Genomic DNA, 144,179 nt, shown 5'->3' with positions numbered 1-144,179 from the left:
GCAGCTGTTAGATCGGTTACTACTGCTACAATGACAATTTAGCCAGATTTAAGAGTTTGAACGTGGTCTTACTTTGGGCGCGCAAGTGGTGGAACACAGCATCTCCGAGGTAGCTGCGAGGAAGCCGCCGGAATGAGATCCTGCAAGAACGGGACCAACGACGACTGAAGAGAATCGTTCAGCGTGACAGAAGTGCAATCCTTCTGCAAACTGCTGCAGATTTCAGTGCTGGGCCGTCAACAAGTGTCGGCGTGCGAACCATCGACAGGGGCTTTTAGAGCCGAAGGCGCACTCTTATGCACAAAGCTTTATGCCTCCCCTGAGGGCGTCAACACCGACATTCGACTGTTGATGAGTGGAAATATGATGTCCAGTCGAACAAGTCTCGTTTCAAATTGTATCTAGCGGATGGACGTGTAGTTCATTAGTCCATGGGCCATGCATGTCAGCGGGGGACTATTCAAGCTGGTGGAGGCTCTGTAACGATGTGGGGCGTGTGAGGTTGGAGTGATATGGGACCCCTGATACATCTAGATGCGACTCAGACAGGTGACACGTACATAAGCATCCTGTCTGATCACCTGCATCCACTTACTTCCATTGTACATTCCGATGGACTTGATAAATTCCAGCAGGACAATGCGACACCCCACAATTGCTACAGTGTGGCACTCTTCTGAGTTTAAACAACTCTGCTGGTCACCAAATTCTCCAGAGCATGAACATTATTGAGCATACCTGGGATGCCTTCCAACGTGCTGTTTAGAGGAGATCCCCAGTGTCTCGTACTGTTACGGGTTTATGGACAGGCCCGCAGGATTCATGGTGCCAATTCCCTCCAGCACTACTTCAGAGATTAGTCGAGTGGATGCCACGGCACTTCTGCGTGTTCGCGTGGGCCCTACACGATATTAGGCAGGTGTACCAGTTTCTCTTGCTCTTCACTGTACATACAGTGAATGAAATAAAAAATATTTGCTGGAGTCAAGAAAGAAAAGGCAAAAAATGAAATCCATGGACGATGAAGAATGCTAAAGGAAGTGAGGAAAGGAAGGACTACCTTAATAAAAATTGATTCAGTGCTGCAAAATACGTACGAAGCGAAATCATGCTCAGTCTCCTGACAAGTGATTTTGTTCGAAGGTGTAAGGCAATTTAGTGAGACGTCGCAACGCACTTCAAGCAGACCAATATCTTCATGTCCTTAAAGGAGCGAAATGAGTATGTACTAGAAAAGCTTTTTTAGTTTTGGTTTTCATTATTTTCAGAGGCGTAGGAAATTCAAGATCTCATTCATATAATTTTTACTCACATGTAATGTCGATCGGCGGTAGAAAGAGTTGAATATTAACTGTATGCGGTACCTCATGTGAATCGAAGACGCCAGTTATTGGGTTTGATTCAAATAATCGTATAAAATTGTTGTTTTCTCAACTTGTTTAGTAAAAAATGGTCTGTAATTGGCAATGTGGACGTTTATACCTCTTCATATTTTTATGTGAGATTAGTTATTAGACACTTCACGACTGTAGGACTTCTATTAGAGAAACCGTACCAAAAATCAACAATATTGTTACTGTGATCGGAACGCCATCAGGGCTGACTAACGGTGGCGCTTTCCCTTGCTACTGCCAAAACACAGCCGCCCATGAAGTAAGATGTGGTCCAGCGGCGACTACGGCGAACTGTGGTTCATATATTCAATAAATTTGCTTAATCAATCCACCGTTGAAATCGGAAGCAATGCCCTTCGCAACAGATGGGAGCCGTGCCGCCATCACCACCAGCAGAATACGAGGTCGTAACCTCAGATTTACTGCAGTAGTTACGACTATCGGAAGTCGTTATTGCTCCGTAGCTCGGTAGTTCCTTGTCTAGACGTGGTGAATACGGCATCTGCTTATTAATTCGAAATCTCTCAATTAAAACCAACTCTTCATTATTTACAGGTATGATGTGATGATTATGATGATTATGTGATGATTATGATGTATGATGATATCAATTCGTTAGGCTCTCCGGACGAACCTGTTGCAAATACTCTTCCCGGATTTGCCGTCGGAAAATATTTTGCAAGTTACACAGTATTTCATCGAAACAACTGTTCGACATTATCGGGTGGTTACAGTTGCTGCCGATACCACCGCAGCGTACGACTGGTGATAGTCGCATGGCGGCGTCGAAATTTATCAAGCGAGGAGCAGGAAATCCGCACGGGAGGATGTAACCTCTCAACAAATAATGTTTAGTAAAAAACATGAAATGGAACCATGCGTGAACTCCCCACAAAATTGATTAATGAAAATTGACCAAAAACCACACAATAATATTAATTAAATAGTGAACCATGACCCAAATGGAACCTCTCAACGGAAACAATTATATCTGGTAAATTTTATGACAGCAGCGCTGACCTTCGGCCCTGTGAAATAATTAAACCTGATAGGAGGTTCTTACTCATTGGTCTGAAGATGACCACAAAAGTGATCGAAACCGTTCACCGTAACAAATAAATTGTGATCAAGACTGTTTTTGATAGTAAATAATCGAAGGATTTTGTTTCTTCTGTTCTGATTTAATTGCAGCTAATCCTGGATTGCTTACAGTGCTAAAATGGAATCCGGTATCCAGGATGATACGACTGTCCGCCGTGCGCTCATGTATGGCTTCCTGAAAAACAAAATCCCAGAATGGTGATGCTAGGGGTGAAACTTCCGTCTTCTCGTAATACATGCGCGATCCCATGTTCAAGCAATACTCGACTACTTCAGATTTGTCAGATTGGCCCAAGCATGTTTATTGATGGAGTAGAGCACATTCCCACACGGGCAAGTGTTCTTATAAACGCCGTATTTTCTATTGTCTGTCGCTGAACACAATAGATTCCTCAATTTTGCTGGTGAACAAAAACCTCTCTTTATATTGTGTCACTTGAGGACAGTTATTGTTTTTTACCACATACCGCCAAAATCCGGCAAGAAGACAGTTACAGTGGTCACCTTTGCATCATCATTTACATCTCTACATTGATGTGGCTTTGATCGGAAAGCATTGCACATCTGTTTATAAGAATAACTGTGCTGTTCAAAGAACACGGTTCTTAGGTGTTACAACTCAGTAGTAGTCTGGCTGAACACGAGACAACACGAGCTTATGCAACCAAAGAGCTTAAGACACTACCACATTGTGCAAGATGATGACAGCGTTTGGCCTGCCGATACATCCACATCTACATGGTTACTCTGCAATTCACAGTTAAGTGCCTGGCAGAGGGTTCATCGAACCATTTTCATACTACTTCTCTACCATTCCGTTCTCGAATGGCGCGTGGGGAAAAGGAACACCTAAATCTTTCCGTTAGAGCTCTGATTTCTCTTATTTTATTATGATGATCATTCTTCCCTACGTAGGTGGGGATCAACAAAATATTTTCGCATTCGGGAGAGAAAGTTGGTGATTGAAATTTCGTAAATACACTCCTGGAAATTGAAATAAGAACACCGTGAATTCATTGTCCCAGGAATGGGAAACTTTATTGACACATTCCTGGGGTCAGATACATCACATGATCACACTGACAGAACCACAGGCACATAGACACAGGCAACAGAGCATGCACAATGTCGGCACTAGTACAGTGTATATCCACCTTTCGCAGCAATGCAGGCTGCTATTCTCCCATGGAGACGATCGTAGAGATGCTGTATGTAGTCCTGTGGAACGGCTTGCCATGCCATTTCCACCTGGCGCCTCAGTTGGACCAGCGTTCGTGCTGGACGTGCAGACCGCGTGAGACGACGCTTCATCCAGTCCCAAACATGCTCAATGGGGGACAGATCCGGAGATCTTGCTGGCCAGGGTAGTTGACTTACACCTTCTAGAGCACGTTGGGTGGCACGGGATACATGCGGACGTGCATTGTCCTGTTGGAACAGCAAGTTCTCTTGCCGGTCTAGGAATGGTAGAACGATGGGTTCGATGACGGTTTGGATGTACCGTGCACTATTCAGTGTCCCCTCGACGATCACCAGTGGTGTACGGCCAGTGTAGGAGATCGCTCTCCACACCATGATGCCGAGTGTTGGCCCTGTGTGCCTCGGTCGTATGCAGTCCTGATTGTGGCGCTCACCTGCACGGCGCCAAACACGCATACGACCATCATTGGCACCAAGGCAGAAGCGACTCTCATCGCTGAAGACGACACGTCTCCATTCGTCCCTCCATTCACGCCTGTCGCGACACCACTGGAGGCGGGCTGCACGATGTTGGGGCGTGAGCGGAAGACGGCCTAACGGTGTGCGGGACCGTAGCCCAGCTTCATGGAGACGGTTGCGAATGGTCCTCGCCGATACCCCAGGAGCAACAGTGCCCCTAATTTGCTGGGAAGTGGCGGTGCGGTCCCCTACGGCACTGCGTAGGATCCTGCGGTCTTGGCGTGCATCCGTGCGTCGCTGTGGTCCGGTCCCAGGTCGACGGGCACGTGCACCTTCCGCCGACCACTGGCGACAACATCGATGTACTGTGGAGACCTCACGCCCCACGTGTTGAGCAATTCGGCGGTACGTCCACCCGGCCTCCCGCATGCCCACTATACGCCCTCGCTCAAAGTCCGTCAACTGCACATACGGTTCACGTCCACGCTGTCGCGGCATGCTACCAGTGTTAAAGACTACGATGGAGCTCCGTATGCCACGGCAAACTGGCTGACACTGACGGCGGCGGTGCACAAATGCTGCGCAGCTAGCGCCATTCGACGGCCAACACCGCGGTTCCTGGTGTGTCCGCTGTGCCGTGCGTGTGATCATTGCTTGTACAGCCCTCTCGCAGTGTCCGGAGCAAGTATGGTGGGTCTGACACACCGGTGTCAATGTGTTCTTTTTTCCATTTCCAGGAGTGTAGATCTCGCCGCAAAGAAAGCGGCCTTTGTTTCAGTGACTGCCACCACAATTCGGGTATCATATCAGTGACACTTTCACCCCTATTGCACGATAACACGAAACGAGGTGCCCTTCTTCGCACTTTGTCGATGTCCTCCGTCAGTCCTACCTGGTAAGGATCCCATACCGCGCAGCAATATCCCAGCAGAGGACGGGCGAGTGTAATGTAGGCTGTCTCTTTAGTGGGTTTCTCTCATCTTCTTTCTGCCAACAAAGCGCAATCTTTGTTTCGCCTTCCCCACAATATTATCTATGTAGTCTTTTCAATTTAAGTTGGTCGTAATTTTAATTCCTGGGTATTTAGTCGAATTGACAGCCTTAGATTTGTGCGATTTATCGTATACCCAATATTTATGGTATTTCTTTTAGGACCCATGTGAATGACCTCGCACTTTTCTTTGTTTAGTGCCAATTGCCACTTTTCGCACCGTACAGAAATTCTCTCTAGATCATTTTGTAATTGGAATTGATCGTCTGATGATTTTACTAGACGGTAAATTACAGCGTCATCTGCAAACAAACTAAGGGGGCTGCTCAGATTATCACCTAGATCATTTATACAAATCAGGAACAACAGAGGGCGTATGACACTACCTTGCGGTACGCCAGATATCACTTCTGTTCTACTCGATGATTTACCATCTACCACTACGTACTGTGACCACTCTGAAAGGAAATCACGAATCCAGTCACACAACTGAGACGATACTCCATATGCACGCAATTTGATTAATAGTCGCTTGCGAGGAACAGTATGAAAAGCCTTCTGGAAATCTAGGAATATGCAATCGATCTGAGATCCCATGTCGACAGCACTCATTACTTCAGGGGAATAAAGATATTTTCTGAATCCGTGTTAGTGATGTATCAATAAGTCATTTTCTTCAAGGTGATTCATAATGTACGAGTACTGTCTATGAGACGGTTTGCAGTAGACACCATGTCCTAGCGTTCCGTCTCGAATTCTTCTAACCATGGCATCCAGGTAAACTGCCATCTTTTCGCATTTCCACGGGAAACTGAATATTCGGATGACGTTAGTTCAAATACTGGAGAAATATCGGTAGTGTCTCCATTCCGGGGGGCCACACTGCAAGTGTATCGTTAACATACCGCCAGATGGAGAAAGCTTGGAAAATTGTCGACTGCAGTGCTTTCTCCTCAAGGTCTTCCATGAGCCGGCCGCGGTGGTTTCGCGGTTCTAGGCGCGCAGTCCGGAACCGTGGGACTGCTACGGTCGCAGGTTCGAATCCTGCCTCGGGCATGGATGAGTGTGATGTCCTTAGGTTAGTTAGGTTTAAGTAGTTCTAAGTACTAGGGGACTGATGACCACAGCTGTTAAGTCCCATAGTGCTCAGAGCCATTTTTGTCTTACATGAAATAGTTGGCCACCATGGGACACAGAAGACTTCCCATGAGACCATAGTACACTTTTTCAAAATACTGGGCATTAAAATATGTATAGGTTGAGGTAGGGTCATGTTTAAATAACGTCACAATGTCTTTCTCAAACTTGCTGCTGGTAAGCTCTAACCTAAGGTACCTTCGAAAGCAATGATACAACATCAGACCAAATCAACAGATGAAACAGTTGTAGTTTAAGCGTCTTCAGGCGTCCTATTAAATCCAGTGGGATCCGAATACGATCGTCACAGTTGCCCCAACAGTGAAGCGAGATATTTAGCAAAGGTAGAGACTCAAAAGGTGCTTACTATCGAGCAAAGAGAGGACCAATCCTTGTCGGATCTACAAACGTGGGGTAATTGCGGCCTCTTGACGCAAACACTGTAATTTCGGTGTAATAGAAGCCTGTCAGAGGAGGTCTAGGGTTTTTCTCCGAAGATTGGCAGTCGGAGCCACCCTTAGCTTGCGATAGGCAGGGTCATCGAGCTGTGTGTGTACCTTGTTATTATACTGAGTTCGTGAGAGAATGAAGGTAGCGTTCCCCTTCTAGGCTGAAGAGTGTTTTATCTGTTCTCAAGTGTTGCAGAGCCTTCCTTTCTCTAGAAGAATACCGAATATCCTAGGTGGGGCTCAGTTAAGGTTCGGAAGCTGTTCCTCATTGGGAAATCTGAAAAGTGCCGTTTTCGTCTCAGCAATCGTATCTGTCCCAGGTCTTCCTGTAAGTTTAAGACCTTCCTCGATTTTTGGTATTGTTCCACTGCATGAATTTTGCCAGAGCTTGTCAAAATGGAGAGTGAAGGCACTCATCGACAAGTCTTCACAAAAGTAAGTCAGTCGCTGTTTTGGAATGCCAGACCATAAAGCAATCAGAGTTAACTAATTGTTGTGATTTCCTCACGGGAAAGAAAATGGAGGGGTAGGGAGTGTGAGTTCAGAACGTCGTACAGCATTCATTAAATACCATTCCTGACAAAAAACAGTGATTCACCCATAAAATATGGTCGGATGTCAGCGTAACTTCATACAAGTACACAACATAGACGGTTAGCTAAATGATTAGGATTGCAATTCTCTGTGGCGGGTGGACCAGCCACACAATAGTGCGTTAGAACGATATTTCAGTGTCTCGGTTATTGCGAATTACGATGTAAAGTTCCTTCGGACATGCAACTTCGCATCTTAATTCAGAATAACACAGGCACTACAATATCTTATTTATATCCGACTCTGGGCAAGCGACTATCAAGTAAAATATCTCTCCTGTATGGGAATACGCACAATGGATGTACGAGTACAGGTTGTAGAATCATGGCTGACGACATGCGGAAGTATGAGTCTGGGCGTGAGTCGTGCTCAGATAGCCAAATTGTAGGACATGCTGCATACTCGTGTGACACAGTGTTATCAGCTCGTGTCATAGCTTGAAAGTGGAGTCATTGAAGGCCCCCATCTGGTCAGCTAGTCCAGACTTGTGGGGCGCGGTTGTGTACCCACGTAGATGACTGACGAATATGGTTGCGACATCTGGAGAACTATTCCTCCAGTCTTTTGGAGAGGCACAGCAGCGTTACTCCTGCCGTCATAGTGTGAGGAACTCTGACGGCACAGTGGTACATCACTGACATTCAGCGTCTCACTGGTTATCAGGTACTGAAAACTGGAACTCTCATAAGCACCATGATAAGCAATAGATATTTCTGCCTTTACTTCGGTGAAAAAGTGAGCAAGGAGAGGGAACTAAGTACAGGGTTATTACAAATGATTGAAGCGATTTCACAGCTCTACAATAAGTTTATTATTTGAGATATTTTCACAATGCTTTGCACACACATAGTTTTTTTAGGCATTCACAAATGTTCAATATGTGCCCCTTCCGAGATTCGGCAGACATCAAGCCGATAATCAAGTTCCTCCCACACTCGGCGCAGCATGTCCCCATCAATGAGTTCGAAAGCATCGTTGATGTAGATGCGAGCTCGCAGTTCTGGCACGTTTCTTGGTAGAGGAGGTTTAAACACTGAATCTTTCACATAACCCCACAGAAAGAAATCGCATGGGGTTAAGTCGGGAGAGCGTGGAGGCCATGACATGAATTGCTCATCATGATCTCCACCACGACCGATCCATCGGTTTTCCAATCTCCTGCTTAAGAAATGCCGAAGATCATGATTGAAGTGCGATGGAGCACCATCCTGTGGTACGTTTAGCTCCCTGCTTGCTTTATTCGTCGACTTCCGCGGGCTACGCGTGAAACTTGCCCGCATGCGTTCAACCGTTTCTTCGCTCACTGCAGGTCGACCCGTTGATTTCCCCTTACAGAGGCATCCAGAAGCTTTAAACTGAGCATACCATCGCCGAATGGAGTTAGCAGTTGGCGGATCTTTGTTGAACTTCGTCCTGAAGTGTCGTTGCACTGTTATAACTAACTGATGTGAGTGCATTTCAAGCACGACATACGCTTTCTCGACTCCTGTCGCCATTTTGTCTCACTGCGCTCTCGAGCGCTTTGGCGGCGGAAACCTGAAGTGCGGCTTCAGCCGAACAAAACTTTATGAGTTTTTCTACGTATCTGTAGTGTGTCGTGACCATATGTCAATGAATGGAGCTACAGTGAATTTATGAAATCGCTTCAACCATTTGTAATAGCCCTGTAATGATCTACCACAGGGCTCCGTCTTAGGCCCCCCAATTAGTCCGTCTATACATATCCGATTTCCCCAAAACCAGGTCAACAAAATTTTGCAACCTGAACGATATCGCACTTGTTTGTAGAACCAAAGATTTCGGACAAGCAGAGACAATTCTCACAGATCTAGCTGTTATGTGCTCCTATTTTAAAAAGTGGCGACATAAACCCAGTAGAAGTAAAGCTGAATTATGTATTTTCCATTTGAACAACAAACAAGCTAACACAGAGCTCAGAGTGCAACTTAAAGGAAACACTGTTTGCCATAGCAGGTACACTAAGTACTTTGGTGTCACCCTTGACCACGTACTTCAGTATAAAAAACATGTCGAAAATACCGCTGCCAAGATAAACACTCGTAATAGTATCATTTAAAAATTCATCCAATGCCTTGGTCTTCTCAGCACCCGACTATTGTGCCCCAATGTGACCAAACAGCTGCCACACCAACTTGGTCGACGTCCAGCTCAACCACACTATACGGATAATAACTGGAACAATCCGACCGACATCCATTTATTGACTACCTCTGCTGAGCACCATCTACCCACCTGCAATCCGTAGAAGCGAGGTCTTGCCTAGGAAATACTACAAGCTACAGGAGAACCTTGAATTACCCATACGGGAAGACATACCAAGCCTGCGACGAAATACTCCATTCAACGAACCCACCGTTACGGCAAGCAGAATAGCTAGATGCGGGCAATAACGAGGTGAGAGACCTGGGGGACGAGAACCGTCAACTTATTGGAAATCCTGAAGAGTGTGAGTGGTTCCAAAAGTATAACTGTGATATTTCTGGCACAGAACTGGACAGGAAATTATGGGTCAAATAGTACAGAGTTCGCTTTGGGCATGGTCGATGCTTTGCAAAATTGGGTGCTGTAGAGTGTCGGTTTGTGACTGTGGGTTTCCGAACCAGACAGTCAAGCACATTAGAAATGAATGCACCTTGCTTTCCTATCAGGGGAGTTGGAGCGACCTCATCAAAGCCGACGATACAGCTGTTATATGGGTTAGGAACCTAGATATTGGGATTTAGTTACTTTTATATGTATCTTCTGGTAAACCTTCCGGGATGTAAGGTCGTGTTCCATGAAACTCTTCAGCTCCTAACGTTTCGTCCAGAGTTATCTCTGCATATCACGTGTAACTCTGGTCACGCCCACTTTCTACCATATATAAGTCGCTCTCAGACGTCCGACCCGTCAGTCGGCAAGACTCACCGGAGGAGAAACACCCCTCTGAAGATGTCCAGCGCAGCTCTGGACGAAACGTTAGGAGCTGAAGAGCTTCATGGACCACGACCTTACATCCCGGAAGGTTTACCAGAAGATATGTCATCCGGTCGTGAAAGCCTTCATACTATGACTTTTATATGTAGTTTTGTCTTTCTTTATTCTTGTATACTAATGTTCTACACCTGTATTTTTTACACAACATGAGAACCATATGAATAAAAAATACAAAGAAACCTCCTGTCCTATGGCGCCATTTTGCAATAGGTCAATACTCGTCCACACAGGGCATGTGTGTGTATGAAGTGTTTGCATGATGCTGAGGTACTCCTGTGGCCAGTAATATCCCAGATCTGTCCCTAATATAACGTAGATGGCTCCAGCTCGTGCGTCAACTTCGCCTAGATGCCAGTATCCAGAATATCAAAGAGCCGCTACAACAGTTGTGGACCAGTTTCCTCAGGAGAGTATAAAACGGCTTCCTTGCACGCTTCCTTAACGAATCAATATAACCATACACGTCAAATAGGACGCTATGTCATTCTGATAAGTGGGTTCACATACCATCTGAACCCGTCAAGTTTCAAGTCCTTTTCTCCTACCCTTCAGCGTATTTAACTTTCTTTCTCAAGCTGTGTAACTGACATGGGACAATGCGAAAACTAGAGTGACGGAAGACACAAGCTAGAATATGTACAACTGAGATTTTCATTGTAATTATGTTTCAGCCTTTCTAAACTGATTCTGAAATGCGTCTTTAATCTCATATCAACTAATGTGGCTCCCATGGCACATACATCTTCGTCATGGGCAGATCGTCCTTCGGGGTATCACGTGCTTGTTCGTGTTACATGTCAGCTATCTTAAGAGCCCGCAAATCGCAATGTGACTGTACCCCATCACGATACTGTGAGTTCTGCAGATCTCTTCTTCAGAAGATATCTCAGCCGGGCATATTGACAAGTTCAAGCTACAGTGCTCGTACTTAAACGGAAACATTCGATTATCTGGGAATAAGGGGTATTTAGAGTAGTAGTAGAAACTACACGAAGTCATTTTGTACCTGGTCTGTCATCTTTTTGAAACGAAATTTTCTTTTTACTCCAAGATACTTGCCTCCATCGAAAAGTATTTCGAACTGAATGGCCCATTCTGGTAGAGCTTCGAAAGCGTTCGGCGTTGCTCACAGAGGCGATGCGATATGCGGTACGGTAGGCGGTGTTACTCGCGATACGATGCAGAAGCAACCCTCATCAGCTGGATCTCACTTGGACGACAACGAAAAAACACCGCCACCTATCTCTATCGCATCCCATTGACCTGTGCTACAGGCAGATGTGCCCACTGTATGCAACATGTGCTTTACGGTGTATAGGGAGAGAGATTTCGAGTCATCCCATCTCCAAAAAAATTGGTGTGTGTGAATGAAGTTAAGCTACATCGATCTCTGTATTTCGTCAGCAAAAATGAAGAAGCATTGTTTTGGGATTGTAGCGTGTTCTCCGCTCTGCATCCTTTCTACACTACTGGCCATTAAAATTGCTACACCACGAAGATGATGTGCTACAGACGCGAAATTTAACCGACAGAAAGAAGATGCTGTGATATTCAAATGATTGTCTTCTGAGAGCATTCACACAAGGTTGGCGCCGGTGGCGACACCTACAACGTGCTGACATGACGAAAGTTTCCATCCGATTTCTCATACACAAACAGCAGTTGACCGGCGTTGCCTGGTGAAACGTTGTTGTGATGCCTCGTGTAAGGAGGAGATATGCGTACCATCACGTTTCCGACTTTGATAAAGGTCGGTTTGGAGCCTATCGCGGTTGGGGTATCCCGAAATTGCTACTCGAGTTGGTCGATCACTGTAGCAGAATAAGGAATCGGTGGGTTCAGAAGAGTAATACGTAACGCCGTGCTGGATCCCGACCGCCTCGTATCACTAGCAGTCGAGATGACAGGCATTTTATCAGCATGGCTGTAACGGATCTTGCAGCCACGTCTCGATCCATGAGTCAACAGATAGGGACGTTTGCAAGACAACAACCATCTGCACGAACAGTTCGACGACGTTTGCAGCAGCATGGACTATCATCTCGGAGATCATGGCTGTGGTTACCCTTGATGCTGCATCACAGACAGGAGCGCCTGGGATGGTGCACTCAACGACGAACCTGGGTGCACGAATGGCAAAACGTCATTTTTTCGGATGAATCGAAGTTCTGCTTACAGCATCATGATGGTCGCATCCGTGCTTGGCGACATCGCGGTGAACGCACATTGGGAACGTGTATTCATCATCGCCATACTGGCGTATCACCCGGCGTGTTGGTATGGGGTGTCATTGATTACGCGTCTCGGTCACCTCTTGTTCGCCTCGACGACAATGGACGTTACATTTCAGATGTGTTACGACCCGTGGCTCTCCCCTTCATTCGATCCCTGTGAAACCCTACATTTCAGCAGGGTAATGCACGACCGCATGTTGCAGGTCCTGTACGGGCCTTTCTGGATACAGAAAATGTTCGACTACTGCCCTGGCCAGCACATTCTCCATATCTCTCACCAATGGAATACGTCTGGTCAATGGTGGCCGAGCAACTGGCTCGGTCCAATACCCGATGAACTGTGATGAACTGTGGTATCATGTTGAAGCTGCATGGGCAGCTGTACCTGTACAGGCCATCCAAGCTCTGTTTGACTCAATACCCAGGCGTATCAAGGCCGTTATTAAGGCCAGAGGTGGTTGTTCTGGGTACTGATTTCTCAGGATCTATGCACCCAAATTGCGTGAAAATGTAATCCCATGTCAGTTCTAGTATAACATATTTGTCCAATGAATACCCGTCTATCATCTGCATTTATTCTTGGTGTAGCAATTTTAATGGCCAGTAGTGTAGTTACATATTGAGAAACTGTACGGGAACAAAAATCCGCATCTTATAGTCAGATATCACAATTTGATAATGAACTGGTTTTGTTTTCGATACTGCCCATGGTTATTGTCAAACTTCACAGTAAAGTAAAGGACGGCTCGTATTCTGATAAGTTTGCAGTATAGACTGTAATCTCTCGGCAGTTTACGTTTGATGCGTCTTATGTCATATATTGATTTATCAAAATTTCGATTTCTTTGGACAATGGAAGGGGAACGATACATCTTCCAATCCGTGAGAAAATACGTGAGATATATTGGAAATCGTCCGCTTTGACAGCCTTGCACTCTAAGCGAGGCTATATTGCCGCCTGCTGCGCGGAGTGCGTATCTGCCTCGTGTTTCCCTTTTCCGATTGCTGCCTTTAGAGTCAAATGAAGAACTTACTGAAATGAAAAGACACCGGGAGACATCAGAAGATGAATGTGACTGGCGTTTTTTTTTTTCAGTCAATGTTTCCTGATTTCAGGAAAGTTTGTGACAGCCGTAAACGGGAACTGAAATCTGGATTCCTGGTACTTCTACTTGAGCAACAGTACTTAGTCGAGAAGGACACGTCGAAATTTTTCTTATCGTCATCGGCTTCTTCCATTTCTTCAAGCAATTGTCTACCCCTAAACTGAGATCCACTCCATTGTTGCACCATAGACGGTAACTGATCTTACCTCAAATCCAGCAACGTTTCTTCTCAGCAGAATGAATAATATACTGAACAGTTGGACTGGAATATTGAGAAACCCTGCATATCCAGGAAAAAACATTCCAGGTCACAAAATTGTGCTGAAATTCCGGGTTTCTTCTCATTTTTCGTTGAAATGAATGCAGACGGAAGAATGCCAATGGACTGTAGACGATCATGGTACGTTTTCATAACGTTAAATTAAAATATATTTATTAATCATACGAGCTTTATCAATATTTTGTAATAAATAAGCAAAAATCGTTACATAACTCGTACATTATTGCTAGTATGCAGAAAAATCAAACAGATTATCTCTATTTTCCATTCTCTTTGGAATTATACTCATCACATGGTCCATTCTTTGACACATTTTGACATTTATATATCTCAGTCTAGAAGTTCTACATGATATCTTGTTTTGGTAGGAATGGTAGAAATTGCCTTACGTCAAGCATTTTCTTGCCATTTATAAGCACGTATCGATTAGTCGCTCTGTTTAAAACATTGCTGACAAAATAAAATTCTATTAAAAACTCAATTGTTTTGTATATGTGGGGATGTCTCCTTGACTTAGGTGACGCAATGACTCCAAAACAACACAGAAAATGCCAGATCATATGTCAATAAAATATATAGTATACATTTAAGGTACAAAATCGCGATTACTCAGTATTGTCAAAAAATGAACATGTGAGGTTTCTCAGATTCCCATTCAATTGTAGAAATACTATCCTAGCTCAATCATTCAGTAATCATTATTTACATGTAAACCACACTGAATGAAGTACCATGTTAAGTGTTTAAAAAAATTCGTGATGGTATTCTTAAAGTCATTCGCACACTTTCAACCAATTTGTCTTTTTCTAAAATGGTTCAAATGGCTCTGAGCACTATGGGACTCAACATCTGAGGTCATCAGTGCCCTATAACTTAGAACTACTTTAACCTAACTAACCTAAGGAAATCACACACATCCATTCCCGAGGCAGGATTCGAACCTGCGACCGTAACAGTCGCGCTGTTCCAGACTGAAGCGCCTAGAACCGCTCGACCACAGCGGCCGGCTATCTTATTCTAATAAATAACTTCTCAGGAGGAGTAGCTTCTCAGGAGGAGAAACAGCAAGTAGATGATTTCTGTCCTGCTTTGTCCGAGTAGATGATTGTTATTCCAAAAAGAGGGAACACTCAGGACTCATTCCGTCGAATTCGTCGAATTTGTGTTCGTCTTCGGAGAGCTCAAGAGAAACCATAGTTCAAAAGTGTTTTATATTTGTAGCATTGTGCAGGTGCACCCAGCACTTCCTTATCGTTTTCAGTTTATTGAGCTTTAGATAATGATAAGCTGCAATAAGTTCCTCTGAGGAAGAGCTCGCGAATGCAACTAAAACTGAAACAAAAACGCGGTTCGCGTTGCGTTGTTGCTTGTCGTATGGCGAATCGCAACGGACGTATCGTATCGCATGCTGTTAGCACCCCGAGCGCCCGAGCGAACACGGGTGTGGTATCAGTATGCGCAGTGCCGCTCTCGCGATTTATTGCCGCGTGTCACATAGCGTAGCGTATCATCTCACTGTGGTTCAAAATGGTTGAAATGTCTCTGAGCACTTTGGGACTTATCATCTAAGGTAATCAGTCCACTAGAACTTAGAACTACTTAAGCCTAAGGAACCTAAGGACATCACACTCATCCATGCGCGAGGCAGGATGCGAACCTACGACCGTAGCGGTCCCGCGGTTCCAGACTGAAGCGCGTAGAACCGCTCGGCCGCAACGGCCGGCCATCTCAATGTGATCTACAATTACAGATAAGAATGTCATCAGCACTACAGACCAGATGTCTACGAGGTGTGGCTAGAAAAAAACCGGACTAGTATTGGTGAAACAATAAAACGAATGCAATAAGGCTGAAAGTCGCGTGGCCTGTCACGTGACTCTCGCTCCGCCTACTGCTCGGTAAACTTGTTCGACAAGATCGCCGTTTAACAATCAGAGCAGTGTCTGAGTTAACAGGAGTTGACAACGAACAAGTTTACCGATTTTTTCAATGTTTGCATCAGTTTTTGCTGACAATGGTCTGCCAGTGCGAGTGTCATCACTGGTGTCTTCGCGGCCATCTTTACATCGTTTAAACCACTCAAGCACTTGTGTTCGCGATAAACAATCATCGCCGTACACTTGTTGTAACATTACAAACGTTTCACTTGCAGATTTTCCTAGTTCGAAACAAAATTTGATGTTAACACGCTGTTCTTTCTGTACACTCAACATTTTCCGGCGCACAGACAAAACGTCAACTACTTAAAACAGACGCCACAGGCAGACTGAGTGCAGGAGGCAGATGAAACTCGAGCAGTAGGCGGAGCGAGAGTCACGTGACAGGCCACGCGACTTTCAGCCTTATTGCATTCGTTTTATTGTTTCACCAGTACTAGTCCGGTTTTTTTCTAGCCACACCTCGTATATTCTGCAGACACAACTGAGTGGCCGGTGCCAAAAGCACGTAGGTACTTCACAGGAGCTACACTAATGTGATCTCAGCGACGAATGAATACAGCAAGTGAAGAATGAATATAATGTTTGACAATATACGAGCAAGTGGAGGGGGCAGCGACAAAATCGCATGCCTGTATAACGAAGGCACTGTCAACTAGATTCAACTAGTTTTACGAACGTAACGAACCAGAAAAGGTTTATACTCTAATGCTGCTGCTGACAATGATCATCGCAAGTGACTTGTGCCGCATTGATTAACTGAGCAATAACTACAAAAAATACACATTATTCATAGCTATGTCTTTTAGCTGTCCCAGAAATGATTAAGACTGAAGTAACTCAAATTACATACGTTCATAAGTAAAAACTTTGCTGAAGCAGGAATCGAATCTGACTGGCTTTATTTTGTAGGTATTGCAGGTAGTGCTCAGAATCACACTCAAAACTTCATTCTGCGTTTTAGTTGCTTCCACTCCCTCCAAATAGAATGTGTTCTCGACATATTGTCTTAGAGTCATCTCTATCTCAGCTGGAACAATGCCAGGCTGCTAGCTGTGGCAGATACGGTCCAGAGACGAACTTTAGTTTGTATTCTGGAGAAGTATCTCCGTATACATCGCCGCCTCGTGACGTGAAGTCACAACACTACAGCAGATCTGTGCTGCGTATCTGATTGAGCAGTGTAATAAACGCCAAAGATCTTTTGTCAGCTGTTTATCTCGCTTTGTTTGCTACGCACGCTGGACGGTTGAATAAGTCGCTTTGCAGATGCAGTCATTTCCTGTCTCTGCTAACATATGTCTGAGATACAAGAAAATGGGAGAAAGCTTGTTAACGTATCAGTTTGGACTGTAGGAAGAGGACTCAAAGTCTGTCTACGTAACAGACATAACTGTAGGACGGGAGACTCATCGAAAGATAAAGAGAGGCTTCAGCACAATGAGATTTACCCTGCTGAAAAATATTAATGTAGAATTTAACTTTCCCAATGAGCGTGTTGCGTATCAAAGTGAGTTTGCATTAGAGCACCTTGGACTATACTTTTCACGACTGATCCGCAGTCTTGCAAGGTAGTTAGGTATATTGAGTTTAGAGCTCGCAGGTAGTGTTTAAATAACTAATTATTCACTGACGTCTGAACAGTTTTCATTGATGGTTTTCATGAATGAAAATCATCCATGTTGCTTACAAAGAGTCATTGTGGTACTATTATATATACTGTCAAACGGATAGAATTCTCTCTTTCATTAGATATCTGTAAATTTACTGTTAAATCCACTCACGCTACTCTGCAAGCGAATATTCTTTATCTTCTCATGTTCCGTCATGTTTCCATGAAGGCTCTAAATAGTGCATGGGAAATAAACTACTTTATGTCTAGCAATATTTTACTGCAGGTCTTCGAAGCGTTGTCAGTAATTGGAAAAGTTCTCAGGTCAATCCACTTTTCAAAATGATTTCGCCGAATACATGGGCACAACAATAAGCCTATGTTGTAGAATAATTGAATGCATTTAGACATCACGTTTTACCATGTTTCTGGAGACTGAAAATGTCTTATGCGCTAACCAACTCGGTTTCCTCAAACTAAATGTAAAACCTAATTCACTCTCTTCGTTCCTTAGATCCGGAAAACAGCTGAGACAAACATTCAGGTTGCTGTCGTGTCCCTTGACTCTCAGAAGGCCTTCGATACAGCTGCACACTGCCGCCTAATCGGACAAATAACGATAGCATGGCAAATCATATCAGCTTTGTAACAGGACTGGAGAGTTCAGAGTAAATGGAACGGAAAGAAATGTTCTGACGTAATTCGTAGCTTCAGGTGCAACAACGAATTTGTTATAGGGCCACGGCATATTTACGCAGCACGAGACTGTTCGTGGATGTTGCTGTTGTTCACAGATAAATAGCAACTGTAAGAAATTGTAGTTAAATTCCGGAAGACCTGTAGAGTATCGACGCTCAGTGCAGGGAATGTTATTTGACTGTCAACATGTTGCATAACGCCCGTATGTAAGCTGAAAGACTCGTTACTGTCCTATCACCTGCTTACCGATCGATCAGTGGAAGCAGTCACGTGCAGTAAATATCTGGAAGTACGGAAAGCTAGAGCTCAAAGTGGGAGGACCGCATACAACTAATCGTCTCAAAGGCTGATGGCAGACAGATTCATTGGAAGATTCTTCATAAACTATAGTCCACCCACTAAGGAGGTAGCTTCCAAAACCTTCGTTGGACCGATTCTTAAAGTACTGACCGTCAGTACGGCATGCTTACCAGGTCAAAACTGTAGATGAAATAGGAAAGATCCAAAGCAGGACAGCGCGTTTCGTTTCAGTCAGGCCTGTTTAGCAAGCGCACAAGCGTCAAGGAAATGTTCCTTCAATTTCAGTGACAGACATAATAGAAAACTTAATACACATCTGCATTTATTATGTCCTTCGCTCTCCATTCTTGTTCACCTTGCTCCAATTCCCAGTACACCTTTACAGTATAAAAGTAATAACCACGAGTTTATATAATTTATTCAGAGTATCACTTCTAATTCTATTCTTTTCTAATTGCTACAAGTCGAATGGTAAAGTATATTGCCTTTTTCCTGTAATTTTCACGTGTATACTTATTCTTTTAAAGATATCTAGCTTCTAATGAATTAATTTATGTCTTCTGTTTGTTCCTTTTCATTTACTACTTACCGCATAACACGTTACAATTCTCTAAATGAAACAGCTTTAGTTTTCTTATTCAAAACGTCAAGATTGTGCTCTATCACCATTTTGTGGAGGTCATGATCAGTTCCTGTAAGGCCGAAATTGTTTTCAAAAATAAAAAGTTACTTCGAATAAAATAAACCATTCAGCGGTGATACTTCAATTCCAATTAATCGGAAGTATATGAGCTTTCAAGCACAAAAATAGCCTCCATCTATGAGATACGCCTCTGCTTCTTCTTTCGTAGAACGTACTAATCGTCGAAGACTAGTTTCATTGTTTCTTAAATGTTGAACATTTCATTTGATGTGGTTCAAATGCTTTAAGTATCTTGGGGCGGCAGCCAATGAAACTGGTAGTTGAACATCGACTTCTCACCGCAGGCATGATACTTCTCATTCTGCATGATTAGTGAAACCATTTTTTTAACCTTGTCCAATTTGCATTCTTCATACAAAATCTGAAATGCATTTTTGAGATTCATACCTTATTCACTTTCTATACTATCACTGAATGATAACGATCGGTATAATAAATATTCAATGTCACCTACAGAAATATACTTGTCACTCTTCAAAAAGTCTTGTAATTTTGTAGATTTTTACTCATATGACATGCAGTCAGTGACATACCTACGTCCCTGAGAACTGGCCCATTGCTGTTCATAATGAATATTTCCTAATTCGTTTACGATACAACACTTCTTCCTTGCTTAAAACTGTTAAAAATTATGTTCTCGGCCGCAACTGTATGTCCATGGCTCTTCCTCTCCCCGGTATTTCTCCACGTTATAGTTACCTCCAAACAATAGTCTGCTACTTCTTACCCCACACTAATTATTTCCAGATAGTAAGTAACATGTGTACCAAGTCTGGTTGATACAGGTCCATCGATTTCGGAGATGTGAGGCAAATGACATACATACATTTTTACAATATGTATAGATTTATATGCATTGGTCGTAATGGTATATACCGAAGTTGCCACAGGCGCCAACTGGAAATCGGTTCACATGTCAGAGATAAAAAAGTGCTTCCAAAGAATAATGTCTAAAACGATTCAGCGGTGGGAAGAAGCAATTTCTCACGAGATGAAAAAATATAGCGGGATAAACGGTGACGCCCTAGGCTTAGCAAAATGTGGCGACAAAACGCACTGGCTACACTCTAGTGGTCGCCGGACCCTCGATAAGGGCGTTCACAAAGATGATCCCATTTTATTGTTACGGCTGCTCACTTCCAGCGCCGCCGTAAACCGGGCGTCACGGCACATAAAGGCGGCCGTGTGGCTGCCCTGCACTCGATCACGCCGCAGAGGCACCCGGCACGAAGCGTCGCTCCCACCACAGGTAGCGACGTGTTACACAGCAATCCAAAAAATAGCTGTGTGTAGCATGATGGCAGAACAACTGAGCGAAATGCCGCCAGTTGTCCGCTGCCCCACTATCTGTTATGTGGAACGGGATGCATTGGCTAAACAAAAGCGTTAGGCACCCAGAAAGCATAATCGGATGTCAATGTAATTTCGTGCACGTATATCGGTGGGTATGTGATTTTCTGTGACAGGTAGATGGGCTACCAGAGTGAAGTAGCGTTGTTAGTGTTTAGCGCTGTTAACAGCCCTTTTAGGGCACATACAAGGGGATATCAAAAAGTCTCGTGTTGGGGGCGTTTTTGCAGCGTACATGCAACATAGCACGACTCCGATGTTGTTATATAAGCAGCGATATGCAGGCAACAGGTTAGTGTGGTGTTTGTGTCCTTACAAATGCGGAAACACGGAAACGCGAAGTATGTTGACGCTATTACCAAATGCGTCGAAACAGGGCCAACGTGGTGGTATTTTTTTCTTGGCTGCCGAAGGACGAACGCCGGTACGCATCTATTGGAGAATGAAGAATATTTGTGGGGCAGCATGTCTGTCGAACACCACAGTTGTGCAACAGTACGTCAAGGGGCGGTGCTGATACATGACAGCGGAGGTCCCCATTCAGCAAAAGTCGCAACCCAGAACCCTATAGTCCTCATCCCTCCCCATGCAATTATCACACCTTCGGTCTCTTAACATGGCATTGAAGAGTCGCCGATTCCTGCCGGATGAGGATGTGCAGCAGACAGTTACGTAGAAACTTCCTGGAAGATTAAAGCTGTGTGCCGGACCGAGACTCGAACTCGGGACGTTTGCCTTTCGCGGGCAAGTGCTCTACCATCTGAGGTAGCCAAGCACGACTCACGTCCCGTCCTCACAGTCTTACTCCTGCCAGTATATCGTCTCCTACCTTCTAAACTTCACAGAAGCACTTGCCCGTGAAAGGCAAGGATCCCGAGTTCTCGGTCCGGCACACAGTTTTAATCTGCCACGAAGTTTAAAATCAGCGCAGACTCCGCTGCAGAGTGAAACTCTCATTCTGGAAACGACCCCCAGGCTGTGGTTAAGCCATGTCTCTGCAATATCCTTTCTTCCAGGATTGCTAGTACTTCAAGGTTCACAGGGGAGCTTCTGTGAAGTTTGGAACGTAGGAGAGGAGATACTGGCAGTAGTAAGGTTGTGAGGACGGGGCGTGAGCCTTGCTTGGGTAGCTCAGATGGTAGACCACTTGCCCGTGAAAGGCAAAGGCCCGATTTCGAGTCTCGGTCCGGCACACAGTTTTAATCTGCCAGAAAGTTTCACATCAGCGCACTCTCCGCTGCACAGTGAAAATCTCATTCTGGAGACAGTTACGTTCTTCTTCACGCGGCCGGACACCGTGTTTTACCAACCGCGTGGGACGATTGACTCAATGTCCACGGTGATTCTGTCTCATTTCCATATCGAACTGGACTGTACGCCCTTCGAACAGAAACATTTTGATTGCCTCTTACAAAAGGTGTGGATAGCGTCAGCTATTGAGTGATCATTATAAAGGACACAGAAATGCCATGAAATCGTGTGAGACAGCGTTATCAACAGCTTTCGGTGTTCTAAAGGATCCTTGTTTTAGGTATCTATTCGGCGGCCACGTCGAGTATCCACATTCGTGATGTATGTAGAATGTCTTTAAGGCGACACGGACGCCATTATCAGTACCTCATAGAATTTGAACGAGGTCCTGTAATAGGGCTACGAGAAGCTGGATGTTCTCTGATACTGCAGAAAGAGTTGACAGGAATGTACATGGCTTTAGCTAGTTTATGTGGTTGCTGGCTGCGGTGGTCACGAGAATGTGTGGTTGCAAGAAAACCTGTCTCCTGACGAACACGTGGCACTACCAACAGGGAAGATTATCGTGTTCGTCGTATGGCTGACGCATCGTACTGCATCTGCAGCAGAAATCTGAGCAACAGTTTGCGTCACAGTGACACAACGAACAGTTACACTACTCGCCATTAAAATTGCTGCACCACGAAGATAACGTGCTATAGATGCGAATTTTAACCGACGGGAAGAAGCTTTTCAAAGAATTCACACAAGGTTGGCGCCGGTGGCGACACCTACAACGTGCTGACATGAAAAAAGTTTCCAACCGATTTTTCATACACAAACAGCAGTTGACCGGCGTTGCCTGGTGAAACGATGTTGTGATGCCTCGTGTACGGAGGAGAAATGCGTACCATCACGTTTCCGACTTCGATAAAGGTCGGATTGTAGCCTATCGCGATTGCGGTTTATCGTATCGCGACATTGGTGCTGGCGTTGCTCGAAATCCAATGACTTGGCAGAATATGGAATCGGTGGGTTCAGGAGGGTAATACGGAACGCCGTGCTGGATCCCAACGGCCTCGTATCAGTAGCAGTCGAGATGACAGGTATCTTATCCGCATGGCAGTAGCGGATCGTGCAACCACGTCTTGATCCCTGAGTCAACAGATGGGGACGTTTCCAAGACAACAACCATCTGCACGAACAGTTCGACGACGTTTGCAGCAGCATGGACTATCAGCTCGGAGACCATGGTTGTGGTTACCCTTGACGCTGCAACACAGACAGGAGCGCCTGGGATGGTGCACTCAACGACGAACCTGGGTGCACGAATGGCAAAACGTCATTTTTTCGGATGAATCGAAGTTCTGTTTACAGCATCATTATGGTCGCATCCGTGTTTGGCGACATCGCGGTGAACGCACATTGGAAGCGTGTATTCGTCATCGCCATACTGGTGTATCACCCGGCGTGATGGTATGGGGTGCCATTGCTTACACGTTTCGGCCACCTCTTGTTCGCATTGACGGCACTTTGAACAGTGGACGTTACATTTCAGTTGTGTTACGACCCGTGGCTCTACCCTTCATTCGATCCCTGTGAAAACCTTCATTTCAGCAGGATAATGCACGAACGCATGTTGCAGGTTCTGTACGGGCCTTCCTGGATACAGAATATGTTCGACTGCTTCCCTGGCGATCACATTCTCCAGATCTCTCAACAATTGAAAACGTCTGGTCAATGGTGGCCGAGCAACTGGCTCGTCACAATACACCAGTCTTTACTCTTGATGAACTGTGGTATGGTGTTGAAGCTGCATGGGCAGCTGTCCCTATACGCGCCATCCAAGCTCTGTGTGACTCAATGCCCAGGCTTATCAAGGCCGTTATTACGACCAGACGTGGTTGTTCTGGGTACTGATTTCTCAGGATCTATGCACCCAAATCGCGTGAAAATGTCAGTTCTAGTAAAATATATTTGTCCAATGAATACCCGTTTATCATCTGTATTTCTTCTTGGTGTAGTAATTTTAATAGCCAGTAGTAAACAAATGGGTTACTTCAGCGACAGCTCCGAACCTGCCGCCCTTCTAGCGTACATTCCACTTACTCCAAACTAGTGCCATTTGCGGCGTCAATGGGGACAACAGTGAACTTACTGAACGGCCTGTTTCTTTCGGATGAAAACTGGTTCTGCCTCGGTGCCAGTGCTGGCCGTGTGTCTGTTACAAGGAGGCTAGCTGAAGGCCTGCAGCCAACCAGCCCGCGTGATAGGCTGCACTTACAAGTGGAGGAATCGTATGGGGTGCGATTGAATATTACAGCAGGGACACTCTCTTGATTTTCGCACGCAGCCTGACCGCAAATTTGTATGTCAGTCTGATGATTCAAGCCGTTGTGCCGCCATCCATGAAAAGCATTCCAGGCGTGCTTTCCAGAGGGATAGCGCTGGCTCACATACCGCCTTTACCGCGCGACTGCTACGGTCGCAGGTTCGAATCCTGCCTCGGGCGTGGATGTGTGTGATGCCCTTAGGTTAGTTAGGTTTAAGTAGTTCTAAGTTCTAGTGGACTGATGATCACAGCTGTTAAGTCCCATAGTGCTCAGAGCCATTTGAACCATACCTCCTTTGTAACCTGTCATGCTCTACAGAGTGTCGGAATTTTGCGTTGCCCTGATATATCATCAGATCTGTCTTCAATCGGGTACATTTGGGCATCACTAGACGACAACTCCAGGGTCACCCTTAACCACCATTAACCATCCACTGACCGCCCAAGTGCAACAGACTGGCACTCCATCGAACAGACTGACATCTGGAACCTGTGCAATACAGTGAACGCAAGCTGGGATACTTGAATTCATATTTTTGTCGGTTGCACATGTTATTCATGTACCAGTATTCCATAGTTGCAAAGGCTTATCTCGCCCTTACATTAACCTGTTACCTTGCAATATTGATGACATAGATATGTAATCTAGACAAATTTATTCCAGAAATTTCATTACCCTACATCAATTATTTTTGGTTTTGCGATTACCTTACCAATATTGGCCACCAGTTTCAAATCTAGTGCTGTATATGCACGAAATGCACAGAGTATTGCTTCTGTTTGTAATGGATTAGGAATAAGACATGGGTGGGGAAGACCAAACGAAGATCCTGTGCTGACCTTGATATTTGATAGAGACCGAACGTCTCCCTGATATCCGCGTTGTTTTAGATTCCCCAGACCGAAAAGTCACTTGGTTTTGTTGTGGATTGGCAGGAGAGCCAACACCGGGTTACTAGAGGAAGCCGAAAGGCACGCGTTTTAGCTCACGCAGGCTGGCGTGAGGTCTGGAACAGGGCAAGGAAATTAGAGTTTAGAAAAAACGGACGTAGCTGGTGGAATACTTAACTTTAAACCATAAATGGTGAACGTCGCTCTTGACTGTACATTATTCACAATATGAATAGTAACTGAACATGGCGCCTTGTTATGTCGTAGCAAATGACCTAGCTGAAGGCTATGCTAATTATCGTCTCGGCAAATGAGAGCGTATTTTGTCAGTGAACCATCGCTAGCAAAGTCGGTTGTACAACTGGGGCGAGTGCTAGGAAGTCTCTCTAGACCTGCCGTGTGGCGGCGCTCGGTCTGCAATCACTGACAGTGGCGACACGCGGGTCCGACGTATACTAACGGACCGCGGCCGATTTAAAGTCTACCACCTAGCAAGTGTGGTGTCTGGCGGTGACACAACAGGTTTCACATCAGGTGATGTTGCAGACCATGCAATTAGATAACCACTGAAGTTAACACGGTTGTGGAAGCAGATCCTACACTGGGCACCGACATAATGATTTGCCACGCCTTGGATGGAAATAGCGTTTTCCACACTACTGCTCTTTTCCGGAGCAGAAATCACATTTAGTGCAAGAAGGCCTCGAAAACGTGCAGACGTCACGTTTCACCTGAAAGACCGTCAGCGTGTGTTCTGTTGAAAGAAGAACGGACCCGAGAATAAAGATGCTAATGAATCCACACCACATAGTCACATATGGCGAGTGCAGTGGCTTTTCGTGCGCAGTACCCAAAATTCGCCAGTTCACAGCACACTGTTGTGTAAAATGTGCCTCATCACTCCATAGAGAATTGCCTGGCCACACGTTTCAACGTCGATCGGAGCAAAAATGTGAGGAGCAAAGGCAGAATGTTGCTGCTGATCATGAGGTATCAACTGCTGCAGTGTCTGGATCTTGTATGGGTACCAGTGTAAAATAGACCGCAAAACATTCCGTAATGTTGGCCATAGGATGGATAATTGTCGTGACATCGCAAGAGCACTAGCACTACCTTAGGCACGCCCTACATGGCCACTTTTACAGCAACAGCAATGTCGTCGATAACTCCCACCGTGATAGGTCGCATTCCTCATCCAGGTGCCAAAATAAGCTGAGTTTTCGAATTTGATTTATCTTCTATAAACCATTTAATGACGTCTGTCGTTTCCTCAGACCTATCAGTCAGCGATACTCTATCAGTGCAGCACTGTAATTGCTGGCATTCAAATAAAACAGTTTCACTAAAAGCACACGGTCTCCCTTGTCGACAGTGATACGGGTCACTTATATCATGGGTTGCCAAATGACAGCGTGGGTGTCACACTGTCATGCAAACAGTGTATATAGTCAGATTTGCACCTGATGACGAAAACTGGAATTACTGTTTTCCAGCGTAAACTGGTTCCTCATCAACGAATTTGCATATGTATACCAAGATTCGCTACCACACGGTAACTGCAGAAAATAATGCACCTCCATGAGCAGCTGCTCTCACATCCACAGAAAAACGTGAAGACGTAACAGTCATCTTGCAAGGTGATGCAGGGCATCTCCTTGAGACTGTCCTGGTGTGCTACGGCCAGACTAAATTCATAAAGAGCAAAACGCCAGAGGAGCGCACTACCGTAATCTCCTGACGAGAAGGTGTAAGAGGAAGCGTCACGGAAAGTCTTCCGGTAAAACGTCTAAAGTAAGTAAACAATGGTACAAACACAATGTAGATGGTACACAGTCGTTATGTTACTGTTTTCTGCAACTACAGTATACGTGTGTAAGGAAGGAAACACAAACCCTCCAGCTCTCGGATGCAGGTGATAACCGCTGATACCCTATAGATACCAATGCAAATCAGATGCTATACGAAAATTTAATGCTTCTAAATCTTGCAAGGTGATGCAGGGCATCTCCTTGAGACTGTCCTGGTGTGCTACGGCCAGACTAAACTCATAAAGAGCAAAACGCCAGCGGAGCGCACTATCGTAATCTCCTGACGAGAAGGTGTAAGAGGAAGCGTCACGGAAAGTCTTCCGGTAAAACGTCTAAAGTAAGTAAACAATGGTACAAACACAATGTAGATGGTACACAGTCGTTATGTTACTGTTTTCTGCAACTACAGTATACGTGTGTAAGGAAGGAAACACAAACCCTCCAGCTCTCGGATGCAGGTGATAGCCGCTGATACCCTATAGATACCAATGCAAATCAGATGCTACACGAAAATTTAATGCTTCTAAATCGTAGCTTCACCAATGTTAAGAGCCAGATTCGTATTTATAGACTGAAGATTCGACTTACACGTAGTCCTACGACAAGTGACACTCACCTTGAATTTTACATCTCAAAAAACCTGTTATTATTCTAGCATATGTGTACTGTAGGTCGTTGAGGAAGCGAAGCATTCGTAGCGGTTGTTAGAAATGCGCAGGTCATTCCCGTTTTTAAGAATGGTAGTCGAACAGACGTACAAGACTATAACCTATTTCTGTGACATCTCTATGTTGTAAAATTTTGGAATACGAATTATGCTATCGTATGATAACACTTCTGATGGAATAACCATGAATTGTGCGAGCAGCGATCGTGTGAGACCCAGCACACTACGTTCATCCACGAGAGCGAGAAGACAACAGATACTGGCGCCCAAGTTGCTGTCGTGTACCACGACTTCCACAAGGCTTGCAGTGCTGTTCTGTACATGTTGCCTAATGATCGAAATACGAGCACACGAATATCAAACCAGCTTTGTGACTGGATTTTGTGTTGTGGACTGACAAGACAGCCAGTCCACAGTGACGGGTAACCGAAAGGCACGCGCTTAAACTCACGCAGGCTGGCGAGAGGTCTGAAACAGGAAACGTAATGAATGCTATAAGGATAAGTACGTAGCTGCTGGAATACTTAGCTTTAATCCATCACTGGTGTACATCGCTCTTGGCAATACAAGTTAGACTCTTTAGATACATGCAATATACTGTTAATGGCGCCTTGCTAGGTCGTAGCCATTGACTTAGCTGAAGGCTATGCTATCTATATTCTCGGAAAATGAGAGAGTCTTCGTCCGTGTAGTCGCTAGCAAAGTCGTCCGTACAACTGGGGTGAGTGCTAGTAAGTCTCTCGAGACCTGCCGTGTGGTGGCGCTCGGTCTGCGATCACTGACAGTGGCGACACGCGGGTCCGACATGTACTAATGGACCGCGGCCGATTTAAAGCTACCACCTAGCAAGTGTGGTGTCTGGCGGTGACACCACATTTTGTGATTGGACTGACGATGAATTGGAACACATGATATCGTTCTTAAGAGAATGATATCTTCAGAAGTTAAACTAACTTCGAGCGTAATCGAACGGTATGTTAAATGATCATTACTATCCACAGTATGTATAAGTGACTTTGGTGGATAACACTGAAGTTCCACCAAGCTTTTTGCGGATGATGTTGTATACAGAGAAGTTGCAACGCTAGAAAAATGTAACAAAATGCAGGAAACTCTAAAACATATGCTCGACACTTGGTAAAGGAAATGGCAGTTGACTCTCAGCACAGACAAATGTATCGTATTGCGCATTAATAGGTCGAAAGAGCCACAATTGTATGATTAAGCTGTTGCAGACCAATAGCTGGAAACAGTCGTATCCATGAAACATACACACGGAGTGACAGAAACTGGAAAGAACCTCAGAAAGGACAGATGCAAGCTTGGCTGGTTGATTCAGGGGAGGGGACCAAACAGTGAGGTCATCGATCCCATCGGGTTAGGGAATGATAGGAAAGGATGTCGGTCGTGTCCTGTCGAAGGAAACATCCCGGCATAGGCCTGAAGCGATTTAGGGAAATAGCGGGAAACCTAAATCAGGATGGCCGGACGTGGGTTTGAACAGTCATCCTCCCGAATGCGAGTCAAGTGTGCTAACCACTAGGCCACTTCACTCGGTCAGGTGCCAGACCGAGATACTTTGGAAGGACCTTCGGGAAGCGTATCCACTCACGAACGAGGTAGCTTACAAAAACCTTTCTACGATCGATGCCTCAATATGTCTCTTCAGCCTGGGATTCGCCCCAGTTCGGTTAATAAGGACGAGAGCAAAAGACGTACAGAAATGCAAAGCAACTCCTGGGGCAGGCTCTATGGAAGATACGTTGTTCATGATAGAGTGATTCTGAAAGCGTGCGTTCCTAGAACAGTTAAACAATATATTTTGTTCTGTCGCATATGTCTGACGAGAAGACCATGATACTAAAATTAAAGATTGGAGCTCATGCGTTAGCTTCCCGTGCATTATAGGCCATTGGAACAGGAAAGCGTTGAAGTCACATGGGTGTACATAGCATTCTCCACTACACACCCTAAAGAGGCATGCAGTGAACAGATATAGCTGTAGATGCAGATTGTTATTTGGAAAAAGCTAAATCAATATGCTATTGTTGGTTAGTTCTATCTTAGAGTCTATGGTCACCGAGCTTATTGTTCAAGGCTTTGAAATAAAGGTAACTCTCCCATCCTAAGTTACGTTTTCATAGGGTGCTTTCACTTCCTCCTTACCGATACATATTTAATACACAAAGGAACTCCGTCCCTTTCTATACACATACGTCATAGCATGTATCTATTATGGGAGCTATGCTTTGCTCAAAGCTTTTTGCTCGACAATCCTTTTTCTTATTCTCTGAGTGCCTCCAGTGACCCCGACGTCAAGGAGGCGTTAAATCCTACTCTTCGATTGTATTCCAAGTTTTCAATGCGTCGTTTAACAAGATGAGAAACGGCATATGTAGGGTTGGTCCTGAATTGAAACTACGGTTTTCAAATATTTAAGGCAACTGATAATATGTTTTTCCATCGTTTAGTTCAGAATCCCTATCCACGTAACCTGATTTATGATATCCACACTGACGCTTATCAGATAACGCGAAACATGGAAAAACTCCTTCAACAACTTTGTGTCTATTCTTTCTCTAAATCAACTAAATTCACTTCCACATGTCTTTCTCTTTTCTCAAAGCAGTTTATTTTATATTCTTCAACCACCCCGATACCATACTTGTCGTGGATTGCACAAACCATTCTGATCATTTTCATTCACACTATTCTTTTCGGGTGGAACTATGTTTTTAGCATTCCACTAGAGTCTAAGGTCATGGAGACATGTGTTGCATGACTCATCGGAGTTGACTACTGTACTTTTCCCTCGGCAATTAATTTAGAAGCTTACGTTTATCTCCTATTTACGCTTCATATTACAATTCTGTCTCCTGTCCTCTTACACAAAATGGGAAAATGAAAACTGTTCCGGGAAACATTTCATACAGATTAAGATAGGTAACGGAACTTGCATCATCAGGTCCAGGTAGGAATGATGTCAGTTGGGTTCCCTATCTTAAGCTGAATTAAATATTTTCTAGGCCTATCTTATAATGGGCAATCAAATGCAAACGACGTAGACGAAGAAAAATAAGTTCAAAAAATGGTTCAAATGGCTCTGAGCACTATGGGACTTAACATCTGTGGTCATCAGTCCCCTATAACTTAGAACTACTTAAACCTAACTAACCTAAGGACATCACACACATCCATGCCCGAGGCAGGATTCGAACCTGCGACCGTAGGAAAAATAAGTAAACCATTTATAATTTCAAAAGCAATCGCCATAACTGTTAATAAATTTATACCACTTTGAGACAAGACGCCCAGTGCTTTCATGGAATAATGTTTGCCGCAGCCTACGGAAGCACGATTGTACTCAAGGCATGCACCTCTTCTTCCGAAACAAATCGACAGCCACTAATGTCTTTTTCCTGGCTCCAAAAATATCTTAATCGCATTTGGAGAGATTGGGAATGTATACAAAATGAGTAAAGTCTTCTAGGGGAAACATCTACAGCATAGGCGAAACAATTTTTACAAGATGTAGGTGGAGATAATCTTGCAACCGATTGATGCAGTAGGTCAAGATTCGTTATCCATTGGACATGATAGTGCGCTTTAATTAACACGCAGAATTACGTGGGCACACTGCAACAATTAAAGCGCGCCACCAAGTTCAAATGTCCACGGTTGTTGATGGACGGCTTTATTGTATTGCGAATAATACCCGTCTAGATGTTGACAACCAATTTTCGATTCCTCGGAAGAAGTTTCGGTCGAAAACCCTTATACATCCTAGAAAGATAAGCGCTCTCTCCTCATTCGATATCTAAATTTTAGGAGCCCTGAGGAATGATACTCGTGGCCGTCGATTTGCTTCGGGTGAAGGGGCGCACGCCTGAATGCAGTCGTGGTTCCATAGGGAGCCGCAAATATTTTTTACATGAAGTCATTGACCTTCTTGTCTCACAGTGTGATGAATTTCGTAACAGTTACGGCGATCACTTACGAAATAATAAACAGTTTACTTACTATTTAAGACTCCGCACCTCGGTGAAACTGGAACCCTTAGGCTGCGTTCACAGTGGCATAGTGAGTTCATAGTGCGTCCCATATCCTTCGTCGGTTTTTGACAGAGTCAAAGGAGGTTGGTTTGGGTTAGGATCTATTTTATGTATGAAGTAGGTTAAATTTTGATCTCTTAGCGTGGGGTGGATACCATGACGCCTGTGTGCTTGGATACGGGTGCTACATAGCGGCTTCTGCTGTTAAAGGGACGCCGAATGCATGTGATCGAGCTTTCCTGTCTCGTAAAGAACATGGCGTGTGCTGTACCCTCTGACCTCAAATATCGGAATAACCAGACAAGTTTTACGAATATATGAGATGACCCGAGAAACATTCTGTTACATATACCAGATAATTCGTGGTGACGTTGAAAAACAAGCTCGTATAAACATTTTGTTTCTCTGTGTTTGTTCCAAGTCGTGCAGAAGTACATCAGTTAACCCGCAATGACTGTCGTTTAGTAGACGAGTGAAAGCATGAAGTGTAGCATAAGATACTCTAATAAACTGTAGCATTAATATATACCGTACACCATATTTGCGTCCGCCCCCGGTAGCTAAGTGGTCAGCGCGACAGAATGTCAACAACCCTAAGGGCTCTGGTTCGATTCCCGGCTGGGTCGGAGATTTTCTCCACTAAGGGACTGGGTGTTGCGTTGTCCTAATCATCATCATTTCATCCCCATCGACGCGCAAGTCGCCGAAGTGGCGTCATATCGAAAGACCTGCTCCCGGCGAACGGTCTGCCCGATGAGAGGCCTTAGTCACACGACATTTACGTTTTACCATATTTGCAAACCACTTCATATCAACAGAATCAGTAACCTACTGACGAAAAACTCCAGTAAGGAGTAGAAATAATTTGTACGCAACTAATGAGAACATACCACAAGAAATGCACAGTATAGTAGCTATAAGCGTATAACGTGCGCCATACTTTTCACTTGAACTAATTATTTTTTGAGGTTATAATCTATGCCCACAATTACCTATAAAGATTTTGCCTACTTGAGGTTTCGAATAAACCTGCCATTTTTGTCCACCGATACCGAACTACACCCCGATTATGATATTTTCATCCTCAGGATGCCACAAACTCACTCTTTTTTGGACTAAACTTACCAGTTTCTTACGTTCCCTATTTCATATATGAGAACGTTGGTCAATTTGAGAGATAAAAACAAACTAATATGAATTTCACCCATTGTTGTCAGAATTCTGCACGGCCTACTGATTTGAAAAGATCGGCCGTCTCCGGCCGACGTCGTTCGTCGGCGGAATCCACTGACACCGGAGCCACTGTGACTCCATCCACATATGATCAATTTGCTGTCCGTCTGTCTGTTTGTCCGTCTGCTCGACTGTTAGGAACAATTTTCCTCATAAACGAATGGTCGTACCGAATTTAAATTTACGTCACTTGTCGATGTAAATAATTGAAGCTTCTAAGTCAGTGCAACCAAAGAATACAGCTATTGTCATGGTTCCGTGCCTAAAAAGGAAAAAAATGGAACACTCACAGGATGGGTTTGTTCTCTGTCTGTCTTTCGGACTGTTAAAAACCCTTTTTTCTCAGGTAAGATGAAATTTATGCCCTCTACGGTCCCTTAGCAGTGTAACAGATTTAAGCGTCTAACACAATACAATAAATTGATACTGTGATTTATGTCCTATATTTTAATACGCCCAAACTCACTCATCAGAACCAATGGGGAATTTCCCGTTCGCCTAGAATCATGAAATTTGGGAACAAGCAAGGTTTCACAGTATATCTAAATAAAAGACAACTGCAAATTTTTAGTTGCATCATACGAAAAAAATATTTTGTCATTTTTTATCAGACTATCTGTTAGCCCATCCGCCTGTTACGACCACGTTTTCACAGGAACGAGTAGACGTATCGATTTGAAATTTCTGTCACATATTAAGATCTACGGTCCCTTGTCGGTACAAGAAACGTTAGCTTCTAAATAAATGGAATGAAATATTACGGTCATTGTGTGACATATTTCGATGCTCTTAGACTCACTCATCAAACCCTGTAGTTTACTTCACGATGATCTACAGTGATGAAATCTGGCAAGAAATAATGTTTCAAAATATAACTAAGGCAAAATGAAACGAATGTAGTTAATTTGTAATTATATTATACGAAGAAAATGTTTATTTGTTAATTTGTTATCCGGCGTCAGACTTGGAATTAAAACAATCACTGTTTCTGAGTTCAGGCTAACTGGATCACAATGGTAAAAGTCAAACATCAGGCAAGGTTGAATTTATTGCTCATATGACGCGTTTCTCAATTTGTCCATCATCAGACATCCATGAGCGATTACTGCTCGTAGATACGGTGTTTCAAGTCGTATGTGAAACTAACATACTTAGACTAATGCAGATCTACGAGTAGTAATGACACTTTTGGGTATGTGATGATGGATAACTTGCGAAATGCGTCATATGAGGAGTAAAGTTATTCCTCTGACGGAGCCGCAGCCAAGCAGTACGGTCACGCAGTTGTTCCACGAGAAGGCGCGTCTGTTGGGCAGCAGCTGAACGCTGCAAACCCCGACAACCTTTTTTCTCCCTAAACTAATAGGCCCAGTACGTCAGCTGCGGGGCGTTCCTCCGGCTGGTATTAGAGGTGTTGCTGAGGGCTTCGCCTGTCTACGGCGGTGCCGGGCGTGGTTGCAGCCAGCGACGTTTCCGGTGTTCGACTCAGCGTCCGGCCGGTTGCGGAAGCGGGGTCGCAGCATCTCAGCGGCTGCATCGACGGCTGTTACATCTGCAGCCCATAGCAGCACACTGATCATCGAGAACTACAAATTACAATATTAGTGTCCGGTGAGTTTGTTTCAAGTTGGAAGTGGAGTGTTGTACATAGGAAGTGTGCGTTTACAGGATTGTTGATTACAAGTTTGCGTGTGTAAATAGTTAATATCTTACAATAATGTCGGGAAGTGAAATGTCAGACGAAGAGCAATCTATGTCCGATAGGAGCATGAGAGCCCTTTTTAGGGCGATCGCTAAATTAAAACAGTCTAACGAGGAATCTACTGCTAGATTAAAAGAGGAACTAAAACAGGAATTAAAACAGTCTAACGAGGAATCTACTGCTAGATTAAAAGAGGAATTAAAACAGTCTAACGAAGAATCTATGGCTAGATTAAAACAGTCTAACGAGGAATCTACTGTTAGATTAAAAGAGGAACTAAAACAGGAATTAAAACAGTCTAACGAAGAATCTACTGCTAGATTAAAACAGTCTAACGAAGAATCTATGGCTAGATTAAAACAGTCTAATGAGGAATCTACTGCTAGATTGAAACAGGAACTAAAACAGGAATTAAAACAGTCTAACGAGGAATCTACTGCTAGACTTAAAGGGGAGCTAACAAAATCAACAGACAGGTTGCAGGAATATCTTGATGAAACCAGTCGAGAATTAAGTGATAAAATAGAGTCTTCTAAAGTTGAAATGCAGGAAAAATTAGTAGGACTTAGTAATAAGATTGCTGATAATTGTAAAAGGTTAGAAGAACATATCCAGGAATCGCGCGAGGAAAAAGCTCGCATGCGAAACGATATCACTGACTTAACCGAGAGACTAGATAGTGTCAATATCTTAGTTGTAAATGAAATACAGAAAAATAACGATATGTTACGAGATGAATTTTCTATGCAAACAGAAACTGTTCGCAGAGAATTATTGAAATCTATTAAAGAGGTCTCTACCAAACCTGTAGAGATTTCTTCAATAGATAATGTAGAATTAGAGACATTAACTCATCAAGTAGAAAAGGACCATACCGAAATCGAAAACATGAAATTTTTAATTACTGAAATATGCAGTAACCTTGAGACTGCCAAAGATAATAACATTGATGAAGGTACAGAGCGTTCACATCGTGAACACAGTGAAGAATCGATATTAGCTAGTCGCGTATCCAATACAGAAATGCGGATACAGGAAATTACTAAACGATTATCGGAATTAGATAATAACGAGGACATTTCAGGTAGCAGAGGTAATAACGTAATCAGAGACAACAGTCGCATCGAATTTGCTAGCACGGATGACAACAATATGAATAAGGCAATCATGGCAAGCCAATCCGATGCAACTCCGTCTCTGCCAGCTAAACAAAATCCGACTATTTCTCTCGCAGAATGTCTGGATGACATAACAACAAATTCAAATGTAGCAAGTCGATTTCCTGTATTCAAACCAGGAGGCGAACTGCACCCTATAATCTTTATAAAAGCTTTTGAAACATCATTATCTCCTAGATGGAGTAATGAAAAACGCATTCAATTTGTAATAGGACATTTAGAAGCAGAAGCTGCAGAATGGGCAGTACTGCATAGAACTGAGTTCAGGGATTGGGATGATTTTGTTAAGCAGTTTAAACAAAATTATTGGTCAAGACGAAAACAACAACACTTAACTTTAAAGTTGTTAGCCCCTCCTCCATATTCTAAACGGTGGGGAGGTTATAGGAATTATTTTGAATGGAATTTAAACCGTGCTAAATTAATTGAAAGTCATCTAATGCAAGTCCTAATTAGTGGATTACCGTATTACATAAGGGAAAGAAAAATGTTATTCTACGAATTATACAAAACCTTAATAATGGGGACGAAACAGTTAACACACGGGGTGTGTGGTTATATTTTAACGACTTGTTGTATTGGAAAGCACAGAGGGAACACCAGAGATGGAAAATCTGCATTCCGAAAACTGTTGTGGACGAGTTAATTACTTATATTCATGAAGGTTACGGGCATTTTGGAATTCATAAATGTATTAAACATCTAATGAAGTATTATTATTTCAAAAATATGTCCCGTATTGTGAGAAGTATTATTAGGGCTTGTGAAACCTGTCAAAAGGTTAAAGTTAATAACAAATCCAAGCGTTATAAATTATATGCTGTAATTCCTCGAGGTTTGTGGGATCTAATATCATTAGATTTTTTCGGCCCTCTGCCTCGTAGTTCAGGAGGATTAACATATGTGTTTGTTGTAATGGAATGTTGGTCCAAACATGTGAAACTGTATACTTTGAAACGAGCGAATACAGCAAGCGTTATACGCTGCCTCACCCGAAATTACTTTGTTAACTGGGGCATTCCTAAACGACTTATGTCTGACAACGGTAGTGCCTTTATTAGTCAAAGATTTCAAGATATGATAAGACAATATGGAATCAAACATATCTTAATTTCGAAATATCACCCTCAAAGTAATTTAGTAGAAAGAGTCATGAAAGAATTAGGACGATTATGTAGAACTTATTGTGCACATAAACATACTCGGTGGGCCAAACTAATGCCTGAATTCGAAAAGATATTAAATGAATTGCCTCACCTAACGACGGGATTATCACCTATAGAAATTTTAGGCAAACGAATTATAGGTGAGCCTTTACTAGCTGCTTTACCTTGGCCACCAGTAAATGAGATACAACAAGATATTCCAGACGAAAAAGTTTGCGAACAGATTGTAAAAAATGCCGAACGGAGAATTAAAAGTTATAATCAACAGGCTGTAGAACCCTCATTTCAGGTAGGAGATCTTGTGTTAGTACGATCTCATCCTAAAAGTTCTAAGATCGATAAGGAATGTAGAAAATTCTTCTTTATCTTTGAAGGTCCATATGTTGTACATAACATTGTACATCCCAAAGCATTACTTCTTATGGAACCTTCATCAGGTGTAATTAAAGGATTATATAGTGTTGATCAAATGAAACTCTTCATTCCTAAATAAGTTAATATTTAGTATATGTTACATACGGAAGAGCGTTCATAGTTTATTCATGTGAAGTTTTCGTGATAGTTACGTATTATTTTAAAGAATAGAACAGAAAGCTTAAACAAGTGGTCTGCAATAATCTACTGGTACTTCAAAAGGAGAAAGATAACCCGAAGGGGGATTTATATGGAAGAAATTTTGCTCTTAGGTCAAAAGGAATTTTGCATATTTTAAATTTACTCGGATAGTAGGAACCAAAGGGGATGGTTAATAGTTTTAGGGACCATGGGCGTCCAGAGCTATATGGCTCACGAGAACATAGCAGAGTGCCTTTAATAGAGGTTTGCAATAGTGTTAATATAGAACACACCAAACGGGGCTCTCTCGCTTGTTTCTCCTAAATAAATGGCCATTACCCAACAAGGTGTCCGAAGGTAAAGAAAGCCGTGCCGAGATTCTAAAGAGAGTTTTGCTTGATTTCTTCTTGACCTCAGGCATAAATAAGGCATTAGGGAAGAGAATGATGTAAAGTAAATAGTACTATTAGTTATTGTGAGAAACTTATTAGTAATATACATTCTTGAAAAGAATAACTCTAGTAAATAAATGAAACTGAAATTAATCTATCACAATTTGAACGCTCTGTCCTAATGTACAACGTTAAAGAACGTACTAAATTAGTATTTATTAGCAACTATTAACTGAAGAGGAGCAATCTCCCTATATTCGGTTACGAATTACCATAAGAGCACAATTAAGAGTAAATGACAAATAGTCACAACGGTATCGTGTTAAAAGGATTAAATCTATCTAATAGCAAGGACTTGAGGTTACGTAAAATGTGAGGAAAATGTATTAACAGTTAAATATTGTATATTGAACAGTTTTAATTCCGGTTAAAACCTGACAAACTGAGCTTGTGGGTGGGGTATGTAGTGGGACGAAATTAAGCGTCACCCATCCACCAAAGTCAGCCCAGTTTGCAGGTGACTATAAGTTTAATTTAGTTTGTTTATGTGTTTTCTTATTATTTGTAATAAGATGTGAATTATCTAAAAGTTTGTATTTTTTTTTGTGTTTCATGTACGGAGAGATCGGCGCAACGAACGGGGACAGCATCTTCGTTGCCGCGACCAGAGAGGAAATTGCTGGCCGCTATACGTCGCGGGCCGACAGCCAAGGAGCAACAGAAGATCCTGGAACCGAGTTGTTGCATCGTGTTTCTAAAAAATTAAAAATGAATTTTTATACTCTTTTTGTACAACAATGACGTCATAATGATCTTAACCTTATTGAAAAGTTAGTCACTGTCTGTCAACGCTCAAGTTCACATCTGTATGTGTAGGAAGCTAATAAAATAGTGTATGCTACTAAAGTTGAAACACGTGTCTTGAAGATTTATTTATGAAGAGTTATGTGAACGGATTAATAATATATTTGACAAGATTATTGATTCAGACAGCGTTGGCCGAAACTTTGAATCTAAAAAGTTTATTTAATGTGTGATTCTGATATCGATTAGATCAAGATAACGTGTGTCGATATAATTTTCTGAGGAGAAACAAACGAAATTTAAATTCGAAAAAGGTACGAAAACCAATTGGCCCAAGTGACGTAATTCTCTGTACACGACTCAACTGATGTTTTACAGTTTCGTTCAAGAACCATTCTATGACAATTTAAAAAGAATATGAATCATTTTTGAAGTGGGTTGTAACTGACGTAGGTGACGAAGTCTGCACATGGTCATATATCAAACGAAAACCTAACACGTCGTTACACCACACCGTGGCGACCGTGTGGTGTAACGACGTGTTAGGTTTTCGTTTGATATATGACCATGTGCAGACTTCGTCACCTACGTCAGTTACAACCCACTTCAAAAATGATTCATATTCTTTTTAAATTGTCATAGAATGGTTCTTGAACGAAACTGTAAAACATCAGTTGAGTCGTGTACAGAGAATTACGTCACTTGGGCCAATTGGTTTTCGTACCTTTTTCGAATTTAAATTTCGTTTGTTTCTCCTCAGAAAATTATATCGACACACGTTATCTTGATCTAATCGATATCAGAATCACACATTAAATAAACTTTTTAGATTCAAAGTTTCGGCCAACGCTGTCTGAATCAATAATCTTGTCAAATATATTATTAATCCGTTCACATAACTCTTCATAAATAAATCTTCAAGACACGTGTTTCAACTTTAGTAGCATACACTATTTTATTAGCTTCCTACACATACAGATGTGAACTTGAGCGTTGACAGACAGTGACTAACTTTTCAATAAGGTTAAGATCATTATGACGTCATTGTTGTACAAAAAGAGTATAAAAATTCATTTTTAATTTTTTAGAAACACGATGCAACAACTCGGTTCCAGGATCTTCTGTTGCTCCTTGGCTGTCGGCCCGCGACGTATAGCGGCCAGCAATTTCCTCTCTGGTCGCGGCAACGAAGATGCTGTCCCCGTTCGTTGCGCCGATCTCTCCGTACATGAAACACAAAAAAAAATACAAACTTTTAGATAATTCACATCTTATTACAAATAATAAGAAAACACATAAACAAACTAAATTAAACTTATAGTCACCTGCAAACTGGGCTGACTTTGGTGGATGGGTGACGCTTAATTTCGTCCCACTACATACCCCACCCACAAGCTCAGTTTGTCAGGTTTTAACCGGAATTAAAACTGTTCAATATACAATATTTAACTGTTAATACATTTTCCTCACATTTTACGTAACCTCAAGTCCTTGCTATTAGATAGATTTAATCCTTTTAACACGATACCGTTGTGACTATTTGTCATTTACTCTTAATTGTGCTCTTATGGTAATTCGTAACCGAATATAGGGAGATTGCTCCTCTTCAGTTAATAGTTGCTAATAAATACTAATTTAGTACGTTCTTTAACGTTGTACATTAGGACAGAGCGTTCAAATTGTGATAGATTAATTTCAGTTTCATTTATTTACTAGAGTTATTCTTTTCAAGAATGTATATTACTAATAAGTTTCTCACAATAACTAATAGTACTATTTACTTTACATCATTCTCTTCCCTAATGCCTTATTTATGCCTGAGGTCAAGAAGAAATCAAGCAAAACTCTCTTTAGAATCTCGGCACGGCTTTCTTTACCTTCGGACACCTTGTTGGGTAATGGCCATTTATTTAGGAGAAACAAGCGAGAGAGCCCCGTTTGGTGTGTTCTATATTAACACTATTGCAAACCTCTATTAAAGGCACTCTGCTATGTTCTCGTGAGCCATATAGCTCTGGACGCCCATGGTCCCTAAAACTATTAACCATCCCCTTTGGTTCCTACTATCCGAGTAAATTTAAAATATGCAAAATTCCTTTTGACCTAAGAGCAAAATTTCTTCCATATAAATCCCCCTTCGGGTTATCTTTCTCCTTTTGAAGTACCAGTAGATTATTGCAGACCACTTGTTTAAGCTTTCTGTTCTATTCTTTAAAATAATACGTAACTATCACGAAAACTTCACATGAATAAACTATGAACGCTCTTCCGTATGTAACATATACTAAATATTAACTTATTTAGGAATGAAGAGTTTCATTTGATCAACACTATATAATCCTTTAATTACACCTGATGAAGGTTCCATAAGAAGTAATGCTTTGGGATGTACAATGTTATGTACAACATATGGACCTTCAAAGATAAAGAAGAATTTTCTACATTCCTTATCGATCTTAGAACTTTTAGGATGAGATCGTACTAACACAAGATCTCCTACCTGAAATGAGGGTTCTACAGCCTGTTGATTATAACTTTTAATTCTCCGTTCGGCATTTTTTACAATCTGTTCGCAAACTTTTTCGTCTGGAATATCTTGTTGTATCTCATTTACTGGTGGCCAAGGTAAAGCAGCTAGTAAAGGCTCACCTATAATTCGTTTGCCTAAAATTTCTATAGGTGATAATCCCGTCGTTAGGTGAGGCAATTCATTTAATATCTTTTCGAATTCAGGCATTAGTTTGGCCCACCGAGTATGTTTATGTGCACAATAAGTTCTACATAATCGTCCTAATTCTTTCATGACTCTTTCTACTAAATTACTTTGAGGGTGATATTTCGAAATTAAGATATGTTTGATTCCATATTGTCTTATCATATCTTGAAATCTTTGACTAATAAAGGCACTACCGTTGTCAGACATAAGTCGTTTAGGAATGCCCCAGTTAACAAAGTAATTTCGGGTGAGGCAGCGTATAACGCTTGCTGTATTCGCTCGTTTCAAAGTATACAGTTTCACATGTTTGGACCAACATTCCATTACAACAAACACATATGTTAATCCTCCTGAACTACGAGGCAGAGGGCCGAAAAAATCTAATGATATTAGATCCCACAAACCTCGAGGAATTACAGCATATAATTTATAACGCTTGGATTTGTTATTAACTTTAACCTTTTGACAGGTTTCACAAGCCCTAATAATACTTCTCACAATACGGGACATATTTTTGAAATAATAATACTTCATTAGATGTTTAATACATTTATGAATTCCAAAATGCCCGTAACCTTCATGAATATAAGTAATTAACTCGTCCACAACAGTTTTCGGAATGCAGATTTTCCATCTCTGGTGTTCCCTCTGTGCTTTCCAATACAACAAGTCGTTAAAATATAACCACACACCCCGTGTGTTAACTGTTTCGTCCCCATTATTAAGGTTTTGTATAATTCGTAGAATAACATTTTTCTTTCCCTTATGTAATACGGTAATCCACTAATTAGGACTTGCATTAGATGACTTTCAATTAATTTAGCACGGTTTAAATTCCATTCAAAATAATTCCTATAACCTCCCCACCGTTTAGAATATGGAGGAGGGGCTAACAACTTTAAAGTTAAGTGTTGTTGTTTTCGTCTTGACCAATAATTTTGTTTAAACTGCTTAACAAAATCATCCCAATCCCTGAACTCAGTTCTATGCAGTACTGCCCATTCTGCAGCTTCTGCTTCTAAATGTCCTATTACAAATTGAATGCGTTTTTCATTACTCCATCTAGGAGATAATGATGTTTCAAAAACTTTTATAAAGATTATAGGGTGCAGTTCGCCTCCTGGTTTGAATACAGGAAATCGACTTGCTACATTTGAATTTGTTGTTATGTCATCCAGACATTCTGCGAGAGAAATAGTCGGATTTTGTTTAGCTGGCAGAGACGGAGTTGCATCGGATTGGCTTGCCATGATTGCCTTATTCATATTGTTGTCATCCGTGCTAGCAAATTCGATGCGACTGTTGTCTCTGATTACGTTATTACCTCTGCTACCTGAAATGTCCTCGTTATTATCTAATTCCGATAATCGTTTAGTAATTTCCTGTATCCGCATTTCTGTATTGGATACGCGACTAGCTAATATCGATTCTTCACTGTGTTCACGATGTGAACGCTCTGTACCTTCATCAATGTTATTATCTTTGGCAGTCTCAAGGTTACTGCATATTTCAGTAATTAAAAATTTCATGTTTTCGATTTCGGTATGGTCCTTTTCTACTTGATGAGTTAATGTCTCTAATTCTACATTATCTATTGAAGAAATCTCTACAGGTTTGGTAGAGACCTCTTTAATAGATTTCAATAATTCTCTGCGAACAGTTTCTGTTTGCATAGAAAATTCATCTCGTAACATATCGTTATTTTTCTGTATTTCATTTACAACTAAGATATTGACACTATCTAGTCTCTCGGTTAAGTCAGTGATATCGTTTCGCATGCGAGCTTTTTCCTCGCGCGATTCCTGGATATGTTCTTCTAACCTTTTACAATTATCAGCAATCTTATTACTAAGTCCTACTAATTTTTCCTGCATTTCAACTTTAGAAGACTCTATTTTATCACTTAATTCTCGACTGGTTTCATCAAGATATTCCTGCAACCTGTCTGTTGATTTTGTTAGCTCCCCTTTAAGTCTAGCAGTAGATTCCTCGTTAGACTGTTTTAATTCCTGTTTTAGTTCCTGTTTCAATCTAGCAGTAGATTCCTCATTAGACTGTTTTAATCTAGCCATAGATTCTTCGTTAGACTGTTTTAATCTAGCAGTAGATTCTTCGTTAGACTGTTTTAATTCCTGTTTTAGTTCCTCTTTTAATCTAACAGTAGATTCCTCGTTAGACTGTTTTAATCTAGCCATAGATTCTTCGTTAGACTGTTTTAATTCCTCTTTTAATCTAGCAGTAGATTCCTCGTTAGACTGTTTTAATTCCTGTTTTAGTTCCTCTTTTAATCTAGCAGTAGATTCCTCGTTAGACTGTTTTAATTTAGCGATCGCCCTAAAAAGGGCTCTCATGCTCCTATCGGACATAGATTGCTCTTCGTCTGACATTTCACTTCCCGACATTATTGTAAGATATTAACTATTTACACACGCAAACTTGTAATCAACAATCCTGTAAACGCACACTTCCTATGTACAACACTCCACTTCCAACTTGAAACAAACTCACCGGACACTAATATTGTAATTTGTAGTTCTCGATGATCAGTGTGCTGCTATGGGCTGCAGATGTAACAGCCGTCGATGCAGCCGCTGAGATGCTGCGACCCCGCTTCCGCAACCGGCCGGACGCTGAGTCGAACACCGGAAACGTCGCTGGCTGCAACCACGCCCGGCACCGCCGTAGACAGGCGAAGCCCTCAGCAACACCTCTAATACCAGCCGGAGGAACGCCCCGCAGCTGACGTACTGGGCCTATTAGTTTAGGGAGAAAAAAGATTGTCGGGGTTTGCAGCGTTCAGCTGCTGCCCAACAGACGCGCCTTCTCGTGGAACAACTGCGTGACCGTACTGCTTGGCTGCGGCTCCGTCAGATGCCCACACCCGCGAAGTCGCCGCTGGCTGGTGAAGGCTCCACGAAAACTCGCGTTGACTTCCGAAGGACTCTTGATGTTTTGTTTCGTACCTGTGTGCCTTAGTTGCACACAAGTCCTGTTTCTAAGGTCGCCACGGTGTGGTGTAACGACGTGTTAGGTTTTCGTTTGATATATGACCATGTGCAGACTTCGTCACCTACGTCAGTTACAACCCACTTCAAAAATGATTCATATTCTTTTTAAATTGTCATAGAATGGTTCTTGAACGAAACTGTAAAACATCAGTTGAGTCGTGTACAGAGAATTACGTCACTTGGGCCAATTGGTTTTCGTACCTTTTTCGAATTTAAATTTCGTTTGTTTCTCCTCAGAAAATTATATCGACACACGTTATCTTGATCTAATCGATATCAGAATCACACATTAAATAAACTTTTTAGATTCAAAGTTTCGGCCAACGCTGTCTGAATCAATAATCTTGTCAAATATATTATTAATCCGTTCACATAACTCTTCATAAATAAATCTTCAAGACACGTGTTTCAACTTTAGTAGCATACACTATTTTATTAGCTTCCTACACATACAGATGTGAACTTGAGCGTTGACAGACAGTGACTAACTTTTCAACAAGGTTAAGATCATTATGACGTCATTGTTGTACAAAAAGAGTATAAAAATTCATTTTTAATTTTTTAGAAACACGACGCAACAACTCGGTTCCAGGATCTTCTGTTGCTCCTTGGCTGTCGGCCCGCGACGTCTAGCGGCCAGCAATTTCCTCTCTGGTCGCGGCAACGAAGATGCTGTCCCCGTTCGTTGCGCCGATCTCTCCGTACATGAAACACATAAAAAAAAATACAAACTTTTAGATAATTCACATCTTATTACAAATAATAAGAAAACACATAAACAAACTAAATTAAAAACTTCCTGGCAGATTAAAACTGTGTGCCCGACCGAGACTCGAACTCGGGACCTTTTGCCTTTCGCGGGCAAGTGCTCTACCAACTGAGCTACCGAAGCACGACTCACGCCCGGTACTCACAGCTTTACTTCTGCCAGTACCTCGTCTCCTACCTTCCAAACCGGGCGTGAGTCGTGCTTCGGTAGCTCAGTTGGTAGAGCACTTGCCCGCGAAAGGCAAAAGGTCCCGAGTTCGAGTCTCGGTCGGGCACACAGTTTTAATCTGCCAGGAAGTTTCATATCAGCGCACACTCCGCTGCAGAGTGAAAATCTCATTCTGGAAACTAAATTAAACTTATAGTCACCTGCAAACTGGGCTGACTTTGGTGGATGGGTGACGCTTAATTTCGTCCCACTACATTCCCTGTCCGATTTTTAACTTTTACTACCCATTGAGCCTGATTGGAGAACCGCTGATTATTCTAACAGTGGTGGCCAGCCTCTTGCATGACTGTGTCACATTCATATTATTGAAATTAAAACCATCACGAAAATCTTGGGATCTCTGGGACCGATACATTGCCAGTATAAATGTCTGTAACATGCAAAAACGGTCGATTCCCCGGAATGGATGAACTCCTTTTGTACGGAACGTCGTGCGCTAGCCAAACTTGCACGTGGCTGACATTTTTGTCACACATATTGACACCCGCAGACTCACCCACCAACACCTGCAGGGTACTTATCTTTCATCTACAATCATAAAATTTGGCAAGATAAAAGGTTCTGCAGTACAAGAAAAGGAAAAAAAATCTGTCAGTTGATAATATGTAAAGATATTACCCTGTCTGTTGAGATCACTTTTGCTCAGGAACGGTTCGATGTACCCATCCGAGAAAATGTAGGCACTATTATGTGATAGTCAATACAATTGTTGCACAGAGCGAAGGTTACTTCATGTGTTCGATGTGATCCACATTAGAACCCATGCTGCGGAACTGCTGACCGAAATACGGCTATCTGTGTTGCCGGTGCGATGGCCGCACAGGACACATCGATGGTTTCTTATGGCTTGTTCAGTGTATCTCGCTTCTGTTGATAAACAATTTGTCAAGGTCTCCCAGTCCGCAGCTTGTGGTCTAGTGGCTAGCGTTGCTATCTCTGGATCTCGGGGCCCTGGGTTCGGTTCCCGGCCGTGTTGCGGATTTTTCTCTTCCCGGGGACTGGGTGTTTATGTTGTCCTCATGATTTCATCATTATTCATGACCGTGGATAATTTGGATTGTGCAACGTTGTTGGACTGTGCAAAAACTGGGACGTTGTACAGGTGCTCATGACTGCGCAGTTGAGCGCCCCACAAACCAAACATCATCATCATCATCATCAGGGTCTCTCACAGGTAGAAGTCAAGAGGTGTAAGGTCTGGTGACAGTGATGAGTACCCAACAACTCCTCGTCGACCTATCCTTCGTCCAGGTAGATTTTCATCCATGTTGGCTCTGGCATCTGTTTGGTAGCGAAACGGCGAGCCATCTTGTTGTAGGTAAAAATCTTTCATTCCCAATCACCTTTTGGATGACAAGTAGAATCGATGTTATCAGCATGTGAAGATACACCTCAACAGTCACGATAGCTTCAAGGAAGAATGGGCCTATCGAACCACGCTATAACAGACCACACACCACACATTAACACCCGCTAAATTAACATGTGTATTCACGTGAATTTGAGGATTTTCAGGAGCCCAGCACACGCACTTGTGGCAGTTTACAGTACCGTTAAGTTTGAATTGCGCCCCGCCAGACCAGATAACCATCCCTGCAAAACGTGCGTCCTTGAGAAGCATGCGTTCAAACCATTCGCAGTACTCCATCCTTCGATCCAGGTTGTACTCGTTCTAGCGTGCAGTGATCTGGAAATATGCACTTTTCACTTTGCAGCCTTCAGAATTAGTAGTACACTTGATCGCCTCACCCCGACTTCACGTGCAACCTGCATCACACATTTTTGAGGTGACCAAGTAAAATGTTGCAAGACAGATGCACTGGAAGCTGCACTTTTTCATGTTTTTGCTAGGCCAGACATTTCCTAACTCACATCCTGAACAGTACTAACAGCTTCAAATTTATCCTGAATACGATAAATAATTTTACGTACTGGTGGATGGCTGAGTTCCGTACACATTACGCCATTGTCGTTGTATCTCCATCATGTTTTCATATTTCCAGTAACGCTTCAAAAAGGCATAGCGTTGCTCAGAGGACAGTCGTATTTCATTGACTGCTGCGCTGTCATCTGTTGACAAACGCGCGCAAAGATCTGTTGAAAAAACAATGGACTACTGTTCCACCGAAAATTGCTACGATGTATTATCTTGTTCCAAAGATATTAACAATAAAAGAGTGTCTACATTTTTCTGGACCATCTGCGTATTCACCCACTTTGGGTAGCATCGTCGAAGTTTTCGATTCCCGCAATGGATGAATTGTCCACGCATATACATAATTAAGTTGGTGCGAAACGTTCGGTGCGCGAATCCTGCACGCTCTTATACAGATTTTATTTATTTTCCATGTGTTTTCATTTGGTTGTCCCGTATGCTTTTCCCTCTCCATACAAGGATCTAGTGAACAAAGGTAGCTAGATTTTTCGATTTCAGCAACACAGCTGCTGTCGATCATATCAATAGGACAGGTTTCGCCGAACCAAATACCTGGTGCTCCCACATGTGAACCTGAATACTACTACGACGTTCTTGAGCGAATATTATAGTTGGAAGGAAACTGACAATAAATCTGTGTTAAATTACCATCAATAATTTTGTTCAGTTTGTGGAGAGATTGATTCGGAAACACCTGAGAATAGATTACTTGATACTTGTCGGCAAATTGAGACTCTGTTTGAGACTCGGACTCTGGACTTTTACCTTTCGGTGAATCGGAGGCCTTAGCCACGCGACCACAATTCACGACCTGACCTCACAGCTTTGCTTCTCCAGTACTCCATGTCTCATTTTCCAGACTTCGCAGAAGTTCTCCTGCATAACATACTGGACTAGCTTTCCTGGAAGGAAGGACCTAGTGCTAGAACGTTTGTCTGCGTAAGGCGAAAGACTCGGATTTCACTTTCAGTCCTATACAATGTTTTAATCTGCAAGAAAGTTTTGTCACGGACTGCGCGGCCCCTCCCACCGGAGGTTCGAGTCGTCCCTCGGGCATGGGTGTGTGTGTTGTTCTTGGCATAAGTTAGTTTAAGTAGGGTGTAATTCTAGGGACCGATGACCTAAGCAGTTTGGTCACTTAGAAATTCACACACATTTGAAAATTTTTTGCAAAGAAGTTCCAGGCCAGTACACACCGGGCTGCAGAGTGAAAATTCCCCCCTAAATAGATGATATGTTTCAATGCTGTTTACCGGTCCGTTTGAACACTTCTTCTGTTTTACATGTACATACCCATTTATTCCGTAAGCTTCTGAAGAAGCGATGAAGTTTCTTGAAACCTCCCTGCCGCTGATAGCGTCTGTCTGCTTGTTTGGTAATTACCGCCACTTTATCTGTGGTCAGCCGCTACGCGCCGCTGCGGTACCTGCATTGCTCTGCCCGTAATTAAAACCCGGTGGCCATGTTTGCGGACGTGGATGGCTGGGCACGCTGGAAAAACTGGCGAGAAAATAAACCAGTCACACAATGCGGCCAGCCTACTGCCGCATGTCGGAAAGGGAACTGCTGTCCGCTATTCGTGTCAGATGTCAGCACACTCTACTCATAAAGAAACTGAAGAAACTCAACACACGATATTTCTCTGACTAATGCAATCAAAAATTACGCTTACTTAAGAGAAATAAGGGCCTCTAATCGGCCGTCTCATTTGTAGTAATGTTCGTACTTTTATCAGGCTGCTCATTATTTGAAATTTTGCTGATATTGTCTTCTTTAGATGATGATTAGTATTTTAGGGCACACAACAACGAGGTTATCAGTGCCCGCTCGGTCTTCTTTAGTATGAGGTTCGAAACACATATAGTTCTTTCAACTTCCTATTAAGATATTTATTCAACTTAGCATTCGGAGCTTGCCTTCCATCCACAATCGGCCTAATGCTTTTTTTCTACTTTGTGGGTCTTAACCTGTGCCCTCAGCTTAGGTAATTCGATCCCCATCATTTTTAAATCACGCCTAGATTTATCATCCTGCAAAAAATGCGACCGATCTATTGCTTTCCAAACCTCCGTATTAAACTTATTAATTGGATTCTTAGTCATCTGCGTGATGTTGTTTTCACGAAAAAATTGGTCTGTTTTGGAAACATAATCAGCTTCCGGAATGATGACTGTGGCCTTAGACTTATCTGCTGGGATAGCAATAGCCCGATTTTCTAGCAATTTTTGAATTATACAATTTAATGTATTACTGTATGTGACAAGCAGTTACAGTACAGTTGTGTTTTAGTAATAATGAGTGGTTATACCGTGGGACTGTATGCGCTGATTGGACAGCGCTACCTGGTGTCCGGTTGTGAACCGCTAGAATCACAGCAGATAAGCATCTACCCGTAGTCGAGGGGTAGCGTCATTGACTCGTAATCAAAACGTCTTTGGTCCCGGGTTCGATCCTCGCCATTGCCTAAATTTTGATAAATAATCAGCATTGGTGGCCGAAGACTTCCGGCATCAGAAGTCAGCCTCATTCTGCCAACGGCCTTGTCAAAGAGGGCGGAGGAGCGGATAGAGGTTCAGGGCACTCTCTTGTCCTAGGGGGTGGGAAATTGCCCCTAAAGGCGGAAGAATCAGCAATGATCAACGCCATGAGGATGCAGAAGGCAATGGAAACCACTGCATTAAAGACACGTAACGTGTATCCACAGGACGTGTGGCCTGTATTTGAAGAAGTGTCATGACGATCTCTCCATTGGCAAAAGATTCCGGAATAGTCCCCCATTCGGATCTCAGGGAGGGTACTGCCAAGGGGGAGGTTACCATGAGAAAAAGATTGAATAATCAACGAAAGGATAATTTTCTACGAGTCGGGGCGTGGAATTTCAGAAGCTTGAATGTGGTAGGGAAACTAGAAAATCTGAAAAGGGAAATGCAAAGGCTCAATCTTGATATAGTAGGGGTCAGTGAAGTGAAGTGGAAGGAAGACAAGGATTTCTGGTCAGATGAGCATCGGGTAATATCAACAGCAGCAGAAAATGGTATAACAGGTGTACGATTCGTTATGAATAGGAACGTAGGGCAGAGGGTGTGTTACTGTGAACAGTTCAGTGACCGGGTTGTTCTAATCAGAATCGACAGCAGACCAACACCGAGAACGATAGTTCAGGTATACATGCCGACGTCGCAAGCTGAAGATGAACAGATAGAGAAAGTGTATGAGGATATTAAAAGGGTAATGCAGTATGTAAAGGGGGACGAAAATCTAATAGTCATGGGCGACTGGAATGCAGTTGTAGGGGAAGGAGTAGAAGAAAAGGTTAAAGGAGAATATGGGCTTGGGACAAAGAATGAAAGAGGAGAAAGACTAATTGAGTTCTGTAACAAGTTTCAGCTAGTAATAGCGAATACCCTGTTCAAGAATCACAAGAGGAGAAGGTATACTTGGAAAAGGCCGGGAGATACGGGAAGATTTCAATTAGATTACATCATGGTCAGACAGAGATTCCGAAATCAGATACTGGATTGTAAGGCGTACCCAGGAGCAGATATAGACTCAGATCACAATATAGTAGTGAGGAAGAGTAGGCTGAAGTTCAAGACATTAGTCAGGAAGAATCAATACGCAAAGAAGTGGGATACGGAAGTACTAAAGAATGACGAGATACGTTTGAAGTTCTCTAACGCTATAGATACAGCAATAAGGAATAGCGCAGTAGGCAGTACAGTTGAAGAGGAATGGACATCTCTAAGAAGGGCCATCATAGAAATTGGGAAGGAAAACATAGGTACAAAGAAGGTAACTGCGAAGAAACCATGGGTAACAGAAGAAATACTTCAGTTGATTGATGAAAGGAGGAAGTACAAACATGTTCCGGGAAAATCAGGAATAGAGAAATACAAGTCACGGAGGAATGAAATAAATAGGAAGTGCAGGGAAGCTAAGACGAAATGGATGCAGGAAAAATGTGAAGACATCGAAAAGATATGATAGTCGGAAGGACGGACTCAGCATACAGGAAAGTCAAAACAACCTTTGGTGACATTAAAAGCAACAGTGGTAACATTAAGAGTGCTTCGGGAATTCCACTCTTAAATGCAGTGGAGAGAGCAGATAGGTGGAAAGAATACATTGAAAGCCTCTATGAGGGTGAAGATTTGTCTGATGTGATAGAAGAAGAAACTGGAGTCGATTTAGAAGAGATGGGGGATCCAGTATTAGAATCGGAATTTAAAAGAGCTTTGGAGGACTTACGGTCAAATAAGGCAGAAGGGATAGATAACATTCCATCAGAATTTCTAAAATCATTTGGGGAAGTGGCAACAAAACCACTATTCACGTTGGTGTGCAGAATATATGAGTCTGGCGACATACCATCTGACTTTCGGAAAAGCATCATCCACACAATTCCGAAGACGGCAAGAGCTGACAAGTGCGAGAATTATCGCACAATCAGCTTAAAAGCTCATGCATCGAAGCTACTCACAAGAATAATATACAGAAGAATGGAAAAGAAAATTGAGAATGCGCTAGGTGACGATCAGTTTGGCTTTAGGAAAAGTAAAGGGACGAGAGAGGCAATTCTGACGTTACGGCTAAGAATGGAAGCAAGGCTAAAGAAAAACCAAGACACTTTCATAGGATTTGTCGACCTGGAAAAAGCTTTCGACCATATAACATGGTGCAAGCTGTTCGAGATTCTGAAAAAAGTAGGGGTAAGCTATAGGGAGAGACGGGTCATATACAATATGTACAACAACCAAGAGGGAATAATAAGAGTGGACGATCAAGAATGAAGTGCTCGTATTAAGAAGGGTGTAAGACAAGGCTGTAGCCTTTCGCCCCTACTCTTCAATCTGTACATTGAGGAAGCAATGATGGAAATAAAAGAAAGGTTCAGGAGTGGAATTAAAATACAAGGTGAAAGGATATCAATGATACGATTCGCTGATGACGTTGGTATCCTGAGTGAAAGTGAAGAAGAATTAAATGATCTGCTGAACGGAGTGAACAGTCTAATGAGTACACAGTATGGTTTGAGAGTAAATCGAAGAAAGACGAAGGTAATGAGAAGTAGTAGAAATGGGAACAGCGAGAAACTTAACATCAGGATTGATGGTCACGAAGTCAATGAAGTTAAGGAATTCTGCTACCTAGGCAGTAAAATAGCCAATGACGGACGGAGCAAGGAGGACATCAAAAGCAGATTCGCTATGGCAAAAAAGGCATTTCTGGCCAAGAGAAGTCTACTAATATCAAATACTGGCCTTAATTTGAGGAAGAAATTTCTGAGGATGTACGTCTGGCGTACAGCATTGTATGGTAGTGAAACATGGACTGTGGGAAAACCGGAACAGAAGAGAATCGAAGCATTTGAGATGTGGTGCTATAGACGAATGTTGAGAATTAGGTGGACTGATAAGGCAAGGAATGAGGAGGTTCTACGCAGAATCGGAGAGGAAAGGAATATGTGGAAAACACTGATAAGGAGAATGGACAGGATGATAGGACACCTGCTATGATATGAGGGAATGACTTCCATGGTACTAGAGGGAGCTGTAGAGGGCAAAAACTGTAGAGGAAGACAGAGATTGGAATATGTCAAGCAAATAATTGAGGACGTAGGTTGCAAGTGCTACTCTGAGATGAAGAGGTTAGCACAGGAAAGGAATTCGTGGCGGGCCGCATCAAACCAGTCAGTAGACTGTGACCAAAAAGAAAAAAAAAGCCTGCGCGGAATAGGGCAGTGATGATGCCGACCGGTGTTAGGCGAGCAGTGGTAGTTTCATCTGGTGACTTCTGTTTTATATTCTATGGAAAGAACGACCATGAGAGCAGTTTTTATTATTTTTTATTGGTTATGACAGTGATTTTATCAGACGGTCTGCCTCATATGCCATGATGTCTATATGGTTTTATACATGTTAATCCACGTTTTAAGTATGTGGTTCAGTAACAATTGTAATGTATGTAGTTAACTGATGAAAGCGCTCCCTCAAACCTGTTGTGTTATACCTTCACAGATCTGATGATGGCACCTTCAGAGTGCTGAAACCGGTCATCTAATAAACGACTGAGGTGATCGTGGCTTTTCAATTATTTTAAAAACAGAGTGATCGCCCCACGACACACCATCTGTTCACTGCAAAAGACTCCACTTTTGTCTAAGAAAATAGGGGAACACAATACACTATCATTCTATTTGATTACCCCGTAGAAATGAAAACTGCCTAGTTACTATAGCCAGTTCGTAGTCATATCATTGCCGAAATCAGCATAAAGGTTTCCGTGACGTTAATTGCAAAAAATTAAGGAAAGGCCCTTATCTTCTGTAATCTTCATGGTCTGTGTATTACTTCTTCTTCCACTTAGGCATAGAACATGTTACAGTTTCAACGCGGGCGCTAACATTGAGCAGCACTTTATCATATGTACATGTTATAAAATACATCATTGTCATAACAAACCTGAGAAGCGAACCCTTTCTCCATTTTCCCTGCGAAATATGCCACATCTGTCTTAACTGAGCACAGTTTTTACACATGGACATCTTTATGCACGTCACTGATAATTGTTGAAGTTTAGATAAAATATTTGAAGTAATATCTTCATTTCAAGTTAATGACCTCATTTTATTTAAATACAATTTAGCGTTCTGCTTTCAACAGTCAAGAAAGTTGAAAACAGTGATTGTAGCAGATGCTCGTAAAGACAAAAATACAAGTTAATGCTGTCCTTTCCCTGAGCACGAATTTAAAGTATAAAATATTGTATCAATGCTACAAAAATCCAAACGTGAATTTAATACAAGAAATTATATGAGTTGTGCGTTTTTCAAATTTCGATCGATTTGGGACTTAATTTATGTAATCTACATTTTAATTTTATCCTGGCTCAGCAGATTTGAAAGATTCTAAACGCGTTTTGTTTACTTTGTCCACCAACCTTTTCACTGCCATATAAATTACGAAAGGTAATAACAATTTAAAAATCCATAAATTTTAGATTTGAATGTTTCATTAGAATATGTGGCTGACTGTCAGTTCTTCACACGAGACGTCGGCATTGTTGAAGTGAATCAAATATTAGCCACCGTTAAATAACTTCTAAAGATATTATCTTTAGATATGTTGACGGTCAGAATCATGGTTATAATTACTATACATCAGAAACCATCTTCGCTTTACCAATAAGCGCAAATATAATTTGAACAGAATTCTATAAGCATAAGTATAAAAGTTTGTAATCTGATGTGTATTTCCTCACCTACGGGCTATTCTGCTAACATTGTAGTGGACAAATCACTATTTTACTACCTGACATAGAGAGAGTTTTATTGTATCCCATACATAGGCTAATCTGTTACAAGTATTATACTATTCTATAGGAAATTGACATCCACATATTTCAAAATGCACTATAAAAATAGATGTATGTACATACAGGATATAAGAAATATAAATTCAGTTATTTTTATTTGCAACTGAGAACTGTGTACTGAACAAAATTACATGATTTTTTACTTCATTTGTAGACTAATAATTATACCTATGAGGAGCAAGAGCTAACCATTAATGTTTGTTTATTAAATGAATTCTCAATAGCAAATAAGGACAACCATCAGCTATAGAACGGAATAATGACAACGAAAACTTGTGCCGGACCGGGATTCTAACCCGAATTTCCCGCTTATCCCCAGCGCTCGCCTTACCATTTCGCTACCTGTGCACGACTCAAAACCAAACCCAAACTCCCATATGTCGTCAACCATGCGTCTACGACCTGTACTCGTACATCCATTATGAATATTCTCGTACAGGTCTGACGTTGTACCTGAAATGTCGCTTGCCGGCATCAGTAGATAAATACGATGCATGTCCAAAGGAAAAGGACTTTCAAGTACAATGTCTGACCTGCACCGGAATATACATAACGGATGCACAACGGGAGGACGTAGACGCATTGTTGACGACATATGGAGGTTTGGGTTTGGTTCTGAGTCGTGCACAGGTAGCCAATAGTATGGCTCGTGATAAGCGGGAAATCCTGGTCGGGCACAAATTTTGACTGCCGTCACTCCATTCTACAGCTAATGGTAGTCATTATTCGCAGTTGCTAATTCATTTAATGAATTTCATAACAGCTGTAGTCACCGCAGTCCAAAGGAACTTTGCATAGTAATCAAAATAACACGGCCGCTGTAATATCGTATGACTGTTTGTTTTACCCTGGGCTGCAGGCAGGTGTTGAGGTGTGGACGTGTGGACACAGTTAACATATACTGACACTCGTAGTCCACTAAGTGGCGCAATATGACTGTACAGAAAACATCAGGTAGTATATTTGCAACATATTTGTGGAAAGACTTTTCTATGCAGAGAAAAAATAATCAGACTATTACGTGTACCTATTGAGTTACCACATATTAAATATCTGCACTTATACCTGTTCCACCCTGTATGTACACGTAAGTTTCACACCTTCTCCTAAAGCACTGAACCGATTTCCGTCAACTTGTACGCATGTCACTTACGGCCTGGAGGGAATCAGTGTGGAGGTAAGAAGCACTGGCGTGCAGCTCACGTTACGCGAATTTGCAGGATTCATTCACATAGTATTTGAGAACAAGAGCACTTAATGACTTACAAACAACTTTACACATAATTTCAAACCTTTACGAAATTGATTTTCAATGAAAACCCACACCAAATGACGAAAGCGAAAAATATTATCGCTTACTACATTTCACTGTTCTTGCAGTAAGACTGCCGCATCAGGCATGACGTTTTATTTATTGTTCCTTTGTTACTAACTGTGTTCACAACACCTTTTGCAGACGGTATTCACATATTACATTGAACATATATTTGTTCGAGACATGGTTCAGAAGGTACAACGACATAAATAATGAGAAGCATAAAAAAACTGCTGCGTCAGGCAAGAAGTTTTAATGTATTCATTCGTCCCCATTAATATTCACAAAACAGTTCACTGACAGTAGGTACATGTGCCACTGGATGTCCCTACACAATTACATTATTACAGATGACGTAATTCAGAAGATACGACATGATAAACATTGAACTGCGTGAGGGTCTCATTCGCAAGACATAGGGGTTCACTATCTGTACAAATGAGCGAGAAATATAATGAAAATGAGTGTAAAACACTCGACATGTGCCTATGCGGGCAAAGCCACGATTAAAAAGGTCATCAAGACTTCTGGAGCTATTTCAGTCACATTTAGTACACACATTAACTACAATCTGGGAAAAATATTGCAGGACTAAGAATCACGAACTTCCTGTTGGGGTGGGTGTGATATCGTGGAGAGAGAAGGAAGGACGAGGAGAGGGACAGATCGTGAGGGGAGTGACGTCACAGAGATTTAGCTGCGTGAAACTGAAACTGCAGGACAAATGTTTCTAGAGATACAGGTTGAAAAATATGTACAAATATATGTGAAATATGTAAAATATATGTGGAATATATGTGACATACGTGTACATTGGCAAACCGAACGCTGTAAAGCTCATCATAAGCCTCTTGATCGATTTCTAGCATACATGGCACACATATAACTGAATGGAAGGAAATACTGAGGGGGTAAGTGTGGTGTCACCGCCAGACACCACACTTGCTAGGTGGTAGCCTTTAAATCGGCCGCGGTCCATTAGTATACGCCGGACCCGCGTGTCGCCACTGTCAGTAATTGCAGACCGAGCGCCACCACACGGCAGGTCTAGAGAGACGTCCTGGCACTCGCCCCAGTTGTACAGCCGACGTTCATAGCAATCAATGGTTCACTGACAAATACGCTCTCATTTGCCGAGACGATAGTTAGCATAGCCTTCAGCTACATTTGCTACGACCTAGCAAGGCTCCGTATTCAATTGATAATTAATATTATGAAGCATGTACCGTAACGAGAGATGTTCTACAATTGCGGATTAAAGTTAAGTGTTACTTCATCTACGTACTTTATTTACAATTCTCAAGATATTGTCCTGTTCCAGACCTCAAGCCAGTCAGCGTGTAATTAAACGCGTGCATTTCGGCCTCCTCTAGAAAAACAGTGTTGGCTCTTCTGCCAACACTACAGTAAGAACCAGCAACGTGGAGAGAGGGACACGCAGAGAGGGGAAAAGAGGACGTGGACACAAATATGGGGCAGGAGGAGATAGGGTTACAGTGAGGGGAGGGGGATATGGATTGAAAATGGGAAGAGGGGGAGATGGGCAGAGAAAGAGAGGAGGACAGACGGACAGAGGAAGTAAAGAGGAGAAGATGGAATAGAAAGGAGGGAGGAAAGATCAGACTGAGAGAGGCTGGAGGACGAGATGGACAGAGGTTAGGGAAGGAAGAAGAAAACAGAGACGGGAAAGAGGGACTGACTATATTTCTGACTTGCTTGAAGTTCGAACTGTCACCTCGAAAACATCGAGCAGTGTCTATGAAACCAGGTTATGGCATCAGTCCTTTACTAATGCCTTCGTTGTTGTCTTACATTACCGTATTTAATCGTGTAACAACGAATTCATTCTTCTTAAAATGTTACCAAAATATGTCTTTTCGTAAAAAATAAAAAGAGAAACTTTAAATATTTAAAATTTTTTGTCATTATATCTAAGGTTTATACAATTGAAAATCTTCAGTATTCTTCGAAACTAAGTTCCTTTTGAAGCAGAAATTATTCTGGAAGTATGAAGCTCTTTTGGGAAGCTCACTCGTAAACTAACCGATTCTTTGTAATTAGTGTTCTTGTAAATATGTAACTGGCAATTGTGCCCTTATTTTACTGTCAGATGTGTGAGTACAACTGCAGTTTGATATATACTCCTGTTGTTGGTGTATGCAAGTCCGATTTTTAATGCCAGACTGGTTGATCCACTTTATTCAGTAACGGTTCTGTTTTGTTCACATATAAAGTGACAGTGGACAGCCTAGGTTGAGGTCCTGTGAGGATGCTGTTTCTTACAAAGAGTGGGGACAACAAAACTTACCCAAAAAGTATCTGATATGCCTTAAGACAGGCAGCCCTGCATACACAATCCGCCCCAGGTGATGTTAGCTGTGTTGTCTATTTTAAGTTGCATTAAAAATTTCCTGTGACAGTTTCGCTTCGCCCAGTATATTCCGTATAAGAGAAATCGTGTAAGTCCCTTTTAAGATGGAGAAATGGCTACAACCACGTGTTGGAAACGGCAGCAGCAAGATCGTCCCATAGGCGAGACTTTGGTTTGGCATTCTGCAATGTTGGCCCGCGCCTGGGTAGGGCCCCCCACGACTTTCATGCGAATAAAAAATCGATGGATTCAGAGGCGCTGTACTTTAACGCCATGAAAAAATTCTCAATAGCTCCACACGACTAGCGCCCGAGATTGCCGGGTTGGGTAGCCGTGCGGTTTAGGGCGCCTTGTCACGGTTGGCTCAGCTGCCCCCGTCGGAGGTGCGAGTCCTCCCTCAGGCACGGGTGCGTGAGTTGTCCTTAACGTAAGTTAGATTAAGTAGTGTGTAAGCTTAGGGACCGATGGCCTCAGCAGTTTGGTCCCACAGAAATTGCCAACAAATTCCCAAACTTCCCCCAAGAGTAGAGTCATATTGTCGGTCGTGCAAGATCCTAAACGATGTCACATCACTTGAGCCAAGAAAAAGCGGTAATTGCAGTACCACAAATTACCACACGGTCAGTGGGACGACGTCTGAATCACGACGGACTGCCAGCACGAGGATCATAGCTCCACCTTCCCAGAGAGAGACTCGTCATCGACGGTCCTGAACGCAGGAGTGCACTGGGTACAAAATACGGATCACCTCTGGTTCGCAGGCCAGCATTTTGGCCAGGAACCTTTACGTATTCGATGTTAAGGTCCGTGATTTCCCCTCTCTTCCAATTCTTCGTGACGATGTCTTTCAAGGACACACCACAAGACCTCGCACTGCATTTGCTGTCTTAATCAATCTCGATGATGTAGATGGTTTTCGACTCCTGCCCCAGCCTGCTCTCCAGATGTCTCAAACATTGAGTTATGGGTCGACACGATACTGACGTGCCACTCCCACCAAATCGCTAGAGTTGATTCGTTTTGGCACAGAGCTGAAGCAGCATGGAGTGATGTATTCATATTCTTCATCCTAGAGAAGTTCGCCTCTATTCCAAGCCAGGTGAGAGCTGTAGTTACCGACAGAGGTTGCACCTATGAGAACTAAATTTCGCCCCTCGTACATCTACAGATTTAATAGTGTATGTATTCTTCCTCAAATGCTATACAAACACAAGGCGTGTAATAGTAGTAGTTGTTGTGATCGTCAGATCGATAACTGGTTTGCTGCAGCTCTCCATGCTACTCTGTCTCTCGCTAGCCTCTTCTTGTCTGCAAAATACTGCATCCTACATGCACCCTAAATTGTTTAATGTGTTCATCCCATATCTCCCATTACAGTTTTTACCCCCATACTTCCCTGAATTACCAAGCTGACTATTCCTTGATACCGTTGGATGTGTCCCATCCACAGATCCGTTAGTTTACACAAATTATGCCACTTGTTTCCTTTTTATCCCTTTTCAATTCAGCAATATCTCAGTAGTTATTAGATCTACCCATCTAACCTTCAGCAGTCTTCTCTAGTTTCGTTCTTCCGTAGCTCGGTATTTCGAAAATCTTGTTCTCTCTTCTTCTGTAGGCTGCGTTTCGTCAATATCCCGTTTCGGTAAAGTTTGTAGCACCACTTTTCTAAATCTTCCATTTCTTTCTTATCGACATTATTTATCTTCTCATTCAAAAATTGGCTCTGAGCACTATGGGACTTTACTTCTTAGGTCATCAGTCCCCTAGAACTTAACTAACCTAAGGACATCACACACGTCCATACCCGAGGCAGGATCCGAACCTGCGACCGTAGTGATCACGCTGTTCCAGACTATAGCGCCCAGAACAGCTCGGCCACCCCGGCCGGCTATCTTCTCATTCCACTTCTATATAAAGTTACACTCCAGTCAAATACTTTCGAAAATATCTTCTTCGCACTTAAATTTACATGTTGACGTACCTGACCTTTTCGTATTTCATAGATTTTGTAGTGACTTTTCTAGAACCACACAACGTCCCAAAACTAAAGTTCTGCTTCATTACATCCTCACCTCCGAGAAACTAGATGTCTTTGTAGCTGATTATACTGCAAACATACCGCATTTATTATTCGTTTGATCACACATATTTCAGCCTTGACATCATATCCTTTTAATAAGACAATTCGTAACAGTTTGCATTAAACACGCTGCTATGCAAAACATAGTTTGGAAGAAAAATATATGTGAACGTCAGTGGGTTCCGCTCTTATCGCTTACACACCAGTAACAAAAAGATGTAACACAAGCGTTGCTTCAAAACAAACCACAATTTATTGCGGTTTTTATTAAAAACGGCTAGTGACTGTGTGGAGATAAGGATGTTTTACTAGTGGCTTTCAGCTGAGAATTTAGTTGCGTCCGTCTTCGTATGCGGAACATTCTCGCTTATCGATTGAGCCTCGTGGCATAAAACGGGACATTGTGACCAAGGGTGATGTAATAAACTTCATCTCGCCGAAACAAAGTTTAAACTTGTTACAACAAACATAAGCGACACTGCCACCTATCAACTGCCAATCCCGTGGGGGCAATTACGTTCGGTGTGAATAAACAGCAATGAGGCCTGACCACAGACCCGGAACAACACGACGGCGTAATTTCCCAATTTAGCTGCTGTTATAACTCCGATTCCATGGTGTTGACAATTTACAGTCAATACTGTAATGAGTGTTACGAGAGACAAATTTTCTCATATTTAGCGACATTATGGAAGCATAAGATGTGAGAACGTACTACTTGTGTCTACACGGGCAGAATTAATCTTTATGGTACATAAATTAATGGAAAAATAGAAAAGTAGGAGTCACAAATTTCTACACGTACTTTGTCAGTTACCCTGTTCACCTTTACTATCTGTCAAGGGTATTTAGAAAGTCGCTGTCACTCTCATTTCCAAGAACTGAGTACGTGAAATTTATTACATTATCTGAAAAGGAGTACTGAGCAGAATTCTAGAACCAGGCAGAACATTAACGCTGACAATAATCAGTCTATTTCTGCTAAAGATGTCCCTACTTCAAATTATATTTATTCAATCGAATGGCAGCCTGACTCGGTGCTAACAAACTAGCATTTTGTTTTTGTACTTATCCTGCTCGCAGAGATACAATGGTGAGATAGTTGCAGCCACAAGTATTGGACAGTGGCATCAGTTGTGGCTCTTGCACCATTGGATAAATGGTTCCGTTAAACATCTTAAAATGTTAAGATGCACAACCTTGTACGCCCATTTTTACCTTGCAAATCTGCAGTCTTTTAAGAATTACCCTGACTGATCTTACACCAGTTTACCAACTGATACTTCCAACCAAATTCTCCTTCAATTTCAGAATATTCCCTGAGATGCCGTCCTTTATTTTCGTTTTCTCTCAGACACTTACTGAAACCTATCAAACTCCAGTTATTTTCAGTATGGCGCACTTTTGGAGATTTACAGCCGCGCGGGATTAGCCGAGCGGTCTGGGGCGCTGCAGTCATGAACTGTGCTGCTGGTCCCGGGGGAGGTTCGAGTCCTCCCTCGGGCATGGGTGTCTATGCATTTGCCCTTAGGATAATTTAGGTTAAGTAGTGTGTAAGCTTAAGGACTGATGACCTTAGCAGTTAAGTCCCGTAAGATTTCACACACATTTGATTTTTGGAGATTTACATCTGAATTTTCAGGTGCACTCACTGTCATCGTCATAGAAAGTTAATTCGCTCAGTTTCTCCAGTTGCTTGCAGTACGTCATTTCTTGAAATATATGAATAACTTAATTTGTAAAGTGTAACATTTTTCTTTCAACTTATTGATGGCGAATGAACTAGACGCAGTGTAAATAATTTTGAACTCTATTCTCACTTAAATGGTAAGTTTGCTAAATGGGGTCAAACAGCAGGAAACTAACCCTGGGAGGAAATGCCTTCCAATAATGGTACACCAACTTGCAAGTAGAGATATACGTTCTTTGACAGTGTAGATTTCAGTGACTGGCTGCCCATAAAAGAACACAACCAGCAACTGCCAATGATGTTTCACTCAAGAAGGGAGTGTGCTGGAGCATCTTCGTTTAGTAGTCACATCACCCTTCGTACTACCACAGGTACGTTGCCTAGTAGGGAAAGCAGTGTAAGCAGCAGATACTGCAGATGTATCTCGCCTGTGACGCGTTGTGGAAGCCAATAACACCCACCCAAACGTTGAGGCTGAACCACTTGTTAAGGATCGTTGCCACCATACCACAGTTATTCTGAATATTTGTGGAGACCAATGATATCAACGCTCCTAAAGGTTGCCTCACTGTGAACGGAGTAGATGGCAGAAATTCCAGTACTGTGGCGGCCAGCATGACGAACCAGTGGTAAAAACATCGCTGCGGAGGCAAATCCGTAGCCTACAAGGCCTACACGTGTTATGTCACGAGCATTAAGGGCTGTCGTGGTGAATGTTCCACAAGGTCGTCTAGCTTACCGCATGCTTGATAGCCACCTCACAAGTACTTACTGTTACTGCGGTTACTGTCAAAGATCTTTTATTTCCACCATCAAGCAGAATTCATCCCTGGGAATCATTTTCCCGCCATAAGTCATACGAGTTTATTTTTAGTTTACGCCGGTCGGGGCGCACCCATACAACAATCGCAGTACTTGAATGCTAATTATGACGATACGAGTGTAAGGACAATACAATATTCAATCCCAAAGTGCAGAAAATATCCAACCCGGCCTGAAATCGAACCTGGACCGCTTCGATTAGCAATCCGTCCCGCTGACAATATAGCTACTGAGGCCAACGCATATGACCTCTTTTCTCCTAATCGTCTCAGTGATCACTTCAGACCTTCGCCCCCAATTACGAAAGACATTCTGCATAGCACTTAGAGATTATCCATTATGTATTGGATTGCCTATTTTGCAAGCGAAAATAAAACATTTTCATCAGTAAGCCGAAAGGAAGCAAGGCAGGGGAGAGTCTAATGTCTGTCGACGAGGAGGTCATTAGAGACGGAATAAGCTCCAATTGGTAAAAGAGGAAATAGAGATTTGGTCGTTCCAAGGAGGGAAACCATTCTGGTTCTTGGGAAAAGGCAAGCAACCCAAATGTGAGTGGTCAGTGTGTGATGTTAACTACTGAGTCCCTGACTCCTGATCTATATGTCAGCTCACTCCATTCCCTAGTTGGATATAGCTACAAAAATTACACTGATCCATAGTCCTTCCACACCTAGTGTAATTATGTGCTCATTTTACGACGACTATATGTGGATGGAATTCCCAGTACTGCTCTGGCACACCTGATGTTTCTTGCTTGATTTTCGTACAACGCTCATAATAATTAAAGCGTTCGGAAATGAAGCTTCATGGAATTATCTCTTTCTTACCACTTAAAACAGCTACTTACAACTTTTAATGCTATCAGTCAATTATCACGTACGTAATGAGTGCTAGATGGCAAGTCAGCCATTGAACAATACCAGCGAAAACGTTTTCTGAAAAGCGTCCAAGTTATCTTGTGCTCCAATTTGTTTCTTTGTTCATTAGAAAATTCAGCATCAACATACATCCACTTTTGAATGATTTCGAACCAATTCTAGTAACCTACTCTACACTCTGATTTTGGTATCTTAAAAAGCATGGCTTTGAAGGATGCACCAGGTTCTTGAGGCGATGAAAAATTCTCTCATCACAGCATTTGTTTGACGAGTGAGACCAAAAGGCGTGAATACCTGATAACTCACATGAATAACAGCAGTAAGGCATTGACTCGAAGTTTTCTTCGTGCAATCATCAATTGTGTGACTCTTCGCATTGCCATGATGAATAATGACGTGATGTGTTCGATTGTCCTTCCTGGTTTCATCGACCTCCTATAGCTAATGAATTGTTATATTGCATTCAGCAGTTATTGCTTTCCGATATTCTATAGCAATGGTCATGACATGTCAGCTGTAGCAAAAGAAACTATTATTATCTGGAAACTGCCTACGTCATGTAAAAGGTTTCCAACGTAGACAACGGGTTGTCTAAACCGATAGAGCAGTAGATGTGAGATTCCCTGATCTGCTAAGGATAGTACCTGAAGGAAGGAAGGAGGAAGGTAGATTAGTGTTTAACGTCCCATATATACCCAGGTCATTAGAGACGGAACACAAAGTCGGATTACGAAAGAACGGGGAAGGAAATTTGCCGTGAGCTTTCAAAAGAACCATTAAGGAATCTGCTTGTATCAATTAGGGAAATCACGGAGCACCTAATTCTGGCTGTCTGTACGCAAATTTGAAAAGCTGTGCTCCTCAGTGCGAGTCCAGTGTGCTAACCAGGCGGCACCTTGTGCGGTTAGTGATGAATGTACATATAAGTAATAAACTTTCTCACAATCTTGGTTCGACACATGGTTTCTATCTATCAGGAAGCCTAATATTCGGAGCACAGTAAAAACACCATTCATGTGTGACTTAATGGTCACTTTGGAAGACAAGTAGTAACTGTTATGTACGTAACACGAGGTAGGCAAAAACCTATAGTGACCTCCCAACCGCCGAGTCTTTACAGATACCCACTGTCATGTACGAATGTCTTCAAATGTGATTAATTTAATGTGTGTGAAATCTTATGGGAGTAAACTGCTAAGGTCATCAGTCCCTAAGCTTACACACTACTTAACCTAAATTATCGTAAGGACAAACACACACACCCATGCCCGATGGAGGACTCGGACCTACGCCGGGATCAGCCACACAGCCCATGACTGCAGCGCCCTGGACCGCTCGGCTAATCCCGCACGGCGTCTTCAAATGTCTGATTCATTTACAAATTCAATAATGTGTTGAATACACTGTCCAGTCATATTAATGTGATCACCGCCTATGTTCGATGTCGACGTACAGTAATCACTTAGAGACGGCAGATGGCAGAACTGGCAGTGGAGCGTGTACAAAAAGTGTCTGAGAAACGCCGAAAACGAGAAATCTTTGTCACAACCCTGAAACGGAGCGATTTATGTGACGTCCAAAAGAGCATGAGCATTAGCTTTCGGGCTAAATCATTTCCGAAGCGGCTATGTTTGTAAGCTATTCGCACCCCTCCGTGGTTAAAGTACACCGTGCATGGCAAAATGGCGATAGCGCCGAGGTAGATGACATCAGTGAAAGATAGTGGCAGAGATGTGTACGGAAGAATAAAAGTGCATCTGTTGAGCAACTGATCGCTCAGATTAACCAAGAGGCTATCAGCAGTAAACCCTCAACGATCATTCAGCGATAGTCGCTGCGTATGGGTCTCCGCAGCCGGCGATCCCGTGCTGTATAGCGTGCATGGCAAAATGGCTCTATCCAAAGCCGGCGCCGAGGCAACTATGGTTCACCATGTGAAGCTGATGATAAGGGTGGTCGATGGATGCGGGGATGTGTGTAAGTGAATATACGTGCAACTGTTGAGCAACTGGTCGCTCAGTTAAACCAAAGGGGTACCAATGGTGTCTTCTCAATCGTTCCCCGAACGTATGGGCCTTCGCAATATGCTTCTGACTGCTGTCCATCGCCGACAACCACAATAGGAGGTCCACTGAGTGACGGCAGGTGGCCTTTTCTGATGAATCACGTTTTATGGTCCATCGGACATGTGTTCGTTGGCGCGTATGGCGTGAAACGTCTGAAAGCACACCCCCTGCAACAGTTGTCGATAGGTTCCAGGTCGGAGCAGAGAGCGTTACAGTCTGAGGAACGTCTTTGCGGCTTTCCCTGGATTATGTCCTCTTTCTGGAAGCCGCAATAGTTCAATGCAAGTACGTGTCCATAGTTGAGGACCAAGTCAATCCCTACATGCAGTACGTTTCTCCTCGGCAAGATGGCATCTACCGGCAAGACAATGCAACCTTTCACAGAGGCCACAGTGTTTGTGTTGGGAACAGAATCTGGATGAGTTTACCGTACTGCCCTGGCCACAAAACTGCCCGGATTTAAACCCGATCGTGAATCTGTGGGACTACCTCGATCGAATTGTTAGCGTCATAGATCCTTAGCTTCTAAACTTAGCGCAACTGGCCATGGCTCCACATCTCTGTGAGTACCTTAAAGCTTTCGGGGTGTAAGGTCGTGATCCACGAAAGTCTTATGCTCATAACGATTCGTCGAGAACTGTGCTGGGCATCTTCAGAAGCGTTGCTCCTCCGTTGACACCTGCCCATGGTTATTCTACACTGATAAGACGAAGAAACTGATACACCTTACGCCGTGTAGGGCCCCCGCTAACACGCAGAAGCACCCTACACGACGTGGCATGTCTGAAGTAATACTGGAGGGAATTGACACCATGAAACCTTATACCACGTAATGCTCGTGCAAAATTATGTCATTGTATGCCACATTGCTCAGGAGGTATAACGTCATGAACATTGATATGACTGAAAAACCAGCTTTCCTCTAACGAATCCCCGAATATATTCATCCAGTCTTTGATACTTAGAGCACATAACGGGTGCCAACAAACTTTAGGTGTTATTATAAATTTACTTCTAAAGTTTTCTTGCTTACATCCCAACAAAATAATGAAAGGGAAACAGTTAATCTCTTACTATGTGACCGTTGTTCATGTTGTGACACTATGCACTATTTATCTACAAGGTCTAAAGTCAACATGCAAAGAAATTATCAAATTTTTTGTTTAACATTTTCGGTTTTGAATTTTTCATTAGTCTGTGACTGAATCTCAGAAATTAACAAAACGAACGTAATCACGGATTTGCGTCTTGCAATATTCTTCACGTAAGATACACTGTCCAGTAACATTAACGTGACCATCCGTCAAAAGCTACACTCAAGCGCCAAAGAAACTGGTATAGGCATGCGTATTCAAACACACAGATATGTAAACAGGCAGAATATGACGTTGCTGTCGCCAACGCCTATATAAGACAAGTGTATGGCTCAGTTTCTAGATCGGTTATTGCTACTACAATGGCAAGTTATCAAGATGTAAGTGAGTTTGAACGTGGTGTTATAGTCGGCGCACGAGCGATGGGAGACAGCATCGCCGAGGTAGCAATGAAATGGATATTTTCCATTGTGACTATTTCGTGAGTGTACCGTGAATATCACGAGTTAGGTAAAACATCAAATCTCCGACAACTCTGCGGCCAGGAAAAGATCCTGCAAGAACGAAACTAACGACAACCTAAGAGAATGATTTAGCGTCACAGAAGTGCAGCCCTGCCGCAAATTGCTGTAGATTTCAATGCTAGGCCGGCAACAAGTGTCAGCATGGCAACCATTCAACGAAACATCATCTTATGGGCTTTCGGAGCTGAAGGCATGGCTGCACGACACCAGGATTTACGCCTCGCCTGAGCCCGTCAACACCTACACTGGACTGTTGATGACTGGAAACATGTTGCCTGGTCGGACGAGCCTCGCTTCAAATTGTATGGAGCGCATGGACGTGCACGGGTATCAAAATAGCCTCATGAATCCATGGATCCAGCATGTCATCAGGGGACTGTTCAAGCTGTGATGGGGCATGTGCAGTTGGAGTGTATGGGACCCCTGATACTGGACAGTGTATCTTACGTGAAGAATATTGCAAGACGCAAATCCCTGATTACAGAAGATACCGTCGTCGTGTAAGACAGACAATATATAAAACAATTGAAGACGTCGACATCATCAGCTGCTGACAAGAAAAAGAATACTATCAAATCTGTCGCTGCACACTCTCTACTTGATGGCCCCGCAGTCTTTTGTGGTTGCAGACTGAACTTCAGCATTGACATCAATGATTTCTTCACTCATGGCAACGGATGGTTAATAGTCGCTATTGTACGTGGTGGTACAGGCGTGGCCAATGTATCAGGACTGGAAAGCTTCGTCGATCGTGACGTCATAGCCTATCGAACATATCATCTTACTGAAAATGCAAATAAAGACTTTGGCAAATCAACTTATATGTCACCCTCACCTTTTACCTTGTATACACGTAGTAGACGTAAGATATCTGTAAATGAAGCTGTATTTATATGGATCAAAGGGAAAGGTACTTGTGAATATGTTAAATTTGTGGGCGATTGTACTATCTATTTTCATAAATAAAGTGATCTGTAGCGTAGCTTAAAAATGGACAAGGGTACGTCTAGAATCTGTCGACATAGAGTATGCAACAGCATGTTACGTCAGTTCTCTGAATACTTGACCTTTGACCCAGCCGATAAGGCGGCGCTACGTCATCTTAGCAGCGCGCCAGCGGCTGACTTAGCGTACACGTGACACGTGAAAGGTGACACGTACAAATGGTTCAAATGGCTCTGAGCACTATGGGACTTAACATCTGAGGTCAGTAGTCCCCTATAACTTAGAACTACTTGAACCTAACTAACCTAAGGACATCACACAAATCTATGCTCAAGGCAGGATTCGAACCTGCGACCGTAGCGGTCACGCGGTTCCAGACTGTAGCGCCTAGAACCGCTCGGCCACCCCAGCCGGGCCTGACTGTGTAACCGCTGTAGCATTTTACGAGCATGGATGTGGCTAAGTGAAAGATGTGACTGACTCCGCCGGTAGGAAGTGAACGTAAGGACGTGAGAGCTTTGTGTGGTCTTTACGAGCGACGCCGTCGTGCTAGGCATCCAGCGCAACCCGCGGAGACGTTTTCCACGGCGTTGGACACGGTGGTATCCTGGCTTCCCAGCCGCGTGCTGTGGCCTCTAGCTGTCACATCGGGCCCCCGTGTCACGACACATGTGCCGTATGTCGATATTTCGAGTCGGTCCGCATCTCCGGAAGTAAGCGCCTCCCCCACGACGCGCAGCAATCCATCTTTTATGCTCGGTGCCCCTCAGTCCCCCCACCGCCCCCCACCCTACCTACAGCCTGGCTCGATGTGGCCCCGAGCCGCCGATGCTGTACCTGATTGCGTCTTCTGAACGCGTCTCAGATAGAAACAAGTTCTGTGCTGCGTCGACTGGCTGCTTCAAAAGGAAAATAAACATTTTATGGTTTGCTAATACATACTAACGCCAGTGAAACATTCCACACAAAGTGTTTCCAGTTTCTATTGGTCACAGAGATTCGGCTGCTTACCAAGGGAAGATTTCATTTTGCGTGTTGGCACTACAGTTGGTGTGGGATCGTTTAATCGACTGTCATTTTTTTCGACTTTCAAGTTGCGAAGTTATGCCTCAGTTTATGCACTTGAATTTTTTAACTGTTATTATTATTAGGGGATATTGTTGGACCTTGGAACACTTTATGATCTTCGCCTTTAGCCAACACTGTAAGAAAAGTTTAATGTAACTATCTAGTTACACTCTGAAATGCTTTATGTGCGCTGCAGTCGTTTCCTGATATTACAAAAATTGCTCCGGAAAAGTAATGTTTCTCCTACTGTGAAAAACTGTTCCAAGGTACAACATGTTCATACAATCATGCGACAAAATTCATGGGACAACTCCAAATATCAGACCTCTTTTTTTCTCTGGCGTAGTGCAACATCCCGACGTGGTATGGAGTCATCAAGACCTCGGAAGATCCCTGCAGATATGTCCATAATTACGTGCACTGAATTTCGTGCATAAACTGACCTCTCGATTGTGTCCCGTAAATGTTCTGTGGGGTTCTATTGGACGATCTGGATGGCCAAATCATTCTCTCGAATTGTCTAGAGCGTTCTTAATTGTCTACAATATTCTTCAAACCAGTTTGCAAACAATTGTGGCCCTCTGACATGGCGTACGGTCATCCATAAGAACTTCATTGTTGTTACCGAACATGAGCTCCATGAATTCCTGCAAATGATCTCCACAAAGCCTAACGTAAACATTTCCCACATAACCATTTCCATTCCAGGTAATCACAGGCGATACTACTGTGGAGCCACCACCAGCTTGCATAGTGTCTTGTTGACAACTTGGGATCACAGCTTTGTGAGGTCTGCCCCACACTAGAACCCTACCATCGGTTCTAACCAACTGAAACCAGGCCACGGTTTTCCAGTCGTCTATGGTCCAACTGATATGATCCCGATCCCAGGAGGAGCGCTGACGCGGCTGCTGTTAGCAAAGGCATTCGCATTCGGTCATCTGCCATAGCGCCTAATTCCAAACTTCCCCACACTGTCCCAACGGATACCTCCGTCGTCTGCCCACATTGATTTCTGCGGCTCCTTAACGCAATGTTGTTATCTGTTAGCACTGACAAGTCACGCAAACGCCGCTCCTCTCAGTTGGTAAGTGGAGGCTGTCGGCCAGTGCGTTGTCAATGGGGAGAGGTAATGCCTGAAATACGATATTCTCGGTACACTCTCGATCTGTTGGCATCGGAATACTGAATTCTCCAACGATTTCGTAAATGGAATGTACCGTGCTCTCAGCTCAGTTACCATTAAGCGTTCAAAGTCTCAATTCCCGTGGTGTCGCCATAATCACAACAGAAACCTTTTCACATGAATGACCTGAGTACAGATGACTGTTCCGCCAATGAACTGCACTTTTATACCTTGTGTACGCGATACTACCGCCATCTGTATAAGCGTACATCGTTATCACATGACGTGCCACTTCAATTTATACCTAAGATCAAATATTCCATTCAGAGTGCAGTCGAGAAAACACCCTCAGTAATGTATTTAATAGGCTAGTGTTACTCAACTACAGACGAAAAATCTGTAAGTGAAACCATATCAACTGGAAGTTTTATGAAAACTCTGTTCAAGTTACAAACATTTAGGAAAACGGGTTATTGGCAGCTAACACACCTTCCATTTTGTATGCAGCGGAAGTGTTTAAAACATTAAATAAGCGTAGTTAATCTGCATATATCAAGTACATCCTAATATAATCTCCCTTTCAATTACTCTGTTGTAGAGTATACCAAATCCAAGGGATGCTCAACGGAGAACTGATGCTGACGATTTAGTACATGCCATCTTCCTTACTATGTTCATCTGTGATTGTATCTTTGTTGGGAATGTGCTTATCATGCGTCAAAATTCTGTCTAATCTGATAATCATTGTGATTTGTTCGCCAATTCTACTTCATTTCTACCCACGCTGCATGCATTTACAGATGCTAAAAGCACCGATACGGATTTTATAATGGAAACACTGTTGTTGCTTGTATAGAAAACGATGGACAAGTTACTACACACAGAGTACCAGATTACAAAGTATTTACTAGTGTTTTCACTAAATTGCGTGAGTTAGGAACCATGTCAGGCGCTCATACTTCATCAGAACATGAATTGAGCAGAGTACACGTTCTGTAGTTGGTAGAACGTAGTGCTTCAACAAATACGATTCTGTATTAAGCATACAAGGACATGGCGGACACTACGCGTGTTTGGCTTCTATCCTTGTCATCTACAACAGACTCAACACATTCGAGAAGCAAATTAAGATAACAAATGAAATGTTTTCGTGGGATAATGAAAAACTGAAGAATAATGTCTTTAATGCCGTTTACTGATACAGTAAATTTGACTCGTGACTGTGCCAGTCACACTCACAACTCGCATCGGTGGGCCGATGAAAACCTACTTCTCTTTCCTGAGACATATTTCTAAGAATGGTTCTCTATACATCTGTTGTGCGTTGTGGTAGGTAAAATGTTTATTGGTAATGTAGTGTTATTGCATCACCTTTCAAACCCCTATTATGTAGAAACCTTTGAACACAAGCTTTCAGCATTATTGGAAGAGGTTTCTTTTGATATAGGGTTGGGTATGGTTCCTTCAGAATGACGGGACACCCGCCAGTTCTAGTCATCAGATGACACATCATCTACACATAACATTTCCCGGAAGATGGAACGGCATAAGTGGCCACGTTTGTTGGCTACCAATGACCCTGGACTTCATCGCTTTAGATTTTTTCCTGCGTGGGTGATTATAGTCCAGAAGGAAGAAGTAAATGCTAGAGACGAACTGATGGTTCGTGTTACGAATATTGCGCCCTAAAATGAATGTCAACACAATCTCAAAAGATCTGCACGTGCTGTATTCAAGAAAATTCCAAAGTGCTATGAAGCTGGAGGTGGCTTTCATGAAAATGTCTCAAAACTTTGTCATTTCCCTTTGCTTAAGACTTTCTGTCAGAGTTTCCTTGGATTGCTTTCAAACAGCTCTGTGTCTCTCAACATTAAAAATTCGAAAGTTAGATATTTTATTATGTGGACTGTTTTATTCGAATTAGTTTATACTATCACCTCCAGAAGTGTTCATTATTCTTTCTAAAACCATCAAGTTTATGTATGAAGAGGGAGAGAGAGAGAGAGAGAGAGAGAGAGAGAGAGAGAGAGAGAGAGAGAGACAGGAAGAAGAAGAAAGAGATAAATTTATCTTGCTCTCAATCGACACAGATTAAATACTAGTAAGGTAAACGACTTTACGAAAAAGGGAGGATAGACAGCTACAAGGTAGATGATAAGCTTTCTTGGAAGCGACATGTTCAGTTTCTTGGGCAGAAACTGAATGCCACTACCTCCACTACAATAAAATTCTTCAGTGTGATTAACTGTGAAACTAGAACGATTGCTTACTTTCCTTGCTTTCACTCTATTACCCCCATGGAATGAAATTTTGGGCCAACTCTGTGCAGCTCTGAAGAACTTCTGCGAGGGAAAAGCGGTCATGCAGAACTGTGGTGTTAACTCACAAACTTCATGTCTCAGATATAACTTACAATTCTGCCATCCATGTACATACATTATATCATGTAATTTATTGCTACAGTATTAACTCTTTCAAAAGAGATTTTAACATTCATTCGGAACTATAAATCATTTTAGCCCTTAAATCATTACACAGTAAGGTGTGCATTGTTCAGCAGGTTTCTTTATCAATAGGCGTCTAGAAGACCTGAAAAAGAAAATCCAGTATTATAGCCCACACGTCTGCAATTATAGGATGAAAGGTTCAAAGTCATACTCTAGTTCTCTTTCCTGCAGGTGTTACTTGCAGTAGTTGATAAATGTTTTCCGCAAAATTTCATTTATTTTTACACACTGTCCCAGTTTAATTGTAATTTAAAGTTTTTACTTTCTTCTACGATTTGTAGTTGAAACTGGATCACGTGGTCTCACGAATCATAGTAAATAAACCCATAAATTAAAAGAGTATAACTGTATTTGATAACATACATATGACTTCGTCCAAAATTTTAACAAAATAATTTCTAGAAGTTCTAACACATGCGACATATATAAAACTCTAAAATACCGACTAGCAACCATCCCGAAAGACTGGAAATAGACAGATCACACAACAGTAGTTGCAGGAAAATGAGATGCAAACATGATATTCACTGGAAAAATTTTAGGAAATTCAGTTCAATCTAAAAGAGAACTGGGATGCGCAGCTTAGTCTCGCAAATTCCCTTTACCCCACAACAATCCCACCTCTTGCCAGCAGAGTTCTATATTTGTATATTATTGTTTCCTCTCTTCTACTGTCACCGTCATTTCAGTCTCCTCTTTCATCTGTATTCTTTCCATTCCTGATAATTCTAATCATATATTCAAAAATACTAAAATAATTTATGTAATTCCTTCTGCAATTCACTATTATTATCATTATCATTAAACTTCTTAGGAAATCTTTGGTAACTGTTTTTCCTGGTCAGATGCAAGAGATGGCCTAATTTGGCCAGGCTAAATAAACAATAAATAAATAAATATTCATTCCTTGGTCTCCCTCTACCGATTTTACCCCCCTACTACCCCATGCCACGCTTTCCTCCAGTACTAAATTGGTGAGCCATTGATCTCTCAGAATACGTCCATCCAACCAATGCCTTCTTCTAGTCGAGTTGTGTCACATTTTCTTTTCTCCTGAGTTCTATTCTGCATCTCCTCATTAGTTACGTGATCTACCCATCTAATCTTCAGCTTTCTCCTGTAGCACTACATTTCAAAAGCTTCTATTTTCTTTTTGTCCAAACTGTTTCCCTTCCATACATGGCTATGCTTCATACAATTCTTCCATAAAAGACTAACTGACACTTAAATCTATTTTCGATGTTAACAAATTTCTCTTCTTCACAGACTAATTTCTTGTCATTGCCAGTCTACATTTTAAGTTCTCTCTACATCAGCCATGTTGTTGTTGTTGTGGTCTTCAGTCCTGAGACTGGTTTGATGCAGCTCTCCATGCTATTCTATCCTGTGCAAGCTTCTTCATCTCCCAGTACCTACTGCAACCTACATCCTTTTGAATCTGCTTGGTGTATTCATCTCTTGGTCTCCCTCTACGATTTTTACCCTCCACGCTGCCCTGCAATACTAAATTGGTGATCCCTTGAGGCCTCAGAACATGTCCTACCAACCGATCCCTTCTTCTAGTCAAGTTGTGCCACAAACTTTTCTTCTCCCCGATTCTATTCAATACCTCCTCATTAGTTATATGATCTAACCATCTAATCTTCAGCATCAGCCATCATCAGTTATATTGCTCCTCAATTAGCGAAACTCATCTGCTACTTTAAGGGTGTGGTTTTCTAATCTTGTTCCCTTGGCATCACCAGTTGTAATTCTATTACATTCCATTATTCTCGTTTTGCTTTTGTTGATGTTCATTTTATATCTGCTGTCAAGACACGTCCAATCCGCTCAACTGCTCTTCCAAGTCCTATGACATCTCTGATAGAATTAAAGTATCATCAGCAAAACTCAAAGTTTGTCTTTCTTCGCCCTGGACCTACTGCAATTTCTTTTTCTTTTGTGTCCTTCACTGCCTACGCAATGTGCAGATTGAATAATACTGAGTACAGGCTACAATCCTGTCTCACTCCATTCTCAAATACTGTTTCCCTTTCATTCCCCTCGAGTTTTACAACTGCCATCTGATTTCTCTACAAGTTGTAAATAGCCTTTCACTCCCTGTAGCGCCGGCCGCGGTGGTCTCGCGGTTCTAGGCGCGCAGTCCGGAACCACGCGACTGCTACAGTCGCAGGTTCGAATCCTGCCTCTGGCATGGATGTGTGCAATATCTTTAGGTTAGTTAGGTTTAAGTAGTTCTAAGTTCTAGGGGACTGATGACCACAGCTGTTAAGTCCCATAGTGCTCAGAGCCATTTGAACTCCCTGTATTTTACCCCAGCTACCCTCAGAATTTCAAAGAGAGTATTCCACTCACTGTTGTCAAAAGCTTTCTTTAAGTCTACTATAAACGTAAATTTGCCCTTCCTTAACCTATCCTCTACGAGACGTAGAGTCACCTACTGCCTCGCATGTTCCTAAATTTCTGTGTAATCCAAACTGATCTTCCCTGAGGCCGGCTTCTACCAGTTTCTACATTCTTCTGTAAAGAATTCATGTTAATATTTTGCAACCAGGACTTATTAAACTGATAGATCAGTAATATTTTCACATCTGTCAGCATCTGCCTTCTTTTGAATTGGAGTTATTATTTTCTTCTTGAAGTCTAAGGATATTTCGCCTGTCTCATAAATATTGCCCACCAGATGGAAGACTTTTGTCACAGCTTGCTCTCCCAAGGCTATCAGTAGTTCTGGCAGAATATTGTCTACTCCCAAGTCCTTATTTCGACTTATGTGTTTCAGAGCTCATTCAAATTCATCTCCCAATGTCTTATCTGCCATCTCATATTGATCCACATCTACTTCCCTTTCTATAATATTGCCTTCAAGTTTATCTACTTTGTATAGCTCCTCTATATACTCCATCCAGTTTCCTTTCTTTTCTTATTTCTTGATGTTCAAACAGCTGCTTCTGTTTTCTCTAATGGCCTCTTTAACTTTCCTGGTAATACATGCTCCTATATCCATACATATGTCCTCTAGCCATTCCTGCTCAGTCATTTTCACTTCCTGTCAATTTCATTTTTACACATTTGTATTCCTTTTTCCCTGCTTAATTTATTACATTTTTATATTTTCTCCTTTCATCAATTAAATCTGCAACTGGAAATGTCTTACAATTTAAAATCGGGCTCCTAAATATCTGTCAAATCATTATATAATCAAGCTGAAACCTTCTGTTATCTCCATAGATTAAATGATTTAAAACCTTGGCTTACAAATGGACTAAAAGTATCTTGCAAAACAAAAACAATACTGTACTTAATGTCAAAGAAAACAATGATGACAGAGCTAAATCTCATTACAAATTATGTTGTAAAACTGTAAACAAAGTAATCAGAATCGCACAATGTATTTATTTTCTAATAACAAGATAAAAACTATATGGTACATAGTAAAAAGTGAAACAGGAAAAACTAATCAGGCAAATGAGGACATAAATAATGACTTGATTAGAGATACCTCTTAACTTGCAGATGCATTCAACAACTTTTTTCCTTTCAGTAGCAGACAATTTAGATTTACATAGCTCTCAAAAGACAGCCTCAGATATTTAAAAAATACCTTTCTGCAAAATTGTGACAAAATTCAACTATATCCTAACTCACTGAAAGAGATTTCTAATATTGTTAGCTCTCTTAAAAACAAATGTTCCAGTGGTTATGATGAAACCAGCACTACCCTAACTAAATGTGCTACTCAGAGCTTTGTGACATACTGAGTTGGTTATGTAATGAATCCCTACACAGTGGTACTATTCCAGATAGGCTTGAATATGCTGTTGTGAAACAATTGCACAAAAAAAGAGACAAATCATCAGTGGCAAACTTCTGTCCCATTTCGTTATTGGCAATATTTTCAAAAGTGTTTGAAAAATATTCTCATTCACGATCAGTTTGGATTTCGGAAAAGATTGTTAACTGATCAAGCTATATTCACTTTTACAGATGATATATAAGACATAATAACTCAAAAGTTATTACCACTTGGAATATTCTGTGATCTGGCTGAAGCTTTTGATTGTGTTAAGCATGATATCCTTATACAAAAGTTAAAATATTATGGGGTAACAGGATTAGCAGGCTCGTGGTTTTCATCCTATGTTTTTAATAGAAAAGAGTGTGTGTCTGTATCAGGCTTACTACATGACAAGAGTCATTCAAAATATGAAACCATCAACCAAGGGGTGCCCCACAGCTCTTTCTTAGGTCCCTTGTTGTTCCTATTATATATTAATGACCTTCCATATGCAGTGTCACAAAATGCAAATTTTGTCTTATTTGCAGATAATACAAGTATTAGTTTAAAAAACAGTACCCATGATCTCACTGAGCAATCATCTAATGAAATACTTGAAAGTACCAATGGGTGGTTCACAGCAAATGGATTGTCACTGAATTTGGCTACACCCAGTACATTCAGTTTAGTACCTCACAAAGAATAACTGTCCCTATGAGTCTAATGCATTCAAACAACGAAATTAGAGCTGTAGACAGTGTCAAATTTTTAGGGCTACAAATTGACCACAACCCAAATTGGAAAACTCACATTCTAGACTTAATGAAACATCCTAGATCAGCTACATGTGCAGTACACATGATAGCAGAAGTAGGTGATTTAAAAATGAAGAACTTAGTTTATTCGTCCTACTTCCGTTAACTAATGAGTTATGAAATCACTTTTTGCGAAAACTCGTCTCACAAAGAGACCAATTTCAAAATTCAGAAACGAGTCGTTAGAATTATATCTGGTGTCAGTCCTAGATCATCATGCAGAGAACTCCTTAAAAAACTTGGTAATCTAACTACTACTTCTCAGTACATATACTCATTGATGTTATCTGTCATTTCCAACATCTCTTTTTACGCAAAATAGCGCAAAACACGATTATTATACCAGAACCAATCTGTATAAGGACTATAAAAGTTTAACATTACTACAAATATGAGTCAAATACATGGGTACTCATATATGCAATAATTTACCAGAGCATATCGAAGGTCTTGTAAATGATAAAGATCGGTTTCAGAGTGAATTAAAGAACTTTCTGTTAGCCAACCCCTTCCACTCCATCGATAACTATCTTCACAAGGATTATAGCTCATAACCCTGTCTGCATTAGAATTGTACAATATCCATCTATCTGAGTAAAAAAGTATCTAAAAAAACTTTGACCCTTTCCACATCCCAGAGACTCCTCTCCAAGGGATCCATGGAAAGCGATAAATGTAATTTAATGTGCTGGAGGGAATTGACACCATGAATCCTGCAGAACTGTCAATAAATCTGTAAGAGTACGAGGGATGAAGATATATTTTGAACAGCACTTTACAAGGCATCCCAGATATGCTCAATAATGTTCATGTCTGGGGAATTTGGTGGTCAGCGGAAGTGTTTAAGGTCAAAAAACTGTTCCTGGAACCTATGTCTAGCGATTCTTGGTGTGTGTGGTGTCGCATTGAGCTGTTGGAATTTCCCAAGCCTGTCGGAATGCAGAATGGACATGAATGGATGCAGGGGATGAGACAGGATGCTTATATACGTGTCACCTGTATCTAAACGTAACAGGGATCCCATATCACTCCAACTGCACACGCCCACACCATTACAGAGCCTGCACCAGCTTGAAAAGTCCCCTGCTGACGTGCAGGATCCATGGATTTATAAAGTTGTCTCCATACCTGTACTCGTCCATCCACTAGATATAATTTGAAACGAAAGTCGTACGACATGGCAACATGATTCCCGTCATCAACAGCCCAATATCGGAGTTGGCTGGCCCAGGCGTAGCGTTAAGCTTTGTGTCATGTGGTCACCTTGGGAACATGAGTGGGCCTTCGGCTCCGAAAGCCCACTGAATGGTTCGCACACTGACACTTGTTGCTGGCCCAGCATTGAAATCTGCAGCAATTTGAGGAAAGGTTTCACTTCTATCATGGTGAACGATTCTCTGTGGTCGTCGTTGATTCCGTTGTTCCAGGATCTTTTTCAGTCGTAGCGATGTCGGAGATTTGATGTTTTACCGGATTCCTGATGTTCACGGTACACTCGTGAAATGGTCGTAAGAGAAAATCACCACTTCATCGCTACCTCGGAGATGCTGTGTCCCATCGCTCGTGCGCCGACAATAACACCACGTTCAACCTCAAATCTTGATAACCTGTCATTGTAGCAGCATTAACTGATCTAACAACTTAGCCAGACATTTGTTGTTTTATATAGGCGTTGCCGATCGCAGCGCCGTACTCTGCCTGTTTACATATCTCTCGATTTGAATACGCATACCTATACCAGTTTCCTTGGCGCTTCAGTGAATATCAATGTATGATACATACTTCAAGATAGATGACGTCATAAATGCTGAGATGCATGAAACTATGCCGCATCATGCAAGAAGTTTTAACAGATTTATTCTGTATTACTAGCACTCCTACAGTTGAGTAAAGGAAATCCCTGACACTTCGCAGCCTTTTGTACAGCTTTCAACCGTGAAGCACAAACTGCTGTAGGTGAAACAATGACCGTCTCTAGATCTATGAAGAGGCGTTGCCATAGAGAATTTCAGAAAAGCGCATTATAGACACGTCAAACGAACGTACTCATACATTTGTATGTTATGCGTATTTCTTTGAACAACTAGTTCACAACTTCAACGGTGTTTTGATATTATACTATGAACTACGAGGGCTTCCCGCTTGTTTTCAAACTTAGTTCAACCTGTTCCCGTGAGTGGCTCCGTCACAACATGTCTTCAAGGTGTCTGCTACACTTGACGTTCGTCAGAAGCAATGTGTTGTCATAGAATTCCTGTTTTGTGAAAACGAGACAGTGGGAAACATCCACATGAGTTTGGAAAAGGTGTATGGAGCTGTTGCTGTCGATCGCAGTACAGTTGGTCGGTGGGCAAGCAGGTTACGTGATGGAAACGGGCACGGCAATATTGTGGATTGTCGTCGTAGCGGCAGGCTTCATACTGCACACACTCCAGACAATGTGCAGAGAGTTAACGAATTGGTGACTGCTGACAGACGCACCAAAGTGAACGAATTGTCACGCTACGTTGGGATAGGGGAAGGGAGTGTTTGCAGAATAATGGAAGTGTTGGCGTTAGAAAAGGTTTGTGCCAGGTGGGTTTCCAGGACGTTGAAAGTCGCTCACAAAGAAACAAGAAAAACGGTGTGCAGCGAACTTTCGGTGCAGTACGAGAATGGTGGAGAAGAATTTCTTGGGAGAATTGTGACAGGTGATGAAACACGGCTCCGTCATTTATCACTAGAGATAAAGAGTGAATCAATGGAGTGGCATTATGCAAATTCACCCATGAACAAAAAATAATTCCAAACCACACCTTGTGCTGGTAAAGATATGACTGTGGTGTTTTTCGATTCCGAAGGACTCTTGCTTGTGGACATCATGCCAAGTGGAACCACCATAACGTATAATGTTTATCTGACGACAATGAAGAAACTTCAAGCTCGACTGAGTCATAATCGACCACATCGGCAAAAGCAGGATGTTTTGCTGTTGCACGACAATGCACGGCCACATGTCAGTCAAAAAACCATGGAAGCGATCAGAAAACTCGGAGGGACAACATTGAAACACCGGCCTTACCGTCCTGAACTGGCTCCGTGTGACTATCAACTCTTTGGGAAACTGAAAGACTCTCTTCGTGGAACAAGGTTTGAAGATGATGATTCCCTTGTGCACACTGCCAAACAATGGCTCCAACAGGTTGGTCCAGAATTTTACCGTGTGGGTATACAGGCGCTGGTTCCAAGATGTTGTAAGGCAGTTTAGAGGGTGGAAATTATGTGGAGAAATGAAAATATTGTTCCTAAAGGATGCATCTACACACTGTAAAACTTTCAAACATGAAGAATAAAAGATGGATTTAAAAAAAATAGTGTGCATTTCTTTTGAAGTGACCTTCGTTCTTTGGCAATTTCACGTTTTCAGCTAGTTATTAAATAATTACTTCTTTCATATTGTCGCTTAAGCACTAATTATTCCCGTGATCCATGCGTTAATGGAATGGAACGAAACCCTAATTAGTGGCGTAATGGGAACCATCGTCTTCCATGCACTTCACAGTGAATGTAAATATAGGTGTATGCAGATTTGTTTCAAAGAATACGGCGAGAGTATACTCGAATATTTTATATTCCTTATTTCAGTTATTGTTTTTCTTCTGCGACATACAAGGAAAGAGATTACTTTGGCTATAATAATCCTGAAGAGAGCTCTTCCGATCGCCGTACGTACGAGCACGTGACACAGTACTGCTCCCAGGGCGTCTCGTTGCCACAGCGTTTCGACGCTCGCTCCCAGGGGCAAACGCAGCCCGCGTCGCAGTAGCGCGGTGCAGCGTCAGCAGGCGCCACCACATTCACGGGACTCCGATTCATGAGACGCATTTTTAAGACCGTACGCTACCAACAGCTCCTTTGTGGCTCCCTTTCAATGGCACTGCTCACAAAGGCGCGCAACATATCTGTTGTGTTCAGCGAGAAAGGAGCAACGCGATTTTTTTAAGGAAAAAGGTTCAAAATCTTTCCAGTAAAGGCAGCTCACCGGCTGATTGAACACCACAGGGCTCTTATGTCTTTGACAGTACATATCGCCCTCCAAACTATATTATATACATCGCACAGCGGTATAATGGGAAATGATATTTTCCAGAGGAGCGAAATGTAGATACACGAGTATGCATCTACATAAAGTTCTTAACAGTAGAACAACAAGGGAGCTAAGTCCACACCAGTTTAAACCAGTTATATTTCCGACTTATCAATATCGATCTACTCGTTAAATTTACGGCATAATTCCGTTTTGGATACGATGACTGAAAAATAGTTTTTCTTTTATTATACCTGACTAGGCTCCTTAAATCTGCTTTTACAAACACGACATTGAGCAATATTTTGTAATTGTCGGAACCGCAACAAACGTATTTCTGTAATTATAAAGTCTGTAAGCTATAGCCTAATCTCCAGCTGAGTGGCAAATTACAGACAAAAGCAAATGAAAGGTCTTACCACTGTTGTAGCCTGGCCACAACCAGGCAGCCAAAAATGGTATAAATTTGTGCAGCATCTAACATGATGACGAAAGTTTTGAGACTACTGTAAATAAATTGGAATTTCAAATAGAGCTGAATTATTTCGACTATAAAAGAGTCAATAAAATTACATAAATTTCCTCAAAACTGTATGTATGTGATCACATACAACCACTATCAAGTGCTATTCCTTTGTCAGTCACGGATAGCTGTGGCAGATGAGAACAGATAGAGGCCACATAAATCAGTTTGAATCTTGGTTGTTGTAATGGAGAGCCTTCTGTAAGATGCGGAATGTGATGTTCTTCATACAGTAAACGAAATTAGAAAGAGAGCATGCTGGAAATATTAGCAAACATTAATGATACGATAGATAACGAAAATTTAGTTTTTCTTTGCCGTTATCCTATCATCTCTGCATGGTTACATCAGCAATAAAACTTCATTAGTAGAATGTTTTTATGATGTAAATTCTGTACCATAAAAGATATGCATCAGTAAGATGTTTAGTGACTCAAAAAATATTTTTGGAGAAAATCAAGAACATGTTTCTTTCCGTTATTATTATGTCATCACAACAGAAGAGAGCACTTAATGCTGTAGTGCCACAATAATGGTCGCTATGGGAAGAGACACAACTGCAAAGTGAACATCGGGATCAAGGAACTAGAGCACAAATGTGAGAATAGTTTCAAATGAAAAACATTTCTCCAATACACGCAACAGTTCAGCGATTGAAATATTTCGATTTATGAACCTTCATTAGTGTTATGATATCCGTAACGTGTGACACGTATCTCTCCCATTTTGTTGAGTAGTAAGAGGCATTTCATGAAGGTAGTATGTGTTCCCGAAAGAACAGATACCATTGATGACCGTGCAGCTTCTCTACTCGTAGAAAGGAACGATTATTAAATCGACACCCTAGCTTTCATCAATTACCAAATCCTGCCTAGTGGACAGTTCTGTTTTTCTGTTCAGTACCTGGAACTAACCTATTTCCCTCCTCCTGATAATGTGGGCGTTCTGCTCCCTCTTTGGAATAGTCACCTTCGACGCATACTTGGAATAGCTGTAGATCTTGCCTCACACATACAACCAAGGCCTAAGATGTTATATGACTGACTGCATTTTGACGTCTCCAACCCAAAAAATTAGAAATAAATTTTACATACTTCCACAGTGTTCAGCTCTTATTTTTTATGACAGTTGCTATACTACGCCTTTCATAAAATTAGTAATCAAGAGAGTAATGGATACGTGATACTTCAGGCTTAGTGGGAAACTATATTACCGTTGACAGTTCAGGGTAATTTAAAAATTGTTTTCGCTTATTTTCGAATATTGTTCGGCAACAGCACCCATTTGACAAGAGTAAAAATTTTTTACTAATCATTATCCTGAGGAATATGTGAAGTATCCCACATCAGTATATTAGATTCCTATTAGCAAATACTTTATCTTAATAAACAGATCTCATTCGCAATGACTGAAGACATCGGCCTGTATTACTCTATTACTCCTAAATGTTTCCGACATAAATGCCAGCAGTACTTCAGCTAGAGGTAAATTACACTGCCCGACGAAAAAAAAATGAACCACCGAGACCGCATAGTCTGATGTTGTTGTACCTTTCTACATATACATACCATCTATGGGTATGTAAATGGTTGTAATTCTCTGTGACAGGTAGAATATCCACTTTATGCTTCCGTTTTAACTGAACTGTCCTGTAACTTTTGCAAAACCCATAAGGGTGAGTCAGATTAAATTAGAATAAATTAAAGTCTACTGGATAGTGAAATATGAATTTGTTGTAGTGATTACCAACGCATAGCTACTTAGAATCTGATCCTATGTTAAATTACACACCAAATGAGAGGCCACTGTGAACGCAGACTAAACGCCGGTTAGGGCGAGGGCTACACTTTGGGCCATAAAACTCGAGGGATTCCGCTCCCAGCATTATCTCCAGTATCGCCACTCCCTTCCCTTTGTGATGGGAATTGAGAGGGAAGTAAAATCGGCCAGACCTGAGTTCTTTTCCCCGGGGGTAAGGAAAGAAAGAAACACAGCCGCTGAGTGTCTGCAGTCAGACAATGCAGAGTACATCTCGAGGATACGCGAGACTACACTGATTGCTTGAGGCAAGAGTGTCCGTGTGATCCATATCGCATAATGCCCAGAGTTAGGAAAGAGCTGCTGTGTTGAGCGAAACAGTGGAATGTCAAATGTCGCCGAAAAACACGCTCTGGTATAACATTAGAGAGAGTGGAGTGGGAACCAATAGTTACATCTTTGTAGTGGGTGGGAGGCCGAGTATCAACAAACTGAATGTTCGAAGAAACTTAATGACTGCTCGTCCTGGTTCATACAGTAGATGCACACGCTTATCCTTCTGAAGTATTTTCTGTGTCTATGAACTAACTGAAGACAATCATGAAACATTAGCCATTTATGTAAAATTTTTGTTCAGATATGCGTTAAATTCGAAATAGAGTTCCATACACTTTACCCAAGTTTGCCAAGTTATTAGTTTAATGGTATAATTAATTATTAATTGCTTTTCATGTGAAGTTTGATTGCTTATGGGTGATAGTTGTGTGACTGTGCTTACAAAGAAAAGCATATTGGCTAGTGAACAATGATAGGCAGATGAAGGGAGAAAATCGTACCCATTTTGCAGCCCCAAGAATACCAAGTTTTTTACTGACTAACTACCTGACACATGAGTAAGGAATGTTGGCCAGCGTCTTGTAACAAAACAGCTTACAGGTTGGCATTCACAAGAATCAGTTTTCAGACAACCTATGTTAAGCACTGCAAAAAAAAAAAAAAAAAAAAAAAAAAATCCGAGCTCAAAGTTTTCAATATCAGAAGAGTTTTGCGGATGATATACAACACTTACAGACCTTGTCTTCTCTACTCCACCTCCAGACTGGAGCGACATTTGTCTGGGTGAGTTGAACTTAGACACAGTCAAAGTCGAGTGGTTGATACTGAGGCAGTGGCTGATTTTGCAGCCACTTCAGCCACAGTTTGCTGATTCTAAATATGGTGAGGCGCATCTGGAAAGCAAAGCAAACTATAGGGGAAGGCGAAGTGTATGTAACAATATCCAGTAGCTCCACTCTTCATTTCAAAGGTTTATTTGCCGTTAGAAGTTCAATAAGCTTTCAATTCCAGCAGTAGTTGCACACGCACGTCCTTCTAAAGTATTTTCTGTATCTGTGAAGTATCCTAAGGCAATCATGGTACATTATCCATTTATGTAAAATTTTTGTTCCCATATGCGTTAACTTCGAATTACAATTCCGCATACTTTACCGAAGTTTGCCAAGGCATAAGTTTAATGATTTCATTCATTATTAATTTCTTTTCCACTGAAATTTGGTTACTTATGGATAGCATAATTAGCTGATTTCATTTGGACCATTGTTTGATTTGGTAGTCAGATGCATTCGTTAATCATTGATATCATGAGTGATGATTTACTTGTACAAGAAATTACAGGGCCAAATTAGTTTACTATTAGTAAATTAGTTGAGTATCCACTCATGTGGAAGAGGTAGAAAAGGTGTACACTTATGCCACCTGGGTGCACTAGTGTTGTTCATATATAGAGATATTACCGGGACTGGTAAGGTATATATGTGGTGCAGACAGCATCGTACTTTGAATTATCACTGCGAAAGACACGGAGATGCTGCATACCCATGTGCGATAGCTGTATCAACATATGAGAGATTTTGAGTGGGGCTTCATTGCTGGTTTCCATTTGGCCAGTTAATAAAACTGCGTAATATCCAGATGACTGGGGAATTTGGGTGTAAAAGTGTCACGATGTTGGACTGAATAAGAAAGTAAAGGCAGGCATACTTCTCGTCAAGGTTCTAATCGAACATGTCTGAGCACCAAACTGAAGGACTGCCACGTTGCGTGGCAGTCACATCGTATCCACCATCATTTCTGCGCCTGCTAACCTAAATTTGATCAAAGACTTCATGCAACTTGTCGTGTCATGCCGCGCATAAATTAGAGACTAGAACAGCTGGTCTAGGGAGTTATCGTCTTGTGAATATGTTGCCCTTAACACTATAACACAAACAGGTGGGCCGGCCGCGGTGGTCTAGCGGTTCTGGCGCTGCAGTCCGGAGCCGCGGGACTGCTACGGTCGCAGGTTCGAATCCTGCCTCGGGCATGGGTGTGTGTGATGTCCTTAGGTTAGTTAGGTTTAAGTAGTTCTAAGTTCTAGGGGACTTATGACCTAAGATGTTGAGTCCCATAGTGCTCAGAGCCATTTGAACAAACAGGTGGCCAACCGTAGTGGCCGTGGGGTTCTAGGCGCTACAGTCTGGAACCGAGCGACCGCTACGGTCGCAGGTTCGAATCCTGCCTCGGGCATGGATGTGTGTGATGTCCTTAGGTTAGTTCGGTTTAATTAGTTCTAAGTTCTGATGACCTCAGAAGTTAAGTCGCATAGTGCTCAGAGCCATTTGATCATTTTGAACAAACAGGTGCATTAACAGTGATGCCCTGGCTGGGAGGCGTCGCAGAGTGTTCAGTGATGAATTTTTGTTGTGCGGTGCCCTGGGTGACTCACACCTATATGTGTGGTGGGGAAAGATCCCATTCTACCAATGAATTGGAGAGGTGCAGCGGTGTCTCTGCTGACATCATAGTGTGAAGTGGCGACGGTTATCACTTAAGGTCACAGCTGGTAGTGATTGAGTGAACCCTGGCGGCACAATAATACCTCGCTGTCATACTGCATGCCCGTGCATCACCTATGATGCGACATTCAAAAAATGTTCAAATGTGTGTGAAATCTTATGGGACTTAACTGCCAAGGTCATGAGTCCCTAAGCTTACACACTACTTAACCTAAATTATCCTAAGGACAAACACACACACACACACCCATGCCCGAGGGAGGACTCGAGCCTCTGCCGGGACCAGCCGCAGATGCGACATTATTTTGGTGCCTTTTCTCAACAGATCACTGACCTTATATGACCCTACGAACTGCCTGCGTGTTCATGAGGTTATTCTCACGGCCAGTAAGGTCCCGATATAACACGTGTGGGCCCAGATCGGACGTCACCGCCATCCTGGAGCCAGTACCCGGAATATCAGGTACTAGTTACTGCATTTTGTGACCAGTTTGTCTCAGGATGGGATACAACCCCTCTGTGAGGCTCTTCGCAACCAAAACAGTACATTCATGCAGGCCAGAGTGAAAACAGCGTTTTACTGACAAGAGAGCTCTTACCAGCAGATCCACTGTTAATTCGGCTCGAATTCGTAATCACTGAAAAAACGTCACATATCTCTTCAACCGTGATGCTCCCTTTAGTTATCTTCTGAATACTCCACTTTTTTTCCTCAGGCAGTGTAGTTCTATGTGGACAACATATTTTGGCTTACGCCAGACATTTACTACAAAGTCTTTGGCGGTAGCTACTGTTTACAGTGATATGTCACCGCTATCGTAATAGGAAAATAGTATCTATCTTGGCCTATTTACACTGAGGTGAGGAAAGTCATGGTTCAGCAATATGAACGTAGACCTATACAGATGGCGGTAGTATCAAGTACGTAAGCTATAAAAGGGCTATACGTTGAGGGAGCTGTCATTTATACATTGGTGATTCATGTCAAAGTGTTTCAGACGGAAACTAACAACCGCTGCTTCTCAATCAAGTAGCTCCTCAGTTTGCCTCACACGGGCTGAGTGCATCCCGCTTGCGGACAGCGCTCCGCAGACCGGAAAGTCACCCATCCAAGTGTAGCCCAGACAGGAAGCGCTCAACTTCTGTGATATGACGGGAACCCATGTTACTACCGCGGCAACGCCATCTGCTCATTAACGCAGATTCGTAGTGTGAGCTGGACGAATGGGGCATTCCATTTCGGGAATCATTATGGAATTCAGTTTTTTGAGATCCACAGCGTCATAAGTGTGGCGAGGATACAAAATTTGAGGCATTGCCTCTCACCGCGGACAACGTAGTGGCCGACGGCCTTCACTTAACGACCGAGAGCCTTGGCGTTTGCGTAGAGGTGTTAATGCTAACACAAAAGCAACTCCTGGTGAAATAATCGCGGAACTCAATGTGGGACCTACGACAAATGTATACGTTAGGACAGTGTAACGCAATTTGGCGTTATTGGGCTATGGCAGCAGTGACCCACAGGTGTGTCTTTGCTTGCAGCCTGACTTCGCCTGCAGCGACTCTTCTAGGCTCGTCACCGTGTTGGGTGCACCATAGATGGACGACTCGAAAATCAAGGCCTGGTCAAACGAGTCCCAGTTGCAGTAGGTAGGTTTCGAGTGTGACGTAGACCCCAAGAAGCTAAAGACCCAAGTTGTCAACAAGGCACTGTGCAAGCTGGTGGTAGCTCCATAATGGTATGTCCTGTGTTTATGTGGAATGTACTGGGTCCTCTGATCCAGATAAAACAATTATTGATGGGAAATGCTTATGTTCGGCTACCTGGAGACCATTTGCAGTCATTCATAGACTTCATGTATCCAAAAAACGATGGAATTTTTGTGGTTGACACTGCTTCTTATCAGCAGGCCACAGCCCTTGCGATTGGTGTGAAGAACATTCTAGACAGTCGAGTGAATGATTTGGCCACCCAAATCACCCGACATGAATACTATCAAACATTTATAGGACGTAATTGAGATCAGTTCGCTCACAGACCCCTGCAACGGCAACACTTTCGCAGTTATGGACGGTTATGGTGACAATATTTCTGCAGGGGCCATGCAATGACTTGTTGCGTCAATGGCACGTCGAGTTCCTGCACTAAGCCAAGCAAAGGAGGACCGACACGATATTAGGCGGTATCCACTGACTTTTGTCACCTCAGTGTATGAGCAACACGTTACATTTACTTCACCACTCCACTGGATTGCAGTCTCCCAGCATTCGCTTCTTTATTGTGGTGTTCCAACATTACTAAAGACTACAGCAACGTCCGCCAATAGTCTGACGGAACTTACAACGTAATCTAGTAAATCATTAAGTACCGTTTCAACAGTAATGACCCTTCAATGTTTCCTTGTGATCTCTTGAAAGATCTGTAACAACTGTCGAGTTTGATCCTTTAAGACTGGCATGGCAAGTTCTATTTGCAAGGAAATCCTGAGTAAAGAAACAAATGTGGTCCAGAGCTCGAGAAGACCGTGCTTTGTTCATAGTGCGTCACTGCGGAACTGTGTAGGATGCCTTCCAAAAGTCAAGGTACGTGGCAACAACCTGAGGACAGTTGTGTGTATGTCATGTGGGAGCAAAGCGGGGAGGGTTGCACACTTCTCTGTATGCAAAAACGATGTTAATTTTTACAGAGAAGGTTTTACACTACTGGCCATTAAAATTGCTACATCACGACGATGACGTGCTACAGACGCGAAATTTAACCGACAGGTAGAAGTTGCTGTGATACACAAATGATTAGCTTTTCAGAGCATTCACACAAGGCTGGCGCCGGTGGCGACACCTACAACGTGCTGACATGAGGAAAGTTTCCAACCGATTTCTCATACACAAACAGCAGTTGACCGGCGTTGCCTGGTGAAACGTTGCTGTGATGCCTCGTGTAAGGAGGAGAAATGCGTACCATCACGTTTCCGACTTTGGTAAAGGTCGAATTGTAGCCTATCGCGATTGCGGTTTACCGTATCGCGACATTGATGCTCGCGTTGGACGAGACCCAATGACTGTTAGCAGAATATGGAATCGGTGGGATCAGGTGGGTCATACGGAACGCTGTGCTGGATGCCAACGGCCTCGTATCACTAGCAGTCGAGATGACAGGCATCTTATCCGCATCACTGTAACGGATAGTGCAGCCACGTCTCGATCCCTGAGTCAGCAGATGGGGACGTTTCCAAGACAACAACCATCTGCACGAACAGTTCGACGACGTTTCAGGCAGCATGCACTATCAGCTCGGAGACCATGGCTGCGGTTACACTTGACGCTGCATCACAGAGAGGAGCGCCTGCGATGGTGTACTCAGCGAAGAACTTTGGTGCACGAATGCCAAACGTCATTTTTTATGATGAGTCCAGGTTCTGTTTACAGCATCATGACGGTCGCATCCGTATTTGGCGACATCGTGGTGAACGCACATTGAAAGCGTGTAGTCGTTATCGCCATACTGGCGTATCACCCGACGTAATGGTCACCTCTTGTTCGCATTGACGGCACTTTGAACAGTGGATGTTACATTTTAGATGTGTTACGACCCGTGGCTCTACCCTTCATTCGATCCCTGTGAAAGCCTACATTTCAGCAGGATAATGCCCGACCGCATGTTGCAGGTCCCGTACGGGTGTTTCTGTATACAGAAAATGTTCGAATGCTGCCCTCGCCAGCACATTCTCCAGATCTCTCACCAATTGAAAACGTCTGGTCAATGCTGGCAGAGCAACTGGCTCGTCACAATACACCAGTCACTACTCGTGATGAACTGTGGTATCGTGTTGAAGCTGCATGGGCAGCTGTACCTGTACACGCCATCCAAGCTCTGTTTGACTCAATGCCCAGGCGTATCAAGGCCGTTATTACGGCCAGACGTGGTAGTTGTGGGTACTGATTTCTCAGGATCTATGCACCCAAATTGCGTGAAGATGTAATCACGTGTCAGTTCTAGTACAATATATTTGTCCAATGAATACCCGTTTATCATTTACATTTCTTCTTGGTGTAGCAATTTTAATGGCCAGTAGTGTAGTTATCACAATGCGAATGTAAAACCAGTCCCACAATTCTACAATTCGCAGATGATGATTAGCTCAAAAATTATTAAAAACGAAGACTAATTGACTGTAAACCAGGAACTAAAGCAAGGATGCGGTCTCTCAACAACACTTTTTGATTGGGTATACAGGGCGGTCAGAGACATTCTGCGAAACTTGTATGGGTGTTCCACGACAGGTACGCTGTTAAATGATTCTCAGGAAAAAAAGGTCGATACGCTGTGCCGTTTCCGAAGTAGTTAGCACTGAAGATAGCCAATGAGGCCGTTGCGCGTGCGAACTCAAGCTGCTCGGCTGGTCCCGGCGTAGGTTCGAGTCCTCCCTCGGGCATGAGTGTGTGCGTTTGCCCTTAGGGTAATTTAGGTTAAGTAGTGTGTAAGCTTAGGGCTGATGACCTTAGTAGTTAAGTCCCATAAAATTTCACACACTTTTTTTTCATGCGGCTCGCCAGATACGATGTCAGATGCTCTCATAGTGTAGATGACTGCGCGTGAGGCTGCTCAGCTTTTGGCTCGAGTTCGATCCTCATTACAGTCCCATGTCCAGTTTTTGTATCGCTCTCTTTTTCAGTTCTTTCTTATCAATTATTTCTCAGCACATCCTACAAGCTGTTAGGACTGTTTCTGACCACCCTGTTTATCAAAAAAGTTCTAGAAGAAAAGAATTCTAAAAACTCCGAGAAGATCGACCTCGAAAGGAACAAATTCGTTAACAATATTTATTTGAAGGCGACAGAGTCCTCGCAACAATCAATGAAAGTGCATCAAAAGAAGATGAATTTAAACTGATTAATATATTAGAAACTTATGCTATGCTTATCTCTTAAAATAAGAAAGAAGTAACGGCAATGGAATGAAAACATAGGAGAAGAGGAAAACAGAAATCAAAAATAAAATGACAGATCAGATAAATTCGTGTAAAAATGCCGGGACACTGTTACAAATATACGAAACTAATTCAGATGTGGTACAAAATACATAGGAGTATAATGCTCTGAATCGCTTATAGGGAGGTACCTTGGTGGACCTACTCTATATGGAAAGAGGTAAGACTACAAAACGTGACTGTGTCCTTATGTACATTAGTGAAATATGTATTTTAGGAAAAGGAGACCAACGAATAATTGCTGCAGCTGGGATGAAGTTTCTGAGGTCACTTCTTGGACTACCACTTAGAGACAGACTGCTGAGTCAAAAATGGTTCAAATGGCTCTGAGCACTATGGGACTTAACTTCGGAGGTCGTCAGTCCCCTAGAACTTAGAACTACTTAGACCTAACTAACCTAAGGACAACACGCACATCCATGCCCGAGGCAGGATTCGAACCTACGATCGTAGTGGACGCGCGGTTCCAGACTGAAGCGCCTAGAACCGCTCGGCCACTTCGGCCGGCCTGCGGAGGCATATTCATGAAAGTAACAAGATGCAAAAAAAAAAGAAAAAAAATGAAAACGATGACAGATGACATTAGACAATACCTAAAAGAATGGTACGTTTATATCATAAGGCTGTTACTTGCACGTCTGCCATGGTAAGCATTATATATTAATCATACCGGAAAATGTGACATAAGACGTCCATTGGAGGTATGAAAACAACAGTTTTGTTAAATTCGTTTGCTTTTGGACCAGGCCAGCACACACTACTTGGAACAGAAAACGAAGAACAACAGATGATCGTGGACAAATTTGTAGGTACCGCCATCAGTCAGTTGTTTGTTGAGAAATATTATAGAATAACACAGCTTGACACCGACAACGATTTAATGCTTTCGGCTATGGTCCTTAATAGCAATCGGTGAATATTTGCTAATGACGCTGTCGCGTATAGAACTGTGTCTCCATTTAGTAAATGTAGGAGAATAGTGGATTACTAGGATAGAATTGCTGTTTGGTCTGATGAATGGCAGTTTGGTATCAATGTGGAAAAATGTCAGTTAATGCAGGTCAATAGTTAGCATACAGTATTAGTAGGTTCTATCAATACGCAATACCAAAATCATTCGTCAACTGAACTTGGAATCTCTGGAGCGAAAAAGATGTCCTTTTCGCAAAACAGTAGAGATAAAGTTTAGAGAGTGCTACAGACCATTGAATCAATCTATTGCCACAAATGAAGATCTCGTAAAAGGGCTGAGAAGACAAGATACGGAAATTAATGTTCGAGGGAAGCAAATCGAGCCGTGCGTGGCTCGTGTTCGTGCCATCTCTTATTTAACATTCAATTTTTGCGGTACTGCCACCTCGTTATGTTAGTTTCAATTACTTGTGTCACTGAGTTTCCGCCTTGCCTGCCCGTGTGCGGCAGCAGTGGCGCTATTCGATATATGCTCTGGCTTATTATCTTGGCTGACTGCTATTAATTCCCGGTTGACGTGTATTCGGAGTTAGTTCGGATCTGCAGTGAGGTGGAAAGCGCCAGCAGTGCAGTTCGGACTGGTAATCGGACAGTTGAGACGCGGCAGAAGTTCGATCGGGTTGGAGCGTCAGTTAGGTTCGGATAACCATGACTCGCACGACCGTTGCCGGCACACATGGCTGGGGACGGTTTTGGTTGATCGTTGGTCGGTCGTCTTGTCGGACGACGTGTATTTGGCCGGCTATAGAGTATGGGTTAGCTGTGTGTGCCGACTCGTGAGTCGTCCTCGTTATTTCTCAGTCACTGTCGTTAGCATTGCCTAGTTGTTCGTGCAAGTGTTCGTGGAACTGTGTGTGGTTTCTGCGGTTTGACTGACAAGTATTTACAGGTTGTCGGCGTACTGGCTCTGAATTGGTCAGTTGGCGTGGAGTAGCGAGGAAGGACAGGATAGCCATCACTCGCCCGACGACTGCCGACACACACATTTGAGTGGCAACGACCTTGCTTGGCCGTTTGGTCGGTCGTCTGATCAGACGACGTGTATTTGGGTCGTCCACCGCTTATGGCTTGGATCCGTTCTGGTTGTTGTTCCAGTCTCCGCTGTTAGCATCGTTTGAGTTTTGGCGCATGTGTGAAGCGGAACTGAACTTCATCATTGGTGCGTTGACTGTCTGTCGGTTGGGTTCCCAGCGGATGGGCCGACTGCCTGTCTCACCCAAGCGAGCGTTAGTGTTTGAATTCCACGCCAATCCCCGAACATCTGATCGCCCTTGTGTACTACCTTATTTTTTTAAAATTTGTCCTCGTTGTTGGTGATTGTGTGGCTTCTAGCCGGTTTTGTGTTATAAATTGGAGTTGTTTTAGTCTTAATGCCTTCAGCCTAGTTTAAAGTACGGTTACACGTAAGCCCTTTGGCATTTTAAAAAGCTTTTGAATTTTTAAGTCTTCGGCCTTCAGCCGGCTTGAATTTCAGTTGTTTGTTTTTAAGGCCGTCAGCCTAAATTAAAGAACTGTTCCACGTAAGAACATTAGTATTCTTTAAAAATAATGTTTTGGAGTTTTAAGTGTTCGGCCTTCAGCCAATTTGAATTTGATTACATCAGCCTAACTTAACAACTGTTTTCAGATAAGGCTTTCCTTTTATATTTCTGATTATGCTTGCGTTTTAAGTTAATTTCCTTCAGCCGTTTTTAAATTAAAGTGGCTTTCAAATGGTTCAAATGGCTCTGAGCACTTGTGGCGTGCTTACTGTAAGACCTTCTGTACACACACCATCAGATTATTTGACTTGTCGCTCTAACAAAGTAGGCGAGTGTCAGCAATATGTCTCGTGGTCTTATCGTGGCGTGTTTATCTTCTGCCATTAGGTCTGACGATAGAAATGCCACTTGCACGCTTAGAGTAGCAGATTGACGGTGACCAACTTTAAACAGAACTTGATCAATTTTTACACACATTTATTAAAATAATAAAAATGATAGATATTACTTAACTTGATTCTGGATGCTATTTACAATTGACAATCTGAAGTTCCTTTGGTCTTGGTACGTTAATCTTATTCTCACTTATCTGTGATACTTGACAAAGTGTCTATTCATTTCTCTTCATGGCTACGTACAGGAATATGATAATCTTATTAGGCGCAGACTGAAACTTGACTATAGACTAATGCAGAGTAATGCAGACCAAGGCAGACTAAGGCAGACTGTTACAGACTGGTGCAGACAAATGCATACTCGTACAGACTAATCGGAGGTCTGCACACTCGTTATAATACCTCGCGCGTTCAGGTACCACTGCGCGAGTGTGATCCGCGAGGAGAAAAGGTTTTATGTTAGCAGCAGTCTCATTGGCTGCGTTACATATTAATACGCGGATCGGCAGGAGCAGAATTTGGTCTGTCTCTAAGACAGCGCCATCTCGTAGTGCGCAGATGGACGAGCGCTGCGCCTGAGCTGTTGTGCTTAGCGGGGCGCACTCTAGTGGGAACGTTGTGTACGTGCTGACTACGCGGAACTATGTACACAACAGCACTATAGGACGTAACTGCTGTGGTCATCAATCCCCTAGAACTTAGAACTACTTAAACCTAACTAACCTAAGGACATCACACACATCCATGCCCGAAGCAGGATTCGAACCTGCGACTGTAGCGGTGCGCGGTTCCCGACAGTAGCACCTAGAACCGCTCGGCCATTCCGGCCGGCAAAGTGGCTTTCAGCTGGTAATTAAGTCCCAAAGATTAAACCTGTGTATTAAAAAAAATTTTTTAGCTCTTGTAATGTTTGATCAAATAATAAAGTTGCATCTTCGAGTGTAACTGACAGCCCCCTTATTTTGGCCCCTTTCCGCTTTCTATTCTATCTGTCCTGTCCTGTCCTGAGGTTTAAGCAGGGCATTTCACATACAGGTAATTTTTTGTCCATTGCACCGTTTGTGACTGCAACGAAAAAGATATGACTAGTAGCGGTACAAGATACCGTCCGACATGTATTGTACAGCGACTTGCAGTGTCTGTAGATAGATGTGCAGGCTAGTTAAAACAAATCTGGCCCAGAAAACATTTCATACTCCTGAAAATAGGCAACCCAAGTTACATAATCTGCTCCTGGCTGCAGAAATGTTGGTTGGGTCGTGTGTCTTAAGGGAAATGAACTACCATCCAGGCCAGTTTCATTCAGCCAATCCTGTGTATGCAGTTTGTTAAGCCTTGGGCTGCAGCACACATGTGATTTTCTGTTAGCACTCGGTTGGCCGTTGTCGAGGTGGCGCCTGCAGCGGGGAGGTGTCGGGCGGGCAGCGGCGCTGGAGGCGTGGGCGCCGAGTGACCCCCTCCCGGCATTGTTTGCGTGAGAGCGCGCGGCGCGGCGCAGCGCGGCCATTGTCGCCGCCTGGACGCCGCCGCCGCCGCCGCCGCCGCCGCTGCTGCCGCCTGGCCGGCCGGCTGCCGGCTGGGCACTCGACGCCGCCCCCTCCGCCTCAGCCGCCGCTGCCCTGCCAGTCGATATCTGCCGCCTCCCCAGGCCGCAGCCGCCGCGCCGCGCCCGGGACAACCCAGCCTACGGCCTAAGTGGCGCTCCTGCTGCTGCCCACTCGCAAATCGTCGTGTCTTCGTGCCCCACAGACGATCTACCCGTGCGCCACATGTGGCTATCTTGAGGGCGCTGGAGTAGACGAAGTGCAATCGTGTTACCATATTCCCCGTTTGAACTGGCTCCCAACAGGAAAAAAACTGGACAGGAGATGTATCTTCATGTTTGTCGCAGGGAACTGTGTTAGTATCTTGCTGTTTATATTGTGTATTAATGTAGACAATATCAACACTAGCATCAGACTCGAAATGACAGGGACGGGTCACAAGGGCCAGCACACAGGGCTGTGGAGTGGGAGATCTAGCCCAGGGACAGCAACATGATTCACAGTTTGCAAGATGACAAATTATTTGTAGAAGTTTAACCAGTGAGTGCTTGGAGACAATCAGGCACATTTCTTCCTGTGTGAAATACTCGAATGAAATGTTGATTACACAGTAAACAATTTGCAGGTTAGAAAAATACGTCACAACACTCAGTAATGCTGATGCTTGTAAAAAATTCAATAAATTTTAGATAGAAGAAAATTTAAACCTAGTACATACTAGACTATCCACCAGTAAGAATTTATCTTTTAAAAATAATTTGCGTGAAATTTGCAATTTTAGAAAAACGCGCAACTGATGCTTACTAAACCATCTGTCGATAACAATCTATCTTGTTAAAACAGTACGAATAATATTTACAAGCTTAGAAAAATGCGCACCTGGCGCTTACCAAACACTGTTGATAATGTTCCAATAAACAACTGTTACTAATAAACATGCCCCACCGCGCTCACTAAGTCTTTAACTCATAGGAATTCAGGTTACAAGATATGGAGGGCTTATTTCAATAGTAGTACAAGTCCATTTCCTCCACTTTTCTCCCTATAATGCTTCTGAAATTAATGATCCAAACAAACAGAAAGAAAGGTTCATCTCAAGCAAGAAGCCATATGTTTGAATATTTCTGGTATTTCAACTGCAGATTTTTCAGCGGTCATTTAACTTTAGACTTTTTTCTTTCTTTTGCTTACGCCATAGTCGCGCACCTATTGCAGGGTCGGCGTGGTTACAACGGATTTGGCCAGGTTAGTTTTAGGGGTGGCCGGATGCCCTTCCTGCCGCCACCCCGTACACCCCCGGGGACGGAGTCAGTGTACCCCAGCTGTGTGCATCTAGTGGAAATCGTCAAATAGTGCGAACGTTTTTCAAATGTCTGTGACACGTGTAACTGAGGCGGAACGTGAGGACCGGCCCGGTATTCACCTAGCAGGATGTGGAAAACCGCCTAATAACCACATCCAGGCTGGCTGCACACCAGCCCACGTCGTTAATCCACCAGGCGGATTTGATCCGGGGCCGGCGCGCCTACCTGAGTCCAGGAAGCAGCGCGTTAGTGCTCTCGGCTACCCTGGTGGGTCGCTCATTTATCTTTTGGCCTCTGTATCTCAAAAGGAACCAAATTGGACTTGTACCACTATTGAAATAAGCCCTTCATATTTAAGATCAAAAATCACCACGGTACTGAACAAACGATGAATGAAATATCAAGAGGACAGTGCGAAGCATGCTCCGAACTTAAATGCTAACAGCCATCAAAATAAGGCCAGATGAGTTTAAAAACTACATTGCTTACAATATAGATATTACTGTGTTACAGTTCCAACCTCGAACCGTTGGCAGACCGACACGAGAGGGCTCAGGCTTTTGTATCACTGGCACGTGGGTCGATCAGTCGGTCAGTAAGTTAGTCAGTCAGTCGGTAAGAGAGGGGTGCCAGACCCGTGGCTGACCACGGCTAACCTGCCCTAAACTCTCGCCCGTTAACTAGGGAAGTGACACAGACCCGCAGATTGACTCAACTACAAAAGGATGAACAATAACAAATGGGGGACAAACCAGTTATACTTAAGGCAAGTGAGAGTGACATTCCTACATTGGTCGTCACAATCCGTGTCTATACACATTAGCGATGGCTTTGAATCTGAGCTACAAGAAACTGGGAACTGCACCAGAAGTCACGCAATTAATATTGTTCCCGGAACATCAGTAACTGCCAGGTAGAATATTGCAGTTATAAGGGCACAACGATCTGTCTGACACAATGTCACAGTTGGAGTATGACATATCATACAGTTTCTGAAAGATTGGCTGTCTTAAGTGGCTGCTTATCATACCACAATAAATGTTACAATTCAATTTCAAAGCAACGCAGGAAGTTGTCCTCTACATGGCAACAAGCGCTTATCAGCCAAATGTGGCACCAGAATCAGAATCTGGACCGGGTCAGATGGTTTGCCAAGCAGTTCTGGATGGAAATCAGTACCTGAAAGTTGTCCCTCCTCCCAGCGGTGATATCAGAGCCCAAACACTACACACGCCAACGCGAAGGTGCCAGCCCCACCGACCAGGGCACGGTTCCTCCCCTCGGCTCCATGCACGCCACTCACCGCGTCCACCACAAGCTCCTCACTTCCTCCCTCTTTCATAACGCGGCGCCCGATCTCTACGTCCTCACTCGTTGCCGACGTACTACTCAAACCAGCAGCCACCCAACTCTGTATGCAAGGATCGTGAACCAGTCCGCTAGCGATATGTAGAATGGAGCGCTACGGCTCAAGATTCTCAGCAAGTGAAGCAGTTATTTGTAACGAAGAACTGTCTGCTCTTGTTAAGATTTCAAAGTGGCACACGGACTGGCAGCTTGCTTTAAATGTTCAGGAATGTATAACTGTGTACTTCAGAAAACGAAATTAATGTTGTACCTTATGACCACAGTATGACCGATCAACAAATGGAATCCGTCAGCTCATACTGATAACTGTAATAAATTGCAGGGGTATGAAATGCAGTGATGCCATACTTTCAGTAAGAGATTAGGCAGACTTAGGTTCAATGGTAGAATACTAAGGAACAGCAGTCTTCAAAAGGGATTTCTTAAAAACCATATGCCCGGATAGTTTGAAGTGGGTGGCACCTGCACAAAGTTGGACTTACCAACGGATATGGAAAGTATAAAGATAATGGCAGCACAAATGGAGAGAAGTTTGCTTGCCCTGTGGAAAACTGTCACTTGGATACTGAAGAAACAGAACTGGCAGACACGTGTAGACAGACGAAAACTACTGCGAGAGAGCATGCTTACAAATTTTCTGTAATTTACCTTAAATTTAGTATTGCTGCCTCAGGGATCGTGAGGACAAGGTTAGTTTAATTACAGCTTACACAGAGGCGTTCCTATGGCCAGTTATGCTGTGCTCCAGACATGAAGGGAACAGGTATAAGAATGGGATGTACCCTCTGCCATGCACTTCACAGTGATTTATAGAGCATGGATGTAAATGAACGTGTAGAACGCTTCTGCACCTATAGTGGCAGGGGAAGGAGGTGTCATTCTGCCGGGTACTACGGCTTATGGTAATTCAGTATAACAGGAGTCTGCAATTTAACCAGCTATACGGTAAATACGCTGGTGACCAAAATTAAAGCGACAAACCGCTGTTTCCCCCTCCTGTGTCTAATTCACGGTATAATCATACTATCTGTCAACTACATGTCCTTACGATCGTGTTCTGCACGGAAGATGGCATGTCACAGACAACCATGCCAATGATGACGTCAGGGCACCTATAAAACGAGGTAGGGTTTACCGGGTAACCCCACATTCACAATCACTGTGTATACAGTCACAGACGGTGCAGTATGGCACAGAAAAGCCTACCAGACGTTTCAGTGGAGGGCCACAGGCAGAACAGTCGCAAACTGATTTGGTCCGATGGCTTAACGTGAATCGTTCTGTTGTTTCTCGGATGTGGCAACAGCTTATATAGACTGAAACCATATCCCGAATACCACGGCAGGACCAATCAAGTGTTACTTCAGAAGGGGGGACTGTTATTTTGCTGTAAGGGCACGACATAATCGCTTTAGTACCGCTCGGCAGCTGGCATGTGAGCTCGCAACATCCACCCGACGTGATGTATCGAGGCAAACGAAGCGCGTAAGGCTTCGATAAAGGGCAGTTATTGTCAGAGACCTGCTGTATGTGTACCTCTGTCGCGACTTCACAGAGGACAATGTCTAGATTGGTGTGATCAACGTGCCACCTGGAGGGTCGAACAGTAGGCTTATGTTGTTTTCACAGCTGAGCCCCGATTTATTCTGGAGAAGGATACTTCATGGACTCCCATCTGGAAGGAACGTGGAATACGAGTTTGGGGCCCAAACATTGTGGAAAGAGACCGAGGTCGAGTAGGATCCGTAATGGTGCTGGCAGGGATTATGTTTATCACTCGAACCCCACTCCTTGGAAGTCTAACAGCTGTCAGGTATCGCGACGAGATCTCGGGACCTCATTTGCGGTTGGGCGTATTGATGGACGATAATGCTCAACCTTATAGAGCACGGGTGGTTGATGTTTTCTTCGAAACGGAAGATATTGCACATATGGCGTGGCCTGCTCACTCTGCCGATTTTAATCCCATAGAGCATGTCTGCGATGCACGAGGGAGACGGCTTTCATCACGTCAGCATACACCAATCACTCCCCAAGACTGCGAGCAGTTATGCAGGAACGTGTGCGTTACTGCCTCAACATGAGACTGATGACGTCATTCACAGCATGCCCCTCGCCCTTAGGCCTGTGTTGCTGCCAGAGGTGGTCCCACCCCGTACTGAACGCATTAACCAATTATCGGAATGAGTGTGCAAACTCGCTACTTTGGAAAAAACGAAGAACATTTTTGTCTACCGGTATGCATGTTGCAGAAGTTTGCGTGCTGTATTCTTTACATTGTTTTGTGGCAAAATATACGCAACGCTGCAAAATTTTCTTTTGTTGCTATAATTTTGGACACCAGTGTATTTGATATACAGTGAAGAACCTAAGTTGCTGACGCAGATGAGACACACGTATACAAGTTTAAAAAAAGACATTTTAAGCCGACTGTTGAATGAAATGTATGTAAGGTAGTGAATGAGAAGGTTGTGTAGTTTGAAGAAAAAGATAGAGGAACAATAGGACAATTTTAACAATACCTCGTACACACAAATGTAAACAAACAACATACAACAATGATATTTGACATACTGTGTAACATTTTTCAGGCTAGGTTAACAATGATATACTGACACCACAAAAATAGGAAATAAAATTCAGAGTGATAGGGACAGTATCAGTACTAACGTTCGAAACCTGTGTTAGACTAACTATTTGTATAAAACATATATTAACATGACATGAGTGCTAAAATAGCTCCCAATATTGCAGTCTTACTACAATCATATCTCGACAGCTTGTCAAATCTAAATTTGGATTTGTTGTCTGGGGGAGGAGACCAGACAGCGAGGTCACCGATCTCATCGGATTAGGGAAGGACGGGGAAGGAAGTCGGCCATGCCCTTTCAAAGGAACCATCCCGATATTTCCCTGGAGCTATTCAGGGAAATCACTGAAAACCTAAATCAGGATGGCGGAACGCAGGATTGAACCGTCGTCCTCCCGAATGCAAGTCCAGTGTGCTGTCAAAATTAGAAAGGAGTGTATTATACGCAGGATTCCTCAGAGAATGCAGGAGGGTGTCCATCTTGGATAACTATTTTCAGATGACATAAATGTTGCAAAACGGATTGTCTGTTCCCTTCGTCTTTTGCACGTGCAAATAGGATGTGATTGTTGTCAACTTCCGTTGTTGTTATTCCAGTCACAGAACGGATCTGAACTAATTTCTTGCGGTCATCAGCCGTCTGGACAGCCAAATATTCAAACGACGTGGTTTAAGTAGAATAACAGGCTCAACGTATGCATAATATGTTTTCCCGAATAATTGAGATACGTTCCAGCCCTGTTGCCATTTCTGAAAGGCATTCTGTGTCGCCAGCCAGTACAATTCTGAAGGCGAAATTGTAATGTAAAGTTAATGACTTTGTGGCTTCTTTTCCAAGAGTATCGACTTCATTATTACGAATGATGCCACTGTGATGTTTAATTCACAGGAATTATTTCGTCTGACTTTTATTTTCGCATAGGATGCACAGTGAAATACAAGCTGATATGAGGTTGCTTGTTATGCAGTTCCACTTCTTGTGAGTTAGAGATTGTAAGACTGACTTGAATCGTATAGAATGAAGACGCTGGAAAGCTAGAGGACTCTTAACGTGCCCCCTAGAACAATTACTTCACTGTTGAGACAGATGGTAATATACTCGTATTTGTGGCAGGCGTGATGCCTACGATTGAAGGCCATCACGCTGTGTCTGGTGGAACATTCTAGCCGTGGCGAGCGAGCTACCTCCGCTGACGTGCTTAATAGTTCCCTCAACACATCTCCACTTAGGACACACGCCTCTGATCTATGGATTCCTCTTTCAGTGAGAGAACCCATCGAAGCCCACTGTTTGTGGCGATCGGATCTCTGTGTGCCACATTTTAACAGAATGCATTTTACGTCAAGATATGAGCTAGCCTATGAATAGATGTGTTCTATATATTAGGTGACTCTGGGTTCAATGTGTTTCAGGTTTTAAGATTCTATGTAATGTCCGACCTTCTACAATGTTTACTAGGTAGAAGATTTAAATGTGTACTCACATTGGCTAGTACATCCTTTTTTTCCGGTAAATGGAAGTGCTGTGTGGCTAGCCCCCCCCCCCCCTCCCCCTCCCGTAGGGTAGACCGTTCGCCTGGTGTCAGTCTTTCGAGTTGATGCCACTTCGGTGACTTGGGTGTCGATAGGGATGAAATGATATTGATAAGAACAACACAACACCCAGTCCCTGAGCGGAGAAAATCTCCGGCCCAGCCGGGAATCGAACTCGGGTCGTTAGGTATGACATTACATCGCGCTGACCACTGAGCTACCAGGGGCGGACTTTTTCCCAGTGATCAGACGGTAACAATTCCGGTTATATCATTTTAGCTATTGTGTAGTTGTTGTCTGCTTCTTGTAACACTCACTTTTAAATGTGCACTTTCCACTGAATACCTGTGTGTGAAAATGTGAGCGCGAATGAATGAGAGTAGAGAAAATTGTATCATACTAATGTTTCATATTTTAACGTTATAAAAAAAATCTTAAATATTTTAGTCAATTTAGTTTAGTAAATGCGCTGATCGCCTCACTATTGGTTGCGGTGTACTTACTATAAACCAACAATTAATGCAGCACCTTGTACGGTGTGAGCGATATTAAGGACCCGGCAATACAACATGTCTGTTCTTTCCGGGGCACATCAACCTTTACCTGATTTGAAATTCAAGATTGTAGCACTGTTTGGGATTGTAACTGCACGACCGCCCAGTAGTTCTAAAACGCTGAAAAATTACATCACTCACATAAACCTCTATGTGTCTGCGAACTTATTAACAATGTAAAATGCTTTAATATTCCAGTCTCTGATCACAAATGAATTCTTTAGACGATGACCGGTTTCAGTCTGTAATGACCATCTTCAGGTCTAAACTATATAAATATATACATCTAATGAGCAGTGTATGTTTTAACATAAAACAGCAATGTGTATCACAATATACTGTCATACATCAGGGAAATGTACAGATAAAATATAGTATAACGTACCTTTTTTACACCATGTCCTAAAGTGATACTGCCATAATGGCATCGTAACAACATATAAATATAATCAGCATAGCATCGTCACATAGAAATATGGTGTAGAATAGGCCCCATCGTCCACATAGTGATTATTGCCAACTAGCTACTGAGGTACAGTAGCATCCAGAAACTTGTTTGCCTACACTCTCCCAAGATGTCGCTACTGTGGGCTTGCTTATATGTAGTCATCATTTACGCAAAAATATAATCTGATAAAAGCACATTAGATAAAATGCATGTAGCAGACATTAAAATTTATGACTATCATAGAAACCAATTGTGATATATTAAAAGATGAATACAGTTACCCATGTAAAATTATTAATGGAAAATATATGAAGAGTATAGTTCCGACCCTTTATTTATGGTGAATTTACGGTCAACAATTAATATAGCGCAATACATTGCCTGTGGCAACCTATAAATTACTTATGAAAGATTAAATGTCTATATGACAGCTGAAAAAGAGACAGACCAATGATGAGCACCCTCTGTTGGGTCGGCCGCTACGACCTTATGTAGGCACACACCGATCATTAGAACTTAACCACTAGGGGGCTTTGCATACATCGTGACATGTCTCCCACAGAAAATGTTTAAACAACATGTAAGCAGTCAATAAATGAAATTATATAGTCTGGCTATATATTCCATGAGTAGATAGGAGATAATCAAGATTAGAGCGACTACTGTGCGGAAGTAAGGGAATTGCCTTCTGTTCTCAATATAGCTCATAAATACGCGAGGCATTATTTGGTTATCGTAGTATGGTATCAAACAAAGCAAAGTAGGCGTTGGGTACCATGGTGGGCTCATGCCTTTTCGCTTTGTGAATTTCTAACTCATCCAGCAAGTCGAGAGCTCGACCCTTCTCTGCCATGTGTAAAATACGCATACAACTCTCGAAATTGTCTACAGTGTGGCCGGTTTCTGCTAAATGCATCCCCAATGCAGTTTTGTTATGTGCCTGCAAATGCTCCCTGAATCCAATTTTAAAAGAGCGGCCAGTTTGACCGATGTAAAATTTGTCACAACTACTACAAATGATTTTGTAATTTATCAGAGTCTTTATTCAAATTGTGTTTTAAACGGAGTTTCAGAGTGTTGTTAACTTGAAAACCACATTTAACTTTAGATTTATTCAAACACTTTTCTATTTGTTGGGACATTTTTCCGTAAAATTTCATTGGATTAGTTTTCAGGTTTTCTTTATTCTTTCTTTTTTCTAGATGATTAACAATGTATTCCACGTAATTGATAAACCAACAGGTTTACATGTTACGAATTTGTTCAAGTATTTTATTTTCGTGTTCTGTTCACTACGGTCTCAAAATATTAGTACGAACTTGAATTATTACTATCGACAGAGGTTACTTTCCTTACATCCTTAAGCAAACTCACTTATTGTCGTTTAAGATATAGCCCTGCATCAAACAACGTAGGCTGGTTGGTGAGATAACCGTACAACCAGAATACTCAGAATTATGATTCCTTTGATTGAGGTTAGTGTTACTGTAGGTCGCGACAAGCTCTTTATTTCATCCTGCTTGTCATTCACTTTTTACTAATTTAAAGTTGAGTTCCACCACAGTATGTTTCTTCCACAATATAACAGCATGTGTTTGTAATCTGTTCACATATGATTCAACGTCGAACCTATTCACAGACACCAGTTTTCTCATCCTCCTCTGCCCTAAGTCACAGTCTTAGGTACTCATCTCCCAAGGCCAGAAACAACGTAGTGGTTTAGAGTTTTTCATCCGCTTTCTCACGACGTTTTACTACAGTAAATAGTCCTATGGAATATAACGATTTGTTTCGGACGTTCTGTCTGTTCACTAGTCTTTAGTGAGACCAGTGGTAATGATACCTTGGTCACTTCAACAGGTACAGTGTATATATGGCGTTAGTTGGAAGTGATCCAAGAATTTTATTTCAATTTTATTTGTAAACAGTGGTTCTCGCTTACTATGTGCATGGGCCTTGTACACTGAAGTGACAAAAAGTTATGGCATAGAGATATGCACATATACAGAAGGCAGCAGTATCGCGGACACAAGGCATAAAAGGACAGTCCATTGGTGAAGCTGTCACTTGTATTCAGGTAATTCACGAGAAAACAAGATTGTGTCGAGAATACCAAATTTCAGGCATTACTCTCACCACGTACAACGCACTGGCCCACGGCCCTCATTTAACGACTGAGAGCAGCGGTGTTTGGGTAGAGTTGCCAGTGTTTACAAACAAGCAACACTGCAAGAACTACCCACAGACCTAAATGTGGGACGTACGACGGACGTGTCCTTTGGGACATTGCGGCGTAATTCGGCCTTAATGAGCTTTGGCAGCAGACGACCTGCTTACAGTACGACAACGCCGTATCGCCTCTCCTGGTGTCGTGACACATCGGTAGGACCCTAGAGGTCTGGAAAACCTTGACCTGGTCAGATGAGCTGCGATTTCAGTTGGTAAGAGCTGATGATAGGGTTCGAGTTTGGCGCAAACCCCACGAAGCCATGGACTGCAGGCTTTGTGCATGGTAGTGGTGGGTGCATAATGGTGTGGAATGTGTTTACATGTAATGGACTGGGTCTTCCGGTGCAACTGAATCAATTTTTGACTCGAAATGGAGACAATTTGCGGCTACTCATGGACTTCATTCAAGTTCCCAAACATCGATGGAACTTCTATGGAAGACAATGCATCATGTCATAGGGCCACAGTTGTTCGCGAATGGTTTGAAGAACATTCTGGACAGTTTGAGCGACTGATCTGGCCTCACAGCTTGCTTGACATGAATCCCATCGAACATTTATGAGACACGATCGAGAGGTCAGATCATGCACAAAATCCTGCACTGGCAACACTTCGACAATTATGGACGGGCATTAGGGCAGCATGCTTCAGTATCACTGCAGGGGACTCCAAATGTTGAGTTCATTCCATGCTGAATTGATGTCCTATGACGGGCAAAAGGAATTCCGATATTAGGAGGTATCCCATGACTTTTGTCACCTCAGTGGGAAGCGAGTACTGTGGTGGGTGGTTCTAACGTCCTGAGTAACGTTAATTATGTTGTCGAAGGTAATGGTTCTAGAATTAAGATACGTAGCATCTATAGTCACTTAAATTATTGGAATACATTTTTTCTCATGCTCTTCATGTGTAATGTGAATGTAAAACACTATACTTAAAAATATGAATACATATTAGTGAATAGTTCTAACGGTCTGTCTGGAACGACATCTAGCAACACAGTTCATCTGGAATTGTTCAGCTGCCGCTTCTTACGATTTGTGACGCTAAGAAATATACGCCAAAAGCCACAGAGTGTCAACAAAGTAATGAAATAGTACAACAGTCTCATTGTACGAAATATTCAGCTGAGGTGAAGAAACTTGACACTAGCTTCAGCCAATAGACAGTTCCGAACAGGGATTCTTGCGAACTATATGTCCTCCCCTGTGTATATAACGTTAGAATATCCGACGGAATGCATCTGCGTAATTTCACCACAAACCATCGTTACTGTGATGTATAACTTTCCTGTAATTAGACGCAGAAACTACAGCCTAATCTGCTGCTGTTCACAGATATTTTCTGGACATTTTGATGTGTGGCGCTCGTGGTGAACAGTGCCGCGTTACACACGAATAAAATGTAATTGTGATTTATTCTGTTAGTTACCCCAGTAACCTCCGTTCCTGTGAAAATAACTTCGCAATGAGATACATCGCACGTCACATGGAAGGTTCCGGTTTCTCGTTGATGAGTGTACTGTAATGTAATTGCTATGGGAAAGTTCAGCGTACAAGGGATGACTTGAACATCATGGTTTGGGTGAGGAGGGCTATTTTCACTGTTTCGATTAAACATTGAATTCAGGGTGAAAGTGGTGAGTCAATGCTTCATCCACTGTCGAAAAAATTCACTGGATGTGGCTCAAAAAAGTCAAGTTTTCGGCGGACGTGACGTGTCTTTGGCTTTTGTTTTCTGCTGTCAACGTTCTTTGGACCTGTCGTCACGTGGCATTGTGTATTTCAAGTACAACACTTATGACGTGCCCAACTATTTCCTGTGACATCTCCACTCTCTCAACAATGTAGGACTCTGTCAAACATCGGTCTGCCATTATGATATCGTGGACTGTATGAAATTACCCTCTGTGCTGACTATAACCGGTCTTTCTCTGCGATAAGCAACTTGCACAGAGGTGATGCTGCACTTGAATTCCGCCACCCACTTTTCCACAGTGAAATAGAAAGGGGGAACCCTGGACAACCCAAATGCCAATTTTTGAAAAAAAATGATATTAATATAAAAGTTGGTATTCAAACAACAAAGGAATGTGCTTGTAGTTGCTAAACTGACATTTCGCTAGGACAAGTATTTCATGGGTGGACCGAGATCTTTTGAAAGACACCTCGTAGATTTACTGTGCTGTTCTAGAATTGTATTCAGAGAATCCGTTCACTAGGTGGACATTGACCACCTCTTCACCTGTGAACCTTATCACTGACAACGTACAGCTAACACCGTCAGAAAAACAAACCCAAGATGGAACAGAACAGTAATTAACGTAAAATACACTCCTGGAAATGGAAAAAAGAACACATTGACACCGGTGTGTCAGACCCACCATACTTGCTCCGGACACTGCGAGAGGGCTGTACAAGCAATGATCACACGCACGGCACAGCGGACACACCAGGAACCGCGGTGTTGGCCGTCGAATGGCGCTAGCTGCGCAGCATTTGTGCACCGCCGCCGTCAGTGTCAGCCAGTTTGCCGTGGCATACGGAGCTCCATCGCAGTCTTTAACACTGGTAGCATGCCGCGACAGCGTGGACGTGAACCGTATGTGCAGTTGACGGACTTTGAGCGAGGGCGCATAGTGGGCATGCGGGAGGCCGGGTGGACGTACCGCCGAATTGCTCAACACGTGGGGCGTGAGGTCTCCACAGTAGATCGATGTTGTCGCCAGTGGTCGGCGGAAGGTGCACGTGCCCGTCGACCTGGGACCGGACCGCAGCGACGCACGGATGCACGCCAAGACCGTAGGATCCTACGCAGTGCCGTAGGGGACCGCACCGCCACTTCCCAGCAAATTAGGCACACTGTTGCTCCTGGGGTATCGGCGAGGACCATTCGCAACCGTCTCCATGAAGCTGGGCTACGGTCCCGCACACCGTTAGGCCGTCTTCCGCTCACGCCCCAACATCGTGCAGCCCGCCTCCAGTGGTGTCGCGACAGGCGTGAATGGAGGGACGAATGGAGACGTGTCGTCTTCAGCGATGAGAGTCGCTTCTGCCTTGGTGCCAATGATGGTCGTATGCGTGTTTGGCGCCGTGCAGGTGAGCGCCACAATCAGGACTGCATACGACCGAGGCACACAGGGCCAACACCCGGCATCATGGTGTGGGGAGCGATCTCCTACACTGGCCGTACACCACTGGTGATCGTCGAGGGGACACTGAATAGTGCACGGTACAGCCAAACCGTCATCGAACCCATCGTTCTACCATTCCTAGACCGGCAAGGGAACTTGCTGTTCCAACAGGACAATGCACGTCCGCATGTATCCCGTGCCACCCAACGTGCTCTAGAAGGTGTAAGTCAACTACCCTGGCCAGCAAGATCTCCGGATCTGTCCCCCATTGAGCAAGTTTGGGACTGGATGAAGCGTCGTCTCACGCGGTCTGCACGTCCAGCACGAACGCTGGTCCAGCTGAGGCGCCAGGTGGAAATGGCATGGCAAGCCGTTCCACAGGACTACATCCAGCATCTCTACGATCGTCTCCATGGGAGAATAGCAGCCTGCATTGCTGCGAAAGGTGGATATACACTGTACTAGTGCCGACATTGTGCATGCTCTGTTGCCTGTGTCTATGTGCCTGTGGTTCTGTCAGTGTGATCATGTGATGTATCTGACCCCAGGAATGTGTCAATAAAGTTTCCCCTTCCTGGGACAATGAATTCACGGTGTTCTTATTTCAATTTCCAGGAGTGTAGACAGCGAATAGTAAGGTGGCCATTACTGTCGTCAACAGGAAGAGTTATGAGTGAACAAAACGATTAAGTTTCAAGACGCATAGAGGATACCGTTTTCCTTCACACCATTTTATTGTTTTGAAATTTTTTCAGGTACAAAGATACCACAACTATCTTTTCTTCAACGTCCGACAGCCGAGAAATGAGAGGCAAAGTGAAAATCCGGTGAATATTTAAAGAACATCCTGGAAAATGGACTGAAAATAATCGTTACCAGCGCCACTGCCCAGCAGAAGTAACTACCGCCTGCTCGTAGCGATAGTAATCCGAAGCTGACAGAGGAAGTAGTGATGCTCACTTCTTCACTATGCATTCTCACTTCAGAAATAACAAGAACACATGAAGAGTTCACACAAAACCTTCGTCTCTCTCTTTGTCAGACTACGCATTTATATAACTTCAACGAAGTCGGTCGTAGGGTCCTTCAAAAAGCTCAGAGCTTTTGAATGGTGTAGTATATATTTGTTTTTCAACAGGCCACATTGTTGTGTATCAGTTCGGTTTCCATAAACATTCCGTGTGTTTCTCCGGCTGAATTTCTCTCATTTCCACGGAGCAGTTAGTATTTCTTAGCATGTACTAATACACTGAAGCGCCAATTAAACTGGTACAGGCATGCGTATTCAGAGATATGTTAACAGGAAGAATACGGCGCTGCGGTCGGCAACGCCTATGTAAGATAACAGTGTCTGGCGCAGTTGTTAAATCGGTTAGTGATGTTACAACGGCAGGCTATTAACATTTAAGTGAGTTGGAATGTGGTGTTATAATCGGCGCACGAATGATGAGACACAGCATCTCTCAGGTAGCGATGAAATGAGGATTTTCCCCTACCACCACTTTGTACTGTGAATATCAAGAATCCGGAAAAACATCAAATCTCCGACATCGCTGCGGCCGGGAAAAGTTCCTACAAGAACGGGAACTACGACAGGTGGGGAGAATCGTTCAACGCGACAGAAGTGCAACCCTTCCGCAAGTTGCTGCAGATTTCAGTACTGGGCCATCAACAAGTGTCAGCGTGCTAACAATTCAACGAAACATCATCGGTATTGGTTTTCGGAGCCGAAGGCCCCCTCTTGTACACTTGATGACTGCACGACACAAAGCTTTACGCCTCGCCTGAGCCCGTCAACACCAACACTGGACTGTTGATGACTGGAAACATGTGCCTGGTCGTACGAATCTCCTTTCAAATTGTATCGAGCGGATGTATGTGTACGGGTATGGAGACAACCTCATGAATCCATGGACCCTGCATGTCAGCAGGGGATTGTTCAACCTGGTGGAAGCTCAGTAGTGGTGTGGGGCGTGTGAAGTTGTGTGACGTGGGACCCCTGATAAGTCTAGATACGACTCTGATAGGTGACACGTACGTAAGCATCCTGTCTGATCACCTGCATCATTTCATGTCCACGGCCTTGAGCAATTCCAGCAGGACAATGCGACAACCCACCCGTCCAGAATTGCTACATAGTGGCTCCAGCAATACTCTTCTGAATTTAAACACTTCCGCTGGCCACCAAACTCCCCAGACGTGAACATTACTGAAAATATCTCAGATGTCTTGCAACGTGCTGTTCAGAAGATATCTGCACCCCCTCGTACTCTTTCGGATGTATGGACAATCTTGCAGAATTCATGGTGCCAATTCCCTCCAGCACTGCTTCAGACGTTAGTCGAGTCCATGCCACGTCGTGTTGTGGCACTTCCGCATGCTCACGGGGCCCCTACAAGATATTAAGTTGGTGCACCAATTTTTTTGACTCTTCAGTGTAGTAAAAATACATTCTTAGGCCAAGAAAGATATGCAGTACCTATGGGACATCTTCCCGCGATTGTAATGCACAATAAGTGAAAAGTCCACGTACGTACTGTAAATATTAACGAAGCGTGTTCAACATTGAACGATGAAAGTTCTGGGTGCACTCTTTCTAGTCAATCTCTACATAAAATGCGGTCTCTGTTAGTCCAATGAAGTTGATAGTGCGTCGTTCCAAATCACTGGGAATGCGATATTCTTCATTATCGCGAATTATCCGGCACGTTCTTTTATTTTCATTCTTACGGAATTCAGTTAACATAGCAGTTGAAAGAAGCCGACCATGGGAAAAGGGGACATTTTGTTGACTAGTTTCTCAGAAGACGACCGGAAGACGACGGCCCTGTGAGGAACTTCATTATTAGTGACGAGGCGCCGTTCCAGCTAAATGGGTTTCTGAATATCCAGTTCTGCGCCGTTGCTGGGAGCCAGAAAATCCTTTCATGTTTCATGTGAGAGAACTGCATTGAAGGGGGCTGACGGTTTGGTGTGGCTTTTCGGTGAACGATATCATTGGGTCTTATTTTAATGAAGTTGAAACAGGCAAACTGTGGCAGTTAATAGAAATCGATACCATGCGATGAAAAAGTAATTTTGTGGTTTCATTTCAGTAGCACAGGCATTCAAGAGTTTGGTTTCATCAGGATAATGCTGCGTGTCGCACTTCCCGCTAAATAGTGGAGTTGCTCCATCAGCGATTGTCAGATCGCCACATTTCATTGGCTACCAATGTCATGTGACTTAACACCTTTCTTTTCTTTTTTCTTTTTCTTTTCCCTTTGCAGTTACCTTAAATCATTGGTGTGTGTATCAATCAACTCCGAAATATTCGCGAGTTAAAGGAACAAATTCGACGTCTTGTTGGCGAAATTTAAGTGAAGCTATATGAGGCACTCATACCAAACTTCACGGACAGAACTCTTTCATCCCTGCAGAGTAAAGGACGTCATATGTGAGTTTTCCATACCTGAAATGGGAAGGTGTCATGAACATGATCTGGTATTTTGTTAATCTCGTTCGAAGAAATAAAGTTTATTATTTGATACATGGAAACTGGCGCTCTCCTTGGAGGACCTAATACCAGCCGCTGCAGGGCAGACCCTTAGAGTTGGCATACTCGGGGTGATGGCCAATACCAAGGCGATGGTGCATAAATGTCGATTTCTTTGAGCGCTGCAAATGTGTATAACGTTTCTGTTCCTCGGAACAGCATTAAAATCCTGGTTGTCAGACTAGTGTTTGCCACGATTTCATTCCAATGGATCCGACAGAGAATTGCTTTTTGCAGACCTATATCAATCTTCATGCACCTGAATAAGCCCTGACATTGAAAAGAGTCCGAAAAGAATAATTAACGTGATGTTCCCGCGAATTTTTGGATCAACGGTTGCAGCTGTCGCCGTTTAATATGTTGCGCTCAGCAGAGATATCACAACAACGCAGTCAGAAACGTTTGTAACACCATAGCAGGAAAATCGCGCAATAGAAACGCATGTTCCAAAAGAAGAAGGTATTTCGAAATGCACAAGACCAAGGAGAAAGTGTGTGTTGTGCCCAGAAGAAGCTACTGTCGTCCGGCCGTAACTGTGGGTAATTTTACTGCCCTGCGGGAAGACTCATCTGACTAGAACACATGAAATATTAGTTCATTTATTACAGTAATTAATAAAAGATTTACTAAATTCTGATACGCTTCTTTGCCACAAGATTGGTTTATAACTTACAACTGTCACTGACTATGAATGCATCACTTGGTGCACAGATTAACAAACTGTTCTCTTGCAGTACAAAACGCAACATTTGCGAAAGTACGTTTACTCAGAAACAGCAACTGTTCCTGTCCTAGACGATGTTTTTGACTGCTGTAGGTGAGGTCTGGGAGTGGAGCGGGGCTCTTCTATGTGCGACCCAATACTCACCTCAGTGTCAGGGAGCTGCTACACTGAGAGGGAAGCGTAGTATTCTGGAATGCCTGCCGTTGGTTGTTGCGGATGCAGTGAGCGCTCGCTAATGCCTGTGGTATCGATTCTCGTTGCCGACTTTGTTGTGAAACAATTGCTCTTCAGTAGGTTTTGAGAAAGACGGGTGAAAACAAGCAAATTAATCCTCAAGACAATGATGTTTACGAGTCGACAGAACAAAATGAAATTTGTTAGCACTAAATATGGATGCATCAAATTTAGTGCTCAAGTCCCCAGCTGTCGAGTAAATGGCTTCAGGAACGTGCCCTTCCTCCCTACGACACATGAGGCCGTGCGTCGGACACGACTTCAATTCACGGAGACAGACGTTGCAGTGCTCCACAGTACAGGAAGACCTCAACTCCCAGATTGCTGCGTCCGCCGTTTCGTTGCACCGAATCTGAACTTACCAAGGAGAACACATTTTCATCTGTGGAAGATGCAAGCAAAGGCTCGTATCCTGGGTGGACTGATTTTACTGATAGGAGCATCTTCCGTACGAACGTTCAGGGTATCTTATGACTAGAGGCAACACTGAACTCGAACATATGCAATTTGGTAAAGTACCATGGAGATGGTGTACACGTCTGCGTCATAGAAAGGTAAACGGCTTCATAATGTAGCTGCGATTAGAAAACATTCTTCCACACCCTTTGACTGTCAGAGGATGTCACGTTAAGTAGCGAATAGCTTATTTTTCGGCGACTTAAGGATTTCTGTACGCTCTCAATGTGGTTCTTACAGATACGTCCCTGAAAAGCCAAAAGAAACAAGGAACTTTTCTGAACTGTTCATATCATCTGTTAATGTGGAGCACTTCTGTACGCAACATATCCCTGTTCGTTCCGGCCCAAATTGTAGCTCAGTTACAGAGGACGAAGTGAGACCCACAATTAATGCTGGACGGACGATACTCGCGTTCGAGCAAGGTCGAGATTTTCTGATATGCAAAAGCGGATACGTTATGGAGACTGCTCGTGCAGTTGCATGATATCTGACCCGCGACACTTCACCTGCACCTTTAGAAAACACGGTAGTCAGCTATTTTATTATTAAAACCGACAGTACATAACAAGTCTACAACGGCACCGAGACAGAGTTCGAAAGATCGAAGGGAACACAAGGTTTATCGAGCTGTAAATTCCTCAATCAGTTAAAGTCATGGTCATGCGCAGGACTATGTACAGCAAATATCAAGATCTGAAAATATATTTTATGGCCATGGGTATCACTTGTACTCCAGTACACAGATGAGTCGCAGTGTTCTGTTGGTCACAGTCCTCGTTATCCGTTCCAATACAGCCACATACAGGGTGCAACGGGTACAAGTGTAGATATTTCTGTTGGTGTTAGAGGACGATGTACTGAACAACATTAAGTCATAATTTACGTCATTTGCAGACTGACAGTTATAGCTATTGAAAGTCGTATTTTTTTATGTTGGGTAGTATCCCCATGTACGCTTCGGACAAGCAAGCAAGCAGTTAATCTCTATTTTCCCCCCGAGCAGCTGGGCAGATACTGAAATGTAATTCATGGATGCAAAACAGAAAATCAGTATTGAAAGGCATCGTATGCTTTGCAGCGCAGGTACAACCATGCAGGAAACACCAGGTCGTAAAGTTTGTGACGCGTCTGTGGAAAGAATGTCCGATGCAGAGACCAAACAACGTACACACCAACGTAACTGCATATTAAATATCTGCACTTACACCCATTACGTTCCGCATATGCAACCAGTTTTGCAAGCTATAGGAGTGTACAGCGGTGTGGTTTTATGTTCTTACTTCGTACTCATTTGAGTGATTTCTTCAAAAACAAGGCCTGTGCAGAGGCGACAAGCAGTGCTCCTCAGATCTACGAAAAATTAGCTGCATTTCACGTGCTCACAGATTGCATTTATACAGTTGACTTGTTGCACTGCTGAAGTATATTAATTCTACTTGGTATGGGTATAACTATTAAATGAAGGAACTTCCTTGCATTGAAACATCTGTTCTGTATTGGCACTTTGTATACGGACCATTCCAGCCTATCCTATCCTGGAGAACATTTCCAGAGATGAACCAACGAAAATTTGCATAGGTTTTACTATCCTTTTACAATTACATCCCACGCTTTGTCTCCCTCTAGCAGCAATATTACAGGTTTTACCTCAAACCAGGTGGTAAAAGTACCGTACTTTTTATTAGTTAATAAATTGTTTGTAGAATACATAGGTGTTTAATACTTAGGCTCACACATTAAAGAAATCAATACTTTTGGCCTTTGAAATTACGCGGTTATGATTGCACAGCAAGCCACACGGAATTTATATCCTCCGAAACAAATTCTCAGTACTCACTAAACGTATCGTTCGTAATTTCCGTGGTCATCACCCGCGGATGATCATACACTTTTACCGATAAACCAAATTCTCTGAAAGAATCACTATCTCTCAAATTAAAACTAAACTACCTAGAGCCCCGCTCTACGTCTCATTTCGTCTCAAGAGCTGATCACTGACTCTCCTCGACTCACGCGTCAACACCTCTCTCAGTAGCAAAGCGCGCCAAAGGCCTCTACTCACATTAGCCGAATACCATTGTAGCCAATCAGCTTCGAAATTCCATATCCTTAACCTGCTATTGACTTACTTTGATCCAATCAATCTGCATGAAAGCACAAAGTAACACATTGTCAAAAAGCAAATAAAAGCGAATTTATCCAATCTGTAATCGTGTGAGTGGCTGGAGTAATTTGTTTATCTAAAATGCCGGAAACTGCCTGCTTTACAGTTACTATTTTTTCTTATGTAGTGTATGTAATTCGTATCAAGGCTATACAATCCAATTACCACTCCCATACAGACTCAGCTATTTTTATTCACAAGTTCAATGATTCCTGCTTGACATACATGCCGCATTCATTTGATCATTCAATTAGGCAATAAAACAATTTAAAATAATATTGCACAGTATAAATAATAATAGCAGTCTAAAACTGAGCTTGTAGTGTTTCCATGAAAACGTAGTTTATACCTCTAATTCTGGATCAGACTAGTTACCATTCTTCACTAACCGCTACACAAAGTATTTTAACGTGTCAGTAAGTAATTTCTCAAGGCAATCGTAAATTCTGTGTTATTGGTAATTCTTTGTATTTCAGAGTGTATTGAATCTAAAAAGCTGAAATTCGCTATCTTTACAATAGGCTATACATAGTTTCTCAACAACTGGTCCTATAATTGTCTTTACTAATTCATATAATGTATGTAATATTCTACCGTTGCTCAAGGTATACACACGGCTCAAAGAGCCCGCTGATGACGTATGCACAAACAGGTTGTCTGGGGTATAAGTGCAAATACTTTTATTGGTGACTCAGGGCATCAAACCGACCAACATTACATCAGTATTTCCTTCATTTGCAGACTGACAGCCGTAGCTAGCAGGAACAGTACGTGTTTTGGTTGGTTAGTAGCTCCAAGTAAATATGGCAAGAGCAAGCCATTAATGATCATAAGTAAAGTACCCCAGCGAGAACCGAAAAACCCGAGAAAAAATGAGTTTACAATAAGATGCAGTGTATGTTGCACCACACATTAGCGTTATATATCTGTAAAATTTAACTTCTGTGTACAGTCGATGTTAGAAGGATAATGAATCTAAAGGCCAGAGAAGCACAAGTCACTGATGAAATAATGACGTGTGTAACTGTCAGTTACAAGTCAGCTGGTCCACAAAAGACACAAATGAGGTACTGTCTGGCAAAAACCTACGTGACATTTGCCGTACATACCTGTCCGTATTTTCCAAACAAGTAGATGCTACCAGAATGGGATTTTCACTCTGCAGCGGAGTGTGTGCTGATATGAAACTTCCCCAGGCTGTGGCTAAGCCATGTCTCCGCAGTATCCTTTCTTTCAGGAGTGCTAGTTCTGTAAGGTTCACAGGAGAGCTTCTGTAAAGTTTGGAAGGTAGGAGACGAGGTACTGGCAGAAGTAAAGCTGTGAGGACGAGGCGTGAGTCGTGCTTGGGTAGTTCAGTTGGTAGAGTACATGCCCGCGAAAGGCAAAGGTCCCGAGTTCGAGTCTCGGTCCGGCACACAGTTTTAATCTGCCAGGAAGTTTCAAGTAGACACTGCTCTGTGGAACTTTCTTCGCTTATTCGTCTCCCGGCTTCATCATCCTTCAGCTACTTTCTATAGATGCTGACGACAGTCTGACGTTCGTGTCTCAACGCCAAAAATGTGCTGCAGTGGGTGGAGGAGAATGGTAGTGAAATTACGTTGATGTCCTGGCCACCAAATTCACCCGATCTGAACTAGATCTAACAAAACGGCAATACTATCGAGTGCTAACTCGAGGGTAGACAACACCGGCCCATACCTTCCGGCAGTCGCGTGTACTGGGCGTAGACGTCAGGTACCACATACCTCCGGAAATGTACCAAAGAACTGTCGAGTTCATGCTAAGCAGTAACGCTTCTTCACTGAGCGCCACAGGTGCACCGACGTCTTATTGATGTATCGCTGAATCTAATAGAGTGCTAGACTCATTGAGACCGCATTGTCGAAACCAATAAAAGAAAATGTTTGGTTGGTAACGGGTAATGCCAAATGCCCCCCTGTTGCAGCAGAGGCGTCTCAGAACTTCGAATTTCTGTTGGTCAAATACATACAATTTACTTATATAAAAATGAGAAAAGATCAAATGTTTCACTTAGTAAAATGTTTGAAAAGATCATTTACATGTGCTTTACATGTCAGAGGAAACGAATAACAAACCCAAAGTCTCTGACGATGTACCGTGCGTGAGGAGTAGAAACGTTAGACTGGAATCTACTACTGAACGTACTGGTTTGGTATAAAAAAATAATCTCACAGAGGAAATCATTCACATTATTGAAAATGTTCCGTATTTGATAACTGTAAGGCTGTCGGTAGGATCAGTGATCATAATTATTGCCAGTGTCCGGCGCAATAGTCTGATTGCGTCATTTGTGTGTAGGTTGCCTATTGTGCGGAAATCTAGGAAGAAACGATCAAATGAAGCAATATCAGAAGACTTCAGCAGCGAACTTTTCGTGACCATAGCTGCCGTGGATCATCTGGAGCATTACTCCTCCTCCTTTTCTGTTTTAACGGCATCATTCGCGCAGACTCATGTTAGTTCGTTAGTGGCTGCTGGCCTATTGAAAGACAACTTCCGCCAAACATTCCTACCGCTAAGGGTCACCCCTTGAGGTCTTCTCGGTAATTTCCCAAGTTCCCTCACTAACGACGACAATTACGGAGAAACGGCTTCCAACTACAGCTTCTCCACCCTTTCGATTAACCTCCGTGTCGCGGAGGACGCGTTGATTCTCATATTTCCTTTCGGTGTGTTCACATTACGTGATGTCTGCTGAGATAACTCTGCACACTTCTTTCTCGTTTATCTCTTCTCCTCTCTGAATGCTCTATGTATACCCCTGTTCAGGCAACGGCACATTCATCACCTATACTCAAATGCAGAGGGTGCGGAAAAAAGTACTCAAACGACTTGTCATTCTTGGTATACTTACAGTGTTCTGTTAAAAAGTATTCCTGTATTCCCCAAACTTTGTATTCACATTTCTTCTTCATTCACTAATTAATTTTACTCTGCTGTATTACACTAAATTCCTTTTCTAATACCAGATTCTGATATGCAATTCTGAAATATTCTTAATCTCTTGACCAAAGGGAACACGAAAGAAATTGGCGGTTGTAGATGACCTAAAATACTTTCATCCACACATAAAATGCCTCTGCTACAGGGCATCAGTGAGAGATTATTAAGGGAGTGAAAGCAAAAAAAAGTTTTGCATCAGCCCGGTTCCAAGAACTCATGAAGATAGACGTTGACTGTGGATATTGTATCACAGACACAGTCCCTTTGACTGTTCAGAGATGTCACTAAACCCGCCCATAGATGTAAACAAACATGCATGAGTAGCGCCTATTAGATAGAGTAGGTCCGATAGCCGATCAGTTCCAGTCATTCCACCAGGAAGGAGGTACACGGCTCGTGTTGTCTGTACATCAACCATGCCTAGACGGTCAATACCGCGATTCAATTGCGTACGCACCTTCCTTTGTGCTAGGAAGGGCTCTCATCAAGGGAAGTGTCCAGGCGTCTCGGACATGGAGGAGGTACAGAGACACACGAACTGTCAATGACATGCCTCGCTCGGCCCGCCCAAGTGCTACTGCTGCAGTGGATGACCGTTGCCTACGGATCATGACTCGGAGGAACTCTGACAGCTACGCCACCATGTTGAATAACGCTTTTCGTGCAGCCACAGGACGTCGTGTTTCGACTCAATCTGTGCGCAATAGGCTGCATGATGCGCAACTTCACTCCCGATGCCGATGGTGAGGCCCATCTTTGCAACCACGACACCATGCAGCGATTTACAGATGGGCCCAACAACATGCCGAATGGACTGCTCAGGATTGGCATCACAATCCATTCACCGAAGAGTGTCGCAGATGCCTTCAACTACACAATCGTTGGCGACGTGTTTGGAGGCAATCCGGTCAGGTTGAACGGCTTAGACACAGTCCAGCGATTGCAGCAAGGTGGAGGTTCCCTGCTGTTTTAGGGTGGCATTATGTGGGGCCGACGTACGCCACTAGTGGTCAAGGAAGGCGCCGTAAAGGCTGTACTATACGTGAATGACATCCTCCGACCGATAGTGCAACCATATCGGCAGCATATTGGCGAGGCATTCGTCTTCAAGGACGACAATTTGCGCCCCCATCGTACACATCTTGTGAATCACTTCCTTCAGGATAACGACATCACTCGACAGAGTGGCCAGCATGTATTCCAGACATGAACCCTATCGAACATACGTGGGATGGATTGAAAAGGGCTATTTGTGGACGAGGTGACCCACCAACCGTACTGAAGGATCTACTCCGAATCGCCGTTCAAGAGTGGGACAGTCTGGACCAATAGTGCCTTGATAAACTCGTAGATGGTATACCACGACGAATACAGGCATGATTCAGTGCAAGTGGTGGTGCTACTGGGTATTAGAGGTACCGGTGTCTACAGTATTCTGGACCACCACCTCTGAAGCTCTCGCTGTATGGTGGTACAACAGGCAATATCTGGTTTTTATGAGCAAAAAAAGGGGGGAAATGATGTTTATGTTGATGATCTCTATTCCAATTTTCTGTACATGTTCCGGAACCGAAGTGATGCAAAACTTTTTTGATGTGTGTAGATCTGAGACTTACAGCGTCAACCAATATTTTTTTTAAAAAATCGTTTCACTTTCTCACCCTAGTGAACTGAGGAGAAAAGCATCAAATACATGCCAGAGACATATAAAAAGTGATGGTTAGAAATAATTTCTTCGACATCCCGTATCTTATACATCTCTAAAATACAATTTCCTCCACTTCATTGGCATCCAGCTGTGACTCTCAGTTTCCTGCAACTGACGCTGTTGCCCATTATCAGGCCGTTTGATATCAATTAATTTACACGATATGCTGTATGTAGAAGACAGACGAATATTTACTTGTTACGGAACGTCGTCATCGCATACATCACAGTCCTACTTTAAACTAAAAAATATACCGTTTTTAGTTAACCAGCACTGACAGACACAGAAAATTCTTTCTAAAAAATTTCGAAGGAAATCTAATTACACATCAAAAGTGTCAAGCAGACATCATTATCGTGTGCCTCCACCGTTCGCCTCTACGACGGCTTCAACTCTGCTAGTGGCACTTTCGGTGAGACGTCTGAGTGTCTGTGGAGAAATGGCAGTCCGTTATTTCTGGAAAGACGAAACAAGAGACGGTAGTGATGTTATACGCTGATGTCTGGAGCGATGTCGCCGTCCTAACTCTTCCCAAAGGCGTTCCATCGGGTTCAGGTCGAGACTCAATGCACGCTACTCCATTTCAGGACTATTGTTGTCCACAAACCATAGCCTCACAGGTGCTGCTCTATGTCGGCATTGTAATTCAGATAGAAACAACCGTCGTCTTCCAACTGTGTACCCAGTAGGATTACGTAGTGCGGTAAAGTGCTTCCAGATTAAAAGTTTAGTTGAGCGGAGGAAGCATCCGCACCATAACGATGAAAAACACGTCCATACCGTAGTATACCCTTGTCCGTTTTTTACATTTGGCACTACTGGTGATGGTGGGTAACATTGTCTGGCACTCGTAAAACCACAGGCCATTCAAAATCAGTCGTCATTCAAAATAAACCGCTTTCAGTCAACCTCTGACAAGTGGCGCTGGTGTTTACAGCACCTGAAGTGTTCCTTAGTACTGACTATAAAGATGAGTTGTTGTGTTGTTGTTGTTGTGGTGGTCTTTAGTCCACAGACTGATCTGCTGCAGCTCTCCATGCTATTCTATCCCGTGCAAGCCTCTTCCGAGTAACTACTGCAATCTGCATCCTTCTAACATAGAGTATTCATCCCTCGGTCTCCCTCTACGATATGTACACCTCCATGCTGCCCTACAGTACTAAATTGATGATCCCTTGATGTTTCAGAACGTGTCCTACCAACCGATCCCTTGTTCTACTGAAGTTGTGCCTCAAATTCTCCTTGTCCCCATTTCTATTCAGGACCTCTTTATTCGAGACGTGATCTACCCATCCAATGTTTAGCACTCCTTTGTAACACCACATTTAAAAAGCTTCTATTCTGCTCTTGCCTGAACTGTTTATCGTCCATCATGCAAATGATGAGTAGCTGCTTAGCTGCTATTAGGGCTATATATATATATATATATATATATATATATATATATATATATATATATATACTTCAGGATATATCGCTACATATCTACGATGCTTTCTTCCTCGATATAACGATATTCCAGAATGAAACGTAGATATCGAGTGCCGATATTTTTATTTTGTATTATACTTTTTTCGCAATTTTCGGTAAATATTTGAAACTTCTTTTGAAACTGTAATAGAACTTAATTTTACCTTCATTGTGTAAAGGAGTGTTACTAGAATTTGAGCTTCCACCACTTATAGTTGCTTTAAAAACATTTTTAACGAAACGATTGTGTTATTTTTTCACAACGGCATTCTTGGAAAACAGTTGTTAAAAAGATGAACAAAAATCAAAATGACTAGACTGGTCTCTGTGGCGGGTGGAGACGTGTGATGGCAACTGCAGAAGAAATCGGTGCTCGGCGCTACTAACAGAAACTGTAACGTTTAGCTTCACCACGCGGATTTCCCACATAGGTGTGAGTAAAGGTTTATTTGACATGTAGCAAACGAAAAATTAAGGAAATAAGGTTTGAGAGGTTAACTGGAATGAAACATTGCATGACGATATAGCGTGTACACGCCTGTTCATTAAAAACACAACAGTCGACATAAAAAGTCTTGTAATATAAGCTTTTCATATTCACAAAATCCCTTCAGTAACTTACAGATTTTCAAATAAAGTGTTTTTCTTTCAGTACTTGACTCTAAGGAGGGTAGGTCGGCTACTAGCTTGTTGATGTACGGAATGTTTAATAATTGATCAAGACTTAAATATTTAACTTTAAAACCGACAGTGTATTGACAATGTGCAGCCGATAATTTTACAGGCCGATACGTCAATATTTATTATTTCGGTATATTGATACTTTTTGTAGATATATGGAGTGCCAATAATGAACTCCTTTAAATTTCGATATCTCGGATTCCCGATATTTTTAATAATGTCAACAGTCCTAAGCTTGATCATACACAGTATTCTGCGACTCATTTTATTCTCTCTCTCCTCCTCCCGCCCCTCTTGGTGACATCTAGTGATGAATTGCGCCTGACGTTGGGGTGTTCGGACACTTTTAATCACATGATTTCCGGGAAATGTTCGTAAAGCTCGTCAGTGAGAAAAAGGTTCATGTGCCCGAAACGAAATATCGTACCTTCTACGGATTTGATTTGAACTAGTCATCAGGACTGCAGGACCGTACATAATATCTGGCTGCAGAATTCAGTGTTGTCAAAGAAGTACCACGTTCTTGAAAACAAGATCTACAGAAACGAGGAACTGAATGAAAGACACACTAAACATGGTACCGATAATTCTTCCTCCGTCCATCTTGAACGCTGCTTTCTAAGGCATCAGACCTGATTGCCGGTGGAGTGTATCTCACGAGTTCCGATCCAACCAGATTCCAGAAATGTTATGCGGATGATATATTGGGACAACACACAGGCTATGAAACACACATGTTGGTCGTTGCGCTAAGACGGCTTGCCGATTACTGGCCCGATACAGTAGCGCATTGTCCTTCCGAAAAGTGAAAGAGCAGTCGAGGGTTTTGTGAAGAAGGGACATTAATTTCAACTTCAGAACCAACTTGGGGTTAGAGGTGCGGCTGGAGTTACCGGCCATATACGGAATGGAATAGAATTGCGGTAATAGCCTGTAAGGGGTGGCAGAAGATGTTACAGTAGCACATTATTGACGTGAACTAGCATCCGAAAACGTCATCCAAAAACGCTACACACTGTGTAAAGTTATGGAGAGAATTCAGACGTGGTTTTTAAGACACTGGTATAGCAACCGTGGTAACGTTATAGAGAGAATTCGGTCGACTGAATTCCTTTCCAACACTGCCACGCTTGTTGTACCAACGTCACAGAGTTTTGAAATGGAGTTCACAGTATGAAGTTCAAGTCCTACCGTCAGAAGGCCGCGCTGAGTTTTTATGCTGATCGACAACTGACAGAGGTTTCGTGACGCTTTGTATAGACTTGAATCTTGTTAGACATCAGCGTCCGTAGATATGTATCCAAGAGGGAATAAGATTATAAAATCGATATTTCTTAAAGGAATTACTCGTGCCCCGAGAATTAAATCTCAAAGGTAGTGCAAGAATCTTAAACATTAGGTTGTGATCCACTAGTCACATTTCATGAGTACCGGTAAAGTAGGCCGTGTATATCATTATTAGATACATGCATGCCACTCTTTTCTTTTTAATTTTACAATCCGAAGTAGCAGCTTCACAAAATAAAATCGGACACATCAGATGAACCAATCACTAAAATGGGAAAATATTGGCAATATACGTTTTCGTTTTTACAACATAATACAAGGTTGGAGCTGACAATCAAAAACTAAAACATATAAGAAAAAGTGATATTAAGCGAGGCAATTCTGTTGGATTATGGACCAAAATATTTTTCAGAAAGAGCTTATTGACACTCCTCAAAGTGAATAAACAGAAAAAGAAACCAGTTTAAAAACGCGTATTGAGCTTTGATACCATATAGAACATATTTTTGCTTACAAAACTTAGCATCTGATAATGATAATGTATTTGTTAAACACTCATTCGCTGATCGAGATGACTCTTAACAGCCAACAGTTGATGTAGGATACTCCTCGTCTCCACAGATCGAAACGTTATTCTACAACCGAGCCAACTGCTCAGCAGAGTTCATGAATGTGAATTCATGTTGCACAGTTTTACAACTTATACGAAATTCTTCATAGGTACGTACGGCGTTTCGGATGGCGAATGTGAAAAAAAATCTTCAAGACCCACAGAAAATAGACACACATCAGTTCTTAAACTGTATTGCAGGTGCTCAAATGGGAACCGTTTGTGACGTGGGAAACGTCAATACGGCACTGAAATTCGTTGAAATCGTTGACATGAACTGCCAGGAAAGGTACGACGACAGCCCACTCTGGAAATACGATCACTGGATTGCCTAACAACAGGCGCCAACTAATTCGATGCGACTACACGCACCGAATGATTAGATCTACATGTCATCATACAATTGCCCCCAAGTGCAACTACGCCTCCGCGTGTGTTACGGAATTTGCCGAGATGCTCTGTACACTAACTAGTTCTACTTTTCTGTATGCCCCGTAGTTTTCTCTCAGCCGTCTTCTGAGTCCCTGGCGCTATTTGTCAGTAATCTTGTATTTCTACAAGAAAGAATTTCCTAGCAGTGAGCTGACTTTCGAGAAATAAAGGAACCTGAATACTATGAATCCCTACAGTGGAAAAAAATTACAAACTATGCACAGATGAAGTGACGCTCCCCACATATTAAGGTGCCTGAAATCACTGAACTAACAGGACAGAGCGGATGAGGTTATATTTGTGGAAAGGGGTCAAAATAAGTTACTGTCAGTTGCACTCAAGATATAAACTTTATTTCATAAATCAATCACACAAGCAACAATCAGAAACTCTCATGGTTTTAACGAAGGACCTCCTCTGATTTAATTTAGATCGGCTGAGGCAACATCGAAAATTCAAAGCTGAAGGCCTAAGCAAGGAATTGAGTTACAGGAATTCTTCTGTAGGTTTCACTCCTATAAAAATTTTTTAATCTACAGTATAAATAGGCTGAAAGACTTAGCTTAAATTTTTCCCATAGGACGTGGCTGAAGGCTTCACATTAATCAATAACAGTGTTACAGCTTAAGGCCGAGACAAAGACATTCAATGTTTAATCTAAATAGGCTGAAAATTCAGCTGAAGGTCGCATATCAACAAAAAAATGTAACGGCTTAAGGAATAGGAAGAAGAGCTTTCTGTAGTTGACTGACCCGACAGCCAGTCCACTAGGACGGGTAGCCGAAAGGCACGCGTTTAAGCTCACGCAGGCTGGCGTGAGGTCTGGAAAATGACAACGAATTATAGTAGCCAAAAATAGTACATAGCTTCTGGAATACTTAACTTTAATTCATAATTGTAGAACATCGCTCTTGATGATACAGGCTTTATAAGATAACCAGCAAAAGATAAATGGCGCCTTGCTAGGTCGTAGCAAATGACTTAGCTGAAGGCTATGCTAACTATCGTCTCGGCAAATGAGAGCTTATTTGTCAGTGAACTGTTGCTAGCTACGTCGGCTGTACAACTGGGCGAGGGCTAGGAAGTCTCTCTAGACCTGCCGTGTGGCGGCGCTCGGTCTGCAATTACTGACAGTGGCGACACACGGGTCCATCGTATACTAGCGGAACGCGGCCGATTTAAAAGGCTACCACCTAGCAAGTGTTGTGTCCGGCGGTGACACCACACTTTCAATTTGAAAATGCTGAAGCCCTTATCTTAAAATATTTAGTGTAAAGTGCTGAAAGCCTCATACTAAAGAATAACAATCTTATGACTTAAGGGTAAGACAAGGATTTTGAATTTTTAATTTAAGAGAGATTAAAACTCGGCTAAGGCCACACACCACGCCGAAGACAATTTTACGGCTTAAAGCCTGAAGGGAAAAGCTTCTAAATTGCAATTAAAATTGGCTAAAGGCTTTATCCTAAAATGCTTCACATAAAACTCGGCTGAAGGCCACATACGAAACCCAAACAATCTCACAGTTTAAAGCCGACACAAAGAAATTTGCTATTTTTAATTTAAGCTAAAAGTTTTGCTGAAGGCGACGTAGAAACTGGAAAATATTTCTTACAGCTTAAGGCCTAGACAAAATTTTTCAACTTTTGATTTGAAAAGGCTTAAAACATGGCTGAAGGCCACATACCAACTTGTAACCGATTTACAGCTTAAGGCCTAGGCACAAGGAATTTTTAATTTTAATTTTGAAAGGCTGAAACTCGGCTGAAGGCCTCATACCAAACAAGAAACAATTCTTTTTTTTTTACGGCTTAAGGCCTAAGAAGAAAAGCCTTGCAATTTTAATAAGCTAAAACTCGGCTGAAGGCCACACGGAGTACTTAAGACTGAAAGGAAATCTATATGTAAAACACAAGGATCGGCGCTCAGATGATTCCAAGAATCGGCCTGGGAAGTAACAGTAACGCACGCGTAGGTGAGACAGGCAGCCAGACCGACAACCTCTTAATCGGAAGGCAACACAACCGAAAGCCAGCCGACGAACCAGCCAACAAGATCAGTTCTGCTCCACCCGACCAGCAAAACGACCACAAGGTGTCACTAGCACAACGTTCTGGATACTGGTGCCCAATCCAGCCATGTCGGAATAAACGCCCGAAACTACCAACAACACCTCAGCTGTCGAACTAAATGCCGTGCTGAACAGCAACAACACGACGAGGAAAATACACTGCCGAAAACTACGTCAACGGCCAGGGCAGGTAACCGGAACGTCAACATCCACAAGGCAGAAGATACCGCTGGTACACTTCATTAATGAAGGAATGAATTAAATAAAAAACACCACACAGGAAGACGGCTGCAATTCTAGCCGACTTCAATGCACACACGTTGTTGCTCGTGGGAATCTCCCAGAAAGCGACAACCGGGATCAAACGAAGATACGTGATAACAGTTGAGGCTTGATAGTAGGTTAAGTGAGCACTCAACTTTAGTGTACAGGATCGGTGGGCGACGAGCTTCGCAAACCTCACAAGAAGCGCCTCACAAGTCCAACCGTGCGAGCACCCCGCCAGCGGCTCCGACCTGAGTACGCGCCACGGAGACTTCGTCGCTACTCTGCCCCTACCGACCGACTGCCCAGGCCCGGAAACGGTCAAAGGACCGAATACACGTCGGGGGATGACACGACCGACCGAACGACCAACGAACAGTCGTTCCCGCTCCAGTCTCCTTCCGTCGGACAGTTCATGTGTGTCGCCAGCGGTCGGCGAGCACTGGCTGTCGGCGCCTCACCGGCGCTCCGTCCCCGACTTCACTGCTGCTGCATCCCGACCCAACTCCAGACACACGACGACCCGGAAATACTACCGGTCGCTACAAAGATGGTACGGCGGTGCACTTATCGATAAGCGCTGCTGCTGCCACTCACGGCAGGTAAGGCAGAAAGTTAGTGACGCAAGTAAATGAAGTGGAAAACGAGGAGGCAGTACCATAAGAAAGATGACAAATATTAAACGGCATGAACGCGAGCCGCGCTCCCCTCTGAGTCCATTCACAGAGTGAGCACATCTGCTGCCAACAACTGGAAGAGACGGCTAAAAAAATAAAAAAAAAAAGATGATGACTTACCCAGTTGCGAACGTAAAAGACTTGGATAGCCGCATCGCTCTCATTCAGACGGTCACAGAGTCATACTTTAAAGACTTTTATTCACAACCACACTGATAAGTGAAATCTATACACATTTCAGAAATGAATTTATGTATCTGTGTATGTTCCACGTATCCTGCTAGACCACGCGACTAGTTTCAACCAGACTTAGTTCTCATATCCCTTACTAATCGCCTACAGTCACTGTTGGGGTAAGAATCACCTGCCTGTTAGATAGTTCAGGAGATATGACGCCAATAATAAGGTGATGCATGAGAAACTGCTGCATCATGCACGTCATGGTACCACACATAGTTCACGACGTATGACGAAGTAAAAAAATTCGTGCCGGCCGGGGTGGCCAAGCGGTTAAAGGCGCTACAGTCTGGAACCGCGCGACCGCTACGGTCGCAGGTTCGAAGCCTGCCTTGGGCATGGATGTGTGTGACGTCCTTAGGTTAGTTAGGTTTAAGTAGTTCTAAGTTCTAGGGGACTGATGACCTTAGAAGTTAAGTCCCATAGTGCTCAGAACCATTTGAACCAAAGAAATTCGTGAGAAACTGACGAATTGTACACGAAGTGTAAATTTATTACTCATTTGCTAGTAGCTCCATTCGCAATAAATTCTTAAGGCAGTATCCACATCTGCCGCTGAAGAAACCTACAAAATTATGTTTCCGTATGACACAAGGATCGGGAGATATGATGCCATAAACACTGAGAAGCATGTGAAAGTGCAGTATCATGCGAGACGTTTAAGTACATTGGTTTGTTGCTATTAGTTCTATTTGCAACACATTTCGCTGGCAGTCTCCACATTTGACGCTGAATGCACCTGCGGTAATATATCCATGTGTGACACATAGTTGGCCGGCCGCGGTGGCCATGCGGTTCTAGGCGTTCAGTCCGGAACCGCGCGACTGCTACGGTCGCAGGTTAGAATCCTGCCTCGGGCAGGGATGTGTGTGATGTCCTTATGTTAGATAGGTTTAAGTAGTTCTAAGTTCTAGGGGACTGATAACCACAGATGTTAAGTCCCATGGTGCTCAGAGCCATTTGAACCTTTTTTTGACACATAGTTAAAGAGATACGACCTCATAACTACTTAGATGCATCAAATGTTCCGTATCATTCATGAAGTTATAATACTTTTATTCTTTGCTACTAAGAGACTTCTACCGTCGAGTCAAGACAATCGGTAAAATCCGGCACAGCTTTTGACAGCTTTCAACAGATGGGTGTTAACAGCTGTGGGCAAAATCTGTAGAGCTATGAAGACGCTTTGCCATAAAGACTTTTACAAAATCGTGTTGTAGAAATGTAAGTAGAAATATTGTTTATAATGAAGTACTGACCTAAATAAACTATTACAGACAAATTGTATTTTGCATACTGTGTTTTCTAATTTGGATACAGTATTTACAAGTTTGTAGATACATATTTATTTTATGACTGTTTCATGCTTTCAAAAGTGTTTTCAGGAATACATGGAAATGAATTTTTTTCAAATTTACACTACGAACACGGTTAATTTTTTGTTTTCGTTTCAAAAAGGAAAGTGACAAAATTAATGCGCGTGCAATACTGGTTGTTATCTAGTATTCAATAATGATAATGGTGAACATGCATTTCTATTTTATATCGCGTGAATTATTACGTTTTCAAACAAGTGAGAGCCTAGTGCTTTTCTATTTCTGAAATCAAGTGCACGCGCATGTAAGTTACAATTTTTCCGACTAATGCTTTACAATGTATGTATTCATCTGTGCTCCAATTCTTTGGAAGTTGGTTTAAATCGATGTACTAAGCGCTGATGTGGGTAATCCATTATTTTTAAAAGTAAACGTTTTCTTTACGTTATTGTTGTGTTACTAAAATAGTAGGCATTCGTGATATGTTAAAACTTAGCTTGTCTGATATGTTTCCAACCAATTGCCCTGCCCCTCACTGCACCGAACCTGTATCCGTACCTGCAAGAAAGGCGCACACCGCTCATGCGGGTGTATTAGTGTATTTAGTATTTTCAGTCTGTGCAGTACTTTGCACGCTGAATTCTCTGAAGTTCATCTTTTATCGGTGATTCCATAGTCTGCCCGGCAGGTTCAAATTTCAGCAACATATCTACAGGAGGGATTCCTGTAGCTACACAGTCTGAAAACCGCCACTCTTCCTTATACCGTAACCTGTGTGTGCACAGCAAGTTTTCACTCAAGTATTCGTGCCCTATGAATATTTTCCTTTGTAAGAAATCTGGCCGATAAATTAACAGCATCGCAATCTTACTACTTTTAGTAAGATATAACGTAGTGGACTGACAGTCATAGGACAACGAGGACATCTAAGGGAACATCAAAACAAAATAAATCAAGATAAATTGAACCAAAATCTTTTAACAGATCTACCACAATCTCTCAGTGTAAAGTTAACTTTCCTCGTTGGAACGATACGTACACGCTTCAGTCTCGAACCGCGCGACCGCTACGGCCGTAGGTTCGAATCCTGCCTCGGGCATGGATGTGTGTGATGTCCTTAGGTTAGTTAGGTTTAAGTAGTTCTAAGTTCTAGGGACTGATGACCTCAGAAGTTCAGTTTCATAGTGCTCAAAGCCATTTGAACCATTTTTCGATACGTACAGATGTAGCTTCGTACTGTATGTTCTAAGGCGTAACGTTTACAAAATAAATAATTTGCAAAGAAAGCCTCGAAGAATTCCAGAATGAGATTTTCACTCTGCAGCGGAGTGTGCGCTGATATGAAACTTCCTGGCAGATTAAAACTGTGTGCCCGACCGAGACTCGAACTCGGGACCTTTGCCTTTCGCGGGCAAGTGCTCTACCAACTGAGCTACCGAAGCACGACTCACGACCGGTACTCACAGCTTTACTTCTGCCAGTACCTCGTCTCCTACCTTCCAAACTTTACAGAAGCTCTCCTGCGAAACTTCGAGTCTCGGTCGGGCACACAGTTTTAATCTGCCAGGAAGTTTCATATCAGCGCACACTCCGCTGCAGAGTGAAAATCTCATTCTGGAAACATCCCCCAGGCTGTGGCTAAGCCATGTCTCCGCAATATCCTTTCTTTCAGGAGTGTTAGTTCTGCAAGTTTCGCAGGAGAGCTTCTGCAAAGTTTGGAAGGTAGGAGACGAGGTACTGGCAGAAGTAAAGCTGTGAGTACCGGTCGTGAGTCGTGCTTCGGTAGCTCAGTTGGTAGAGCACTTGCCCGCGAAAGGCAAAGGTACCGAGTTCGAGTCTCGGTCGGGCACACAGTTTTAATCTGCCAGGAAGTTTCATATCAGCGCACACTCCGCTGCAGAGTGAAAATCTCATTCTGGAAACATCCCCCAGGCTGTGGCTAAGCCATGTCTCCGCAATATCCTTTCTTTCAGGAGTGCTAGTTCTGCAAGTTTCGCAGGAGAGCTTCTGTAAAGTTTGGAAGGTAGGAGACGAGGTACTGGCAGAAGTACAGCTGTGAGTACCGGTCGTGAGTCGTGCTTCGGTAGCTCAGTTGGTAGAGCGCTTGCCAGCGAAAGGCAAAGGTCCCGAGTTCGAGTCTCGGTCGGGCACACAGTTTTAATCTGCCAGGAAGTTTTCCTCGAAGAATTCTTTGTTGTCGCATATGATCACTGTGCCTCACACTTACCCTACTTGAATAAAAATAGTACGCAAGTTCGAAAGTAATGTGGCTGCTGAGAGCAGTTCCCAGGTTAATTTTGTCAGTTGAAGGCAGCTCAGTCCAAGTATAGTTGAAGTAGATTGCACGTGAGCGTCTTACATTCATTAACAAAGCTAAAATAAGCACAACTGCAAGTAAACATTAAAGATCAAAGGATTGAGAAATGATTTCACTGAAGGTCTTCCGGGGATACAGGGTGTCCAGAAAAGGACTCCCTGATTTCAAAATTAAATATCTCGAAAACAAAGATCGATAGAGGAATGCAGTAAACGGTATGTTTATTGTGAAAGCTGTAAGGAGTTTATACAGCAGTTTTAAATAATAGTTACAAAAGCTGATAACAGATGGCGCTGTAATCGCCATACGTAATGCCTAGTATAAATAGTGATCCGAAGCCCAGAGAGATCAGTTCCACTATCATAACGTGAAAGGAGGTTAGCGTATCGAAGGAAGAGATTAAAAATATGTACTGCACTGAACAAGGCATTTTTCTGGTGCTAGAGTACCACAGGTTAGAAGAGACTCCTACGGCAACAAGGCGAAGTTTTTAAGCACGATTTAATGTTCCGAAAGGACCCGATGCGAAAACCATTCGTACGCTCTTCGCAAAATTTCAACGAACAGGCAGCGTAACTGATGATCTAGTGGGCATGTTGGCCGCAAGTAAACCGCAGTTACGCCTGAAAATATCGCCACAGTTTCTGGAATTATTCAGCGAAATCCAATGTCATCCGTCCGTAGAATTGCATCTGAGACTGGTTTGAAGCATTCCAGTACGCAGAAAATACTGAGAAAGATCCTACACATGTTTCCATTCAAAATTCAAACGCACCAGGCCATACCCGTACGAGCTGTGCAACAAAGGGTTGCCTTTGCTAATCAGATGCTCACACTGATTGATAGTGAAGGATTTGATGTAGGGTTTACATATGAAGCACACTTCCACCTGAATGGATACGTGAATAAGCAGAACTGGCGATTTTGGCGTTCCGAAAAGCCATATTGGTGTAAAGCGAAACCCCCGTTACTGTGTGGGCTGCAGTATGCAGCAGAGGCATTATTGGCCCTTTTTCATTCGAGAAACGGTCACTGGTGCACGTTACGTTGCAAATTTGGAACAATTTGTCGTCACACAGCAAGCGTTAGAGGATCGACCAGGTACTGAATGGTTTATGCAAGATGAAGCCCGCCCACATCGGACCGAACAAGTGTTTCGCTTTCTTGAGGAATACATTGCTTTGGAATATCCCAGATTTACTGGTGCAGGCATGTATTGGCCTCCACATTCGCCGGATTTGACTCCCTGTGACTTGTTTTCTGTGGGGCACAGTGAAAGACATGGTCTACCCGAAGCATCTCGCCACCCCGGACGAGATTGAATCGGCGATCCCTGTGGCATGTGAATCCATTTCGGTTGAGACACTACGAAATGTGATGGCGAATTTCATTCTTCGTTTGCGCCACCTCTGTAGTGCCAATGGTGAACATTTTGAAAACATTGTGATGTGATTGTTTGCAAAGGTTGTTTTCATACAATTATTTCACTTATGTATGCTGATATGAGCTGTACAGCGTATAGCGCCATCTGTTAGCAGCTGTTGTAACTATTATTTCAAACTGCTGTATAAACTTCTTACAGCTTTGACACTAAACATACCGTTTACTGCATTCCTCTATCGATCTTTGTTTTCGAGATATTTAATTTTGAAACCATGGAGCCCTTTTCTGGACACCCTGTATATGCAATTTAAACTTAGTTATTACTCAGAAAACGTATATAAAAGTTGACGAATAAGATTTACAAATGTCCACTGACAGGCCACGTGGTTGTACAGTGCCATACGCTTACAAAAGATAGAAAAATAATACAGTAGACATTATAATTCACGTAGTATTAATTAAAGACTTTGGAAGTAATGTGCAAAGCAGCCAGTATTTTCGGATGACTTAGTGGGAAGTAGGTATAAACTCTCTTTTATTGTGACAAAGACTCAAACTGAACAAAGTGCTACTAGTGTCAACGTGAAAACACAACTGCAGAAGTGCACCCCATAAATGAGCCTAAAAACCATGGAACATGGACAGTAAAAATGGCGCAACGCGAAAAATCATTACTGTAGAGTTACGAAATTCAGGGAATACATTTGGTTAGGTAACACATTTGATTAACGCTACAAGACCAGAGGTTGATGAGACGGCTAATTAAGCCGTTGCAAATGTGAAATGCTGATACGTTAATAATCCGTGTAACTGCCAGAATGTTGTACAGGTGTCGAACATTCTCGTGACAACGCTGCCAACAATGATGTACATTGGCTACATTCATGGCAAGTCTTGCTGCAGTACACAGAAGGAACACTGAGCATCTCGTAGTCTATAACATGACCTTATTCAAACTCAGTGTGGTGTTGATAATGGTGTCTTTGCCACCTTAAAGGCAATCTTTACTAACACCAATTTACCACGTCCAATCTCAAAGGTAACTAACGCTGACGACCATTACAGCGTGAATTTCAAGCAAACCCGATTTGAATCTTCATTTTGGGGCTTACTAGCGCCACTTCTATACGACTGGCACGAAATTTGACTATGAATATTATTTAAGATGTTGAAAGACGCCTTCCAACTTTCGTTCATGTAGGTAGCTTCTTCTTTGTGGTGCGATTTTTTTTCCATCGGTCTAGAATTTCTTCAGTGTAGTGTGAGCAAGCAAAGGGGAGCCGGAGGTGCCTTGCTGCCCATGTTAAAATCACTAAGTTTGAGGAACATTTATGAATAAACTACCAAATAGAAAAATTTGAATTTTTTTTACATATAGAGTGGTTTAGTATTGCAGTTATGACAGAGGGATTTTGGAGTATCTTCTCTAGTTTCCTTCCAATTATTTTTTTTATTAATGACCCAAATTTTTTTATAAATAATTGCTTTATAATTAAACTGAAATGAAACTACTGAACATATTGCCAAATGGCTATGTTATAATCTAAGTTTGACCACTAGGAGTAGTGTATAAAAATTTCATCTCTCTAGCTTGAGTGGATTTTGAGAAAATGTTCTTTATATTCGAAAAATTCTAATTTATGGGAAATGGCTATCAAAGTTTCTCAATACATTCCTGCACTATAGGATGGATTATCAGGGTCTTCTTCTTCATCCTCCAAAAGCTTCCTCTTCTGTCTTCTTTTCTAGCCTGTTGTTCCATCATACTTCATATGCCTTTCTCTTCTTTCTGCTCCTCTTATCCCTTATCTGTCAATATTTCTTAGTGCTCGTATAGTGTTCACCCCAGCTGTAAATCCTAATGCCATCAGAACTTCACACTGTTCCCTTGGTTGTAGGTTGCTATTGCATCATAAATGCCGAAGTGCAGTGTTTTTATGCTTACAAACACCCTTTTAGGAATCACTTTCCAAATCAAATTGTTTACGCTCTCATTAGGATTCTGCGTCTTTCCTTGTAGACAGTTGTGTAACAATTCTGGCTGTGCTATGTCATGAAAAATTGGTTTTATTGCATATATTTCTTAGTGCTCGTACAGTGTCACTAACATATTCACGAAATCTGTCACTTCCACCAGTCAGCTTCTTGCTAGAAGATGTCACAGGGCTATGGCCGGCCATGTGTTGCTTAGCAGAAGAACGCACTGTTTCAGTAATTGTAGTATAGCAACTTGGTATTAGTGTTAATTTTCTTTTCCCTACGTTCTTCCTCTTCTTATATACACGGTTAATAAAACGTGGCATCGTAACCAGAACAACACTTTACACAAGAAGTATAATACTACCAACAACAGGCGCAACACTGAACTAATTCGAAACGGTAAACAGCAAAGAGACGATGTTCCGCGCTCTTAGCGCTTCATTTGTCATAGAAAACATTGTAGCCAACCCTTGCACACTCGCTGTATGCGTAACATAAGGCGCTGTATGCGTAACAGGCCGAGAAAATCCCAAGCAGTTCGCCAGGAAGAGCGAGACGGTGTTAGATGCATTCAGCGGCCGCCCATTTCCTCTGCAGGCGTGGGGGAAAATGGTAATAACTCCACTTCTAGGGCGAGTAGAACAATAATTCAAAGTTTACATTAAAGAGGAATGTTCCAATTAATTTCCGGTAGCAAAAAAAAAAATTGTAATTTTTTGGATTTGACCACCTCCGGCTCCCCTTATGCGACTGGCACGAAATTTGATTATGAATATTATTTAAGATGTTGAAAGATGCCTTCCAACTTTCGTTCATGTAGCTAGCTTCTTCCTTGTGGTGTGATTTTTTTCCATCGGTCTAGAATATCTTCAGTGTAGTGTGAGCAAGCAAAAGCCTTACCAATAAACCTCTTCAGCGTAGCCTTAGAATAGCACATCAAAAATCAGTAAACAAATATCTGTGCTTTAACAATCGACGACGAGCAGAATGATGTCAAGTGCGTCAGGAGGAAAGTGGGAGAGCGAAGAGAATAAATTGAGTATCCGGCCGTACGGTGCACCATGCTGACCGACCATCTCGGAGCCTCGCCTTAAAGCTATATGTGGCTAGACAGTCTTTGAATCATAGGTATACTTCGTTACTCGCATACTGAATCAGGACATGAAGTAGTTTACAACAGTAGATTTTAGAGTGTTTCATGCTTTTACAGCACTCTGGAATCATCATCCCAAAGTGACAGCGTTAGTGTTACATTATTCCATCATTAAATTAGCATGACTATTCTAATCTCAGGCGTTGTTGGGGATGTTTAACACTTACGCAACGTTTAAACGAGCAGTGACTTGTTATGCACAGCAAGTCCTCTTACTTTACGATTGAAACAGTAGGCGTAATATTAGCTTTTCATTTGATGCTTTGATATATGTGTTATTTTTGATTATATTGGTGTAGAATTCGGTGGAATACATAGTTTTATGAGGGTTTGGGCTAATCTGTTCTTGCTGGAATTTATGTGTTACTCGAAAAAAATGTATTTTTCTGAAGATGAATTGATGCATTTGGGGCATCTGGTGCAGGATTTTGTGTGCTCATTTGTGTTGTGAATTTTAATATCGGGTTCCTTTTGCAGAGTACTTCTATATATTTATCAAAAAAAAAAAAACCTAGTACTATTCAAGGGCACTTAATGTTCACTATATTCATAGATCTTGAACATTTCATTTACGTTGGTTTGTCAGTGAAGTACGTAGAAATATTCTGTGACATGTGTTTTCGTTTGTTTCAGGTGAGTATTCTCTCATCTCTGAAAGGTGAAGGCTTCCACACAGTAACTGTAAGTAAATAAACTTAGTATTAGCAAAACAGTCTTAATCCTGTTTCTTTTTTACTTACTTAGTGTCGACCGGTTTCAACCCATCGCAAGGGCCATCTTCAGGGCGAACATACCACTGGTCGACTGCTGGTGGCGTCACCTCTACCAAGGTGTGGCAGGAGACCTTGGTAGATGTGACTTCACCAGCGGTATGTTCGCCCTGAAGATGGCCCGGCCCCTGCGATGAGCTGAAACCAGTCGGCACTAAGTAAAAAAAAATAAATAAATAAATAAAAGGATTAAGACTGTTTTCCTAATACTAATTTAATAAATAGTCGTGCAAACGACAGACATCGCATCATATTGAATTTCAAACTCTACACCCCAACTGAGAATATGAGAGTATAAATACACTCCTGGAAATGGAAAAAAGAACACATTGACACCGGTGTGTCAGACCCACCATACTTGCTCCGGACACTGCGAGAGGGCTGTACAAGCAATGATCACACGTACGGCACAGCGGACACACCAGGAACCGCGGTGTTGGCCGTCGAATGGCGCTAGCTGCGCAGCATTTGTGCACCGCCGCCATCAGTGTCAGCCAGTTTGCCGTGGCATACGGAGCTCCATCGCAGTCTTTAACACTGGTAGCATGCCGCGACAGCGTGGACGTGACCCGTATGTGCAGTTGACGGACTTTGAGCGAGGGCGTATAGTGGGCATGCGGGAGGCCGGGTGGACGTACCGCCGAATTGCTCAACACGTGGGGCGTGAGGTCTCCACAGTACATCGATGTTGTCGCCAGTGATCGGCGGAAGGTGCACGTGCCCGTCGACCTGGGACCGGACCGCAGCGACGTACGGATGCACGCCAAGACCGTAGGATCCTACGCAGTGCCGTAGGGGACCGCACAGCCACTTCCCAGCAAATTAGGGACACTGTTGCTCCTGGGGTATCGGCGAGGACCATTCGCAACCGTCTCCATGAAGCTGGGCTACGGTCCCGCACACCGTTAGGCCGTTTTCCGCTCACGCCCCAACATCGTGCAGCCCGCCTCCAGTGGTGTCGCGACAGGCGTGAATGGAGGGACGAATGGAGACGTGTCGTCTTCAGCGATGAGAGTCGCTTCTGACTTGGTGCCAATGATGGTCGTATGCGTGTTTGGCGCCGTGCAGGTGAGCGCCACAATCAGGACTGCATACGACCGAGGCACACAGGGCCAACACCCGGCATCATGGTGTGGGGAGCGATCTCCTACACTGGCCGCACACCACTGGTGATCGTCGAGGGGACACTGAATAGTGCACGGTACATCCAAACCGTAATCGAACCCATCGTTCTACCATTCCTAGACCGGCAAGGGAACTTGCTGTTTCAACAGGACAATGCACGTCCGCATGTATTCCGTGCCGCCCAACGTGCTCTAGAAGGTGTAAGTCAACTACCCTGGCCAGCAAGATCTCCGGATCTGTCCCCCATTGAGCATGTTTGGGACTGGATGAAGCGTCGTCTCACGCGGTCTGCACGTCCAGCACGAACGCTGGTCCAACTGAGGCGCCTGGTGGAAATGGCATGGCAAGCCGTTCCACAGGACTACATCCAGCATCTCTACGATCGTCTCCATGGGAGAATAGCAGCCTGCATTGCTGCGAAAGGTGGATATACACTGTACTAGTGCCGACATTGTGCATGCTCTGTTGCCTGTGTCTATGTGCCTGTGGTTCTGTCAGTGTGATCATGTGATGTATCTGACCCCAGGAATGTGTCAATAAAGTTTCCCCTTCCTGGGACAATGAATTCACGGTGTTCTTATTTCAATTTCCAGAAGTGTATGTTGGAGCACAATGGGTTCTTCATTTCTTGTATTTTCATTCTTCTGTAGGTACCTTTCCTTTCATTGATCTGTGCTACGATTTTAGTTGTGTGTTACTCGAGTTTCTGATTCCACGTTTGCCCTTTCTCCGCTTGTACGTCGCCCTCCGTCATACACTGATGGAAAAAAAATCGCAGCAGCAAGAGTTGTGCAACATAGACTAAAGTTGGTAGTCGTGTTTCGACATCTGTAAGATGGTGGCTGTTCAGATTTCGTCGCACCAATCACATAACAGTAGCGCTAGTAGGACCACTAAGTGGTTGAGAATCAGGTTTACTTCAAATACGCGATGTAACGGTGGTGAGCGTTAGTTTAAGGCGACAAAGACACCATTATCAAAACATCACTGAGTTTGAACGAGGTCGTGTAATAGGGCTTTACAAGAAGCTCGATGTTCCTTCTGTGATACTGCAGAGAGACTTTGGAAGAATGTAGCCACTGTATATGAGTGCCGGTGACAGTGGTTACGACAATGTACAGCCTCAAGAAGACCGGTCTCTGCACGGTCACATGGCTCTACTGACACGGAAGCCCATACTGCTCGGCGTATTTCTCTTGCGCATCGCATTGCGTCTGCGGCAGCAATTTAAGCAGCAGTTATCACCACAGTGACACAACGAACTGTTGTAAATCGGTTACTTCAAGAACAGCTCCGAGCCAGACGTCCGGTGACGTGCATTCCACTGAACCCAAACCACCGCCATTTGCGACTTTAGATATGTCAAGAGAGTACTCACTGGAGACCAGTATGGAGGTCTGTTGTGTTTTCCAATGAGAGATGGTTCTGGCTCGGTGCCAGTGGTTATTGGGGAGGGTCTAGGTGAGGGCCTGCAACCGACTTCTCCGCATGCTAGACACACTGGATTCACACCTCCTGTTATGGTCTGGGATGCGATTTCGCATCACACCTGGAGCACTTTCAGTGTTATTCCATGCTCCCTGACTTTAATTTTAGATGTACTGCCATTCATGAACAACATTCCAAGGATGTTTTCCAACTGGATAACGCTCGCCCATGTACCGCTATTGCAACTCTACATGGATTACAGAGGGTCGATATGTTGTCTTGGCCTGCTCGATCACCAGATCTGTCTCCAATCGAGCACATGCGGCCCATCATTGGACGACAGCTCCAGCGACATCCGCAACTAGCATTAACCGTCCGCGTATTGACCGACCAAGAGCAACAGGCGTGGAACTCCATCCCATAAACTGACACCCAAAACCTGTACAACACACTGCATGCACTTTTGCACGCTTTCATTCAACATTCTGGCGGTTACACCGGTTATTAATTAACAGCACTTCACATTTGCAACGGCTGATCTCGTACTTACATTAACCTGCGATCTTGCAATGTTAATCATTTAAATACGTTACCTAGCCGAAATTTTGCCAGAAATTTCATTACATTACATTAATTAGCAATTGCTGGCGTCAATTATTTTCCTTTCAGTGTATGTCCATGATCTTTAGGTTTCTTCGTCAGTGTAGCTTGCTGTTCCATATTTCAGTCGCTACGAGCTTAGCAGGATATGAGTCAAGAGTTAAAGCGAATTTTGAGTTCCTGCATCGGTCTTACCATCAAGAGAAGACTGCCAGAAACAGTGTGTAGGGAAGCAGCCTACTCACATCGTAATAAATTCACATCAGTTATTTCACTGTGTGCCAGCCGAGTCCGCTGTAACTAGCTCTGACGTCATAAATGTTGCGCAAATAACGTCAAACGGTCCTAACATGTCAGGAGTAATACTAAATTAATATGTGTTGAATATCAGTTCGATAACTTTAACCATTTTCGAAATTTGGACGTTTTTCTGTAAAAATCATTGGCGCAACAGAAAAGAGCTAGAGACTTAAAAATTTATATTCAGATTCCTTTTCCATATTAATTTACTAGAAACAGTACTTTGGATCTCACAAATTAAGATTTTAGTTGAAATTCACAATTTTCTGGTTTTTGTCTTAAAAATTAAGGAAGCTAGATAGATTAAGTAGGCTAATAAATAAGGCTAGGATTTTTAAATTTAAGTAGATGGGAGATCCGCTATAATCATGAAGATGTGATAAGTTTCAACTCAATAACTGTAAAACTATAGCGTTAGCGTATCTCCAAAGGGCAGGTTCAGAGCTCGTCTACTGCGTGTAGTGTAATTAAATTAATTCTCTCGCCCAAAATAATTGACTTAGCCACATCAGCCTTTTATTATGATTACTTACGTGTGTGCTGATTGCACATTTAAATTGAGAGCTTCATCGGCCATCAGCAGAGGAAGCAATGATTTATTCAATAACTTAAAGTGGTGCATTACTAGCCCAGCGGCTAGTCGGGAGAGCCGATTTGATCAGGCGTTCCCTTAGCCGTCCGCACCGCGGCTATATATATATATAAGAACGCTGCGGGAGGAAATAAGGCCCCAGTTCTCTCCAGACGCTGAATAGCACACCATCTGCGTCGGGAGTCGCGTCGCGTCGGTATCATTGCTATAAACAGCCTCGGATGCCGTATTAAGTTACTCGGGATACGTGTAACCATGAAATCATTTTCGAGTGAAGTGTAAATTCTGGGATGACTTTAATTATCTATCTTCAATTTGCGTATGTCGTATTTTCACGTGCCGTCGCGGGACAGACATTCTACCATTATTTAGCGTGGCGTTTGATGAACCTAATCATCAAATTATGGCGAGCATTCACTTAAACATTTAATTTGGACAGTTATAGTTGCATCAGCGCATTAGACACTGAACTGCTCTGTTAGTTAGATTTTGTGGATTCTTTTTTTTTTATCTGTGACTTTCAGAATATACTGAACTATTTTTAGAAAATCGTTTTTGATTATGAATCCCAGACAATCTCCTAATTTCTCAGAGCTATAAGTTGTAGCTATAAGTGTATTTCTCAGATGAAGTGGGCACTAGAAATTCTAATTACAGGGTTCACGTTTTGCTAATCACTTTCTGGTTGTCTATATTGTAGTTAGAGAGCCAGTGTTGAGAATGGCAAAACAACAGCATAAATAATAGGACTGGTTTCTACATTCAAACATTTATATAACAATTGATTCCACTCGCCGCCCCACATATGGTTAAAACGGCAAGGAATGCATCTTTTCTACAAACCAAACATTTTTATTGAATAACAACAAAATAAATAGCCACCCGCCGCCCCACAAGTGGTCTGAATTAGACCTATAATATCTATATGTAAAAGTAGCATACTGTTTGGAAACGAATACAGAAACGTATGATAGAAATATACCTTGTTAATTCCGGTTACGCTGTAGATGATTATATAAACCCAACGAAACTTACAGCCAAACAGGTGAAATTCATGAGGTTTTAGTAGACTTGTATTTGGCACAGCTGACATGACGTATTGTCTGTGGTACTGTGCTCAGGAAATATTAGGATGGTACGTCAGTACCGATGTAGGTGGCATGCACACTAACAAGGAAATAATGTTTCTTCAAGTATTTTGTGCAATATGATTTAACCAATACCTAAGATTCCTATTTTTAAAACCCACCGACTTTGCGACAGGTAACCACAGTGCCGCATGCTCGCGCTCGGGCGTGCGTGTGTACGTGCGTTCGTCCATGTGTGTGGTTTAAGAGCGCTCAATCGCTAGGTCATCATCACCCTTACAACGATATGTAGAATCGGTTGAAGTTAAAATGATGAAAATATTATAACAAAAACATCAAAAACTTCTCCCTAATACACTAGGGAACAAGCTGACCATTTCAAAATACATAAAAGTCGTACCACATTCGTTTGACTGTCAGTTAATAAAGTTATGATCTGTTTCAGGGGCAACTTAGAAAGAGAGTTCGTGGCAGTGTTAGAGGTAGTGCAGGGCTGTTTACTGGAATCTGTCTGTTGTGCCGGATGCTCTACAGCGTCGGCAACTGTGATCTTTCTGATTTTTTTGTGGGAGGTTTGAGGTATAGGATACATAACAACAGCATTTTTAGAAGTCGACTGAGAACGCAGGAAGTAATGCTCCCACTAGCAACCTCAACTAGGGTATAAGCTTCACCCCTCTGAATATGCTTTTTAAGAGGAAAAGCAAACGAAGCAGTGAAAGTGGCAAGATATAATGGCCATTTGGAGGCCCTGTTATCTTCATGTCTTCAAGACACACAGCAGCCTCTACTCCAGACTGGTTGATCCCCAGAGTTATGAAGACACGTCGGAGAAAATGATTAAACCATTCCATCGTTGGCGGGTTCACCACATTTGTCGTAAGTGGTTTCTCCCTTAGAAGCTACAGTGGTGTGTTAAAAGGTCTGGCACTTAAAACGGTACTTTAGGTTCTGGATATAAGGCCTCACGTTGTGCATGCAGAGGGCACGTTCCATTTTACCATACTTTAGTAATTCTTCCTGTTCCATTCACTTACACAGGGCATTGAAGATTCTTAAATATCCCTGTGCACGCTGTAACCAGCTCTATTGGTTGGTTCAAATGGCTCTGAGCACTATGGGACTTAACACCTATGGTCATCAGTCCCCTAGAACTACTTAAACCTAACTAACCTAAGGACATCACACAACACCAAGTCATCACGAGGCAGAGAAAATCCCTGA

This window comes from Schistocerca piceifrons, chromosome 7 (genome assembly GCF_021461385.2).
Source record: "Schistocerca piceifrons isolate TAMUIC-IGC-003096 chromosome 7, iqSchPice1.1, whole genome shotgun sequence".
Lineage (NCBI taxonomy): Eukaryota > Metazoa > Arthropoda > Insecta > Orthoptera > Acrididae > Schistocerca > Schistocerca piceifrons.
The sequence above is the reverse complement of the archived record's forward strand: the minus strand, read 5'-3'. Positions refer to the sequence as shown.